The sequence below is a fragment of the Patella vulgata genome, chromosome 4, assembly GCF_932274485.2.
Source record: "Patella vulgata chromosome 4, xgPatVulg1.2, whole genome shotgun sequence".
NCBI classification, from domain to species: domain Eukaryota; kingdom Metazoa; phylum Mollusca; class Gastropoda; family Patellidae; genus Patella; species Patella vulgata.
The window spans coordinates 11027825-11149720 of NC_065882.2; the positions used below are offsets into that span (position 1 = coordinate 11027825).

Here is a 121896-nt window from a genome sequence, read left to right on the forward strand (position 1 = left end):
ATGGCAGGAAAAGAAGTTGGCAGTGGATAATCAAAGAATTTACTTAGGCTTCGATATTTATGATTAAAAATCCAAGTCAAAAATGGATTCGTCCACAGTTAAAGGAGCAAAATCGCTAATATTCGAGACCTATAAATTAACATAAATGTGTTGAAACGCATATAATAATGTAATATGAATGTATATAAACTGATTTACATTCAATCGTTTCTGTTTTTACTCTAATTTCTAATCAGTTATGTTCGAAGACATGGGCCAGAAGTCTCAATCGAATAGCAATCTCTAGCGTCTGGTTATTCCAGTCTACACCGATAGTATTTATTGTGCATGCTCTCCAGATAAGAATATGTCGTCACTGTTTGACATGACTTGTGGAATCTGCTAGCCTCCTTCATCAAGTCCATTGTTACAAATGGTGCTGAAAGGCTTTATGGTACACGATTCGTGTACCAATGATAAAATGTTAATTTTATCTTAAATATTGGATATCAGAAGCCTATCTTTTCCTGGTAAGATCACAACATCAATGCTGATTTAAATTGATAACTAATTGGTGTTTTCAATGTCGAAGAATTTGGATGATATTGAGTTAGAGACTTAGCTACTTTAAGTCAAGTGACGAATAAGATTGAATGTTTAATGTTTTGAGATTTGAAGTCAGCTTTTGATGAATAAATACATTTTATTTGTCAGCTGTAGACTTGAAAAGTACAATTAGTAACAAGAGATATCACTGTTGTAGGTCTAATCTTTTTAGACTTGACTCACCATTATTTTGTTTGTAAGAGTGTTCGTAAAAGGAACCTGTAAGACATAAATGATTGATCTGACTCTAAAACACTAAATAAAAACGGCTTATCGTCGATCAGACTAGTTTTCCATTAGGTTTTACGGCTTAATTTTCATCAGTATGACAGCATGACAGTATAAAATTAAACATGCGAGGAAAACAGTCTTTTTTAACTAGTTGATTTCCGGTATGGCCGAAAGAAGGCTGTATACTGATTTAATACTTGGATACATCCGACCTGAATAACTCACAATTGAGATAAAAACATTACCAATACCTTGTAATTTTCATCATCTCTTTGATAAAGGTCGAAACATATCTTTCTACACACACATTTTCATGTTGATATATTATATCTATGATCATCAACAAGCTTTGATGGTATATAGTCACTGAGATTTGACTTTTATATCTGATAGTAATTATTTCTTGATATATATACTCTTCAAATAAAATAGGGGATATTGAAATGCAAATACCTATGCAGGTTTTGATATGATAAATAGTCATGGACTTATCGCCCCAACAGAACCACTGAGCTGCATGTGCAACACGCAATAGCACCATACACGGGGGAGGGGTTCATTGTCAAATTTGACACTTCAAGGAAGGGTTGATGAAAACTGCCGCTTGCTGGTTTATCCTATCCATGTTTGTTTTCCCATCTGTTTTTGCATACGATTTACTGTTTAGCGTATCTTTGCTTTAGCGTGTTACGTTTAATTTGATCGGGAGACGTGTTCGTCGACGTCAACGGACAACACTGCAAGAACTGGCCGTGGCACTGCAAGAGGAGTGGGTCAGATTAACTCAAATCGTGATTGGGCGGTTGATTAGGAGCATGCCACGACGAATTGCTAAATGTCTGAGGATTTGTGGAGCAATTACTCATTACGACAAAAATCAAAAACGTCCATTTTCACTTTTAACAGTGCATCTCTTTGCGAGTGAAATGGGGCCGTCAGATAAATCGGCCATCATGAACTTATGTTCATGTGTAGGCAATTGGCCTGTTATTAACATACACTGGTTACCTCTAATAAAAACAGTAGTGCATTTCCGCAGTTTTGTATTGTTTCTGAATATCCAGGGCCGGAGGAAGCATTTCTTGATTGGGGGGACTTCCATCCTAGGTCCTATAGGCGTGGGCCCAGGGGCCGCAATAACCTGGAAAAAAGAGTACTTGCGGCCAAATTATAGGGGGGGCTAAAGCCCCCCCACTCCGCCGGGCTTGATATCCCCTACTTTTTTTAAGAGTATATATAGAGAATCTCCTACCAGTATTTTTTGATATAAAAAAAGATGAGTGGGAGATTTGATTTATCACCCAATCCCTTCTTACATGCACAAATAGATAAATATAATTCTTTGCTGCAGATTTCACTTTTACTGAACATTACAGCGTAGTGATACATCATTTTTTGACAGCAATTCAACCATTGTAAAGTCCTTTATATTGACCAGTGTTTCCATCAAGGTCAATTGAATAACAATACATGTAGTTCATTTTTAACAAAAAAAAAAGTTACTTTTAATAAGAAATGAACTGTTCTTTGAAAATAATAAAAAAAAAGCTCCTTTTCAACTGATATCGCAGTAGATTATGAAATATATCACACAAGCGATATCTACTGTAGAATGTATTATTGGGTGATAATATACTATTCAAAAAAAGTAGGGGATATTTGATTTTGGGGGCATAATACTAAAATATGCAAATGACTACGAAAAAAGTCACTATAGAACCTAATAGAAGAAACATTTCGAGTTACATGTGACGCCCAAACGCACCAATAGCTACCGCATGGAATGCAGGTGATGCTTGGGATCATCATGGGGGTCCAACCCAAGATTTGCACGACTCTGACTTTGAATGTTACAGTCATTGTGGCATTGAATTCCAGGGTGGAAACATCAGTTTAATTGTTTTAGTGACCAGAAAACAAATTTTGATATGCGTCGGCTTACCCAAAATGAAAGGTTACGTGCCCTTGGCATGCTACAGATCGGCACAACACAGGCGGTTGTGGCGCGGACGATGAATGTTTCTGGGTTCCAGAAAAGTATTTATCGGGTGGTTATTTGCAATAAATGTACGGTAATTTTGGTATATATGGAAAGTAGAGATATCCAATCTTACTAGAAAAATACTGGATTCCCCGAAAAACACTCATGGAGCGTATACAGGACAAAAATATAAGGGTTCCCTTAATCGACAGCCCGACGATTAGGAATTTCTGCACGCGTGATGTCACACGCGAACATTGAGCGCTTGATGTACAAGTTGATAAAGTTTATGAAGAGTTAGACGTACAACACTTTCTGAGATAAAAAAAAAAAAAGACGCGGGTAGTGGATAATCCGAGAATTTAATTAGGATTCGATATTTGTAATAAATAGTAAGCGATTAAAGACAACATCGTCTTATGTATGCTAGAATTCTCCTCTTGACTTATAAGCGAGGTAAGTGACGTGACGTAACAAGACCTGGTTTGATCGAATTTTTATAGCAGGACATTCCTTCGCAATTACAATGTTTGAGAAGGATTTGAAGCAAAATTATGACAAATTAATTAGTTTGAATATGTTTTTAGTCCCTATATACCATTAAATCACCCAGTTTGTACGCGGGAACCCATCTGTAATGGGTTGACTATTGGTAAAAGCATAAAATAAAAACGTCCGTGTATATCAAAAGTCACCTTAAAATTGGTAAAAACACAAAATAAAAAGTCCTTGTACGTGTATGTCTAAATTACGGAAAGTTTTAACGATCGAGGAACGAGTAAAGGTCATTAACCTCTCAGTGCAGGGTCAAAGCGGTAGGCAAATAGCAGATTCGATATGTGTTGGCAGAACGCAGATTCAGAATATTTTGTTACAAGAATTTCAGGTCTGTGTCCCAGATAGAAAGCGTGCAAAACGTGTGATAGGGAACGAAGACATAAACACTCTTGTCTGTGGATTTTTTAAAGATTGTCGGAAACGAAATGCCCCAGTGAACGGGCCTCTACTACAAGCAAAGGCATTGCAGTTTGCTGAGAATTTGGAATTAGAAATATTTAAAGCTTCTAACGGATGGCTACGGTCATTTCTTTCCCGACACAATATAGTTTTCGGATGGGGCAGCGGGCAGACGTAGATATGGGTGAAGTAGACGATTTTAAATCAAAAGTGTCACAGTTGTGCATGTGGGTTTCTACCAAAAGACATCTTCAACATGGACGAAACAGGTTTATTTTACAAAGACGGGTCGCGGAAATCTGTCCACGTTAAGGAGGGTGACTGTGTCGGAGGAAAGCGGTCAAAGGAAATACTTTCCGTTGCATTGTGTGCCAGTTTGACCGGGGAAAGGCTGAAAACCCTAGTGTTAGGACGATCAAAAAAACCTTGATGTTTTAGCAAGGTGAAGGACGTTAACAAGCTTCCCGTTATGTATCGAAGCAATAAGAAGGCCTGGATGACGGCGGCTATTTTCGAAGAATGACTGCAGTCAGTAAATAAGCAGATGCGGCCAGAAAATTCTCTTATTTTTGGATAACGCGCCATCACACCCACATTTATAACTGTCAAACGTTAAGCTCCAGTTTTTTCCAGCTAATACAACATCAAAGTCACAGCCTATGGACCAATGGATCATTGAAACGTTTAAAAAAACATTATCGGAAAAGACAGTTAGAGCACGTGATCATACAGATGGAAAAAGACACGACCTCCACAAATATCATGAAAGCTTTTATCAAATTTAAATATGAAAAAGGTTGTGTAAAATAGCTGTAAATATAGCACAAATACAAGTGATAATGATATCTGAATAATTTTTAAACCTGAAAACAAAAGATATAAAGACAATAGAACAGTTTTCGAAATAATCGATTGATCACGGATGCAATTATATTGAGCTTCTCAGACGATTTTCTGTAACAAGTGTGTCTGTTTTTGTACAGAAATAAATTTAGAATTTAACTAGACTAGAAATATAGGGGGAATATACAAGCGGACTTAATGTGACTGGTCTCAACAGTGGCCGTTTTCGAAATGGCTATGGTCTGCCAGTTGACGTCATGCAACTTATACTCATCAAACACAATGAAAACCATGCGGTATGACGAAAAAACGCAAAACTCAGTACACTTCATTTTAATAACTATGGATTTTATCCGTATTCATAACACAACCAATGCCGAATGGAAGAATCAACCAACGTATTTTGATATTTGTGGACGACTTTTCGTGTGGACGAGTTAACTGACATTCTAAACACGAAATATAAGGGTAATTCATCCGGTCAGCCGATGAGCATGTTCCTGAAGCAACGATCTAGACGTTGCTAGTCTGGTCTGCAAATCCAGAACTTATAGCTATGTTACCTCCCTTGAACTCAAATCAAACATAGCGAAATGCGCGGAAACCTTAACATTGAACGAACTTTGAACTTTCCAACTTTGTATTTGCAATCATCGAGGAATCTGACAGGTTCTCCAGTTTGGTCAGTAACCAATTGAAATTAGTGCCGAAATATGCAGGGTATTATGTGAAAGGCTTGATAAGATGCACGGAGTTAAAGCGAGATGAAGCAGTCTATTGAAGATGTCCGATGCATCATAAACTGAATGATAATAATAATCTTAATTTATTTTAAAGTAGAAGCAGGTTGATGAGGACTATATTTATCAACATCTACTGATCGCTGTAATTTGCTTAATATACTTTGAGCTAAATCTGCATAAAATATGGTTGACATAATATAAGCCTTATGTTTGTGGCTGTTAAATCGTAATTAAAACCATTAAATATTATATTTTAAAAATGAGAGAGAGAGAGATGGGGTTTAACGTCCACTCGACACAAACCAGGTCATTTCGGGACTAACACATGGTTCAATTTTATTTCAATAATTCATTAGCGCGTAGGGGTCTTTAGCAGTGGGGGAAACCGGGGGCCCGGGGAAAACCCACGAGGTTGGACAGGCGACCCTACTCCTTGTCACGTATAACCGGATAATCGAAATGAAATGAAATGTTGTTTAATGGCACGTCAGCTCCAACCGGGCTATATTGCGCCAAACATATGGTGAATCTATCGAGGCAAATTAAAACAATATCACATAACTGAATTTATACATGTAAATAAAAACAACAAAAAATAAATATAACAAATCTTTTACATATATAAATAGTTAAAACGATATACATGATTAAATATATACAATTAAAATTGAAAATAAAAGTTTGTCTCTTTTAAAAATATTAGTACTTTATCATATAGCTCCGGTTGAGCAAATAGCTGACGTAATAACTGGCAACCGTAATATTTAGATCTTATATACTTGAGATGTTTGCACTCAATCAAGATGTGTTTTACTGTCAAAGGAACATGACAGTGAACACATTCCGGTTGAGGCTCTCGCTTCAAAATGAAAATATGAGTTAAAAAGGTATGACCAATGCGAGAGCGACACAAAACAACTTCATCCCTCCTGTTGGTTCTATAGGAGTTGGCCAATCTCCTAGGAGAGGCTTAATGTGATGAAGTTTATTTGTGCCTGCAAGATCCCAAGACCGTTGCCAGCGGTCATAAATAAAATAATTTATAGATGATTTAAAATCTTTATATGGTATTAAAAAGGGTGATTGGGGAAGATCTAACTTTATCAAGGAATTCAACACAACCCAGCCTGTGGCATAGAACCTGAATTTCGGCGATCCTTCAATATCGTCGTTCACCACAGCTAAAAAATATAGACAGGGAACGGTGGTTAACATCCATTCTGTACCGATTTGGGTTAATTAATTTACGTTAATGATCTTTATAATTCAAAATTCCGAGAACCAATCAGGGCCATAACTAGCTCAGAGCAGCCGGGGGGAGGGGGGCAGTAAAATTGACGAACAATAGATATCTATTGTTTTTATGACTTTTACGGGCCTGCCAACCAACGTTTAGATCACATTTTACGGGATACTTTTCAAAGGGAGAGTATATCATTACATATCTTACATGGCGATGACTACTCAAACTCCTCACACCCAACGGTCAAGACTTTTCCTAAGAGAACCATAGTGGTACCTTTGTACAAACACACCTGATACTGAAATTATAAATATTTGAAATGTCTAATATTGATTTAAATACACCTGTCAATAACTTGATTTGCGACTAAGGAATTTCAGTTGCAATGTATTGCAGGGTTCGTCTTAGATGTATTTAAGAAAGCAGGAACGAAAAGTATGTGTGATAGACGTGTTTATAGTACCTACATTTGCAACTGGATGATAATCGTTTAAAGAAGAGTCAGATTTGTTATTATCGGTAACGCGTTTCCAAGCTGCCAGTTTGGCGATCATTAACCACAAGCTCAATATTTTGAATCTAAAATTAAATAGTCTATTTCCATACACACTAACACTATTTATAGAATAACAATTACTGATACTCTCGTCTTTATCAAGCAAATGATAAAGACGAGAGTATCATCGTGGGAACGTTGCACGTTAATAAACCAGTAATTGTTATTCCATAAATAGTGTTAGTGTGTTTCTGTTCAATTACTAAATGCCACTTAAAAAGTTATTTCCATTCAGTTTGGCAATTACGTTATATAGTAAAGCTGACTTGTATCGAAGGTTATCCTCTATAGTTTGGGACAATTTCATTAAAGTAATTCGTCTAAAAATATGCCACCATCTTGAGAACAAAATATATGGAAATATTAATATTACGAAATGGCGTCCATCTACCGTAAGGCATATTATGCTACTTACCCTACATTTACCGAATCTGAATTTGAAGTACTAATGTTAAAGCAAATATCTGAAGAAGTAGGCGTTGGCTCGATTCTCAGGTATTAATGAGTTATTTGGGGTTGCAGGCTCCAAATCTGATGGGGTGATATGGTATTAGCGGGAAAAGGTGGTGTACGTGGTGGTGATAGAAAAAAAAAGTAACAATTTCAATTTTTTTTATTAACAAATTTAACATTATATGATATGATATACAAGCACTTTTTTGTTACAACACAATATTCATTCATTGTCGGAGTAAATAATTCTTCATGTGCTTTTCTTTGATCTGATGTTCTGGGTGATTCCTGTCAAGAAGTCTGTACAAGGTGCTTTTAAGTCTGCGTTGGAGGGCCCCCACGTTCTTCTTTCTTCTGGTCCTGGTAATTACCCCATATGCGGCCTGTTGTGTCTTTCTGAAACCACCGTATGGTCTTCCACACAGAAGGGTGCTGATGTCCGACCAGATTGTAGAACTTATTATTCCATCCTTCTCATTCCACATTGTTGGTAGGTAAAGGTCAGTCTGACGAGTAGTGGGGCTAGGGAACCCGGGGCTGCAGTCGGGCGTTGGTTGTGATTGCTCTAGGAATTGTACGTGGTGGTGATAGGAAAAAAAAGTAACAATTTCAATTTTTTTTATTAACAAATTTAACATTATATGATATGATATACAAGCACTTTTTTGTTACAACACAATATTCATTCATTGTCGGAGTAAATAATTCTTCATGTGCTTTTCTTTGATCTGATGTTCTGGGTGATTCCTGTCAAGAAGTCTGTACAAGGTGCTTTTAAGTCTGCGTTGGAGGGCCCCCACGTTCTTCTTTCTTCTGGTCCTGGTAATTACCCCATATGCGGCCTGTTGTGTCTTTCTGAAACCACCGTATGGTCTTCCACACAGAAGGGTGCTGATGTCCGACCAGATTGTAGAACTTATTATTCCATCCTTCACATTCCACATTGTTGGTGGGTAAAGGTCAGTCTGACGAGTAGTGGGGCTAGGGAACCCGGGGCTGCAGTCGGGCGTTGGTTGTGATTGCTCTAGGAATTGTAGTTGGTGTGTTATTAGTGGGTGAAAAGTGGTCTGCTCTGAACTGGTGATGCAGGTTTGCTCTTGGACTGTAAAGAAAGGTGGGAATGGGTGAAGTCGCGACGAACTAGTGATGACAGCGGTGTGCTATGAACTGATGACGAAGGTAATGTGGTGTGCTTATGAACTGTTGACAATGTGGTATGCTATAAACTAGTGACGAATGTGGTGTGCTATGAACTCGTGGTGGAAGTTGGTGTACTCTTAGCTGGTAATGACAGTGATGTGCTATGAACTTGTGATGAAGGTGGTGTACTATGAACGTGTTGTGAGTTGGCGAAAGATTTATGTTGTTATTGGCTGTTGGTGATGCACTTTTAACTGGAGATGAAGGGGATATTCTATGAGTTGTATCGCTAATTTCTTCACCATGTTGACGTCTGTTGTCATCATTTGCATCTGTGGTCTCAAGAGTATCGCTGTTAACTTGGCCATTTTAATCTTTTCTATATAATGAAAAAAGAGTCACACCGAACAATATATAGCAGAGGCAACAGCCCCGATATTTTTTTTTTAAAACTTCCAAGAATATCACTGAACGAAAAGACTAAATCCGGGGAGAAAACTTGATATGGACTCCTTTAACTGCTTGATTAACTGTCTCCCATCTTGATCTGTGGGTTTGCAGCATTGGACAGCTGGCCAAAACCATGCAAATGAGAAAACCATATAAAAATAAAGACTTATGAGAATTTAATCAATTGTGTCGGCGGGTATGTAGCTGGTGACGAAGTTGGTGTGCTATGAACTCGTAACGACGAAGTTGGTGTGCTATGAACGTGTTATGAAGATGGCGTGCTCTTAGCTGGTGATGAAGTTGTTGTGCTGTGAGTTGGCGAAAGATTTATGTTGTTATTGGCTGTTGGTGATGCACTTTTAACTGGAGATGAAGGGGGTATGAGTTGTGTCGCTAATTTCTACACCATGTTGACGTCTGTTGTCATCATTTGCATCTGTGGTCACAAGAGTATCGCTGTTAACTTGGCCATTGTCATCTTTTCTATATAATGAAAAAAGAGTCGTATATAGCAGAGGCACCAGGCCCGATATCTTTTTGAAAATTTCTGAGAATGTCACTGAAAGAAATAAAACAATCGAAACCATTAGGCAAAATTCGAAGTCCTAAAAACACGGTATGGGCAAAATAGTGTAATCAGCAAATGGACTGTTCACCGTGTACAAAATACACAACAGTGGTAACAGGTGTCCGGAAGAGTAAGCTTACCCTATCTGGCTAAATCCGGGGAGAAAACTTGATATGGACTCCTTTAACTGCTTAATTGACTGTCTCCAATCTTGATCTGTGCGCTTGCAACATTGGATGGCTGGCCAAAACCTTGCAAATAACAAAGACTTATGAGAATTTAATCAGTTGTGTCGGCGGGCGTATTATGCCGTCTCCCCAGTCCGTCCGAATTTCTTTGTGGACACCTCACAGGTCACAATGTATTCTTACCATTTCTACTGTAAATTGTAACTTCTCCTTTTTTCCTTTGAAAGAATGGGTTTCTCTAGCGGTTCTTATAGTTTACTGTGATAAAAAAAAAAGATTACGTTCGATACATTTTTGTTACGACTGAAAAGTTAACATATTCTCTAGTTCATAGACACAAATGTAGTTTAAAGATATAATGGACATCCAATGGAATACGAAGAGTTATGATTGAAATGTTTACCCTTATCAATCGATAAGATGTTATTTTACATTTAAAATAACATATACGGTGTTTAATATGGTCGAATGGTTTGATTCGTGCGAGGTGGATCATAGGTCATAGTCAAGACTCGTGGGTTTCCTCCGGGTTCTCCAGTTTCGTCCCACTGCTAAAGACCAGCATTCCCTGGAAGATTGTAATCCACTGGAACTGTATTGCTGGGAGAAGGCTACTAAATTAAGAACATTACAACCGGCCAAAGTGCTCCGGAGACTGTCATGTGGCTCATCCGATGTGGATGCAAGAGTGACAGCTCATGTAGTACGTGTGCTTGTATCTGCACTAGGAATGGCTTAGAATATACAGTATTTTGCGCTTGTGCTGTCACAGATTGCAGTCAGAAGCACAGCTAAAGGATTAAACTGGAAATTACCTAGTTTTGTGGAGATTATGTTCCTGTTTTGTGGGTAGAATTTGTTGTTTTTTTTATTAATGTTTAACAGCTTGTGCCTCCCTTTTTCAAGACCCACCCATGTGGCCCTGGAACCCCTGCTAGGCATTTATGTGGTGTTATCGTATCACTCCTATATCCAGAAATATATAATTTGTATCTAGATATAGTTTGTTTTGGTGAAATAATGGCCCTCAATGGCCGCTAACGAGTTAAATGGCAATAATGTCTGGCATTTTGGATTTTACTATCATTTAATCACCTGACAACATAATGAAAGATTTCAATGTATTCCTTGCCCCAAGAAATATACGGTTAGACACCAAAATTATCACTCCTAGATTAAATACTATGGGAGCTATAGGGGTTTATTTGATGTGGCTGCCGTTTTGGACGTCATCTTGAATTTCTCAAATTTCACCCAGGAGATTCCGAAAGAGGACACCCCAGGCTACTAAAATCAATCACAAAAAAAAACTTCGTATATAATTTTCAGGTTCACTTGAAATAATGGGTTTGGCGACCAGACTTTAAATTTGCACTTCTGGCGACATGTTCGTTATGTCTCATCGAGAGCGCGATATCATAACCTTCCTCTAGAAGTCGCCGGAATAATTCTAGTTCGATGGCTGTTAAAGCCTTTTCAACTTTCTCACGCGAAGTTGGTACGTGCGTGTCCTCGTCACTGGCTGGAAACTCAATCTCCATATCTTCACTTTCGCTATCCCAATGAGTCATGTGTCATTGCCATCACGACCGGCTTGAAACAATTCTTCAAACAATCCCGATCAGTACAAAAACACGACAACTCACGATGAATGAGAAGAAATGTTAAGAAAAAATATTTTTTCCCAAGTTCAGTATCTTGTGGAACTCTTGCTGTAAAAAACACCACAAACCCAAAACACTGTATCAAAAAAGTCGAAAATCTTGTGGAATGTAGTACCACACAGGCATATAGAGGGGGTCTGAGAAGAAATTTTTGGGAAAAATTGATTCTCTTCCAAAGTCCAATATCTTGTGGAATGTGGTACCACACAGGGACATGTGGGGGTCTGAGAAGAATCCTTGGAAAAATTGATTTTTTTCTATGTCCAATTTCTTGTGGAAGTCTTGTGGTAAAAAAGCACCACAGACCCAAAACACTCTATCAGAAGTCTTGTGGTAAACAAAACACCACAGACCCAAAACACTCTATCAGAATTATTCTAAGTGGAAAATCTTGCGGAATGTGGTACCACACAGGCATAAAGGTGGATCTGAGAAGACTTTTTTTATTAGTCCAATTTCTTGTGGAAGTTTTGTGGTAAAAAAACACCACAGACCCAAAATCTTCTTGAATGTGATACCACGCATATAGGGGATCTGGGAAGAAAGTTTTAGAAAAAAAATAATTTTTTCCCCATCTTACAAGGTGAAAGAATAAACTATTATTGTTCCAGCAAAATAAAAAGAAAATGTTTCATTGTCCACTTTTCCAAACGCTCTCAAGCCTTGCCAATGAGTCGATATTTTCGGAGTAACTTGTGGCCTATGAGTTTATGTGTGGTCCCTTTCCTATTTGTACTTAGATTTACTCATCGTAGAGGCCACTTGATCAACCAGACAGTATCCGAAAACTAACTGACGCTTGATCGTTGCCTGACTACTTGAATTTATTGAGTTTGCAGGTCTGGTGGCAGGCGAGGCTGCTTTTCCACCATCATTTCTAATGCGGTCCATATTATTATCCTTCACTGGTTGTGATACTTTCTTGTCTTGACTTTGGTATTTTTTGATCTTGTTGTTTTAACTTTATCCTGCAACTTATTTTTGAGAAGCAGTCCGTCCCTGTCGCTGACTACAGTCGATTGTCGCGATGACAGATTTTTCCTTGCATATTAAATAAATATTTTATACCGAATTTATAAGTTCACATTTCTCACCTTTATCGCTCAGATTTCAGGCACGCTTGGTGCGCCTCTGGATCCCTCTTCATCTTCGCACGCATTGCCGACATCATCTCTCTTTTAGATTTGCGTGCCATTGGAACAATCGTCATGCACTTAAAAATGAAAATATAATGCTATTTTATGCCCGTAATTGGAATATTTTTTTTAGTTTTTGTACAAATCAACAAAAAGGCAAGGTTTTGGCTATGAGTTTATGTCCTCGAAAACATTCAATATTTTTCTAGGCCTAAGCCAATATGCCTCACCAGATCTGACCAGAGTAGTTTTATTTTGTGGTCCCAAGCACACACAGTCCAACTTGTAAGTGGACACGTCTTTACCGTTACAACAAATGTCTTTACCGTTACCAAAAAAGACATCGAGTGCTAACGGTAAAGACACATTTTGCTTGGAAAAAAGAGAAAGAACAACATTCCCCTGAGACATTCCCATTCATGTTAAAAGATTTATAGCTTCTAGGTAGTAGTTCGATAAATTGCATTTTTTGATATAGGGAATTTATGTTAGGTAAAGTTGATCAGGCTGACCAGACCACACTCACTTTGCACCTGGTCCATGTGTGATGACACATTATTTGAATCAATTAGGTATAAACATGTTTCCACTCAACTGGATAATGAGCACCTCACACATAATCAGGGCTCACACTGTCGGTCGCAATTTGCGATAAAATTATGAAAGTGGCGATTAAATTTTCTTTTTGGCGATAAATCAATCAACTTGCTGATAATCCCAAACATGAGTACTACTAAACAATTGCCTGGGATTAATGGTTTGAACTGATTGATAATTGCCGGTAAATAAAGCCTATATCTAGTTATTCTTTATCATATTATTTAAACATAACAAATAGATTAGCGGTGACTATTTGATGTTGCGTGATTAAAACAACGGGGAGTAATAAAAATGGCCGATCATTGCCCGACAACTCTTTTCGTTTACTGTATGTGGCTTCATACGACATGAATTTAACAGCATGGCTAAATGGACATTATTATTTTATCCGCTCTGATGACGCCAAACATCAGTCAGTTGGACCTCCTGTTTTAACTTTATTATGACAAAGGGAGAAGACGACACGCCCTCTCGTCTCACGATAGCGAATTTATAAGTGTGCTTTAAGAAACTTTTGGTATCCGATGACCTTTTTCTTTCGTGTTTTTAACAGTTTTCAAGAGTAAATAATTTAATTCCATCAACCTGTCCATAATATCATATTCATTGTATTGGACGTTAAATCTTTAATAAACAACAACGACATTATTATTTCAAATTATATTATCACCATAGGTCGAAAACGAAAGAGCGAGTTGAATAACAATGATTCTGTAGTAAGAAAACTGTCTTCTTTTGTGTAATCCCCGCCAAAGTATTTTAAAGTTAACGAAGAGTCTGACGTTGGCTCCTCTAGAAGAAATGAAATTGACACTACGATGCTGATACCGTTACGGTATCCGAAATCAGGAATGGGCCTATCGTAGGCCTACACGCGGAACGAAAATTCAAAGAAAACTGGAAATTTGGCAATCCTTGGCTGAGATTTGACGTATACACGCAGAAAATGGTTTGTTCAATATGTGAAAATTCGAAAGTCAGCAATAGTTTTACACCTGGTTATACTGTTCTGAAGAAAGAAATTATTGACACTCACCTATCTGGAAAAGGTAAGCTGATTTATATGTTGATGAATTTATGTGAATGATTTATATGAGAATATCAATCCTGTCACAGAGTATCTACGACTCAATAATATCATTCCTGTCAGTAATGACAAAGTATTAAACAATTTTATTTTCCAGGTCCATCTAGCCACAAAGCAGCGGTAATGATTATTGAAAATGGCAATGACATGGCTAAGGCCAGAAAGAAATCGATGTCCAAATCAAAAGAAGCTGTATTATCAGCCATGAGAAATGTCCTGTTTATGGCAGAGCATGATTTACCCAACTCGCTACTGTCAGATTTGAATACACTCTGTTTACAAACAGGTAAGTTACCATGTTAGGAATGTTGTTAATAATTCAGAATGTAGATTTGAGGGAAAGGGGGATAGTGTTGTTTTAAATAAATTGTATAGATTATTTGATGTAAATTGTGATGTAGATCTGGGTTATGTTAGGTCATTAAGTAACTTTTTTTCAAACAATTGATCTTGATATTAATGACTATCAGATTGTTTCTTTCAGGGGTTATTTAAAATATGTTGATTGTCCGATGGGTAGTATTGATGATGTGTTTTAATCAAATTATGTTAATGTACATAAAATAGCTAGCAGTTTATTGTGTATTCCAGTTGCAACCGTTGATTTTGAACGAGGTTTTAGTAGACAAAATTTAATTAAAACAGCGAGCAGAAACTGTTTGAAACCAAACACAGTTTCAAATTTGATGTCCATCACTTTAACTAAGAATCAACCAGATCTCTATAAATCATTTTCCAATTGGGCTCATGTGAAGCAAAGAAGGATTTTGTAAATTGTAAATATATGGTTGTTTAAAAACGCATTAGTGTAAACGAGTATGTAAAATGATTAAAAGGCAACCATTGTGTCCGGACCCGTTCACATGCGGTGCAAACATTGCACGCGCTATCGGCCAATTAATGTATATGAACTTTATAAAGGTCAGTCATCTTATACAGAGGTATGAGAAGGTTTGAGCAATCCCAGTGTGCAACAGATTGCTACTGTCATTGAATGGTATGAAATCGGAGCGTGTTAGGCTAACTTTCTCTCAATATGAACTTTTTTTCTTCTGCAAATTAAATTCTAAAACAATTTATTATATTACTACGACAATAAGTAAAGGGGTTTGAAGTATATATCCTGATTTTAAAAAATATGTCCTATTTAGAGTAAATTATGGGTACATAAAATAATACGCGAAGGCGTTAAATGTGTGGACCAGTTTGTGTTACTACGCCCGATGTAAATCACGCACTTGCTATCAAGGCGGTATGTTGTGGCAGTTAGACCTATAATACTCGTGAACGCAAAAGGCCATGCAGTGATCTGCTACAGGTTTAAAGAAGGCATTCGCATTACCGCTATGAAATATATTGGGAAGGAGATTGTATGTTAAATTAGTAACCAACCGCGCGAATCATTTATTAATATCAACGGACTCAACCACTTCGAAGCGCCAATCGATGATACACAGTAATATAGTGATCAATTTTGGTTTTCGTGTAGGATAGATCCACGTCACTTGTCAGTATACATCCATCTATTTTCACTGCCGGAAATGAACTTACGGCAACGCCTTTTGTATCAGAAATAGAACAGAGGTGAAAAACAGATTTCATCAGCCTGTGTCGATTCTGCTTTTAGTTTTGGGTTTCATCCTTTAGCACCCAATTAAAACATTTGACTTTGTTTACTGGACAATCAGTACATCTTTATACAATTAAAACATTAGACGTTGTTTACGGGACACCGTACATACTTTATACAAATAATAAAATATGGTGAGTTGATACTTGATAAGCAATCTGTTTTTGAGAGGAATTGCAAAAGAGTTGTTGTATAAGGATGTAAGCGGCGGGTGCGAGTCGTTTCATCCAAAAACTTTTTCACCCCAGGCTGTTTCGGGCGATCATGTTTGATCCGACTCCCTTTTCTATTTCCATCACTTTTACATTCCATCACTGTGTCCACATGGAACTTCCTACTTTCTATGGTTAGGGTCAGGTATTTAAGATTAAAACCTATAAATTCAGGGACTTAGTGGTGGTGCCACAACAGTGAAATTTTGAGAAACAAAAATGGGAGTCACATCAAACATAAATGCCATTTCATCATCTTTGTTATTTTAATTGCAGTAACTAATGTTAATTTGAACGGACTTCGTGGCCATGGATAACAAAAACACATGATGCCTTTTTGTTAGAAATGGTTCCACTACTGATGTCTTTCGTCTTGCTCCAGCCACAGTAGTGGACCGTCGTCGTAAGGCCTTTCTTTGAGCAAGTTTTGTACTCAATTGACTAGATGCACAAAAACGTTACTGGCAAATTACTCCCTTAATTTCCAATAACACTGACCCCAAACTGTACTATACATAGATGAACATATAGTAAACCAATTCCCATTGAAATAAAGGTGAAACCATACCATATATGATTTGATTAAACCCAATGGCTATGATTACATGTCATTTCGGTCCCGCATCATTTCAGACTACCAAAAATATGTCCTCGACATTTGGGACTCGGGTAGGTGACGTTTCGGACTCGAGAAGATGACGTTTCGGACTCGGGTAGGCGGTATAGAATTATAAAACACTGACGTCAATTTACTTTATAAATTATTTTATTTTATTTAGAAATAGTAACATAGCATAAAACGATAACAATAATAACCATTTATAACAACGGGAATATTTATTTGATGAAATAATAGCTTCAGTCGGGTATTCATTTATAAAACAATCATTTATTGTATAAACATAGCATTTATAATAACGGGAATATTTATTTTATGAAATAATAGCGTCAGTCGGGTATTCATTTATTTTATGAAATTTTTTTTTTTTCAGTTTTCCATTTATTTTAGTTTTTTACTGTCGTTAGTGGGTAGACGGGCCATACAAATGGTACTGATATCTTTGTTGTTGTATTCTTCCCATAACTTAAACAGTTGGCCCTCAATATGACAATACCGGTTACTCTGGTGTCGTCTCAGCAATCCCTCGGACATCATTGTAATATCGAGGGGTATCTTTTCTGCTTCCGTAAACAATATGCATATCAATAGATAAAAAGGCACTGGACCCCTGGCGTTCACCCATGAATTTTTATTTTGTTGTGCCAGCCCTCGACGTCGTTATTTGTTCAAATTGGTTTCATGAAAACACACCAATCTTCTATAGGGAAGAGACTCTATGTTATCCACGTTTCCTCTACATACTGTAAGATTGGTTGTAGTTGTTCCGGGCACCTTTCGTATAGATGGGCAAACATGCCAGCAATATGTTCTTCTGGTAGGAAGGGAAGAGCCATTAGTCTACGTAGGTAGTTAAAAACATCCCCCTTTTCATTATAAAATAAAATATAAAAAAATAAAATATAAATAGACGAATATTGACATAAATCTATATAGGCTAACATTGAAATGTGGTTGAACCTGTAGTTTAAATTATTTATTGTTATTTTCTGTATTAAATACAAGTTGCAGTGTTTTTATTTCTTAAAACAACAATGGTTTCATTAATCACTCGATCAGATACAAAAATCGCCGATCAATTAGATACAGATTAAAGAATCTCGGCTTGGTTTAACTAATCAACAAAAGGTTAGTAGCGGTGTTTTGGCGATCAATAATCGTCAATAATCTAAACTTACTCATCAAAATACAGATTAAATGCAATGATCGCCGATCATTTAAATTAAACAATAATATTGGTTTTACTTCAAGTTCAATTGCGTATGGTCTGTATGGGATAAATAACGTGTGTAAGGTATGTATGGGATAAATAAAACACAACTAACAATGTTTAATTTTGTTTATTATTGTGAATGGTCTGTTTTCAGCCTCACCTAAAACGAAAGAAAAAACAGTTATTACAAATATATACATATAATTTTTCAGATTTTATTGAGTCCGAAACGTTGCCAGTCCGAGTCCGAAAAGCCGCCGAGTAAGTCCGAAATGACGTGCTACCACGGCTATGCCAAATTTCTGTTTAGTTTAAAATGGCTGCCAAACCAGAATCACGGGGTGTCATGTCACTCGAAAATACAGAAAAACTGTCCGTACGATAAGATTATGACTTCAATGTTCCACTCTTCACTATTTGTAACATAATTACTTATTGCCATGCAAACTGTGATATTTGTTGAAAATTTTGCAATTGAACCTAATTTTACTTGCTCAAAGCCTCGATTAGTGTATCAAATTGCAGCCGTAGATAAAACTTATCACATTTGCAACTACCTTTTGGTGAGTGATAAATATGTCATTGTAATTGTAAAATACCTTTTTAAAAAGAAGATAAACAATGTTAGACATCATAAACTAATCTTATCAAAAATGTTTATTCATCCATATCGCGTCAATTGTTGTCTAAACGTTAATGAACAATGTGTCACATCTAATCTTCAATTTGTATTCATTATCTCTACCCCCCTGGGGTGTAGGGGTGGTGGATGGTTGAATGGTTAGCACGTGCGTGCTGTATCATGAGGCCTGTCATTGAGTCAACTGGCGTGGTTTCGATTCCCCGGTTGTACATGACAAGGAGTAGGGTCGCCTGTCCAACCTCGTGGGTTTTCTCCGGATCCTCCGGTTTCCTCCCACTGCTAAAGACCCCTACACGCAAGTGAATTATTGAAATAAAAATAAACCATATGTTAGTCCCAAAATGACCTAGTTTTTGTCTAGTGGACGTTAAACCCCATTTCTCTCTCTCTCTCTCATTACCTCTAAAAAAATCATAATGCCAATCAACAAACAGTATGAGGCCACTTTATTACAAAAACGAAATGGTCGGTCAGCCAAAGGGGTCACGGTGGCTAAGTGGGTAAGACGCTGGCTCGCTAGCCTGGAAGTCGGGTGTTCGATCCCTGCATTAACCGAGGAAGTTCATCCAGATTTTCCGGCGTGGTTCCCCCTTGTCAGTGATGCAGGACGGAGGGCCTGACAAGGAGAACTGTCTAGTCCTTCGGATGAGACGGAAAACTGAGGTCCCGTGTATACATTGGAATGCACGTAAAAGATCCCTTTGCAGTTGGAATTCGATATAAGAGTAGGCGATAGTGCCGCTGCCCGGGCAAAATTTCCCTCATAGCACACTGTATGGCGTATGCCTGTCTTCCATAGCCCAGCATAGGAGCAGAACAGTAGGACATTAACCCAATTTCATTTCATTTCATTTATAGAGCTTTTATTTCAAAATGACAATATTTGTATTATGAGTGTTTTAGTGTTAAACAAAATATGGGATTGATGCTTCGAGAGTGAAAACAAATCATTTTAATAAATAGCAGTTTTCCCTAGTAATAATGTAACAGGATTTTTGTCTACATGAGGTTATCACTCAATTCCAGTGAATATAATCCTCTGCTTTTTAGGCAATTTAAAAGTGAAATGCTTTTCTTAAAATATAAAGAAAAACAGATGTTGTTAAGATTCCTGTAGGCTTTGCTAGCACTGGTAAATGGGAAATGCTTTAGAGGCTCTTTTGCAAAACTCCTTTTTTTTTTTTCCTTTTCCATTTCTGAATATTGATTTTTCCCATGAAAGTTGTTAACAGTTACCATTTATAAGTATTGCAAAAAATGTGAGATGTTGGCTCCCATGTTCCATCCCCTGGCTTGATGTGAAAATTACCCAGGATTTTACCACTATGTTTTCCCCTTGTCAGTTGTGCACATTGGCATTGAAATTTGAAATAAGAGTCAGCTATAGTGCAGCTGTATGGTGTACATGTGTATGCTGTCCTCACTAAAATTCACTATATCTTATCGCCACATTGAAATGCATGTATAGTTTATTAGATGGTGACTGTTTTTACGTTGGCCAAAGTAATCATTTATAAAATCATCTTTCTGTGGTTAGCACGCGCGCGCTGTATCATACGGTCTGTCATTGAGTCAACTGGTGGGGTTTCGATTCCCTGGTTGTACGTGACAAGGAGTAGTGTCACCTGTCCAACCTCGTGGGTTTTCTCCGGGCCCTCCGGTTTCCTCCCACTGCTAAAGACCCCTACGCGCAAGCGGATCATTGAAATAAAATTGAACTATGTGTTAGTCCCGAAATGACCTAGTTTGTGTCGAGTGGACGTTAAACCCCATTTCTCTCTCTCTCACCTTTCTGTTATGGGGGGTTGCATGGCCAAAAGGTTTGTCACCTGGTTCAATTTATGTAAAAGGGATTTTAGATTGTATTAAGGGATCAGTTTTATCGTGGACCAGTGTTAGAAGATATTCATTAAAATATATCACAATGTTATATCTTTAATATATTACAGGACACTAATGATGTCAAAACTTTTATATATTACAGGAAGCTAAAGATGTTATAATAACTTTTATATATTACCGGAAATCAAAGATGTTATAACTTTATATATAATAGGAAACTAATGATGTTATGATTTTTATATATTAAAGGAAAATAATGATGTTATAACTTTTATATATTACAGGAAACTAATGATGTTATAACTTTTATATATTACAGGAAATCAAAGGTGTTATAACTTTTATATATGATAGGAAACTAATGATGTTAATTTTTTTTATATATTACAGGAAACTAAAGATGTTATAACTTTTCACCAGTGTCTTGTATGTGAGGCAATTTTTCAACAATATGATGAGCTACAAAACCACAATGAAATTCATGTTAAAGAAGAGAAAACTGATGATGTAGATGAATATTGTCATGTCAAAGAAGAGAAAACTGATGATGTAGATGGATATTGTCTTGTTAAAGAAGAGATACCTGATGATGTAGAGGAACATAGTCATATTAAAGAAGAGAAAACTGATGATGTAGATGAATATTGTCTTGTTAAAGAAGAGAAAACTGCTGATGTAGATGAATATTGTCATGTTAAAGAAGAGAAAACTGAAGAAATTGAAATTGTTTATCAGTGTAAATTATGTAATGATGAATTTGAATTAGAAACTGATTTAGAAAAACACTGTGAAATACATGTTAAAAACGAAGATTCTGTTTTACAACATGGTGAAAATTTGGAGACAACTTTTAGCCAGTATAATGAAACAGAGATACAAAAACAAATAGGTTCTAAGAAACATTTAAAATGTGATATTTGTAATAAAACATTTAAAAAGAGCAGTCATCTACAGAGACACATGCGGCTTCATACCAGAGATAAAACTTTTAAATGTGATGTTTGTAGTAAATCATTTTCAAGAAGGTCGAATCTTCGGCAACATATGAAGATTCACCCAGGAGGCAAAGCTGTTAAATGTGATGTTTGTAGTGAACTATTTTTGAAGAATAGCCAACTACAAAGGCACATGGGACTACATACGGGAGAAAACCGTTATAAATGTGACTTTTGTAGTAAATCATATTCTAGACGGAAGAGCCTTCAAAAGCATTTAACTATTCACACGGGAGAAAAATCTCATGAATGTGATGTTTGTGGTGAAGCATTTAGTCATAATAGTAAACTACAAACACACATGGGAACTCATACTGGGAAAAAATCTTATAAATGTGATGTTTGTGGTAAATTATTCGCCAGGAAACGTGAGATACAGCAACACATGAGAACGCATACAGGCGAAAATCCTTACCAATGTAAAGTTTGTTGTAAATCGTTTACTTCGAGTCGTCCTCTACAAATGCACATGCAAATTCACACTACTTATACTGGACATAAGTGTGAAATTTGTAATAAGTCCTTCACTAACAGTAGTGATCTGCAGAGCCATATTGAAACTCACATAGGAGATAAAATTTATAAATGTGATATCTGCAATACATCATCGACCAACAGTAGTTACCTAAAGAGACACATGAAAATTCATACTGAAATAAAACCCTATAAATGTGATGTTTGTGATAAATCATTTACAAACACAGACAGTCTACAGAGGCACTTAAAAATTCATACTGGGGAACGATCTTATAAATGCGATATTTGCAATATGCCATTCACCAATAGCACTTACTTACAGAGACATAGGAGAAAAAGTCATACAGGTGAAAAGCCTCATCAGTGTGATGTTTGTAGTAAATCTTTTCCAGAACGAGGCAGTCTACAGAGGCATTTAAGGACTCACACGGGGGAGAAGCCTTTTAAATGTGATGTTTGTAGTAAATCATTTAACGATAGCAGTAATCTGCATGTACACATGAGGATTCACACAGGCGAGAAACCATTTGAGTGTGGGATTTGTAGTAAATCATTTAATCATAGAGGCGCTATGCTTATGCACTCAAAAACACATACTGGCGACAAACCTTTTACATGCTTTCTTTGTGAGAAATCCTTTTACAGAAATGACTTTCTTCAAAGACACATTATCAAGTCTCATTCTGGGGACAAACCATATAAGTAGTCTCTATTATCAAGTCTCATACTGGAGACAAACCATATAAGTAGTCTCTATTACCAAGTCTCATACTGGAGACAAACCATATAAGTAGTCTCTATTGTAATGATTATACCATTTGCCTTCTATCACTAGGGACCGGGTATCATTCAGATTTGATGAAAAAAGGAAAGAAACTGAGCTTACCATCTATAATCTAATACACATATTCAGTTAATAGATTGCCATGCAGAAAGTATTAAATACCATCAAGATTCCTCAAATAATGCCCAGTTTGTGCGTATGCCCGTCTGTATGGCGTATGCCCGTCTTCATTAGCCCAGTTTAGGAGCAGAACAGTAGGACGTTAAACCCCATTTCATTTCAGATTATAGATGGTAAGCTCAGTTTCTTTCCTTCTTTCATCAAATCTGAATGAAAGCCCGGTCGCTAGTGTATGTCATCCTCAATTCTGTATTTGTCATGTGATTTCGTTATTATTTCCAGTTGTATTTTCTCCGCTTCCATTGTTTACTATTTGTTATTATTATGGGCTATGTGCAGTTATCATGCGCAATTTTCATGTCGCTAGTCAAATTTTCACGCTCACGTAAATCACACTTCGCCATTAAATAACCAATAAACTATGCATTGTCTTGGATCGTCCTGAATGTGATTTACTCCCGAATACCTTATTTGTAAACTACAACATAATAGGCTGTTGTCGAGCTTGCATAACGTTGTTATTCATATTTTTCCTACAGCACAGCTATTTCCTTTCGCTTGTCAACCGGCATGGGGGAACTGAATTGCGAGACGTCACTTGGCATGCATGGCTAAACGCCGTCTTCTGATTGGCTAGTCCTTTTCCGCGGGTATTATAAATAGGAATCAGGTGGCTATTTTAGACAGACGCCTTTTCACAGCAGGTCTTGTCTCAACCAATTTTCAATATGGTAAGGATTACCGTGATTAAACAAGTTGTTACTTTCAAAACAAACTTGTTACAAGTTCGTGCTGCGACATTAGCATGCTAGTTCTAATCAATTACAAAGTTCATGTTACAAACATAACATAGGCCTAAATGTTTAAAAGCTAACATGTTGTAATCGGAACATGTTCATGTTGCATTCATAACAAACTTGTTGCATCCTTAACAAACTCGTATCACAAAGAATGGGTTTTCAGACACTTGCTGCTGTTCTTAATTCAACTAGCATAATATAATTATAAGCGAACATATAGTTTTACTATTTCAACTATTTATTGTAGATGTATTGTATGGGCTTGACAACCCACAGTTTGTGATAGGCATACACTACAACTTTTGAACTTGTTTAATTTATAACAGTAACAGTTCCACTTATAACGTGTCCCCATCCGTGACCTGCCTGATTTATTCTTATTTATAAATTATTACTATAGTAAATATAGCCTATTGCCTAGCTTACAAGCTTAAAGTAGCTAGTCCGTAACTCAATATCATCCAAAATCTTCAACATTGAAAACACAATTTTTTTTGCAATTTAAATTAGCATTGGTGGTGTGATCTTACCCGGAAAAGATGGGCTTCTGATATCCAATATTTAAGACAAAATAAACATTTTACCATTGGTACACGATTCGTGTACCATAATGCTTTTCAGCGCCATTGGTAACAAGGTGCTCAAAGAATGAGGCTAGACATATTCCCCAATCATGTCAAACGGTGATATCATGTTGTTATTTGAAGAGCATGCGCAATAAATAATATCGGTGTTGACTGGAATAACCAGGCGCTAGAAACTGACTTGCGGTTGAGACTTCTGGCTTATTTCGCCGAACATAACTGATGACAATTCACAGTAAAATGGACACGATTGAATGTAAAACAGTTTATATAAATTCATATTACATTATTATATGTGTTGCGACCCATTTGTGCCAATTTCTAGGTCCAAAATATTAGCGATTTAGCTCCTTTAATTGTAAAATATAGTATATTGCATGTATTTATAATTATTACACAGTATTAATATATATATCATTACAGTTTTTCTTTGAACTGTTAAATAAATTGTTGAGATTTCAAACTTGGCTTGTGTCAATCCTTCGATCGTAGTGCTAGGCTGGGAACAAACGATCCACATAAATATTTGTGTAGCACGTTTGCCTGGAAGCCTGTGGGGAAAGGGCGCGTTACAGCTTTAAGGGTCAGGGGGTCGAATCGCTACACTATCATTCAGATAAATATTAGTTTGGATGGTTTGTGAATTTGAGAATAATTAGGTCATTGGCTAGATTGTCTTTTAGGTTATCATGTACAAAATATGCTTTTTTCAGAGAGAATAATCCAATGAAAATAATTTAAAGGACAATATTGGTGTCAAGTCATTATCACATATGTGATAGAACTGGTTTAACACGTTCCAAATATAATTTTAACACAGAGATCATTGCTATCACATTTGTGATAATGACTGACACCAATATTGTCCTTTAAGAAAAACCATTTCAGAAAAATCTATTTGCATTGCCTGTTCAAGATCTAACACTCCCACATGTAAATATGTTATTGTAAAATTTCTCTCTTTAATGATTACGTATATCGATGGTTTTTATTAATCCTAATTCGTCATCACGATTCATGTTTGTTTAAAATAATGCAAAAAATCATGGGATTTATTTTTGGAAGGGTTATAATTGTTTCTTGACATAAAGCTAAATGTTTAGTTGCCCATGCGTAGCCGTAGTTTGTTTTGTACATGTATATGGGTGATTATCCAGTAAAATGTCGTCAAATGTGGATATCTGACGCAAAAAACATCATCAAAACTCATACTGGAAGGAAAACATCCATGTAAGTGTAAATGTGTGATAGTCTACAAATACCGGTACACAAAAGACGTCAGACATGGAATGAAACCCTAATAATATGGTATTTCTAGTAAATTATTCACTATGAGTGGAACTTATACAGGAGAAGAAGGCAATTCCGATTATTAAAAGAAAGTGCAATATCACTGCAACCGATAGGCAAATTTTTATCAATGTTTATACCGTTGGACAGAGTAGCTCAAGGGAAAATGATTGAATCTCAAAATTTCATGGCATCCTTATTTTTGGTGAAGTTGTAATATTGGTATTTCAAATTGAAATTCAGTATGCATCTAAATGGGGCAGTTTTACATTTTTCGCACATCGATCTGTTTTTCCGCAATCAAACTTACAGAAGATAATTTTTTTTTTTTTTTTTTTTTACTAATAAGAATACATGCATTGAATTGTGTGGAATTCCAGATCTCGTCAAGACGATCACAAATATATTTTTATATTGTTTCTACATTGAACCTTTTCCTTTTGTTGAACTTGCCCCAGTTGAGGGGGGTGTATTATAAGGTCTGTCATTGAGTCAACTGCCTTGGTTTTGATTCACCGGTTGTAGGAGAAGGGTCGCTTGTCCAACCTCATGGGTTTTCTGCGAGTCCTTCGGTTTCCTCCCACTGTTACAGACCCATACGTGCAGGCAAATTATTTGAATAAAATTGAACCATATGTTGGTCTCGAAATGACATAGTTTGTGTCGAGTGGACATTATACCCCATTTCTGCCTCTCTCTATACTCAGTTGAAATGTTAGAATATCTATCTATATGTCCGAAGCACATCAGTACTTCTTTGCAGTTCTAGTATCATATTGTTTCTACATTGAGCCCATTGTCCTTTTGTTGAATTTGTCCCAGAACCATATTATCTGCTGTCAACGCTTAGTTGAAATGTTAGAATATCTATCTCTATACCAAAACACATCAGTATATAGCAGTTCTAGTTCTAATTGTTTGGGAGTCAAGGTGGCTAAGTGGGTAAGACGCTGGCTCACCCCCCGCATTGGCCGAGAAAGTTCATGATGATTTTCCGGTGTGGTTTCCTCTTGTCAGTGGTGCAGGACAGAGGGCCTGACAAGGACAGCAGTCTAGTCGTCGGATGGGGCAAATAAACTGTAGTCCTGTGTACACATAAAAGATCTCCTGGCAGTTGGAATTTGATTATAAGACTAGGCCTTGTCGCACACTGTATGGCGTATGTTTGTTAAACCCCATTTCGTTTCATTTCATTTCCCAACATCTTCACACTTGGTTTTGACTTTGGAAGAGTAGATAAGTTCAAGCGGTTTATTGATTGGTCAAAAGTACAAAATCACTTCATAAAGATAAGGGTGGAACCTCTCACAAGACCCTGCTAATGCCAAAACTTTTTTTTTCTGTCTGGGAATATTCCCACTCTTCATCTGACAAACTGTTACTTGCATAACATATTACTCGGTTCTCGCCATTCCAACTCAAATCCCCCATCATACAGGAATTGTAGGAAAACTTATTGTAAAATAAACGATAAAGGAGTGACTGATCTTTTAAGAGGCATTATGGGAGATTAGATAAAGAGTTGACAGTCCTATAATATACGATCGTTAAAAAATAGATAACGTAAATAGAATATGCTCCACTCTGAACAAAGATTTTAGTTTTTGAATTTTCGGCTAGCCTCAATCATCATTACTAAAGTCGGTTCAATAAAAACTAAAGTTTCGATTATCCATTTTACATTAATTATTTTTCAAAAAATGTATTCCAATTCGCTGAATATCGCAGGCTAGCGATGTCATCGAGAGTTGATTATGGTCTGGATATGTTAATTAATGTCTAATTAATAATTTAGATAACATTTCAGGCCTAAAGAAAGACCTGCAATAGATAACATAAGTAGAATATGCTAAATTAGCTTTTGAATGTTAGGCTAACCTCGATCATCATTACTAAAGTCAGTACCATAAAATAAAATAAAAAGTCTTGATTATCCATTTTTACACTTAATCATCCTTCACAAAATGTATTCCAATCTGCTAAATACCGCACGCTAGCAATGGCATCAAGAGTTGGTTATGGTCTGGATAAGTTTATTAATGTCCAACTGAAAATTTAAATAACACAGTTCATCGCGTGCATTTTGCATACCGATAGTTCATTGGCCAATCACGCTATTTTACTGACATTTCGCCTAATAGTTTGGATGCAGCTATGGCGGGTGTGGCGCCAGGCAGGGTAAGCTTACTCTCCCGGACACCTGTTACCACTGTTTGTCGTGTAATTTGTACACGAGGAGCAGTCCATTTGCTGATTACACTATTTTTCTTGAATATACTATTTTGCCTATAACGTTTTTTAGGACTTCGAATTCTGTCTTATGGTTTGGATTGTTCGTACTTGGTTTTATTTTATAGTATTACATTACACCTAATATTGAAATATTCCGGCAAAATATGACCGCCATTATGATTATTGTGGTCAGATTGGAACACGTATTGTTCGGAACATATTTTTTTATATCTGTATTAGGTGACCTGTAAACCTATGTTTCAATATATTACACACCTATATAGGGGACGTAATGAATATCCAGTGACAGAAGAACACAATCTTGATTGTACAGTGAGATAAGAATATCATTCTTGATTATCCAGTGAGAAAGGAACACATTCTTGATTGTCCAGAATGAGGAAGAAAGAGGTTTTAGTTTTACAGGACACAAACTAGTTAATTTCTGGACAAAGACGAAGTATGGTTTAATTTTATTTTAATCATTTGCTTGAATGTAGGGGTAATTAGCACTGGGAGGAAACCGGTTTGTTGAAAAGTTAAATTGTTTAAAGTTACAATTTCATATTTTCTAAGAAAGTCAAAACATAATTATTTTTATGTCTTTTGCTCAATAGGTTGTCAACTCACTATTATACGATCTTTCTCACACTTAAAAATCTTCACACTGGAAATAATAACACAATTACCTCCGAATTACCTCCCTTGTTTTCTATTCCCCACCATGGAATAGCTATCTTCAAACGTTTGAATTTGAAAATGATATTTTTGCCAATTTCTCAACTGGCATAGGATTATTCTTTAACAAGGTAGGACTGTTTATAGATACCATCTATTTTAGGGCTTTATTTTAATACATTTTAAAAATATAACTTAAAAAATATGAAATTGTAACTTTAAAGGAGGTACATGTAACTTTAGACGATGTGCCACGGTGGCTCAGTGAGTAAAATGTTGGCTCGCTAACCTGTAAATCCTGCCCAGTCAGAGCAGAACAGTAGGACATTAAACCCCATTTCATTTCATTTCGATCCCTGCATGGTTCCCCCTTGTCAGTGTTGCAGGACAGAGGGCCTGACAAGGAAAAAAACGTATGGGACAAAAAATCAAGGTCCTGTGAACACATTTGCACATAAAAGATCCCTTGGCAGTTAGAATTTAATAGAAGAGTAGGCTGTGGCAAAAATTCACCCATAGTCACTGTATGGTGCATTCCTGTTGGAGCAGAACAGTACGACATTAAAACACATTTCATTTCAGTTGTGAAAGAATAATGATTTTATTAATTTAGTAACTAAATAATACATAGTTATGGTAAACAGCTGACAAAATTTCCCCCCATAGTACACCGCAGGGTTGATATTTCAAAATTTTTCTTTTCAGGCATTTTTACCAAGAAGATGGATTCAGACCACAATTAAAAATCATGTGTCTACAAAATTTTCAAAATCATACGTAATAAAAAAACAACAATCTATAAATTAATTTTTTTATTTTTTTCAGGTAAGTTCCATATGATCATTTATTCAACACCAACAACAGAAGGACACAATACAGATCAATATGTTATTTTACTGTAGATCTAGCTGACCCTCATACAATAAAGGATTTTAAGTTCATTTCCAGTTTAAGTAGTGAGGCGGTTTGTTAATTTGGTTTCTTTATTAAATTCTGTTTAGAAAAGCCCCTTTCACAGTCCACACTGGAGACCTGCAAAACGTATCTGATCTACATCTGCGAAATACAATTTAGAAATTGATCCGACAACGCAGAACGGACACATTTCTCAAGGAAAATACTAAAAATGTGGATAGGGGTTGGTACTAGGGAAATCTGTCTTCTATATTCCTGGTCGGACATGTTAGTCCCGAAATGACCTAGTTTGTGTCGAGTGGACATTTAACCCCATTTCTCTCGCCTCTGCTACTGTTTTGATACATCACTGTAGACTGCAGATTATAACATATTGTCTCTACTACGTGTTTAGATGTGTCTATGTAGATTACATATTATAAGATATTGTCTCTACTATGCGTTCTGATGTGTCTCTGTAGACTACATATTATAACATATTGTCTCAACTATGTGTTTTGATGTGTCTCTGTAGACTACAGATTATAACATACATGTATTGTCTCAGCGTTCTGATGTGTCTCTGTAGATTACATATTATAAGATATTGTCTCTAAAATGCATTCTGATGTGTCTCTGTAGATTACATATTATAACATATTGTCTCTACTATGTGTTTTGATGTGTCTCTGTAGACTACGGTTATCTAAAAATCCTTTATCACAAACACCACATCTATATGGTTTATCCCCAGTATGAATTCTAATATGTTTCTTCAAATAGTCGCTGTTTGTAAATGATTTATCACAGACATCACATTTATAAGGTCTCTCTGCCGTATGGGTTGAGATATGCCGCTGTAGATTACGTCGACTGGGAAATGATTTACTACAAACACCACATTCAAAAAGTTTGGATGGTCTTTCTCCCGTGTGAGTCTTTATGTGGGATTGTAGATGAGAACTTTGGCTGAACAATTTACCACAAACATCACAATTAAACGGCTTCTCACCAGAATGGATTCTCATGTGACTCTGTACATTGCGACTATCTAAAAATGATTTACTACAAACACCACATTTGTAACGTTTATCGCCTGTATGGGTTCGCTTGTGCTGCTGTAAATAACTCTTTTGTGCAAATGATTTACCACAAACATCACATTTATAAGGTTTATCGCCTGTATGAATCTGCATGTGATTTTTCAGTTTATTACTTACGATAAATGATTTACTACAAACTCCACATTTAAAGCATTTTTCGCCTGTGTGGGTTCTTTTGTGTACGATAAGATGACTACTTTCGCGATATGATTTATCACAAACATCACATTTATATGGCTTCTCACCCGTATGCGTTCTCTTATGTTCTCTTAGATGACCACTCATGTTGAAAGATTTACTACAAACATCACATTTATATGGCTTCTGGCCCGTATGAATTCTTATGTGTATTTGAAGATAAGAACTTGAATGAAAGGATTGTTCACAAATCTTACATGTGAAGGGTTTTATTCCAGTATGACTTCTTTTGTGTCTCTCGAGGCGAAATCTGTTCACAAATGATTTGCAGCAAATATCACAACTGTAAAGTTTTTCTTCCGAGTGAATTTTCAAGTGTTTTTTAAGTTCAGATTGGTTAATAAATGGCTTACTACATAGATTGCATAATATACTCTCTGCAGAAGAACCTGTTTCTTGTTGTACCTTAGTTTCATTATACTGGTTAAAACTTGTCTCCCAATTTTTACCATGTTGTAAAACAGGCTCCTCTTCTGTATGATGTTTTCCACAGTGTTTTTCTAAATCAGTATCTAATTCAAATTTCTCATCACACAAATTACACTGATGCAATGTTTCAATATCATCAGTTTTCTCTTCTTTAACATGACAATATTCATCAACATCATCAGATATCTCTTGTTTAATATGACAATATTCATTTATTTTCTCATCTTTAACGCGACAATGTTCATCTACATCATCAGTTTTCTCTTCTTTAACATGTATTTTATTATGTTTTTCTAAATCATCATATTGTTGAAAAATCTCATCACATACAACACACTGATGAAAGGTTTTTAAATCATTGGTCTCCTGTAATATATAAATGTTAAAACATCATTAGTGTCATCTAATATATAACCATTATATGAACAGTAGGATCCAGTTTTCTCCGGCCCCGATGCTCTCACTTACTGCTAAAAAACCCTATGCGCATGGTATTGAAATAAAATTGAAAAATTATGTTAGTTCTGAATTGACCTACACATGTAGTTTATGTCTAGTGGGCATTAAACTCTCTCTCTCTCTCTCTCATCGCTATTGAAGAAAACATCTACTATCTTTGAGCAACTACGTTTTCAAACAAATAAAAAAACAATCAGCCTTACCCCACTATGGAAAATGATGATCAGGATCCGTAATACAGATATGTATATATTATGTGCATGCACGGAGTCAATTTTACAAAATTGGATTTTTGCACAAGACATAACTTACCCATTGATGGCCTGTATTTGGAGAGAAAGAGAGAGAGAGAGAGAGAAATGGGGTTTAATGTCAGTGGTCCACTCAACACAAAATAGGTCATTTCGGGACTAACATGTGGTTTTAATTTTATTTCAATAATTCGCTTGCGCGTAGGGATCTTTAGCAGTGGGAGGAAACCGGAGGACCCGGAGAAAACCCACGAGGTTGGACAGGCGACCCTACTCCTTGTCACGTACAACCAGAGATTCAAAACCACGCCAGTTGACTCAATGACAGGCCTTATGATACAGCACGCATGTGCTAACCATTCGGCCATCCAACCCCCCACCTGTATTTGGACATTGGATATTGTGTAGTTGTGTTGTTTTATTGGGAGTTTCTGTATCTAATGATCAGTTTCAAACCAATTGATGTCTAACTAATTGTAGTGCATCACATTGTCACACAAACCAACTCACCATTTTTCTGTATTTGTAGGCTGTATATTTATACGCTATAGCTGGCCTGGGTGACGATTGTTTATAGTTCAGACTGTATATTTATAGTTGGTCTTGGTGACGACTGTTAATCCGGTTTATCTGATATGGTTATAACGTCACATCAAGACTGCAAAGATGGAAATTATTTGGATTAGAAATAATGAATATATCGACAAGTGAATACATACTTTAGTTACCCAAAAATCAACTAAATCGCGCCGGATCCCCTTGTAGATAAGACAAATTAGATTTGATATTATTTCGGCACCCCGCCATTTCGGACTCAGTTTGACAACTTTTCGGACTCTGTCTGGTGGCATTTCGGACTCCGGTTTCGGACTGTTGAAAATTTGTGTGATATATTTAATTATTAGTAAAAGTGGTTTTTTTTTTGTTTTATGTGAGGCTTATAATATAGTTGCCTTTTGTTTTATAAGGATGTAAACGGTTACTCGGTTGACCGGTTACGGTTCGGTTCTGCAACCAGACCGGTTCGATATTCCTGTGACCGTTATTCGTTCTATATAACAATGTCAGTGTATATCGACCTAGTAGTAAACTAGCATTAGCCCAGGCTCTCTTGTTCATATTACACGTTGATACAAAAATTTCCCGGTAATAAAACGGTCGTATTCGCTGCTCGAAAACGTAGTAGAAAAATTATGCCGTAAACAAAGTATCTTTCGTCCCTCTGGCATGTGGCCAAATGGTATAATCTTTTCGTCATTTCATTGGCTCGATGGGGTCACATGTTCAGTCACGTGTGGTAAACATACAAATTTTATAGTATTAGCTTTTAATACGGCAATATTTATAAATATAAATTATGTAAGTTATAATAATGTTTTGACCGTGATCTAAGACTCTCCAGAAAAGAGCGACTTATTGCGTTGTATCTTCGGGCTGGGTAATCTTGACTACAGGTTGACTATTAAATGCGTATGAAAATGAAAGTAATGCCGTGCGCGTGAATAAAGACGTCGAATTAAATATTTTATTAATGGATTACATTATAACATTGCACATTGAGATGGAGGTAGGTGGGGCCATAGAATATTCCTATATTTATAACGGGTCGAACACTAATAATATTGTATCAATTTTCCGATCTGTCACACAACGGCATGTGCTACTGGGCGAGTGACGACCACGTGAGACCATGACCTTTTTGACTGTTAGACGACGCAATGTTTCCTTCCGAGAAATTTGAATGAAAAACAAAATAAGCTGCAATAAATAAACTCTTCTTATATTCAAAACGAAGTTAAACAGTGTGAAAAAGTAAACTTTAATCCTGCGTACGGTCCGGCGATTAATAACTCCGCAACTAAAAAGTGAATCGGTTGACCGGTCACGGTCGGTTTTTTGCCCATCGGTTAACCGGTTCAATTTTTTTTGACTCGTTACATCCTTATTGTTTTATATCATGAAATTAAACTATGTCGTGTGGATGTGTCAACCAATGCCTTGTGGATAACTAAACCACGAGTTTTGATATTTGTGGACGACTAAAACCAGACTTTTTGTGTACGAGTGAACTGGCATTCCTCAGGATGACGTCTGGCGTTTTAAAACACGAGATAACACGTAGTAATGCGGCTTGGAAAATGGGAGAATACGTACCGATATTAGCTTTTAACTAACACAGATCCATGTTCAGACTACCACCTACACGTAGCCCACTGTTTAATTAGAAAATTGATCTGAAAGAAAAAACATTCAATGAAAATTCCGTCCTTTCTTCTATGTTTTGCGAGTATGGTCAGTTCATTTCCGGCGAAGCACAGAAATTGTTGTATACTGATTTGAGACCTAGATCTACCAAACACGAAAAACTCACAATCAACGGTTTGGGTAGTCAATATCAGTTTGTACTAATTCTTTCTACATCATTTTTGGGTTCAATTGTGTACCTCACATTTCCCCCCCCCCCCCAAAAAAAAAAAAATAAATAAAGTAATGATAGTATCTTGCTTTGAGACAGACCACCAAACACGATAAACTCACAATGTACGGGTCTTTTTCTACAGCAGTTTTTGTTCATTTTTTTATGCTATATATTTCACAAAAATATAGAGTTGGTTGTATATTGATTTGAAACTTAGACCATCAAACACGTAACCTCACAATGAACTAATTAACAACAGAATGGTCAAAATTAATCCGATTGCTGCTCTTCACTGATCATGCGACAGGGGCATGAAAGATGTCTTCAAGACCTCAAGCTCACAATTTAGGCAACTCTCAGCAGTTTCAAACCAACCACTCACTTTTTTTATTCACCACTGGTTAAATAGACAAGCCCCCCCTCCCCTTCTAAGGCTACTTTTAAACTTATCCCCGCCCACCCTTAGTTCCTTACACCGTTCCTGATCGTCCCTATTGCAAGATAAAAATTATACGTTCTACCACCACCTATGTTTAAGGCTAAATTGGAATCCTTACCTTCTATTTTTCAATGTGATCCTTCTTTATTCTCCAAAAGGAATAATTTCTCACCAAATTTGGCACTAATTTATTATAATTCACTGTTCAAGTAGAATTTTGCAATTAAAAATCATAAAGATAATATGCTTTCCATATGGGGAAGGGCGTTTCATGAAATGAAATGGGGTTTAACGTCCTACTGTTCTGCTCCGACCGGGATAATGAAGTGTCTTACCTACCTACTTAGCCACCGTGACCCCCAAGGCGTTTCATAATGGCGGACCAACTTAAACGGAATGACCCGTTCAGCACCAGCATATCATAATTTTTGAGTTACTCGGGTGTTCTTTGGATCCACGTCTCAAAACAATATTCAACTATCATCTTCAATGTACCGGAAATGGACATAGAACAATTGCGAACGATTTGTCTCACTCGGCAAACCTCGGTAGGGTTCTGGAATCTGTTGAGGTTTGCCGAGTGCGATTTGTCTTTCTTTCCATGGGATTGAACCAATACAAAATTAAAAACACAAACCGCGTATCGTGAAAAATTGATGGAGAATCGTTAGAAAATGTATCTGAAGCAGTGTTATTAGAACTTACTGTTGACCAAAATTTAGATCGGTACGATAAAAAAAACAAAGTCTCGATTATCCACTTTTACGAGTATTAGCCTATATTAAGTATTTATTTTAAAAAGAAATGTATTCCAATCCGCAAAATATCGCAGGCTAGCGATGGCATCGAGAGTTGATTATGGTCTGGATAAGTTAATTAATGTCTTATTAATAATTTAGACAAAATTTCAGGCCTAAAGAAAGACCTGCAGATTTAGCTCTTGCATGATGTATGTTTAATGCATGGAACGTCTTAAAAATAAGTTCTGTCTAACATTCGTTCGTTCGTTTCTAGAGTTTTACGTCCACTTCCACCTAAGGTGATACTATGATACCTAAGGTGATATCGTAGACAAATCTGTCTAACAAATACCAATTATAATACATTTCATATTGTGATGCATTATGGGAGTTACCATGCAACAACTAGATACAAGTATAAGACATTTCCCATTGTGATGCATTACAATATATAATTTGAAACTGATAAGATAAAATTTTATATAATATGAGTGGTGTCACTTTAGATATTGTTATCATGAAATAAATCTAAATGTCATATATCACCTAATTTGTAATCCTCTTTTATTGATGACATGGTAATGAATTCTAAAAAGACAAAAGCCATGCTAATAGCTTCAAAACACCAAACAAACACAAACAACTTATTAAAGATTAGTGGAGAATCATTAGAAAAAGTATCTGAAGCAGTGTTATTAGGACTTGCCGTTAACCAAAATTTAGATTGAAATCTCCAAAATAGCAAAATTTCCAAAATCATATCCTCCAAAATCTACCTCCCGACAAAGTTGAAACCTTAAGGACAACATCTAAGAATTTTATTTTTCAACGCCTATATTTCACCATACTTTGATTACTGTACCACAGTTTGAGGTAATGCCAATAAATGTAAACTAGAGATTCTGTATAAACTTAAAAAATGTGGGCCAAGGAGCATTTTGGATAAAAAAAAAAACCCGATTCACATTCGGCACCTTTATTTGAATCTCTAATTTGGCTCACAATCAAACAACGCATTCCATACAACCAAGGAATGCTCACCTTCAAAATTCTAAAGCCCCATTTACTCTTGACCCCAATAAGTGTGCTGTTCTCGGCACGAAACCAAGACACGATAAATTTCAAGAAATGGACCTGTTTACATTACTCTAAAATAACCGGCCTCGGAACCATGCCAGACACGGCCAAATGTGGAACTCTTCACACAAAAGTTAATTTCAGTCCCTGTGCAAATTACCCAGATGAAAAGAATTATGGCGGTAAATTTAGTTTGGGCAGCCATTTTGACAGAACTGTCAAAGTGCGAGGGAAAAAAGGTGAAGGTTCTTTTGCCGCATGTGCAGTAATCCGTACTGAGAACCGTTCTCAGACCGGATAGCATTTACACTACGAAAATTAATCTTGCTGTGCCTGGCACCATGCCGAGACCACCCCACTTCAGTGCGCCAAAATGGCACTGTACACAATACGACACGCTTCTGTTTGACCCGTTGACACTACTTAAAATTTGTAATGTGAAGGGGGTTTATGAGACAATTAATTACCATCATATTTATATAACACATACTGTGAAAATTCTAAATTGACCAAAACTACCATGACATTGAGATCATAAAGTCAATTTATTAGCAATCCAAAAAAGTAAGGAAAGGGCAATGACAAGAACATTCCAAAATACATATACATGTACCACTTCTTTATTCTGGATTTCACTACCTCAAACTGTGAAACATGCGTCTTCACGTTTTATCTTCAAAAAGGAGTTAATAAAACATGTCAAATCTTTTTAACCCTTGTTAATTGAATTTAACAGTGGTAATTGATATGCCCATACTGGATTTAAGGGTTGAATTACTTATAGACTCTAATTATAGGTGATCCCTTTTGGAATTCAGTTCCGGAGATGTTTTGTCTTCCCCTTGTAAGAGCATTTGGGAAATTTATGGGAATTACCCCTGAAAAGTCCAGTTCTGTTCCACATTTCTTTATGAAATTAGTGATGACACAATTACCAACTGACATACATCAAGTCAATACATTTTTTTTTCATGAATATGTTAAAATAATATATTGTTTTGCCTTTTTTCAGGATATACTGGTTGGAATCAAAGGCAGCTTGCTTCAACCAATGGAATTGTTACTTCGCCTTGGACTTCTAATGTTGTGATTTCCTAATTAAATCAAACTACAACCGTTTCTCAGGTTTGACATGGAACTTCTATTCTTCTAAACAAGACAAAATAGCAATCAGTTCTCTAAATGTGAGATAGGTAGTGTCCCAATCTGATTAAAATACAGATCTATATTTCGTTTCGTTTTTTTTATACTTTCGATGGCCTACACTACATGAAGATCTGACCGGTTCTAGTGGAAGGGGGGATCACGGTGGCTAAGTGGGTAAGATGCTGGTTCGCTAGCCTGGAGGTCGGATGTTCGATCCCCCTTGTTAGTGATGTAGGAACGAGGGCCTGACAAGGACAGCTGTCTAGTCGTTCGGAAGGTACGAAAAACCGAGGTCCCGTGTACACATATGCATGCACGTAAAAGATCCCTTGACAGTTGGAATTCGATATAAGAGTAGGCCGCGTAGTGCAACTGTCCGGGCAAAATTTCCCTCATAGCCCACTGTATGTCGTATGCCCGTCGTCACTAGCCCAGTTCGAAGCAGAACAGTAGGACGTTAAACCCATTTCATTTCATTTCTAGTGGAAAGTCGCGTCAGGGGTCGTACCAGCTGTTTTTGACCCTTTGTGATGTCAGACATTGATTAATCAATCAGCGTTGACATTACTAATGGTTTACACACAGTTCCGTGCATTGCATGCCAAGAAATCGCCGTAACAGGCTGTTTCATTGGCTAATTCCTCACTTCAACCAGAATGTATATTATATAACAACTCTTCCAGATCCTAGTGTTGTGAAGACATGTAAAACGAAATTTTGAACTAGAAAAAACGAAACGAAATAGGATCTGTGTTTTAATCATATTGGGTAGTGTCCCAACTGGAGTGTGCTATGAGAGAAACTTTGGCCGTACAGCAGCATTACGGCTACTCTTACTTCAAATTTCAATTGGCAAGGGTTCTTTTATGTGTAGGGGGGTTGGATGGCTGAATGGTTAGCGTGCGCGCGGTGTATCATAAAGTCTGTCATTGAGTTGACTGGCGTGGTTTCGAATCCCCGGTTGTACGTGACAAGGAGTAGGGTCGCCTGTCCAACCTTGTGGGTTTTCTCCGGGTCCTCCGGTTTCCTCCCACTGCTAAAGACCCCTATGCGCAAGCGAATTATTGAAATAAAATTAAACCATATGTTAATGTTAGTCCCAAAATGACCTAGTTGTGTCGAGTGGATGTTAAACCCCATTTCTCCCTTTCCTTTTATGTGTACACAGGACCTATACTTTCTCCCTTGCTAGGCCCTCTGCACTGCATCATTGATAAGGGGGGAACCACACCAGAAAATGTAGATGGACTTTCTCGGCAAATACCAGGATTGTACATGCAACATCCAAGTTAATGATCCAGCATATTACTCACTCTCACTGGATCATGACAGCTTAAATTAAGAATCGCATGACTTTAATTATTATTATATCTTGCGTCTGTTTGCATCGTCTTGTTGCTTTATTGGTTTTATTCACAAAAATGAAACTAGAAGCCAAGTTTTATTTATCTATTTATTTATTTACAGGAAAGAAAATCACATATGTAAATAACAGATTAGACAAGGGTAAACTGTTGAAATACTGTTAAACATGATGGATTTGGATTTGGAAAAGCTGAGGTTTGTTGCTGTTTTGGGGGTTTTTTTTGGTTGTATGGCCTAATATTAAATTGCAATTAGGCACATTATGAATGCCCTGTATATGTGTCTGGGAATCCTTACCAAAGTAAGCATGCAGGTGAATCTACACAAAATATCTGTGGTTCTATGTACATGTAGCATTGCAATGCCGTACCATACAAACACAAATGTTTTCTCCAAGTGCATACCTTGATTGCAATACTGTACTGTCCATTAATTTAAGAACGACCCCTACATGTATTAACCCATTTTTGACAATAGCGTATCAGCTCGCACGCGTTGACTCAGGGTAGCGAATCAACTCGCGTACCCATCATGCTTGGCAATGTCATTTAGGAGATAAACACCGACTGTTTAGAATTTAGAGGACTGTTATTGTCCATTTGATACCGCTTAAATCATTAGTGGCCAAGATATTATCTTTCAAATACACTCACTAACTTTGTTTTTTTGTGTTTCAGGTGTGTGTTTCAATAAGGCCGTGTTGAATTGATTCCTTGTTTCTCCTGCCACCACTCTGGCAATCATGTGCGGTAGTGCGGTAAACACAACACAAAGTGGGTTTCAAAACACAAAGTGGTCTGGCATAATACCTATATAGTCTGAGGGTTGTGTACCATTTTTAATAATATTATAAATAATCTAGTTATATTATTGGTTAGAATAAAAACACAGATAATATTTAATTAAATAAATTTAATAACAAACTAAAATTTGGTAACAAGTGGCTTCTTTGTTTAACTTTTTAAAAAATGAAATAACCATATTTTGATATAAATTTTCCGTATTCTTGTGTTAAAATACAATGGAAACATTCCAGTTATGATTTGATTCGCTTGTTGAGTTCTAGATGGTTTCGATAATATCATCGAACGTGAAAGTGCTGGGAATAACCACCAAAGTCGAGTCGAGATAAGTAAATTCGCGTACCGGTCGGCCTAATTTATTTATTGATGTTCAAGGAAATAATAGTGGTCCCGTTTGTTCGTTCGTTTGTTAAACTCAAGAAACGAGCGAACGGGGCCACTATTATTTCCTTGAACATCAATAAATTAGGCCGACCGGTACGCGAATTTACCTATGTCCCGGCATAGCTCACCATTTTGTAAGGCGTGCGTTATTTATTACACAAGATATGATTGAGTAATACTTGAATAATAATGACATGAGTTATAATTTTAGCCAATGAAAAAATTGATTATTCAGGTTCGCGGTTGAATATTAGCGATTGTCTTACAGTTTATAATATGCTTTCTCATTAGCCGAAATGACTGCTACACGCGCCATTTTGCGGAATTCATCCAATCATATACAGTGTAACTTATTCCATAGCATGCGGGCCCCTACATGTGTATTATCAACCGGATCCATTCACTTGATTTGATATTTGTTTATTCGGTGCAATGCCTATTTTCTGTCTTGTCCGCAGGTTTATCTTGTAGATTTTTGTTTTGCGTGTAGTGCGGCCCCCTGCACTTACTTATTTCGTTCGTAACGAGGAATAAACAACGAGAATTGACTTCTGATGTTTGGTAGAATTTTATTTAGATGTTATTAACGTAATTTTTTGAATATTTTTTTTGGTGTTAAAAACGTAAGCGCACGATTTTCGGGGTCCTCGACCTAAGCGCGCGGGCGAGGAGAAACAAGGAATCAATTCAACACGGCCTAAGCCAATGGTTGAATTTCATTGTTGATGACATACAAGAAAAAATTCATGAAGATTTCCTAGAATAATGTTTTGAGGTGTAGAATTTTTGGCCACTGCAAACAGAGTCTAGCACCCAGAAAATATTCATTCGCAGTGAGTCGACCAGGAAATTTAGAGGACTGTTATACTCATTCGACGCCACTTTTCGACCAATCAGAATCCAAGAAATTTCCATTTTGGGCTACAATAGCGAGCAAAAGCGCAAAATAAATCAACTGATATAAAAAACATGGGGATGATAGTCAATACTGACAATTTTTACACAAGTCCAGCTCTTTTCAAGGAACGACTAGAAGACGGAATAAAAGCACGGGGCACATGCTGAATGAATAGAAAACACTGGCCAGCAGAGGTCACCAAAAAATCAGTAAAAAAAGAAGGAGACAGTGTAATTGTCCAAGATACCGCTTAAATCATTAGTGGCCAAGATATTATCTTTCAAATACACTCACTAACTTTGTTTTTTTGTGTTTCAGGTGTGTGTTTCAATAAGCCAATGGTTGAATTTCATTGTTGATGACATACAAGAAAAAATTCATGAAGATTTCCTAGAATAATGTTTTGAGGTGTAGAATTTTTGGCCACTGCAAACAGAGTCTAGCACCCAGAAAATATTCATTCGCAGTGAGTCGACCAGGAAATTTAGAGGACTGTTATACTCATTCGACGCCACTTTTCGACCAATCAGAATCCAAGAAATTTCCATTTTGGGCTACAATAGCGAGCAAAAGCGCAAAATAAATCAACTGATATAAAAAACATGGGGATGATAGTCAATACTGACAATTTTTACACAAGTCCAGCTCTTTTCAAGGAACGACTAGAAGACGGAATAAAAGCACGGGGCACATGCTGAATGAATAGAAAACACTGGCCAGCAGAGGTCACCAAAAAATCAGTAAAAAAACAAGGAGACAGTGTAATTGTCCAAGATGGTCAGATGACAGCAGGAGTGTGGAAGGACAAAAGGGTCGTGCCTTTTGTTTCGACAGTCGACGACCCGACACATAATGTTGAAGGTAGCAGACGAAAAAAAGATGGCAGTTTAAGAACAATAAGTGAGTACAATAAATACATGGGTGGGGTTGATCGCGCTGATCAACTCTGTATGGAATACCCCAACTATCGAATGTGTAGAAGATGGTGGGTGTACATCTTTTATTTCCTATTAGACGTCAGCATCTCTAATGGTTTTATTTTATATAAAGAATCGAAGAATCATAGCAATGGAAATTCAAAAGATTTGTTGACATTTAGGATTTATTTAGCGAAACAACTCCTTGATAAAGGAACAGCGGCATCAAGAAAACGAAAACGTTTGATTATTCTGATAAAAAATTCTTTGGATTATTCTCATGTGTTTTTATAACTATAAACTCAGTGCTTTTATAACTTTTATGATTATCAGGCCATATCACAAGCGTTGAACTTTTCAAATTTGTTAGAACTCATCATTCTATGGATTATTCTCATTCTGCTAAAATGTGTGTTATTCTATGGATTATTCTGATAAAAAATTATCTGGATTATTCTCATGTGTTTTTATAACTATAAAGTCAGTACTTTTATAACTTTTATGATTATCAAAACAGCGCTTTTATGAATTTTATTACAGTGCTTTTAACTTTTAAAACTTTTATAATTATCAAAACAGTAGTCCCGAAATGACCTAGTTTGTGTCGAGTGGACGTTAAACCCCATTTCTCTCTCTCTCGCTTTTATAACAAATCAGTGCTTTTATAATTATCAAAACAGTGCTTTTATAACTATCAAATCAGTGCTTTTATAACTATCAAATCAGTGCTTTTATAACTATCAAATTTATCAAATCAATGCTTTTATAACTATCAAATCAGTGGTTATGTTAAAGAATGTTATTACAATGATTTATTGTTAGGGAAAGTGTAAATATTTATGTAGGTATGTGTTATGTGATATTGATAATGTGTGTATGAATCTGAGTAATTATTCAAGTCTAAATGTTATTTTTTTTGTAAGTACTGTTATAGATGTATTTTTTTTTTATATTATTCTTCTTTTGTGCTATTCTAACCTGTTGATTTCTTGGATACAATGACTATTTTTTAGCTCAACAGACAATTAAATGTGATTTTTATTGCTGTAAATCACACTTTACATGATTAAATTTCATATCATTCTATAGTGCTACATATCCTCTACATTTTTGTAATAAAGTATTTTTTTGTATAAAGAATAGTTTTTTAGTTATTTGCAATTGTGACAAGGGTATAAAGATTAACAATAATCCACTAATTAGCTTAGGAATTGGAGCCTGCTGAGTTAATGAGCTCTAAGATTAGGAGGCTAATCTCTTTAATTGGCTCTAGGGTTAAATGGGTTAACCGTGATGTCTGTTGTAAACTGATAAATGTTTATTTATTGAAAATAACAATTAAATATGAAATTAATCAAAGCAGAACAAATATTTTGTACGGGATTACGTTCCTTGATTAGTTGGTAAGATAATAATGTGATGTCAAAATCCTGGGATCTCCTAGTATTTTTATTCTTTACAATGGTTTATTCTCACCAACATTGTTGTTTTATTGTGTTTATGTTATCGTTAAATCTGAAATATCCTAATTAATATATTTTAGGCAACTGTCATCAATAGTAAGGCAAGCTGAGAAAGATGGAAATATACAAGAAGTACTAGAGGCTTTATCAGATGAAGATAAGAAGCTAGCTATATCTATAGCTGCTATTGAAGGATTGTATAAAGTTCTGAAATACATGATAGATCATGGTACTGATGTACATTATGGTGATATACACAACAACAATTTCCTACACATACTTTTATTACAATGTGCAGATAAATTAATGGATGCTGGTGTAGATGTCAACCAACTGAATAAACGTGCAGAGGCACCTATATATACAGCTATTATTAGAGGATCGTATGAAGTTGTGATGTGTATGATAGATCATGGTGCTGATGTGCAGTATGTTGATAGACAGGGAAGCAATCTTCTACACATACTGTTATAATCACACGGTACAGGAAAACACAATTTGTTATTACAGTGTGTAGTTAAATTAATTGATTCAGGCCTGAATTTAGCCATCAAGAGAGAGATAAACTAAGAAAACTCTTATATCTTAGCGGTGCTCAATATGAGGAAATTGTCAAAACATTAAAGTTTGACTTGGAAGATAATGAATATGAACAAAAAGACAATCTTAACTCTTTACGTAGAGAAGCGAAAGAGAGAGAGAGAAATGGGGTTTAACGTCCACTCGACACAAACTAGGTCATTTCGGGACTAACATATGGTTTAATTTTATTTCTATAATTCGCTTGCGCGTAGGGGTCTTTAGCAGTGGGAGGAAACCGGAGGACCCGGAGAAAACCCACAAGGTTGAACAGGCGACCCTACTCCTTGCCACGTACAACCGGGGATTCGAAACCACACCAGTTGACTCAATGACAGGCTTTATGATACAGCGCGCGCGCGCTAACCATTCAGCCATCCAACCCCCCCACGTAGAGAAGCATTCATTAGATTTTGCTGTAATCTTTCTCTCAAGTCCCAGTGTAGGAGAATCATCAGACAGAATCTTGGATTGGGAATAAAGGAGAAGGTCAATGATTTAAGTTTGCCTCAAACATTAAGCAATTTCCTTCTAAAAGATGTTCTTAATCCTTCGGATTACAACAAAGAACATATTGATGATGGTTCAAATGATTTTGATGATGGTTATGATATAGATAAAGATAGAGATGATGATTATAGTCAATATAACTACAAGTATTTTATGCTTGAGACTGATATTGAACAGAAAATAGCATCAGAGAAGACTATTAAATTTCCAAATGGTGATGAAATAGTGGTGGATATTGAAAAACCGTTTCCAACAATCTTTACAGCAGATGATCTAAGTGATATAGACTAATGTGATGATCTCTGTGTTGTAGCAGATTGTCAACATGACAAATGTGATGACCTCTGTGTTATAGCAGATTATCAACAATCAACATGATTAATGTGATGACCTCTGTGTTATAGCAGGTTGTCTACATGATTTGGGGCAATTTGACCTACTCCTCTTGCAGTGCCACGGCCAATTCTTGCAGGGTTGACGTTAACGTCGACGAACACGTCTCCCGATCAAATTAAATGTAACACACTAAAGCAAAGATAGGCTAAACAGTAAATCTTGTGCAAGAACCGATAGGAAAGCAAACATGGATAGGATAAACCAGCAAGCGGCAGTTTTCATCAACCCTTCCTTGAATTGTCAAATTTGACAAAGAACCCCTCCCACATGTATGACGCTATTGCATGTCGCATGTGCAGCTCAGTGGTTCTGTTTGGGGGCGATAAGTTCTTCATCTGTGAACATACTCTCAAAGCATGTCAAGTGTCCATGACTATTAAAATTTATCATATCGCAACCTGCATAGGTATTTGCATTTCAATATCCTCTACTTTTTTTTGAAGAGTATATATCCCTGAGTGAAGTAGTATGGTTTCAAATCCAATGCATGTGGGTGAGAAGGGTCACCTGTCTAGCATCTAACCTTGTGGGGTTTTTTTTGTGTACTCCCTCTGCTAATGAAATATTGAAACAAAATGCAACCATGTGTTAGTCCTGAAATGACCTAGTTTGTGTTGAATACATGTAAAACCCCAAAGAGTCAATGGGGAGAACTAACCATGTTATACTAGTTATGACCGAGTCAGTGCCGGAGAACCGTATATCTTACAATTCAGACTGAGAACAGTGATTGCAGGAAAAATGGAGGCCCAGTGCATGCAGGCAGTTGTTTCCTGTATGAATATATATATATGTAAGGAGGATGAAAAAGATCAGAAAAAAGCTAGCTTGTTTAACATCCTACTGTTTTGCTCCGAACTGAGCTAATGAAAACGGGAATAGGCCATACAGTGTGCTATGAGAGAAATTTTGCCCGGACAGCGGCACTACGGCCTACTCTTATATCAAATTCCAACTGTCGAGGGATCTTTTACGTGCACGTCAATGTGTACACGGGACCTCGGTTTTTCGTCTCATCCGAATGACTAGACAGCTGTCCTTGTCAGGCCCTGCGTCCTGCATCATTGACCAGGGGGAACCACGTCGGAAAATCTGGGTGAACTTTCTCGGCCTATGCAGGGATCGAACACCCGACCTCCAGGCTAGCGAGCCAGCGTCTTACCCACTAAGCCACCGTGACCCCCTTGGGAAGAAAAGGGAAATTGCTTGGCTTCATACGAGTCAAAGTATGGCATAAGTTTTTTTAAGCCCAAAATATCAACTGTCGAGGGATCTTTTACGTGCAAGCCAATGTGTACACGGGACCTCGGTTTTTCATCTCATCCGAATGACTAGACAGCTGTCCTTGTCAGGTCTTGCATCACTGACAAGGGGGAACCACGTCGGAAAATCTGGGTGAACTTTCTCAGCCTATGCAGGGATCGAACACCCGACCTCCAGGCTAGCGAGCCAGCGTCTTACCCACTAAGCCACCGTGACCCCCTTGGGAAGAAAAGGGAAATTGGTTGGCTTCATACGAGTCAAAGTATGGCATAAGTTTTTTTAAGCCCAATATACGAGCGAGCCAGCGTCTTACCCACTAAGTCACCATGGCCCCCTTGGGAAGAAAATGGAAATTGGTTGGCTTCATACGAGTCAAAGTATGGCATAAATTTTTTTAAGCCCAACATACGACCAAAGGCTAAAAAATTAGAGAAAGGGGCGAGGGCCTAAAGGAATGACAGGACCCAAAGAGTATCCCCATGAAGAGAAATTTCTTCTGAATATTCTCACCATCAAAACAAGCACAGACAACGATCGAATAATCCTGGGAAACGTACTCCACAAGCCGCTGTAAATGTCAAGACAAACCAAAGATCTCCTAGAGAGATATGACATTTTCAGAGGTGGTAAAAAGGAACCGACAGTCTAAACCAAATAATGGCGAAGAAAGAAAATGACCATTATTTAGGAATGAGCCAAATCCCGCAGAGAGACAAGTGGAACAGAAAACACAGAGGTAAACAAGGATCCTAAAATCATCAACACAGCATCAACTTTACTTTCAGAAACTGATAAAAAAATTATTGTCTAGGGGGTTTAAATTTACTCCAACACCTAAACAAAACAAAGAACTTCTAAAATCAGAACTATCCAGCTTTTGTCGAAAACTACGATTGGCAGAATATTTTACGGATTTTTAAGATCAAGATAGGAATAGTGTACAGAAAAGTGGATCGGAAAGTCTAGTCCGTAATAAATTACAGTTCACACCCAATCCAGGTAGAGATGTACACTTAGACAATTATATTCATACAATATTAGATCAGGGTATCCAGTCAAAGGCTTGCAAATCAAATCTTATCACCTCAAGAAAGAAGTAGCTTACAGAGACTTTCAAATAATGGGGATTTATCAAAGAAGCCGATAAAAAGGGGTGCTATTGTGTTGATGAACAAACTATAGAATTATTAGGGGATTCTAAATACTATAAATTGTCCAATTTAAATAAGGAACAGAAGGTGAAAAATATAGTAATTAGATTTATAGGCAGTCATAGAGGTGAAATAACAGATAAAGAATATGCTTACATGACCAAATTTTAGCCTAACTATTCATATTTTTATGGATTACCAAAGATTCATAAAAGCAAAGAAGTTCGAAATGCAGTAATGGAACAGAGACAGGAAGTGATTACTATTCCAGACCATACTGATTTGAAATTTAGACCTGTTGTAGGTGGACCAAATACCTCAACACAACGTTTAAGTCATTTTCTAGACATTATTCTCAAACCTCTCTTATGTAACCTACCTAATAAAGCTGAACCAAATAGCGTACTTGTTTTGTTTGATAGCTTGTATAGTAATATTGAAATTGAACTGGGCGTGATCTATACATTTCTGGGTCGATAGATTCCAATCTGAAATACCCACACGTTTCTCCAATACTTTTATCATAAATGTGGGCAAGATATTCATTTCTAATATTTTCTACTTTGATGAACACTATTATGAACAACTTAAAGGCGTGGCGATGAGAACAAACATACGCGACCTTAACGCTAAGCTACCTTGAAGAAATTTGGTACGGTACGCCAATATTGGAGAACATTTAGGCTTGGAATTAAAGTTACAGATTGAACATTCATTTAACCGTTTCTTAGATGATTGTTTTATCATATTTGTTAAGGATAATGTTTTATTAAATGAATTAATCTAATTAATGTATTAAATGCTAAACTCTCTAAATGAAAGTTTAAATTTTATAATAGTAAAAAACTTGAAATCAATTAACTTTTTAGATGTAACGATAACATTATCTGAAAATGGTGACATTACAACGGATCTATATTATAAAATTACTGACACGCACCAGTATTTAGATTTCAAATCATGTCACCCTTCACATACAAAAAGAAACATTCCGTTTAATCTGGCTAGGAGAATTTGTACAATCGTATATTGTGATAAGAAAAAAACACATAAGATTACAAGAATTGAAACAATTCCTTCAAAATCAAAACTATCCTAGTGGTTTAATAGAAAACAAGCCTTAAAAATAGGAAGTTTTAAGAAAACCTTAAGTATTAGGTAAACAAAATAAAATTTTGACTTTAGTTACAACACATAATCCTTCTCAAAAGAACGGGGTATGGACATAATTAGATCACATTTACCACAGTTCTTTAAAAGTGAAAAACTTAAATATATTATGAACAAAACAAATGTGATCAACAGTCTAAAACAACCCCCGAATTTGGTTAAGAAAATAAACCAGCGGCTGCCATGCAGGATACGCCAACATTTTCGAGAGATGGATAGAGAACAAGCTAAAAAGAAAGTGATTTTTCCTACAATCAAAGTCCATAATTCAGGAAATTACAATTTGATATGCGCAAATATCGAAAGGAACCGAGATCTTTGGGTTATAAACTTACATTTCAAGTTTCAACAAAATCAGATCAAAATTGTGACCTCTATAGGGTCCACAACCTTGATATACCATATTTTTACGCTATTTGAGAACGAGGATGGCCATTTTGTCTGTCAGTTTTGGGCCGATTTTCACGAAATTTGAACTCAGCCATCCTTATGGTGTAACGGTGATATAATAATACGTTTTTTTAAATCAGATAAAAATTATGACCTCTATAGGGTCCACAAGCCAAAAAACGCAATTTTTCGTACAATCAGGGGCCATAATTCAGCATCGAAACGTGTGGAGGTGGAAAATTCAACGTATTTCCCTTGTACAAAGTGAATTTTTTAAATAATGATTTACTTGAATGTAAAGAAAATTATTTCATCAAAAAGTACAAACCAGAATTAAACAAGATGACTAGTCATCAACATCCCGCGCCCTTGCACTTGTTTGGAAGAAATAAGGAAAAATAACTTGTTTATGTTATTGTAATCAATATAAAAATGTATCAGATTTCGCAAACAGTGTTACTGGTCCTAATATTGTGGCCCTGTTTAGTAGATATTGCTCTCTATTTCTGAAAACCAATGACTGATTGCTATTTACTAGAAGATTTGAGATAATTTATGACATTAAGCTCTGGTTTTAAAAATTAGACATGACTACATAGAAAATAGAGATATTTTGCAAGTGGAGGGAACTGGAGCTTTAGACAAATCTCATGTTCCGACACATGGAATATCAATTCACATGGAATATCAATTCACAGAATTTCATACTCTGATCACAGTAGCTCGGCAAGGCAGGGTCGCTACTCCCTGTAAGGTTTGCACAACAACCTTTGCCTACCTGAATTAGCTGCTGTATGTTAAACAATAAACTTATACATCAGAAAATAAAATACTAAAATAGGTTAATGTTTGTACAAAGTTTCAAAAAGATTTCTTGAACAGATAATAAAATATGCTCCAGAAACAAAATCAGGATGGAAGGCTGGATTTCAGAAAATAAAATAATGGGTAAAATTATTTTAAAGGTATCTTGAACAGTCAAATGTGTTTCCATGGAAACACATAAAGTTATCAAATCTGAGAAATTCAAAATAAGTGCCATGAAGATATCTTGAACGATTTATGAGATATGCTCCAGAAACAAAATTGTACACCAAAAACTAAGTAAAATTTGTTTCCATGGAAACACACAAAATATCAATGCCAGAAATTCCTAAAGAGCAAAAGGCACAACTACTGTAACGGGTTGATGTGTGTGCAAAGTTTCAGAAAGATATCTTGAACGATTTATGAGATATGCTCCGGAAACAAAATTGTACACAAAAAACTAAGCCAAATGTGTTTCCATGGAAACACAAAAAATATAAATCCCAGAAATTACTAAATAGCAAAAGGCACAACTACTGTAATAGGTTGATGTGTGTGCAAAGTTTCAGAAAGATATCTTGAACGGTTTATGAGATATGCTCCGGAAACCAAATTGTACACCAAAAACTAAGTCATTTTTGTTTCCATGGAAACGCACAAAATATCAATCCCAGAAATTCCTAAATGGCAAAAGGCACAACTACTGTAACGGGTTGATGTGTGTGCAAAGTTTCAGAAAGATATCTTGAACGGTTTATGAGATATGCTACGGAAACAAAATTGTACACCAAAAACTAAGTCAAATGTGTTTCCATGGAAACACAAAAAATATAAATCTCAGAAATTCCTAAGTAGCAAACGGCACAACTACTGTAATAGGTTGATGTGTGTGCAAAGTTTCAGAAAGATATCTTGAATGGTTTATGAGATATGCTCCAGAAACAAAATTGTACACCAAAAACTAAGTAAAATTTGTTTCCATGGAAACACACAAAATATCAATGCCAGAAATTCCTAAAGAGCAAAAGGCACAACTACTGTAACGGGTTGATGTGTGTGCAAAGTTTCAGAAAGATATCTTGAACGGTTTATGAGATATGCTCCGGAAACAAAATTGTACACAAAAAACTAAGCCAAATGTGTTTCCATGGAAACACAAAAAATATAAATCCCAGAAATTCCTAAATAGCAAAAGGCACAACTACTGTAATAGGTTGATGTGTGTGCAAAATTTCAGAAAGATATCTTGAACGGTTTATGAGATATGCTCCGGAAACCAAATTGTATACCAAAAACTAAGTCATTTTTGTTTCCATGGAAACACACAAAATATCAATCCCAGAAATTCCTAAATGGCAAAAGGCACAACTACTGTAACGGGTTGATGTGTGTACAAAGTTTCAGAAAGATATCTTGAACGGTTTATGAGATATGCTCCGGAAACAAAATTGTACACCAAAAACTAAGTCAAATGTGTTTCCATGGAAACACAAAAAATATAAATCTCAGAAATTCCTAAATAGCAAACGGCACAACTACTGTAATAGGTTGATGTGTGTGCAAAGTTTCAGAAAGATATCTTGAACGGTTTATGAGATATGCTCCGGAAACAAAATTATACACTAAAAACTAAGTCAAATTTGTTTCCATGGAAACACAAAAAATATAAATCCCAGAAATTCCTAAATAGCAAAAGGCACAACTACTGTAATAGATTGATGTGTGTGCAAAGTTTCAGAAAGATATCTTGAACGGTTTATGAGATATGCTTTGTAAACAAAATTGTACACCAAAAACTAAGTCAAATGTGTTTCCATGGAAACACAAAAAATATAAATCCCAGAAATTCCTAAATAGCAAAAGGCACAACTACTGTAATAGGTTGATGTGTGTGCAAAGTTTCAGAAAGATATCTTGAACGGTTTATGAGATATGCTCCGGAAACGAAAACGGACGGACGAACCCCATTTTAATATCCCTCCCTAACTTCGTTCGGCGCGGGATAATAAACGGATATTATAGTAAGAGATAAATAATTCTATTTTTATTGATTATTTACCTAATGTAGAAATATGTAAATACAAGAAGAATGCCCGGCTTCGCTCGGGGGTCATAACCCCGAAATTGGGAGTGATAGACTAACGCCACCTGGCCTATGTTACCCCTATACCCCAAATTTCAGACTCAGGGCAGACCTAGTGTAGCTGCCAACCCCGAACAGACAGACAGACAAACGACAGTCACAAATATTAGTATAGATTATTGTGTTGTATTCGATATATTTATAGTAACATCATGATGTTGCCTCCATTGTTCTACGTAATTCTTTATAAATAAAAATGGCCTGAAGATGTTCAGTACGAACAGAAAGCGCTAGCCGTTAAATTAGTATTTTGGTGTCTTTCTTTAATTTAGTTGATATATATATATTATCACTTTTGGAAAGGTTTATCCCCTGTATGAATGTTCAAGTGTCTGCGTAGAGAATTCGATTGATTAAATGATTTACCACAAACATCACATCTAAACGGCTTTTCCCCGGTGTGAATTCTAATGTGTGTTTGTAGATTTGTATAAGTGGTGAATGATTTACTACAAACATCACATTTATATGTTTTCTCTGTATGCTTTCTCTTGTGGCTCCGTAGAGTACCACTACGAGAGAACAATTTACTACAAACATCACATCTATAAGGTTTTTCACCAACATGAATTCTCATGTGTCCCTGTAGATGACTTTTCTGGGTGAATGATTTGTCACAAACATCACATTTATAAGGTTTGTCACCTGTGTGAGTTTTGATGTGTCTCTGTAGATTAGCTCCATCAATAAAACGTTTGCTACACATGTCACACATAAAAGGTTTTTCACCTGTATGAATTCTCGTGTGTTTCCGTAGAAGACTTCTCCCGATGAATGATTTATTACAAATCTCACATTTAAAAGGTTTATCTGTGGTATGAATTCTCATGTGTGTTTGTAGACCACGACTGTCATTGAATGATTCACTACAAACATCACATATATATGGCTTCTCTGTGGTATGAATTTTTGTGTGCTGCAGTAGACCACTAGTCCCACTAAATGATTTAGTACAAACTGGTTTCCCTCCAGTATGAATAACCATGTGACTCTGCAGAGTACAGTTAGTATGAATCTGCATATGCCCCTTTTGAGAACTACACTGGCTAAATAATTTCCCACAAACATCAGAACGTTTCTCTGTTTTCTCTTCTTTAACATAACAATATTCATCTACATTAATCTTGGTTTTCTCATTTTTAAACTGAACAAGACAATATTCATCTACATCATCAGTTTTCTCTTCTTTAACACGACAATATTCACCTATATTTTTTTTTTCTTTAATATGTATTTTACTGTGTTTTTCTAAATCATCAGATTGTTGAAAAATCTCATCACATACAACACACTGGTGAAATGTTATAACATCATTAGTTTCCTGTAATACATAAAAGTTATAACATTATTAATATCCTAATATGTAAATTCAACAGAAATTAATTTTTTACTAATCTACAAGATGATCATCATTTAGGAAAAGCCCTGTCAAATGCCCGATCACCACACAGAGTCAAAAGCTATGCAAAAAAAACCCTGGTTTAGAAAAACTTGATCTTATAAAATGGCATAAGCCCGTCTTCATTAACTCAGACTGTGCTGAAGAGTAGGGGTATCATATCATTTGCATTAGTCACAACATTACTAAGTTTACTATCAATGTTTGGGGAGTTGGATGGCCGAATGGTTAGCATGTGCACGCTATATCGCTGTATCATAAGGTCTGTCATTGAGTCAGCTGACATGGTTTCAATTCCCCAGTTGTACATGGCAAGGAGAAGGGCCGCCTGTCCAACCTCGTGGGTTTTCTCCGGGTCCTCCGCTTTTCTCCCATTGCTAAAGACCCCTACATGCAAGCGAATTGTTGAACCATATGTCAGTCCCGAAATAACCTAGCTTGTGTCAAATGGATGTTAAACCCTATTTCTCTCTCCCAATCAATGTTTAGTGCATGGCTTTGAGTATATAATTCTGGAGTATGTCACCTCGATTGGGTAAACAAAATAATTATCATAAATAATTTTATGTATCAAGTAGAAAAATCATTTCTAAAAGTCAAAAGCTTGATGAAAATGTTGATAAGTAATATAGGTAATCTTTGGCAATCCTTGCAATATGGTATAAGTGGAATTTCCAATAGTGGTGTCTGAATATTATTAGCAGCATTGCAGGTTTAAAAATACTAGAGGAACCAACAAAAACTTGATCAAATCCAGAACCCTGAGTAAAAACAATTAGCTCACCATGTTGTCTGGTAAACAACTTCTACGGAATGTCTGATAAACAATGTCTACCCTACTGACTGTCTGGGTTAGTGTTAGATTTTGATAGATTCTGCACAGCAAGGCAGATTTAAGCCCAGCCTCTTTTTTGAAGGTCAAGCTTAGAAGGGGGGTTCATTGTTAATGATAAAAGAAATCTCAGTGCTACTACACTTTCGTACAGGTGTTCCTAGTGTGTTATCATCAATAGTCACCCTTAACAGCGCCTGAAAATTTCAAGTCTCTACGACCATGGGAAGTATTTGTGGTACAAAAGTGTAGTAGCGCCAAAACGTACTCTCCCTGATCTGTCCTGCCGTTCTCGGAGTATATGTGCCAACGAATTTCCCTATTTTTGGGATATAATAGATAATATTCTTAATTTATATAACAAAATCGCTTAGATATTATTTTGCTAATTTAAATAAATACTTCAAAATCTTTCACACAGTGCAGTCGATTCAATTCTATATGTTATAAAGGCGATGAATTGGGTACATATCATATGTATTTCTGAAATATATAGGATAAATGACCCACTGTACAGCAAAGCCGATTTGGTTCTATATACAGTAGAATCTGTATTAAGCAGCCAATCAAGGGAATTTTCAAGATTGACCACTTAACGGGAGTGGCCTCTTAATAAAATATCAGTGTTTTTTTGTGCTGACATCAATTAAATATTACGCTTGGATGCATTGGAAGCAAACATCAATACTTGCATTGGTAAATTTGGCCGTCGCTGAAACTTGCTTGAGACGAAAATTCTCTGACTCAAATATCCGACATAACTTCTGTAAACGTGTCATTTTGTATCAATATCGATACTACTGTCTACTATTGTGATGCATTCGATAATGTTTATCCATGAATTAATTTTATTGTATCAAACAAGCACATGGACTAAAAACCATTGCTGAATTTGTCACATATTATCAGGGGGTGTAACTCTGCATGTAATATTATAGGAGGCGCTAAAACGTCTGTTTAGCAGCAAAGTAACAATGGAAAGGAGATACTAGATTACTGTGACAAAACTCGATTTTGTTGATACTTTTAGTTTTTTCAATCAGTATCAAATAATGTTTCATTACGTGTAAATTGTCGTTTAATAAAACAAAAGATTAATTAACAGATAATCCCGGGTTTATTGTTATTTTCACATTTTTTTTACCTGATCAGTGGGGGGCCAGTTAATTAACTATTAATCACGGGATTAGCGGGGTTGCTACGAAGACCGACAAGATGATATCATTCAACAATGGCCATTGAATCGGCGATGTTTTGTTAAATTTATTAGTAAAATAGTGACCGCTGGCCGCGTTAGAGGAGTGACCGTTGATTAAAGAGAAGAAACAATAGAATTTCTATAGGGGGAATTTATCGTGGCCGCTTACAAGGAGATGTTGGTGAATAGGAGTGGCTGCTCATACAGATTCTACTGTAGGCTATATATGCGATATATGGTTATGAATTCACTATTTCTGGAATATATAGGATAATATTCTTAATGTACGTAAAACAATCACTCAAATATAATTGATCTTATGACAATTAATTGAAATAAATACCCCAAAATCTTTCAAACATTAGAAAATGACTTGCTATACTTCAATTGTGTATTAATCAATTTTATGTATGTTGAATACAAAAACTTTAGTGGTATCAATATTGAAAATTTAGTCTGTTGATTGAAACACAGTTAGAACTTTTGTTTACGGTACCATTTCATTCCTAGATTTTGAATAATTGGCTAACCATAGCGAAACTGTGACCTTCAATCTTCGTAAGCATGTTTCATTATAGCAGTCCAATTAAAATGAATTTGTGTTTTTGAAGTGCAAAATTCTACTTGAAAATAGTGTTGAATTATTATAAATTTGTGTAAGATGTGTGAAGAAATGATTCTTTTTTGGCGAACAAAGAAGAATCACAATGAAAAATATACTAAAATAGCCTTGCCCTTAGAACCTAGGTGGCGTAACGCGAGCGGCTAGCCTCTATCACTATCATACACCGTTACTAAAGTAACTAACTGAATCTGAAGTAGTACGTTGAACTTGACCACTGCTATGACCTTTATTCAACTGGACACCAAATCAACTTACCATTTTTGATCAATTGCCAAGTCACGATATAGTTGATTTCCGGTGTAGCTTTCTATATGGTTCAATAGAGACGTGAATCCATCCAACACGAACAACTCACAATTCAGAATACACGAATCAAACTGATTAGCAGTAAATATTCACATGGCCGCCAATATCACTAACAAGTCGACGTAAAATAAAGCTATTTCACACACAGAGCAGTAAATATATGCAAATTACCCAGATGAAAATAATTATGGTGGTTGATTTAGTTTGGGCAGCCATTTTGACAGAACTGATGACAGCTGTCACAGTTCACAGGAAAAAAGGTCAAGGTTCATTTGGCGCATTGCGCAGTAATCTGTACCGAAAACGGTTCTCAGACCGGATAGAGTTTACACTACCAAATTTAATCGTGCCATGTCTGGCACCGTACTGAGACCACCTCACTTCAGTGGGCCAAATTGGCAGAGTACTCAGTACAGCACGCTTCTGTGTTTACACAACAAAAAATTAACGTGCTGTGCCTGGCACACTTAAAATTTGTCATATAAACACGGTTATAGTTCAATGTATTCAAGTGAATGTTTTAAATATTTGGGATCGGGATTCAGATGCTTGATAACCAATGTGATTGATGTCACAATGTTCAATGTATTGGAATTAAATTCAGTTGCTCGATAACCAAGGTAATTGGCGTCAAAAGATTTTTGATACAGCTATCATGTGAGCAAATGGGGTTCGAGTATAGGTAAAGATAGGTTGCCAGGCAACAAAACATACGCCCACAGCAGCTAAATCGTCCGAGTGGTCGACAAGGGTTGTCGCATATTTATTCCTTTGTAGGTAATTGGGGGCCTTTACAAGACAGTTCCATACAGATCAGATTATAAATTTTGTCGTTTGGGGGTTTACAAGGTTCTACAAACTGAAACAAGGGTCTCAACTCTGGAAGTAATCTACAGAAATTGTTGAAATTTGACAGGCTTTTTCGTTTTACTAATTTAAATAATGCATATAAATTTCATACAGGTCACATGATCACTTTTGTCATTCAAACGTTCACTATCGCCATAACTCTAGAAATTATTGACGGAAATTGCTAAAATTCAATAGACCTGTTTCACAAATTTAAATGATGCATATAAATTTCATACATATCGGATGATAACTGTTGTCATTAGAGTGTTCACAAGATTTAACAAAGTGAAACATGGGCAATAACTCTAGAAGTAATTATTGTAAATTGCTGAAATACTATAGGCTTTTTCGTTTCACTAATTTAAATCATGCATATAAATTTCACAAAGATCAGGTGGTAACTTTTGGCGTTAGAGCGTTCACAAGGATCAATAAAGTGAAACAAGGGCCATAACTCTAGACATAATAAACGGAAATTGCTGAAATTCAATAGGCTTCTTCGTCTCAATAATTTAAATAATGCATATAATTTTCAGAAAGATCGAATGATAACTTTTGACGTTAGAGCGTTCACAAGGACCAATAAAGTGAAACAAGGGCCATAACTCTAGACGTAATAAATGTTAATTGCTGAAATTCAATAGACTTCTTGGTTTCAATAATCTAAATAATGCATATAAATATCAGAAAGATCGGATGATAACTTTTGACGTTCACAAGGTTCACTAAAGTGAGACAAGGGCCATAACTCTAGATGTAGTAAACATAAATTGTTGAAATTCAATAGACTTCTTCGTTTCACAAACTTAAATATTGCATATAAATTTCACAAAGATCGTATGTTAACTTTTGGCATTAGAGCATTCACAAGGTTCAACAAAGTGAAACAAGGGCCATAACTCTAGAAGTAATAACCGGAAATTATTGAAATTAAATAGGATTCTTCATCTCACAAATGTAAACAACATACATAAATTTCAAAACAATTGGATAACTTTTGGCGTTAGAGCGTTCACAAGAAATTGTGGACGACGGACGGGGGCGACGGCAATATACGTCCACATTTCAATGTGGGCATATTAAAATATTGATAAAAATTCTACCCGTAATAAATAAAGATTGCAATTATCCTTAAAACTATTTTATTACCAGATGAACAAACAAAAATTAAATATAACTGCTCCGACTGGGCTAATGAAAACGAGCATACACCATACATTGTGCCATGAGGAAACTTTTCCCGGACAGCTGAAGGTTTTTTTTTTGTGCACGCCAATGTGTACACAAGACCTCCAAACGATTCTCAAATAAAAGTTATTATTATCATGGATCATCATCAGCAACTTGATTTCTGTTTTGTCCAGTGGGAGACTGAATGAGAGAGAGAGAGAAATGGGGTTTAACGTCCACTCGACACAAACTAGGTCATTTCGGGACTAACATATGGTTTAATTTTATTTCAATAATTCGCTTGCGCGTAGGGGTCTTTAGCAGTGGGAGGAAACCGGAGGACCCGGAGAAAACCCACGAGGTTGGACAGGCGACCCTACTCCTTGTCACATACAACCGTACATCAAGAGGATGTTGAACCCCATTTCTCTCTTTCTCTCACAAGATCTGTCATTGAGTCAAGTGGCATGGTTTTTATACCCCGCTTGTACATGACAACCTCTGATTTCCTCCCAGTGTTAAAGACACAGATATTATCACTAATCAACCCAGCAAATATGTCAAAAGGTCACAGATATTATCACTAACTAACCGAGTAAATAAGTCAAAGGTCACAGATGTTATCACTAATCAACCCTGCAAATAAGTCAAAATTCACAGATATTGTCAGGCATAAATTCAGACTCTGGCACGGATTTGTTGTTTATCTTTGTTTTTATTACAGAGTTCAAAATAATACTAATAAATTAATATACAGTCCTAGGACTAACTAGAAAAAAGAGCTAAATTTTGGATGTTTGGGTTTGGTCGGGTTCACTGAATTTTAATTGCCTGGAATGCTAATCAAAACAACATGTCCATCTTGAGTAGCATTATTATTAGATAAGAGTTGACAGCTATAAACCTGCCATTGGGCGTATCAAATGACAACATTTTAATTTCAAAAATAAAAAGCTCTTTTTATATAAAACATATTTATTATCGATGATGAGGTTGATTGATAACAGCTTAACACTTTTTTTTTACGAATATTGACCGAATTGCCCCTGTCCATATTGTGGAGACTCTACAGGTCACGTTTTTTATTTGATATTGTTGAAACTTGAAATATAGGTGGCATGTATCGGACTGTAAATTTAGCTTATGGACCCTCTAGAAGTCACAGTTTTTATTTGATTTAAAAAAACTGTTTGAAAATATAACAGTTCGAATTTCGTGAAAATTGGACCAAAATTGCCAGACACAATGTTCGTTCCCTGTACGCAAATAGCGTTAAAGTATGTAATACAAGGTTGTGGTTCCTTTAGAAGTAAAGTTAATATCCAATTGACTTTAAATTTATACACAGTGTTCAGGTCACAGGACGAAGAAGTCTATTGATTTCCGATAATTACTGCCAGAGTTATGGCCCTTTATCACTTTGAAAAATATTGTGGACGCTCTAGAGGCTAAAGTTAAGGTCATCAGACAAAGAAGCCTATTGATTTTCAATGATTTCCGATAATTACTGCCAGATAGTTACATGTATCATCCGATTGATTTTATATTTATACACCTCGTTTACGCCTTTACATAATTGTTTAGATTGACTTTGGATTGATATTCAGATTTTAAGGTCTTGACACGAACACCTAAATCCATGGTATTAAATATTTTGTATACTAAACATCAACATGGGCGAAACAAATTCTAATGATTTTCTGATAATTACTTAATGAGTTATACTCTTAAAGGTGCTGTAGATATTACATCTCATTAAATAAGCTTATTATTATTATTTTATGTAATGTTTGAATCCAATTTTTTATTATTATACTAAATTGTTATTAAATTTGTTTCTTTCTATATTTAATTTGATTAGTTTCTCTTATTCAATTTCAATTTGAATTGAAAATCTCATAGAACCTGATATTTGTATACCGTGGCTTAGACAAGATGCTGTAGATATTACATCTAATTAAATAAGCTTATTATTATATTATGTAATCTTTGAATAATTGAATCAATTTTATTTTCATTATATTAAATTGTTATTAAATTTGTTTATTTCTACGTTCAATTGAAGTCACATTCCTAAACTAGAAGAAATCTGCCTAATTTCTAGTTAGTCCTAGGACTGTATAGTGCCTCTCATCCAGAACTATGGTGCTAAGCACACTGTCAAGTTTGGCATTCACAATTAAATAAGTGAATCTTCAAGCATGATTTAAAGGACTCTGATGTTATGGCTTCCTTTACAAATGCTGGGAGTTTGTTTCATAGTATGGGTGCTGCAACTGTAAAAGCTCAATCACCACAAGACACCTGTCGAATGGAACCCTGTGTTAATGCCACATACACGTATGTCTACTGGAACACACACTACAGATCTTAACAGATTTCTTTCAAATTTGGTGTGAAGCAATGAGGTCATGAGAGGATGAATCCTATCGATATACAGCACTCAGCAACCTTTAATTCCAGAGTTATCTCCCCTTCTCCATCAACGAGATACATTACAAAGGTTGAAGCAATGAGGTCATGAGAGGATGAATCCTGTCGATATACAGCACTCAGCAACCTTCTGTTCCAGAGTTATCTCCCCTTCTCCATCAACAAGATACATTACAAAGGTTTCTTTACGGTATGAATCTTTGTATGTGCTTTTAGATTACTACCCTGACCGAAAGTTTTACCACAAAAATCACACTTAAATGGTTTTTCGCCGGTATGAATTCTTTCATGAGATTGAAGATTGGTGAAAACAGTAAATTCTCTACTACAAACATCACATTTATATGGTTTTACCCCAGAATGTATTTTCTTATGTTGTTGCAAATGACTACTCTGTATAAATGATTTACTACAAACATCACATTTATAGGGCTTTTCTCGTGTATGAGTTCTTCTGTGTTTTTTCACTACACTTTTTGTAATAAATGATTTCCCACACACATCACATTTAAAGTTTTTTTCATGGGTGTGAATTTTCATGTGCTGTTTTAGATTGCTGAAAATGGAGAATAATTTTCCACAGACTCCACAGGGATAGGGTTTTTCTCCCGTGTGAATTCTCATGTGCTTCTGTAGACTCGACTTTCTAATAAATGATTTACTACAAACTCCACAAACATGCACATGTATCATGCGTTTTTTAGAGCCTATTTGTTTTTGTATCTCTGTTTCATTATACTGGTTAAAACTCTTCTCCCAATTTTTACCATGCTGTAAAACAGAATCTTCGTCTTTAACATGTATTTCACAGTGTTTTTCTAAATCAGTTTCTAATCTGAATTCTGCATCACACAAATTACACTGATAGCATGTTTGAACATCTTCGGTTTTCTCATCTTTAACATGACAATATTCATCTATGTCATCAGTTTTGTCTTTGTTAATATAATATCCATCTACATTATCAATTTTCGCTTCTTTAACATGACAATATTCATCTACATCATCAGTTTTCTCTCTTTTAACATGACAATATTCATTTATATCAGCAGTTTTCTCTTCTTTAACATGTATTTTATTGTGTAGCTCTAAATCATTATATTGTTGAAAAATTTCTTCACATACAAGACACTGATGAAAAGTTATAACATCTTTAGTTTCCTGTAATATATAAAAGTTATATAACATCATTAATTTCCTGAGATATTTAATCACAAGGATGATGACAATGAGCAAATACTGATGTCACCGATAACACAATTATTGGCTGATACCTTATGATTGCCTCATCTCTACTGACTATTCAGTTCATCCAATATCTATTGTCATATTCTTAGCCATCTTGACGGTTGTCAAACATAAGTGGTTATACTAGTGTTATCATTCATGAAAACACAACTTTATGGATTTACTACATGTACTTCTTAGTTTATTACATGTACATACAACATTTCAATACTCTTATAGGTATTATTTTACCAAGCAGTGAGTACACTATTGTAGTGTTACCTGTACATGTATATTATGTTCAAATGCCATTTAAAGAGTGCTGTCTCTTTCTCCTCTTCTCCTCTGTCCCTCACACTCTCTTGCTTGCTCTCTCACTCCCCTCCATGTATATCTCTCAATATCTCTCTGTCTCACTCCCCCTGCCCCTCTCTCTTATGCTCACTCTCTCTGTCACCCCCGACCCCCTTCCATCTCCCATTTATAATATCAGGAGCAAAACATTATTTATTGCTATTCATTCATCAATAAAAAATAGTAAATAACATAAAAAGAAAGAGAGAAAGAGAAATGGGGTTTAATGTCCACTCGACACAAACTAGGTCATTTCAGGACTAACATGGTTCAATTTTATTTCAATAATTCGCTTGTGCGTAGGGGTCTTTAGCAGTGGGAAGAAACCGGGGGACCCGGAGAAAACCCACGAGGTTGGACAGGCGACCCTACTCCTTGTCACATACAACTGGGGATTCGAAACCACGCCAGTTGACTCAATGACAGGCTTTATGACGCAGCACACACGATAAAAAGGAAGACACTGCTTTCAACATTTATTCGAAATATCATTCCCATAATCAGCTTTTCTAAGACAGTCTTATATCTCTAACGGGACCGCTTTACCTAAATGGTGCTTCATCTGATGTCCAGGGCTCAATTATAGGGACCCTAACTCTGTGTAAGATGACTGACCTTTATAAGTTCAAATGACTTCTACATGTGATGTCACAGTTGATCATTTGATTGATGGCCAGTGCAATGTTTACATGAGAGAGAGAGAGAGAGAGAGAGAGAGAGAGAGAGAGAGAGAGATGGGGTTAAGTTCACTTGAAGATCGAAAAATCAGCAGTGAACACAACTTACCATTTCTTTTGTTGGTAATGTTTATCCTAGCTGAACTGGAGTTTATTATTGTATAAAACAAGGGTAAATTGTAAATGGGGCTGGCAACTTTGTTAATTTAGTCAGGCATGCTTTGTTTAGTTTAAAATCGTATTTTGTGCGAAAAGCAGGGATTACTAAATCTCTGCTTCCAACGTGAAGTCATATTTCACACAGGCTGATATTGTAGACATTAAAACGTCCGTTAAATTGTTTCTGCTTTCATTGAAATTCACTTCCGGTAAATTGTACAATGGTGGTTGAATATTGGTTTAGGACGTGGATCCCCCATCCCGGTTAACTCACAATCAATGAACATATTTAGCGCTCACACACTTGGACTCAAATAGGGTACATTTTGATTTCATTAATCAATTAGGTCTTTAGCAGCGAGGAGGGGGGGGGGACCAGTATAAAACCTACGAAATTAGACCTGCAACCCTAGTAGGCAAGACTTTTGGCAAAGGAAGGGGGCAGCATACATGTAGATAAGGAATGGAAGGTCATGGGATGCAGAATATCAATAGGTTTTATCCCCTAATGGCTACTTTGCTTCACTCTAAATTTAAATATATTCTGATAAAAAAAAAACTCCACATAATTCCTTAATATTAATAATGAATTACTTAAAACACCAAAAACCACTGGAATTCACTTTGAAAACATATAAACACCGGAATTCACTTTCAAAATATCGGAAATTGCACTTAAGATCTTCCTATTTAATAATATTTTGCTTTAAACACAAAAAATCACCGGAATTACTTTCAGAAAATCAGAATTCATCCCCAAAACAGTTGTATTTACTTATATTTTGCATTAAATCCTCCCACAAAACTAATCTATTTTAAACGTACAATACATACGACCCCTAATAACTGTTTTGATTTCTGCACAGACTCAATGAAGATGTTGTAGGTGTATTTATTTGAAGTGGGTAACCCACTAGAAACATCAACACTGATTGGTTAATTATATGTCTAACGTCATTATTGTCAAAAGCCCCTCGTATGATTTCTGACGTGACCTTCCACTACTACCAGTCAGATCCTCATGAAAGTATAAAAGACGAAACGAAATATAGATCTGTATTTTAATCAGATTGGGTTACACAACTAATAGTTGGCTCGTACACACATTAATTGTATGGAATAAATAAGCCTTAGCCTACTTATCGGATGTTTTAATGTTTTTTTTATTTACTCCAAAAAGCTTGATTGACCTATGACGGGCGATGGATAAACGTATTATATTTCTGTAATCTCAAACTATAGTATAAAGACTGGTAATTATCATCAAACTATAGTATACAGACTGGTAATTATCTAAAACTATAGTATACAGACAGGTAATTATCTCAAACTATGGTATACAGACTGGTAATTACATGTATCTCAAACTATAGTATACGGACTGGTAATTATCTCAAACAATAGTATACAGACTGGTAATTATCTAAAACTACAGTATACAGACTGGTAATTACATGTACATGTATCTCAAACTATAGTATATGGACTGGTAATTTTCTCAAGCTTTAGTATACAGACTGGTAATTATCACCTAAATTTAATGTTAAATCAATGACATTTCTTGGCTTAAAACATTACTTTAAAATTCCAACTATCTTAAGTTACAGGTTGTTTTGGGTAATTGAAGCAGTTATTGGGTAAATCTACGGACACTTTGTGGTTTTATATATACCATCTGAACACTTATGCACTATTCATGCAAGACCCTTCGTCTTCCATCACTGACAAGATGAAACTAAACAGGAAAATAGGGAGTTTATTGGCATGGTCAACTTGGGGATTAAACCCAAGATGTCCTCCTTACTACATTGTAACTAAGCATTAGTGGTCTTAAGAATTTCTCCAACTGAAATTTGAAATTTGTATTCTAGTTAATTTAAACAAAACTCACATTTAGAATTTTATATTTTAAGCTTCAGGTGGAATATTACACAATGGTGCCGTTGCTTATTACACAAAGCCTTCTGGGTCATTATCATAAACAAATACGACATAAAACAAGAAATACTGATTGAAATGAAGTGAAATAGGGTTTAATGTCCTACTGATCAGCTCTGACTGCCCTGGGCATTGAAAAAACACAACACAACTTTATGGATAACAATCACTAGCAACTTTAATAGTGCAACGTTTCAACAAGTGTCCTCTTGTCATTATCAAGCATATCAACGTCTACATAAGGACCTTGGTTTTTCCTCCCATCCATTTTGTTTATTAACTAGCACTAGAAATAAGCCTATCAAATCGTAATTATTTCTGATAAATACCAGTACCTGATTTGATATCCCAGTCAGTGCAGAAAAGTAGGATGTTAAACCCCATTTCATATAGTTTCATGGTTGTTGAACATGATCATGTGTTGGTTTAACAACCACTCGGGTTGGGAGGTCTAGTAGTTTATTGCATCTCAGTCAAGTGGCATGGTTTCAACTCCCTGCTTGTACGTGACAAGGAGTAGGGTAGCCTGTCCAACCTCATGGGTTTTCTACGGTTTCCTTAAATAAAATCAAACCATATGTTAGTCCGGAAATAACTTAGCTTGTATCAAGTGCATGCTAAACCCCATTTCTCTCTCTCTCTCCTTACAAAAAGGGACTAACATTTGATACAATTTCATGTCAATAATTAGCTTGCAGTGAGAACAAACCGGATCACTCGAGGAAACCAATGAAGTTGGACATATGACCTTATCCCCCATCACATACCAGCTTGGGATCGAACCCATAGCACCTGTCCCATCAATAGAACTTATGATCAAAAGCGTATGCCTGGGACCACTTCCCCTGACCCATGCCAATGTGATCACTATATTTACTTGAAAGTTTTTTCTGCACTGTGAGATCTGATATGTTCTACTAAATTATCATTTCTAGTGAACGACTTCCCACAAACATCACAAATAAATGGTTTTTCCCCAGAATGGGTTCTAATATGTCTCTGAAGATTACCACGGCTGTTAAACAATTTAAAACAAATGTCGCACGTGAACGGTTTTTCTCCTGAATGAAGTTTCAAATGTTTCTGAAGGCTTCCATTTTGACCGAACGATTTACCACAGATGTAGCACTGAAAGGGATTATCTTCTAGATGAGTTCTCATATGTTGCTGTAGATTACTGTTCCGTGTAAACGATTTATCGCAAACCTCACACCTAAACTCCTTCTCCCTACATTTGTGTTGCTCTAGACGACTTGTATGACAAAATGATTTACCACAAAACTCACATTCACATTGCACCTTCCTAGCGTGACTTTTCATGTGTGTCTGTAGAGTTCCACTCTGAGTAAATGATTTACTACAAACATCACATTTATAAGGCTTTTCACCCGTGTGGATCCGCATGTGTCTTAAAAAATTACCTTTGTCGTGAAACAATTTATAACAAACTCCGCACTGATATTGTTTATCGCCGCTGTGAGTTTTTATATGCGTCTGCAGACCACCGAGCTGGGCAAAAGATTTATCACAAATGTCACACTTAAAAGGTTTTTCCCCCGTGTGGGTTCTGGTATGTCGCTGTAGACCAACTGCCTGACTGAAAGCCTTGCCGCAAACATGACATGCGTAAGGTCGTTCTCCTGTGTGAATCTTTCTGTGTTTGTATAGGTTACTCGCATCAGTAAATGATTTACTACAAACATCACATTCAAATGGTTTCTCGCCTGTGTGGGTTCTAATGTGTCTCTGTAAATGCCGTCGTTTATTAAATGATTTACCACAAACATCACATTTAAAACAAGCCCTGTCTTGTATATTTGGATCCATGTTTTTTTTAGAAGTCGTTTTCCTGTCTCTCTTTTCTTGTGTGACATGTGATTTGCTGTGTTTCATCAAATCAGTTTCAGTTTCTTCATCTTCAGTTTTACCCTGATTAAAATGAACATGACAATATTCATCTATATCATCAGTTTTCTCTTCTCTCTCTTGACAACTTTCATTTTGATCTACAGGTTTTTCATCTTTAACATGTATTTTATTGTGATTTTCTAAGTCGTCATATTTTTTAAATATCAGATTACATACACAACACTGGTGAAAAGTTTTAACATCTTTAGTTTCCTGTAATATATAAAAGTTGTAACATCATTAGTGTCTTGTAATATATAAAAGTTATTATAACATCTTTAGTTTCCTGTAATATATAAAAGTTGTAACATCATTAGTGTCTTGTAATATATAAAAGTTACAACATCATTATTTCCCTGTTATATATGAAAGTTATTACACCTTAGTTTTGTGTAATATACATGTATATAAAAGTTACAAGATCATTAGTTTCCTGTAATATATAAAAGTTGTAACATCATTAGTTTTCTGTAATATATAAAATTTACAACATCATTAGATTCCTGTGGTATATAAAAGTTTTAACATCATTCGTTTCCTGTAACACATAAACGTTATAACATTAGTTTCCTGTTCTATATAAAAGTGATAACCGGCCAAGAAAATGTAACTTGTAACAGTATAATATAACCGTACTGAAAACTATGAATACGTATCGCTCCAGACTAATCGTTGATACAACCTGAAACACATTAACATAACCAATACCTTTGGACAAGTCAACCAATACCATATGGATGAGTCAACCAATATCATGTGGATGAGTCAACCAATATCGTTCAAAAAAGTCGACCAATACCATGTGAGTGAGTCGGCCAATACCATGTGGATGAGTCAACCAATATCTTGTGAACGAGTCAACAAATACCGGTGTGGACGAGATGACAAATACTGTGTGGAAGAGAGTCGACCAATAACATATGAACGTATCGCCCAATTCAAATTTTGTTTCACCTGCTTACCTAAATTTTGTTTCGTCTTATATGGCCGAGTTACATAAATTTGTGCGTTACCCTATATTTATATTTCAATGGCTTCTGCCAAGCCGTCTAGCAGATGGGGGACATATATTTAACAGCATGCTGTGTTGCACGGCTCCCGGACCACTCAGATCAAAGACCACTCGGACCAAGACCAGTCGGACGAAAAGGGAGACCACTCGGACCAACCCAAAAGACCACTCGGACCAATCAATTTATGTTGGAAGATCACTCGGACCAATCAATTTATGTTGCCTCTCGGACCAATCAATTTATGTTGGAAGACCACTTAGATCAATATTTATGTTGCCTCTCGGCCCAATCAATTTATGTTGGAAGACCACTCCTATCACCTTGCTCTTCTAAAATATTATCAACTATGTTCTGTGCAGGCTCAAAGAGGTTCAAAACAGCATTTACTTTCAACAGAAAAAAAGACACACTTTTGTTGTTATGTACATTTCGTTGTTCAATTATATGTTTTAATCTATTTTTGTTATTTTCGTTATCTATTTATTAGTTGTCAAATTAAAACAAACACAATTTATTAAAACAAAACTTTATTATTGGTCCGAGTGGTCTTTTTGTTTGGTCCGAGTAGTCTTTTTGTATGGTCCGAGTAGTCTTTTTGTTTGGTCCGAGTGGTCTTGGTCCGAGTGGTCTTTGGTCCGAGTGGTCATGCATTTGTGTTGCACATGTACCGACTCTAGCGAGGTAAGCAAGGTCTTATTTTCTCACTAAACTGTTCAGGCATTCATAGAGACTGACACACGACCGTATAGCAGTAAAAAGTCGCCTAGTAAAATTGACTGGGGGATACTTTTTCGACAAGGATTCATTAGGGCGGTTCCTGAACGTGTAATGATACGGAACCAAGCTGATTGGGACCATGGCTGATTGGGCCAAAAGTCAAAGCTGATTGGGACCACATTCCAGGCTGACTGGGACCACCACTAGGCTGATTTGGACCACACGATAAAAAATATTAGAAACTGAGGTTTTGATATTGAATTAAGTTTAAAGGAGTTTTATCTAGGATATAGCGTGACTATAATTATGTGCTTTTATGTAGGCCTATGTTATTTATGTTTATATTCCATTTTTTTATGGCACAGTTACTATATTAACAGAGATTATCTCATTAATCTTATGTAAATTATCATACGTTTTATGCAATTTAAACAGACCATTTTTATTTTATTTTATAAATTTCATAGCTTGTTTCGGAATCCATTATAGCCTATATATTGTGTGTAATTATACGTAGAAATACTGTTTAAACCAATTTATGCTAATTTCAATAAGTCATACAAATTTGAAAACTAATACTAGCAATACAGTAGCATAACGGAAATCCGAATCCATTATACATATAGACGTGTGTGTAATTATGTTATAGAAATAATGTTTAAACCATACAAATTTGAAAATTAATACCAGCAATACAGTAGCAATGGTAATCGATTATTTCAAATATGATGTATATAAAAGCAGTCAAAATGTTAATCCTACCTTGTAAAGAAAAAATCATAATCGATTTATAGACTCAATTTTAACACAAGTAAACAGGTAGGTGATATCTAGGAAAGTGTACTATATGACTACATGAAAATTACTGGTCCGAATCAGCCAAGAATCTGGTCCCAATCAGCCAAGAATGTAAAGCATCTTCTCTGTGATTTAGCTCATTTGTATTGAAGCCGTCATTCACTAATTACACTATTATTTGTGACTAATTACACTATTTATTGTCATAGTTGTCTTATTATCAAAAATATGCAAACATATTTTAAATACTCGCGTCATTTAAGTAATGGTCCGAATGAGCCTTGTCGTGGTCCCAATCAGCCAAAAATCTGGTCCCAGTCAGCCAAAAATCTGGTCCCAATCAGCCACAAATCTGGTCCCAGTCAGCCAGGTCCCAATCAGCCATGGTCCCGATCAGCCAATTACCAATGATACCTACTACGTTCAGAGCTGAACTAATGTTTGTTATGCAACTGACTATATTTTCAAAACGCCTACCATCAGTCCGGAGGCATGCCACTGTTTGTCAGTTTGTGTGGAATAAAACACCAAAATATAAACAATTAAGCCCTGTAAAACATTCTTTTATAGCATCTTCTTTCACCTTCTTTCTTTTCCAAAACTGGGACGGTTTCCGGTTTACGACATATAACATTATTATAGACATAGATCCACCCAACCCGAGTATCTCACAAATAACATTTACATAAATAGACCGTGAAGTAAAATAGAACAAAAAGAAAGAAAAGTGGGCTATATTATTGTGTGGATTTTGTTTCTGCTGTGCTATACGGTCTGTATTCATTTATGAATTCATACAGTTGTTCAATCCGTCGTCTAAAATCAGGATACAACGCTACTCCGGAAGTGACCTTTGTTCATACGGCAAGATCTATGGTTGAATCTATCTGTTAAGGCCAGCTCAATTTTAGTCAAGGTCACGGAGGTGTAAATAAGGTTAGGGCACGTGGTTGTTGGCGAGATTGTAGGTCAGGGTTAGGGTTGGGATAAGCGCTAGCCTTGTTTGGTTGCGAGCCATTTGTGTCCATTTCTAGGTGCCAAAGAATAGCGATTTAGCTCCTTTAAGCCATGGACCTTATAATACATTACTAATGGTTATGGAATAAATAAGTTTTACTCATCGGTTGTTTTTATTTACCCAATAATCAACTAGCTTGGTTGACTGATCACGACCGAGGTAAGTTTACCGATGTTTGTTGGGGTTTTTTTAAAAAAAAGTAGCCTCGTATTGTTTGTTGATTGACGTGATATGAAAATTATTCGATGGATACAACGTTTGTGATAGGATTAGTTTAATGCCCCACGTCGTTTATCTTCTTTAAAAAAAAGAGTATTTCAAGTGAATGACATTATTCGTATTTCTGTGCTTAAATAGGTTAGTTTGGAATATCAGTCGCTAATTTTAAAAGTTTTACCCTCTAGGTAAACAAAGCACACGGCTCCAATAGAGCACTTCCTCTGAAGTGTCCAGTTCTGGCACATTTTAGAGAGAGAGGGAGAAATGGGGTTTAACATCCACTCGACACAAACTAGGTCTTTTCGGGACTAATACATGGTTTAATTTTATTTCAATAATTCGCTTGCGCGTAGGGGTCTTTAGCAGTGGGAGGAAACCGGAGGACCCGGGGAAAACCCACGAGGTTGGCAGGCGACCCTACTCCTTGTCAGGTACAAACGGGGAATCGGACACACTAATTTAGAACCACTTCCAAAGAAACTTCCATTGAAGTGTTTAAAAAAATCCACCAAGGCTTTCATTGCTAATAAACTTCTATGAACACTTCAAGCAAAGTGTTCAGTTTAGAAACACTTCCAACAGCACTTCTTTTCTAGTGTTATAAAAACTATTATTAGTGGGCAGAAATTCGCCCGTGTATCTGTTATCACTCGTCACTTCAGTCAGTTATATAGAAGGATAACTCGTGTTTACCTTTAACGTTCGTTATTCCCCTTTCTTGAAAGCTTCATAATGCATCTATCGTAGCAATGATCTCTGTGTTAAAATTATATTTGGAACGTGTTTAACCAGTTCTATCACATAATATGTGATAATGACTGACACCAATATTGTCCTTTAATACTTCTGAAAGATAGTCTATATACAACTGGCTTGGTTGGGCTGTGAAAAAGACATCTCTTAACCCATCGTTTGCCTTCATTAGTCTTCGTAGGCAGGTGTTTGTGACATACAAGCAGTATAGTCTATCTTTACCACATTAATGACGAGTTTGTCATTCTTAAGAAATGCCCGTTTATTGGCTTCCTTAGCTTCTGTTAAATGGGGTATCAAAGCTTTTCTTATTTCACGAACACGTTTTGAAAAGTGAATCTTTAAATTGTTTTCTAGGATTAAATCTCTGTCTCTCAGTTTGTTAAACACAACCAATATCGTTCGTACCCTTTCTTTGTTTCTTTGAATATACCCTCGATATTAATCTCAGAATTCCCGCTCACCCCTGGTAGATCGGACAAAACATCATCCTTGATTAATTGCCCAATTGCTCACAGTTACCCCGTTTACATTACAAATTTTACGCGTGCCAGGCACGGCACGATTATTTATTTATTTTTTTGTAGTGTAAACACGTCAAACATAAGCGTGCCGTGCCAATTTCGCCGACAGAAGTAAGGAAGGTGATCTCGGCACGGTGCTAGGCACAGTACGCTTAATTTTTCGTAGTGTAAACACTATCCGGTCTGCGAACGATTCTCAGTGCGGATTACAGCGTATGCGCCAAATGAACCTTGACCTTTTTCCAAAGAACTTAGACATTTGTAAATGGGTCAATTTCTTGAAATTTATCGCGGGCTGCTACCGTGCCGAAAATGGCACGCTTATCGCGGCGAAGTGTAAACGGGATTAATCACCCTGAGTTTCAACCTCACTTTATTTTTCTTTTATTCCATAAAAATGAAATTATATATTATGCTCCTTTCTTCTGTTTTCACTTTCATCCAAGTCTTTGCTTCATTATTTCTTGTTCTGCCTTCAGGAGTTCAATATCTTGTTTAATATTTATCACCCCCTCTTTAGTATTCATTTCACGAACTTCTCAAGATAATTGTGTAATATCATCTCTGATGCCATTGCAAGAGAGTTGTCAATTCATTGGTTTGGTAAAATAAACAATAGGAGGGATTGTTTAGTTGAATCACTGGTCTAACATTATAGTGTTTGTTGTCACGACCTTCTACCGTTACAGAAATCTGATTCCTACGATTAACCTAGAGGTTTAAATTTTATTTCCAAGATTTAAGGATGATCATATTGCACACATACATGCTGGAACAGAAAATTTCGTGATTCTTGATTTTAGACAAGAAGGCCAGATGTAAATCAATAATAATCAAACAAGGCAAAAAATAGTTGTAACTAGAGTTGTCCAAGTTATTACTTGGACAGGTTTTATACAACACAATCACACCCTTACACAGTCATTACAATCTTTAGTTAAGCCATGTACTGTGTTTATCTAGACAATTCGTCGGTAGGCAGACGAAGTGACTTATCTTCATACCGTACCTATTGACGATAAGTCACTTCGTCTGCCTACCGACGAATTGACAATAAAATTAAAACGCGAGAGAGTAAAATTTTAACAATTTGCACCAAACGACCTACTTAAAATCTTGAAAATTTTACTTCCCATCAGATGTTACGAAATTCAAGAATCTTAAGAAAAAAATAATTATTAAAGATCGGCCAAAATGGAAAAACTTTTCATACTGACAGAACTTACCACCAGATGTGTTATGGATTTTGTGAAATTGTAATGATAAATGTTTCAACCGGGGAGTGGTATTGATATATTTCCAGTCAGATGATACGGATGGTGACAAGAGTCTTAATAACTATAAATAACCAGATATTATCTTGTTGGCCTACGACGACTGGCGGCAGATAGTAATGGATCTGTGCCATCCTCTCTCACATTTACACAGAACCTTTGTTCACATTCACAAATTGATTTTGATTAAGCTCCTTAAATAAGCAAGAGAGAAATGTTGTTTAACGTCCACTCGACACAAACTAGGTCACTTCGGGACTAACATATGGTTTAATTTTATTTAAATAATTCGCTTGTGCGTAGGGGTCTTTAGCAGTGGGAGGAAACCGGGGACCGAGGTTGAACAAGGGACCTTACTCCTTGGCAATCCTTAAATACGCAGCAAATGACCTATTTAATCATTTGGCATCAATACCAAGTGCCCGAGAAATTTTTGCTGACCTGAATTCCAACCATCGAATCTGACTATTGGATCTACTTCCACAAATAATAATCAATGCCTGAAAAATCTTGCAGTTTTAATCCCTATAGTCAATTCAGTACAAATTCATGGTATTCAATAAACAGAAAATAAACTTTTTACCAACTAGATTATATCAAAAAATTTTTTCTCCATCTTTAACCGTCTACCTGAAAAGTTAGGGTTGGGCAGCTGACCCTGGCCCCTCCCTCCCCCTGGCTCGTACGCAACTCTATGCGTCGACTGGGTTGTTGTCCTGTGCCACGCTGGTGAATCTTATTTTCTGTTATACCCAGCTCCCTTCTTATAAATGGAGTTAATTCAAATTAATTCTTGGTATTTTTTCCCAGTGCTTGCCCAATGGGTGTTTTTAGCGTAATCCAATATTTTTCTAGTAAGATCGGGTGTCTATACTTTCCATATACATGCATACCAAATTTGCCATACTTCTATAACCGCCCGATAAATACTTTCAGGGCAATGTATCTTTAATAGACTTCCTGTAGTCAGGACCCATATTAAAAATACAGAAATGAAATGTAATGGGGTTTAACGTCTTAGCTGTTCTGCTCCGAACTGGGCTAATGAAGACGGGCATACGCCATACAGTGTGCTATGAGGGAAATTTTGCCCGGAGAGGGGCACTACAGCCTACTCTTATATCGAATTGCAACTGTCAAGGGATCTTTTACGTGCACGCCAATGTGTACATGGGACCTTGGTTTTTTGTCCCATCGGAATGACTAGACACCTGTCCTTGTCAGGCCCTCCATCCTGCATCACTGACAAGGGGAAACCACGACAGAAAATCTGAATGAACTTTCTTGGCCAATGCAGGGATCGAACACCCGACCTTGTTATTGTTTAAAAAAAACACCCATTCATTTCTCTTCACTCTTTATAAAGTAGTTCCATAAATTTCTAAAACAATTGGGCAAATTTAACAAATTGGCTGTATAAAGTAGTTCCATAAATTTCTAAAACAATTGGGCAAATTTAACAAATTGGCTGTATAGGAATACATATTGTGGGGATTGCACTAATTTAAAAGATCAATAATTTAAAGATAGATTCCCAGAAAAGTATTTATCGGGTGGTTATTTCCAATAAAAGTATGGCAATTTTGGTATATATGGAAAGTAGAGATATCCAATCTTACTAGAAAAATACTGGATTCCCTTAAAAACACCCATGGAGCGTATACAGGACAAAAATGTAAGGGTTCCCCTAAACGAAAGCCTGACGATTAGGAATATCTGCACGCGTGACGTCAAAGGTTGCACACGGAGATTGAGCGCTTGATGTACATGTTGATAAACTTTATGTAAGTTAGACGTACAACACTTTCTAAGATAAAAATCACAGAAAAAGGCGCGCACAGTGGATAATCCGAGAATTTAATTAGGATTCGATATTTGTAATAAATAGTCAGCGATTAAAGATAACATCGTCTTGTGTAAGTCAAGCGTGACACAAACATGACCTCTTTTGATCGATTTTTTATAGCAAGGGTATTCCTTGACAATTACAATGTTTTGAGAAGGATTTGAAGAAAATTTATGATGTATTAATTAGTTTAAATATGTTTTTAGGCCAAATATATCATCAAATCACCCCGTTTGTACACGAGAATGTACCTTTAATAAAGACTGTCACTGCGGTTGAGATCGCTGACATGTCAAATTAAATTGTTCTATGGGTGCGGAGATAAGTCATTCCATGGATCACTATTATTATTTTTATTACACAATAAATATTTGGGTGAGAAAATTTAAAAATTGTGCTCGTTTTAAAATAGTTGGACACAGATTGATTCATGCCATAACATAGTGAACATCCAGGTATTTACGTTCAAACTCCCCGGAACTAACATGGCCCACCAGGCCCCGTGTCGACACGCTGTCACATGATCAATGTGGACTCTAGTTTCTATATATAACTCATGTACCCACATGTAAAGATCACTCTGCATGGGAGAATGTGTATATCCTCTAGTACAGTTCTATGCCCACATGCAAGGGAGAATGTAGATCTTGATGTACCACATCACACTTACCAGCTGGGAATATTCACTAGACGGTACAATCACTGAGAGGGATGACATCGGTGCGGCTTATCCAGTCCCCAATATTAACTTTTTTGTCCCCCGCCTTTCGAAGAAAGCAGGGGACTCTTAAAGGCTCAATACCACTCTTGTTGTAACTGAATAATATGTCCCAATCTTTATTCTGCTCAACAAATTGTACTTATTTAGAATATTTCAATTAATTGATGATACAAATTTCGTCTTAACACACCTTATTTAAAAAATTTGAAAAATTCAACATAATGGTTTGAAACGTCTAACGTAAACCTTTTCAAATGAAACTTCGATTCAAAAATATTTTCGAACCCTCTGGACAAGTAAAATAGGATGTAATGGATAATTTACACAACAGTTAGGACACTTAAACATCTAGTACTTAGATAGAGATATTATTTATTTTCTGGAGCTTTCAAGCCAGCAAGAGTGTTATTTCCCATTTAAAATGGGTTCCTCCGTCTGTCTGTCCGTCACACTTTTTGGGACACAATAACTCTCTTTCTAATTGAGCTAGAATGTTCAAACTTGGTGTAGGTGTTTATTATGTGATGGAGTTCGAAGATGAGCATTTTCGGCTTAGGGGAAGCAGAGATAAGCAATTTGATTGGTTGATGCTTTGGGACGCGGTAACTTTAGTTCTAATTAAGTGAGAGTGATGAAACTTGGTGTATAGTTTCATTACATCAATACCTTGACTAAGTTTGATAATGAGCATTTTGTACCAACATTGATACTACTGTCTACCATCGTGATGTATTCGATAATATTTATCCATTTTTGTAAAGAAAATCACATGCCCAAAAAAAACATTTCTAAATTTTTCACTGATTTTCTGGTGGTGTAACTCTGTAAGTAATATAGGAGGCACTAAAACTTCTGTTTATCAACAAAGTGGCAATGGAAAATAGATACTACATGTAGATCGGTACTTATAGTTTATTCAATCCGTATCAAATAGATCGTGACAGAACACGGCTTTATTGGTACTTATAGTTTATTCAGTCAGTATCAAATAATGTTTCTTTTAGGTGTGAAAACAATGATCAGCAGATCAGAATTTGTCATCTAATAAAACAAATGATTAATTAACAGATAATTCCGGGTTTATTGTTATTTTCAGTTCTTTTTACCTGATCAGTGGGGACCAGATAATTAACTATTAATCACAGGATTACCAGAGGTGCTACAAAGTGTGACAAGATGGTATCATTCGACAATGGCCGTTGAATGGGTGATGTTTTATTAAACTTATAACTAAAACAGTGACCGCTGGTCAAGTTAGAGGAGTGACAGTTGATTAAAGCGCTGCAACGATTCACAACTACCTCGATTCGGTTCGATTATCGATTTTAACCATTCGATTCGATTATTTTCGATTCGATTATCAGCTACAATAACCAATAATTTTTCCTGTATATAATTCATTAAAAACAATAAAAACATAAGACTAAAATTGTCCCGGTGAACTCAGTTTGATTTCGTGTTTAGTTTTAGAGTTAGACTGCCCACTCACACTGACATCGAGACTGTGCTTTCTTTTGAGATGGTTTGACAGGTTTGTTGTGTTTCCTATTTTATGGGATATGTCAGTGTAGCATACTCTACAAGTTGCCACATCTTTAGAGTTTTTTCTTACACCAAAATGATTCCAAACTTTAGATTTCAAATGACCAGGTGGTTGAGAAAGTACGTCATCTGCCATAATTTTACCTTCCAGTGTTTGCTTGACTACGGGTAATAATCGCTAAACACGAAAATATCCGAAAATAATGACCGGAATTATCAGCTGATGAGATTGTTTAGAATTTATATAACGATTACCGAAGCTATTGACCTAAATTAACATCCAATGAACATTCGGTACGTCACCAATTTTAAATAACTTTCGTCAGCATACGAAAATTGTTTTAAAGGGAGGTCACTCTGTTTTAGTTATGTTTTCGAGTGACATTCGTGTTTTGTTAAATAACGTAAATTAAAAGTTACGTAAAAACAAAGTTTTTTTTAAATTTTAAGTGGACTTAATTGCTACAGGTCTTTCATTTTTTTTCGTATGGTAAGGTGTACGTTGTTTTTATTTGAAATTTAATTTGCAATTGTACCGAATCGAAATTTGAACGTTGTAGATCGTGGATCGAACCGAGGCGGCTAGTGTTGGTTATCGGTGCACCGAACTGAATCGTTGCAGCTCTAAAAGAGATGAAATAATAGAATTTTTGCCGGGGGGGAATTTAATGTGACCGCTTACAGGAGTGGCTGCTCTTACAGATTCTACTGGTAAAGTCACATTTCATTTGGACACTGATTGAAATGTGAACCTAAAAGAACATGAAAGTGATACCAGGGAACAGAATATACACAGCTTGATGCAATCTATAGGTTTCGCACAGCTAGATAATATACACACCCAGACCTAATCTACCAGTCTCTCACAGTAGATAATATACACAGCTAGACCAAATATACTAGCCTCCCACAATAGATAATATACACAACCAGACCTAATCTACCAGTCTCTCACAGTAGATAATATACACAGCTAGACCAAATATACTAGCCTCCCACAATAGAATACACACAGCTAGACCCAATCTACCAGTCTCTCACACTAGACAATATACACAGCTTGACCTAATCTATTGTGTCTCAGGGGGGTTGGATGGCTGAATGGTTAGCGTGCGCGCGCTGTATCATAAAGTCTGTCATTGAGTCGACTGGCGTGGTTTCGAATCCCCGGTTGTACGTGGCAAGGAGTAGGGTCGCCTGTCCAACCTCGTGGGTTTTCTCCGGGTCCTCCGGTTTCCTCCCACTGCTAAAGACCCCTACGCGCAAGCGAATTATGTAAATAAAATTAAACCATATGTTAGTCCCGAAATGACCTAGTTTGTGTCGAGTGGACGTTAAACCCCATTTCTCTCTCTCTCTATTGTGTCTTTGGCCAAATGATTTTCTTTAAACATCACATTTATAAGTTTTTTTCTCTTGTATGAATTTTCATGTGTCTCTTTAGATGACCATTCCAGTTGAATGATGAACCACAAACATCACATTTATAAGGGTTTTCACCGGTATGAATTCTCATGTGTAATTTTAGAATATGATTCCAGGTGAATGACATCTCACAAACATCGCATTTATAGGGTTTTTCGCCAGTATGAATTCTTATATGTCTCTGAAGACCAATAGTCTTAGTATATGATTTATTACAAACATCACATTTATATGGCTTTCCTTCTGTATGAATTCTAATGTGTCTCTGTAGATTACTATTACTGAAGAATGATTTACCACAAACATCACATTTAAAAGGGGTTTCTCCTGTGTGAATTCTCATGTGCAATTTCAGAATATGATTCCAGGTGAATGACATCCCACAAACATCACATTTATAAGGTTTTCCCCCTGTATGTATTGTCATATGTTTCTGTAAAGAATTACTTTGACGAAATGATTCACCACAAACGTCACATTTATAAATTCCAGAATGACTTTTAATGTGATAGTTTAGATTACCTGTATCTCTAAATGATTTACCACAAACATCACATTTACAAGGTTTCTCGCCAGTATGAATTCTCATATGCCTCTGAAGACTGGATTTCCTATCAAATGATTTACTGCAAACATCGCATATGTGTCGTTTTTTACCACATTTGATACGTTTCATAGCGTCTGGTTCATGGTCTATCTCAGTTTCATTATACTGGTTAAAACTTTGGTCCCAATTTTTACCATGTTGTAAAGTAGACTCATCTTCTTGAGCATGTATTTTAAAGTGCTTTCCTAATTCTTTATCAGACCTGAATTCTTCATCACACAAATTACACGGATGCAATGTTTCAATACATACAGTTTTCTCTTCTTTAACATGACAATATTCATCTATATCATCAGTTTTCTGATGATTCTCTTCAGTATGAATTCTCATGTGATCTTTAAGGTAATCTCTTTCAGTAAATGACTTGTTGCAAACATCACATTTTACATGTTTTTCTTCCAGTATTCTGCCTAAAAATCTTCTCCTTTTTTTAAAACGCCGCAAAACAGATTTTGCTTCTTTTAAATGCATTTCAGAATGTTTCACTAAATCAGTTTCTAATTTAAAGCGTTTATCACACAATTTACACTGATAACATGATTCAATATCATCAGTTTTCTCTTCTTCAACATAATCAGTTTTCTCTTCTTCAACATAACAATATTCATCTACATCATCAGTTTTGTCTTCTTTAACATGGCAATATCCATCTACATCATCAGTTTTCTCTTCTTTAACATGATAATATTCATCTTCTTTAACATGACAATATTCATCTACATCATCAGTTTTCACTTCTTTAACATCACAATATCCTTCTACATGTACATCATCAGTTTTTTCTTCTTTAACATGACAATATTCATCTACATCATCAGTTTTCTTTTCTGTAACATGACAATATTCATCTACATCATCAGTTTTATCTTCTTTAACATGACAATATTCATCTACATCATCAGTTTTCTCATCTTTAACATTACAACATACATCTAAATCACCAGTTTTCTCTTCTTTAATGTGCATTTTATTGTGTCTTTCTAAATCATCATATTGTTGGAAAATCTCATCACATACAACACATTGATAAAAGGTTTTAACATCATTAGATGCCTGCAATATATAAAATTATAATATCATTAGCCACTTTAAATAAAGCTATATTACCTTTAGTTCCTGTAAAACATATCCCTGCCGATACGCGGTGTATGGTGCATGTCATTTCATATTTGAAATTTAGCTGTTACCAGTCTATGACATAAATCAATTAGAGGTAGGTACCTATAAAAGAGGGTGTGAGGGCTAGAATAGTCAGACATCATTGGATTCTTTAGAAGATCAGGTATCTTGTGGATTCTTAAGTGTCAGACACACCTGGGGTCCTTAGACTACCATATGATGTACAGGTTGTGGTTTCCTGAGTCTAGCCACACTGGTTAGACTTTTACAGGAGTGGGGTTGGTGAAAAAAAAGAGAGAGAGAGAAATAGGGCTTAACATCCACTCGACACAAACTAGGTCATTTCGGCACAAACATATGGTTTAATTTTATTTAAATAATTTGCTTGCGTTTAGGGGTCTTTAGCAGTGGGAGAAAACTGGAGGACCCGGAGAAAACCCACAAGGTTGGACAGACGATCCTACTCCTTGTCATGTACAACCGGGGAATCGAACTCACGCCAGTTGACTCAATGACAGACCTTATGATACAGCGCGCAAATGCTAACCAAGACAATTATCACCATTCATAAATATTGCTGCGCTAATGCACTTTCGTACGCATTATATACAGCCGAGACCTAGGTTCAGAGCTGAACTATTTTTTAGTGAACTTGTTGGATTACACGAGTTTGTAAATTCGCTGTTTATGCAACTATTTAACAACCTACCATCTATCTGCTGGCCTGTCACTGCTTGTCAGTCTTCTGGACTGTCACTGCTTGTCAGTTTGTGTCTGCTGGCCTGTCACTCACTCACTGCTTGTCAGTTTGTGTCATCTGGCCTGTTTGTGTTGATAATAAAACACCAAAACATGAACAATTCCACTCTTTAATTAAAACAAGCTTTTCTAGTTTCTTTTCTTCCAAATAAAAATTCACAAAATTATGACAAATTCACGCACAATATTAGATTTCTAGGGTTAGGTTTCGGGTTAGGTTTACAAATTAAATCAAATGTCACCCTCTTTCTTTTCCAAAAACTGGAACGTTTTCCGGTTTACGACAATCAAGAAATCCACCCAACCCGAGTATCTCACAAATTTTGATAACATTTACAAATAGACCGTGAAGTAAACGAAATGGAATTTGAAGGGAAAAAAGGATAAAATGCAGTAGAATTGAATAAGAAAGAAAAGCGGCCTGTATTATTGTGTGGATTTTGTTTCTGCTATACTGTCTGTATTCATTTATGAAGTATTACAGTTGTTCAATCCTCGTCTAAAACAAGGATACCACGCTACTTCGGAAGTGGTCTTTGTTCTTGTCACTGAAGGCGTAGAGAGTTACATGTATTAACCAACAACTCGCAACTCGCGACGTTTGCTCAGGGTTTCTTCTGACTTTGAAGAATTTTAGTGCAAACTTATTGAAATTATTGTTTGAAAATTATCTGAATCAGCAATTACAGCGTATTTTGTGTAGAAAAACGGGCAATAAGAATAAAAAAGCCAACTAATGGTGAGATATTTATATTAATAATTAATATGTAACAGTAACAGTCATTGTGGAATCATTGTCTGTATTAAGCAGCCACTCAAGTAGTTCAGCTCTGAACGTAGGTCTCATTACACTCGGCCTGTACGTTCAGGAACCGTCCTATTGAATCCCTAGCGAAACTGAAATCGCTTCCCAGTCAATTTTACTGGGCAACTTTTAACTGCTAAACGGTCGCGTGTCAGTTCCTGTGAACGCCTGAACAATATAAATGAACATCTTAGTGAGAAAATAAGACCTTGCTTACCTCGCTAGAACCAGTATGAGCGACACAACACGCTGTTAAAAAATATGTCTTCGTCTTCTAACCGACTTTGCGGACTTCATTGAAACGGAAACGCACAAATTTACGAAGTACGACAAGATGGTATCATTCAACAACGGCCGTTGAATAAGCGCTATTTTGATGAATTTATTAGTAAAATAGTGACCGCTGGCCACGTTAGAGGAGTGGCCATTGTTTAAAGAGATGAAACAATAGAATTTCTACCGGGGGTGGGGGGGATTTATCGCGACCGCTTACAAGGAGATGTCGCTGAATAGGAGTGGCTGCTCGTACAGATTCTACTGTATGTAATTATGTTGAATCAGTGAATAATTATTGAACCTCAAAATAAAAGCTTACAAAAAAGAAAGAAAATCATGCTTTAAATTTGATATAAAGGCCAATGACCCTGTCGTGTAGAATTCAGATTCTAGTATATCCGTATAAAATTGAATATCAAACACTCACCTGTACATAACACCATTCTATTATAGTACAAACGTCGCTAATGAAACATGATTATCGTGTCGTTTTTTGTTGAAAATTGCTACGATAAATAACTCGGTGTAGCAGTCGCTATCGTGTGCCACGATAGTCGTCTGACAACATAGGCCTCAGTGTAATTTTACATGCAATATTAACGGTATTTATTTGTCATACACAGTCGTTGTCAAAACGATGTACTGCCACGATGTTATGAATATTGAATATTTTCGTTAATAATATGGACGCGTTAGGTCACGTTGTATAGTGAGAACACGCATGTTCACATATTCTGCACCATACACGTATATACATGTACTAACCATGTGCAGAGAGAACAACTGATTACGCCCCCTGGAATTCCTTTCTCACACCTCGACTTATTTACGCTAAAAATTATATTTGTAAAATACTGTCTCAACCAAATTGTTTTCTTTCATCAAATTGTCCGGTAAATTATACATAAACTTTATTTTTGGACATTGTTCTGAATTTTTGAATGTTTAAATTTCCATTTGAAACAAAACGGGGAGATTTTTTTGTGGGAGCAATTCTCTATATAAGATAATCAAGATAATCTTTCAACTTGGATCATATTTATAGCTAGATAACGCTTTAGATCAAAGTAATTATATTTATTTGTTACTTTATCAGGCTTCCTATTTATTTACATGTTTATGTGTTTATTTAACAACAAATAATTAAATATGCATTATGCAAGAGCTAAATCTGCCTATTGCAGGTCTTTCTTTAGGCCTGAAATGTTATCTAAATTATTAATTAGACATTAATTAACTTATCCAGACCATAATCAACTCTCAATGTCATCGCTAGCCTGCGATATTTACTGGATTAGGATCCGATTTGCTGCTTAACTTTCATTCATGATTAAATCATGAAATGGATAATCGAGACTGTTTTTTTATCATACCAATTTTAGTAATGCTGATCGAGGCTGGGCCGAAAATTCAATGGCTAAATTCTTGGCTCAGTTTGGATCAATTTGACTGAAATTTTCAACAAATTCCCTTTACATTTTCTAGTTTTTAACTATAATAGTGAGAACTGCCAGCTCATTATCTAATCTCCCATAATGTATCTTTAATTAGATGTTTATTTAACAATAAGTAAGTGTTTAACAGTTTAATTGACGAAATGTTAGATGTACAACTACGCAAAAAAGCCAGTGTGGTGGCAGGAGAAACAAGGAATCAATTCAACACAGCTTAAAACAGGGGGTAAAACGACTCTAGCCAACAAGGGGGGAAAGGGAGAGAAAGACCATAAATAACTTTTGCCATTCATTTGTGGGTGACGGCGTAGGAATAATTACTTGTAGAGTTATGGCCCTTGTTTCACTTTGTTGGACCTTGTGTTCTCTAGAATTATGAAAGTCATCATCTGATCTGTATGAAATTTATATTCATTATTTTAATTAGTAAAACGAAAAAGGCTGTTGAATTTCAACAATAGCTGTAAATTACTCCAAGAGTTAAGGCCCTTGTTTCAGTCTATAGAGCCTTGTGAAACCTCAAACCACTGTCGAGTGGAGGTTAAACCCCATCTCTCTCTCTCTCTCTCCCTCAAACGACGAAAAGTATTATCTGATCTGTGTGAAATGCCCCAATTATCTACAAAAAAAATAAATGTACGACAACTCTTGTCGACCGCTCGGACAATTTAGCTGCGTTTCATTGCCTGGCAACCTATCTTTATATATTACAGGAGACTAATGATGTTATAAATTTTATATATTACAGGAAACTAATGATGTTATAACTTTTATATATTTTAGGAAACTAATGATGTTATAACTTTTATATATTTTAGGAAACTAATGATGTTATAACTTTTATATATTACAGGAAGCTAATGATGTTAAAACTGTTTATCAGTGTACAGTATGTGATGAGATATTTCAAAGATATGATGATTTAGAAAAACACAATGAAATACACATTAAAGAAGAGAAAATTATTGATGTCGATGAATATTGTCATCTTAAAGAAAAGAAAACTGATGATGTAGATGGATATTGTCATATTAAAGAAGAGAAAACTGAAGATATTGAAGCTGTTTATCAGTGTAATTTATGTGATGAAGAATTTAAATCTGACGCCGATTTAGAGGAACACTGTCAAATACATGTTAAAGTTGAGGAGACCAATGACTTAACAGAACAGATTTCAGAACAATCTAAAGATTGCAAGACAGAGCAAGACAAGATTTTTAAATGTGATATATGTAATAAATCATTTAATGAAAGTCAGCAATTACAAAATCACATCTGGATGCACACCAATAAAAACCCATATAAGTGTGGCGTGTGTGGTGAATCTTTTATTAATGCCAGCCACCTGAAGCAACATATGGTAGCTCATACAGGAAAAAAAATATATGAGTGTGATGTTTGTGGTAAAAGATTAAGTTATCTTAGCCAACTACAGACACACATGAGAATTCATACAGGTGAAAGGCCTTATAAATGTGATGTTTGTAGTAAATCATTCATTCAGAATAGTTATCTACTGGTGCACAAGAGAACTCATTCTGGCGACAAACCTTATCAGTGTGGTATATGTGGCAAATCATTTACTACCAACAGTCCTCTACAAAACCACCTCAGAATTCATACTGGTGAAAAAGATTATAAATGTAATGCTTGTGGTAAAACATTTGCCAGAAGTAATAGTCTACAAGCACATATGAGAATTCATACTGGTGAAAAACCTTACAAGTGTAATCATTGTGACAAAACATTTGCCCAAAGTAGTAGTCTACAAGCCCACATCAAAACTACAACAGGGGTAAAATTGTATAAGTGTGATGTTTGTGGTAAATCTTTCATTAATCTTAGCAATCTAAAAGGACACCAGATAACTCATACCGGAATAAAACCATATAAATGTGATGTTTGTGGTAAATCATGCAGCCACAAAAGTCATCTACAGAGACATATTAGAACGCATACAGGCGAAAAACCATATAAGTGTGATGTTTGTGGTAAATCTTTCAGCGACACAAGTAATCTACGGAACCACATTAGAAATCATACTGAAGAACAAATCTTACAAATGTGATGTTTGTGGTAAATCTTTCAGCGACACAAGTAATCTACGGAACCACATTAGAAATCATACTGAAGAACAAATCTTACAAATGTGATGTTTGTGGTAAATCTTTCAGCGACACAAGTAATCTACGGAACCACATTAGAAATCACACTGAAGAACAAATCTTACAAATGTGATGTTTTTGGTAAATGTTTTATTACTAGGATGGAGCTTAAAAATACACAAAAGAACTCATAAAAAAAGTGGTAGAAGACTACAACAACTTTCGTAAAGTAGCTGGAGAACAAATCTTACAAATGTGATGTTTTTTGGTAAATGTTTTATTACTAGGATGGAGCTTAAAAATACACAAAAGAACTCATAAAAAAGTGGTAGAAGACTACAACAACTTTCGTAAAGTAGGTCTAAAGTAGCTGGAGGCTAGTAGTCGGAGAACATCTAAACTGGTATCTCAGTGATACATAAGGGGTTCAGGAAGAAGATGAAATAGGTAGAAAGGCAACCCCTTTAACCAGAGAAGATAGACGAACTCCTGGTAGATTATAAACTAATTTATTCTAAACGTTTCGAACTAAAGGTGTCCCTCAGCGGAAGGACACCTTTAGTCCGAAACATTTAGAATAAATTAGTTTATAATCGAGGAAGGACACCTTTAGTCCAAAACATTTAGAATAAATTAGTTTATAATCTACCAGGAGTTCGTCTATCTTCTCTGGTTAAAGGGGTTGCCTTTCTACCTAACAGAACTCATACTGGCGGAAAACCTTTTAAATGTGATGTATGTAATAAATCATTTACTACATGTAACTGCTGTAGTCTGTAGAAACACACCAGCAGTCGTACTGGAGAACAAACAACTTTTTAACTGTTCCGTTCTCAGTATATTATTCACTAACAGCAGTACTCTGTTGAAACACTCTAGGATTCATATTGGAAAAAAACATTTTAGCTGTTCTGTTTGCAGTACTCTGTTGTAGCTCTCTATGAATCTACTGGAGAAACCCGTTATAAATGTGATGTTTGTTGTAAATTGTTTGCAGTAGCTGGTACTCTGAAGCATCACATGGGAATTCAAACTGGAAAAAACCCTTTAAACTGTGATGTTTGTCTTAAATAATGTTGTTGACCTCTTTGATGTATTATTGATCTATAAAGTTATAAATAAAAGCAGATTGATATTCTCACGCTCGTTCTTCAATAATTTCTTCGCCATGGAAGGTGATTCCAATTCAGATGTGATTATTAATATCAGTAATGTTCCGGGAAGTGATTTCCAAGATTTCAGATGGAGAGGATGACCGTGATATGGCACATACCAAAGATGCTGGTCCGTCTCCGATGAATGTAACATCCCCATGCTCACATTCCTAATAATTAGGAGGATTTTTATCAAGGGACTGGAGTAATAGCTTGTGTAGTTTTTTGTGTAGATGGGATTAATGGATAATCCTTTAATCAAGTCCAGAGAGATAAGATGTTCTCTAGGGAGATAAAGGAGTAATTAGATATAGGGGTCAATTTGTCAAACTTTTTATGGCAGAGAGAGAGAGGGAGAGATTTTTGATAACTTGAACAGCTAAATCAACAACTCTTGCTGACTGCTCGGACGATTAAGCTGCTGTGGGCGTATGTTTTGTTGCCTGGCAACCTATCTTTAACTATGATAGCGAGAACTGCCAGCTCTTTATCTAATCTTCCATAATGTATCTTTAATGTATATGTATATACATTGGGATTAACATTAACACAGTTTACTTTGGGATGAACATTATTAGGGTTAGATGCAGAATGGTTAACTAAAGGCGTATTAATACTTACAACAGATTGATTTACAGTTGCTGGGTTTACATTACTGTTTGGAATTGAATGACAAACTATACTGGGTTAACAAGTAGAAAGTATCCAAGTAGGAAGCTTAATTGTCACTGTCAGTAGTGATTTTAATTTCGAGCTTATCAGGATATATGAATTCTACATGATCACTTAATCTAGGATTATTCAGTGATAAAACATAATCATATATATGTAATTGAAATCACAACCCATGACTAATCGTTTATTTGTTTTTATGAGTGCCTGTATGTAATCGGCTTCGTAAGAACAGAGAAACATATCAGCAAGCAAAGGTGCACAGTTGTTACCCATGGGGATACCTACCAATTGCTGATATATTTCTCCTCCAAATTTAACAAAGATAATATCTATTAAGAGTTCAAGCATATGAATTATCTTGTTGGTGGTGTACTTATTTTTATACACCCACATTTTCATGTGGATGTATATTGTCGTCGCCCCTGTCCGTCCGGACGTCCGTCCACAATTGTTTGTGGACACTCTACAGGTCACAATCCGATTTTAACGAAACTTGAAATATAGGTTTATCTCCAAAAGATCTCGGCTGCTTTTGATATTAGCATGTATCAGATCGCCACTTTATGGATTATGGCCCCTGTTTGTACAAAAAATCACGTTTTTAGCTTGTGGACCCTATACAGGACACAATTTTTATCCGATTGTGTTGAAACTTGAAATGTAAGTTTATAACCCTCGCGCATATCGGACCGTAACTTCCTCAATTATGGCCCCTGATTGTACGAAAAATCGCGTTTTTAGCTTGTGGACCCTATAGAGGTCATAATATTTATCCGATTTAAAAAAACGTATTATTATATCACCGTTACACCCTAAGGACAGGTGAGTTCGAATTTCGTGAAAATCGGCCCAAAACTGACAGACAAAATTGCTGCCGTTCGTTCTCAAATAGCGTAAAAATACAGTATATCAAGGTTGTGGACCCTATAGAGGTCACAATTTTTATCCAATTTTGTTGAAACTTAAAATGTAAGTTTATAACCCAAAGATCTCGGTTCCTTTCGATATTCGCGCATATTGGACCGTAACTTCCGGAATTATGGCCCCTGATTGTACGAAAGATCGCATTTTTAGCTTGTGGACCCTATAGAGGTCATAATTTTTATCCGATTTAAAAAAATGTATTATTATATCACCGTTACATCATAAGGACGGCTAAGTTCGAATTTTGTGAAAATCGGCCCAAAACTGACAGACAAAATGGCCGCCCTTCGTTCTCAAATAGCGTAAAAATATGGTATATCAAGGTTGTGGATCCTATAGAGGTTACAATTTTTATCCAATTTTGTTGAAACTTGAAATGTAAGTTTATAACCCAAAGATCTCGGTTCCTTTTGATATTTGCACATATCGTATTGTAATTGTCTGAATTATGGCTCTTGATTGTAGGAAAAATCACTTTCTTATTAGCTTGTTCTCTATCCATCTCTCGAAAATGAGGGCGTATCCTGCCTGGCAGCCGCTGGTTGGAATTACTATGGTTCTTAATGATACTTTCCCAGAAAAGTAATTATCAGGGGGTTATTTCCAATAACAGTATGGCAATTTTGGTATATTTGGAAAGTAGAAACATCCAATCTTACTAGACAAATATTGGATTCCTTGAAAATCACCCATGGAGCACATACAGGACAAAAATGTAAGGGTTTCCCTTACCGGCAGCCAACGATTAGGAATGCCTGCTCGCGTGACATCAAAGGTTGCACGCAAAGATTGTCTGGTCTCTCAGTGTTAGTGAGCGATTGATGTATATTTTGATAAACTTGATGGAGAGTTTATACGTACAAAAGTTTCTGCGATAAAAACAACGCAAAAAGACGTGGGCAGTGGATAATTCAAGAATTTAATTAGGCTTCTATATTTATAATAAATGGACAGCAATTAAAGACAACATCGTCTTGGATATGCAATGAATTCTCCTCCGATTTCGCACTCGTTGCTAGGTAGCGCATCAGCCAAGTCACTTGACACAAACATGACTTCTCTTAATAGATTTTTTTATACTATTTATAGCAGGGGTGTTCTCTCGTGAAAACCATGTTTTGAAAAGGATTTGAAGCAAGAGTTTCATAGATTAATTAGTTTGAATGTGTTTTTGGTCTAAATATGTCATCAAATCACTCAGTTTGTACGCGGGAAGGTATCTTTAACAAAATATGTGGAATTGTAATTGTTAAAACAACTAGATGTACATATCTAGCACTTCCCGATTTAGATGAAAAGACCCATACCCACAAGTGAATTATTAAAATAAAATTGAACCATGTGTTAGTCCCGAAATGACCTAGTTTGTGTCGAGTGGACGTTAAACCCCTATTTAAAAAAAAGAAAAAAAAAGTTGTTTGTCACTTATAAAAGAGCAAATCCAGTGCTTGAATAATCAGGCGCTGATTTCCATCAGCTAACTCTCCCCGCGAGTGGAGTTGAGAGAAAGAAATGTTATTTTTTGTATTGGAACGTAGACTGCTATGACATAAAACGTATATCAAAGCTATTTTTGTTTGTGTACATGTAGACGGTACACCTTTGTTTTGGGTAGCCATATTTAAACGCATTTTCTTATCCTGTGACTTTCAAGAGTACATTGTAACCTTGTGGGTTTTCTCTGGGTCCTCCAGTTTCCCCCCACTGCTAAAGACCCCTTCACACCAGCGAATTATTGAAATAAAATTAAACCATATGTTAGTCCCGAAATGACCTAGTTTGTGTCCAGTGGACGTTAAACTCTCTCTCTCAAGAGTACATTGTACTTTCTAATTCATACTGTTATCAAATTCAGTAAATCGGTTGATAAATAGGGTCTGAAATGAAATGAAATGAATTGGGGTTTAACATATTACTTTTCTGCCCCGACTGGACTAATGAAGACGAGCAACACTATGCAGTATGCATAGCAGCTCTATGGCTTGCTCTTTTGTCTGATTCCTACTGCCACTGGATTATTTTTTTTAACGCGCACGCAAATTTAATTTGTCAATAGGAACTTGGTTTTCCATTCCATCAGAACTAGACAGCTGTTAAATCTTCCCAGGCCCTCCGGATTATGGTCTGTATTCATGCTATTCAGGGTCTGTATTCGTGTTATGATCCTTTTTCAGTTAATAAGTGGAGATTTTTCGAAAAAGTTCCGTCTGTTCAGAATATCAGACATGTAACATCTTTTATATGGATTTATCTTAATTGTGAGTTATTCGAGTTGAATCGATCCACTTTACAAACTAATATACAACCAGTATAGTATAAATAGACCTACCGTATAATTTTTGCTAATTCCGCGAAATAATTTATTTTTTAACATATATATATATATATATATTATTGAGGTATTCTATATGATTTTTGTACAATCATTAGATAGTATGTATTTGGTAGTATTTACATAGCATTGGGTGATATTGTGTAGTAATGGCACTAATGGGTAAACCGTCCAGATGGTATGTGACGAATACCTGACAACTCATCCCAATAAAAGACAACTCATCCCAGATCAGACAACTCATCCCAATAAAAGACAACTCATCCCAATAAAAGACAACTCATCCCAAGTTAGAAGACAGCTCATCCCAAGTCAAAAGACAACTCATCCCAACTTTAAAAAACCCAATCATTCCAAGTTACAAATAAATACCGCAACAAATATTGATTTTTTTTTTTATTTATTAAATTAATCAGTAATATAAAAATTTATTATAACAACAATTTATATAAGAATTTATTAAATCAACAATTTATAAAAATAATAATGTTAAATTATTTATTACATCAACAATTTATTAAATAATACATTTTATTATTTATTACATCAACAATTTATTAAATAATACATTTTATTATATCATGATCAACTAATACATTTTTATAAATATGTTTTTTCTTCTGTCAGTATGTCGTTCAGTAGGTTAGCCATTTAGTAAGTTTGTCCTTCAGTTAGGTCCATAAATTCCCCCACATCTCTTTAGTATCTGGTTGGTACTAATAGTCTGGTCTGTGTATGAATGCCACAGTTGAAATAATTTGAATTGCGTTGTTCTTGTCTGTTTTTGCTGGTGCCTTCGTAATTTCCCATCTGATACCATCTTAATTTGGGTTATTATCCAGTTGTCCAAAATGTATTCCAATATTGTTGAATTTAATACAATATTGTTGAATTTAATACAATATTGTTGAATTTAATACAATATTGTTGAATTTAAAAAAATAACATTAAAGTCTTACCAGTATTACAAGTTCTGTGCTGCCATCGTTCACATCCGTCGCACTGAACAGCCTCCGGTCTTGGGCAAACAACTGACTCACAAACTATACAGCTATCAGACATTTTGAAAAATGATACTGAAATACTACTACTCAGTTTAGTTAATCGATGTTTTGTTAATTAATTTTCTTTGAAGTGCTTCATGATGAAAAAATAAAACAAAACACAACTACCAATCTGTTAAAACAACAAAGTACTAAAACAGTAATACAAACAGTAATCATCAGTTTATTACAACAACAATATCAATTTGATTAAAACAACAATATCAATTTTATTAAAGGCTCAATACCACTCTTGTTGTAACTGAATAATATGTCCCAATCTTTATTCTGGTCAACAAATTGTACTATTTTACAATATTCCAATTAATTGGTGATACAAATTTCATCTTAACACACCTAATTTAAAAAATTGGAAAAATTCAACTAAATGATTTGAAAAGCCTAACGTAAAGCTTTTCAAATGTGACTTGGATTTAAAAATATTTTCAAACCCTCTGGACAAGTAAAATATGATGTAATGGATAATTTACACTACCGGTAGGACACTTAAACATCTAGTACTTAGAATAAGGCTCTTATTTATTTTCTGGAGCTGTCAAGCCAGTAAGAGTGTTATTGTCCCTTTAAGATAACAAATCAGATTGGTTTTGGTCTGAGTGGTCTTCAAAGAAAGCAATTGTATTAAAAGAGGCACTTAAATTTGTTGGGATGAATTGTCTTATAACGGTTCATTCCCATATCGCCGACTCACCGAGTTTTAGGGGAAAAATTTTGGTCGACGTTATGGGAATGAGCGGCCAAGAACAATAGACCCAAGCTGAAGGATAAACCTCATTAAGTAGGTAATTTTGGGAGCATTTATTTTTTTTTTAATTTATAACAATCTTTAACACATAACATGACACAATTTTAAATTTTTGCACGCATCAAGTGTCCAACATAGTCCAAAAATTCTAATAAATTCAGTCTTCCTTGTTCATATCTATGCTTGGAATCTTCAATCTTCCTGTTGATATCGGTGTATTTTTTCTTTTTGGGTGGTTGTCGCTGGTCACTTGCATACTGCAGTAACTGAATTTCAATCGTCTTTTGCTCTTCTTGCAAAAATGCCATCACTTCAAAAATATTAGGATGAGCTTTTCCAGCACTGCCATATCACTGAGTCGTTATTCTTTCTCTTATTCACTCTACACTTAAAACCACCAACACAAAGGTACCTGCCACCTTTTGCTGTAGGAATAAACTTAGATTGTAACTGTGCATTAGCCATCGTAAAGAAATCAATATGAAATGTCATGGAATGATTTACGTGTTTATACTTATTGAGAAATAATCACAATGAACTGAATTTCGATCACCTGTCAGTTTCATGTTGAACTGCTGCCTATTATTTTATTAATTAATGAGTGAGTTGAATTCACAAAATTCAAGTTCATGTAATTTAAGTGAACTATATTCATTTTATTAATTAGTGAGTGAGTCGACTTCTGATCAAAATCAATTTCAGTGAACTATATTAATAATGACTGGTCCCTGCCTCATTAACGCTTTTAATCCGTTTTAATTCCATCAAAGGGTGCCGCGGTCGACTTTCCAAAACTCGGTGAGTCGGCGATATGGGAAGACCCCCTTATAACTTGTCTTATAACTCTACCCATGTTTTAAAGTTGGGATGAGTAGTCTTTTATATTGGGATGAGTTGTCTTTTATATTGGGATGAGTTGTCTTTTATTGGGATGAGTTGTCTTTAGATTAAGTTATCTGTATACCTATGTGACGTACCGGAAATGATCTAATAGTTTAAAAAAGTAACTCTTTCTTCTTGTCCGGTTTCTGCAAGACACTGTTGTCCAAAGAAGTTTTCAGGTCAGTCAGTTTATAAAGCACAAATATTTGATGCTGTGGCCACTCTTCCTTTGTTGAATTGCCCGGATGCGGTATCTATTTTTGTTTTATTGCGCTTGAAATTGTTAGTGTGATTTAATGGTCGAGAGCGAGACATAAAAGAGAGAGAGAGTAGACCGGTCGCCTCTCCAACCTCGTGTGTTTTCTCTGAGTCCTCCGGTTTTCTCCAACTGCTAAAGACCCCTACTCGCAAGCGAATTATTGAAATAAAATTGAACCATATGTTAGTTTCGAAATGACCTAGTTTGTGTCCAGTGGACGTTACCTCTCCCCCTCTCTCTCTCTCTCTCTCTCTCACTCATTGATATGCTCAGTAAATATATATTTTGATTACTGTTTCATGGACCCATTGTTATGCTCAAGAGTAAGAGATATAACAATAAGGGGGGTAGCCTAAGCCTGTTCCCCAATCCTATTAACTATTTGATGCCCCACTGAGAGGATACTTGTTCATAACAGTTATCACTGAATAATATATTCCCAAAATAAAATCCTCTAGCAAAACACTGTCAAGACTGTGTACACTATCTAAAAGTATTTATTCAATGATGCATTTTGGACGGCTTCCCTTTATCAGTTTTTAGAAACATGAATATTTTACCAACAAAATATTTAATAAAACTAATGTACAATAATTATAGGGTGCCCCACCATAAATAAATATCTCACATTTAATGGCGTGGTCCCCCCCCCCCCCCTGGTCAGTGATGCAGAACGGAGGGCCTGACAAGGACAACTGTCTAGTCGTTTGGATGGAACGAGAAACCAAGGTCCCGTTTACACATTGGCGTGCGCGTAAAAGAACCCTTGACAGTTGGAATTCGATATAAGAGTAGGCCCTCATAGCCTACTGTATGGCGTATGCCCATCTTCATTAGCCCAGTTCAGAGCAGAACAGTAGGACGTTGAACCCCATTTCATTTCACTTTCTCACATTTATACTATAGTCACTAAATAAACACTTGTGATGTATATTACAAGTTATAACCATTTAAACATCAATAAAAAACAGACTGGAAATGTTTGTAAGACCCTATAACATCCTGGCATTTTTGTGTGCAAAATAGGTTACATGCCCTTGGTTTGAAATTAGACCGGCTTAACCAGTCTAACAACCGTTCCCATCTGATTGAAAGGTTGAGATAATCAAGACTATTTTCCAAAAAACATTACAGATAGCTAGATCAATAAATCATATTTAGAAACAGGCAGTTAGGCAACTCAACAATTGTTTTGAGAACCTTGTAAAAACAAAAGGAAAGTGCTGCTTGTATGCTTTTCTTGCCAAACAATGCAACAGAGCTTCAGAGATATTTATTTTACTAAACCAAAAGGTGTAGCCCCTAATGCATAATGGAATAGTTAATATTAAAAGCAAATTAAAAAATAAAACAAATGTAATTTTCTAAAGCGACTGTAACTGCCAAAAAGCTAAATATTGTTGTTATTTAGAATCGTTAACAATAGATATTTTTACTGCTTTAAAGATGGCAATTTATAGCCTCATAGAATACTGTGCAGAATATTGTTCCTTGTTTATGTTGCCATTGCTGTTTGCAATCCTACTTTTACTTTCAACCCAATCGTTGAAGAGCAACAATACATGTAGGTGACACTATGAACGGATAAGACGCTGGCTAGCTATCCTGGAGGTTGGGTGTAATGGCCGAGAAAGTTGATCCCGATTTTCCGTCGTGGTTCCCACTTGTCAGTGATGCAAGGCGGAGGGCCTGACAAGGACAGCTGTCTAGTCATTCGGATGGTACGGAAAACCAAGGTCCTGTGTACACATTGGCGTTCACGTAAAAGATCGCTTGACAGTTGGAATTTGATATCAGAGTAGGCTGGAGTGCCGCTGTCCAGGCAAAATTTCCCTCATAGCACACTGTATGGCATATGCCCGTCTTCATTAGTCCAGATCGGAGCAGAACAGTAGGAAGTTAAAGTCCATTTCATTTCATTTTGGTATCCGTACTATTTAAAGAAGTCTAGGCGGATTTAGGTTGACTTATGACGGCCGTAACTACTGCACCGAATTTTACACTGGATATTTTTTTTTCAAGTTTTTACATACCTACCATATATATTTTATGAATAATAGTGAATACTCAATAGAACAACATCTGCCCACGACCCAGTAACGATAACTTGCAGTATTTTAAAAATAGCCATTGTGGAATTTTAAAAAAAAAAGAAAAAAAGATGGCTACTATACTTTTATTTTGCAATTTTATATATTACAGGAAACTAATGATATTATAAATTTTATATATTACAGGAAACTAATGATGTTATAACTTTTATATATTGCTGAAAACTAATGTCATGATGTTATAACTTTTATATATTACAGAAATTAATCTTGAGGTATATTCTGAAGCAACACAGAAGAATAAATGTAGATACCAAAGACATTTTTTAAGAATCATACAAAATAAAATAAAAATTCATAAGGAGAAAAACCTTATAAATGCGATGTTTGTAGTAAATCGTTGTCATCCACAGACACAGAATTGTCATCCACAGACACAGAATTGTCAGCTACAGACACACATGGGAACTCGTACAGGAAAAAAACCTTTTAGATGTGATGTTTGTAGTAAATCATTTGCTCACTTTAGTAGTCAACAGAGACATATGAGAATTCATACGGGAGAACAACCTTACAGTTGTGATGTTTGTAGTAAATCATTTAACGTCGATAGTCATCTACAGACACACATGAGAATTCATACTGGTGAAAAACCTTATAAGTGTGATGTTTGTAGTAAATCATTTACCAATAAAAATGATCTACATAGACACATCAGATCTCATACGGGTGAAAAACCTTACAGTTGTGATGTTTGTGGTAAATCATTTACTGTCAGTGGTCATCTACAGATACATATGAGAATTCATACCGGAGCTAAGCCTTATAAATGTGCTGTTTGTAGTAAATCATTTACTAACAGCAGTAGTGTACAGAGACATATCAGAACTCATACGGGCGAAAAACCTTACAGTTGTGATGTTTGTAGGAAATCATTTTCTGACAGTGGTCATCTTCAGATACACATTAGAACGCATACCGGGGAAAAGCCATTTAGATGTGATGTTTGCAGGAAATCATTTTCTCAGATTAGTAGTCAACAGAGACATATGAGAATTCATACTGGTGAAAGGCCTTATAAATGCGATGTTTGTATTATATCATTTACCAATAATAACGATCTACATAGACACATCAGATCTCATACTGGCGAAAAACCCTACAGTTGTAATGTTTGTAGTAAATCATTTACCAATAATAGTAATCTACAGAGACATATCAGAATACATACTGGCGAAAAACCTTACAGTTGTGATGTTTGTGGTAAATCATTTACTGTCAATAGTCATCTACAGACACATATGAGAATTCATACCGGTGAGAAGCCTTATAAATGTGATGTTTGTAGTAAATCGTTCACCGATAGCAGTAGTCTACAGCGACATATCAGAACTCATAGTGGCGAAAAACCCTTCAGTTGTGATGTTTGTTGTAAATCATTTACTCTTAGCCTAAGTTTACAGAGACACATGTCAATGCATACTGGTGAAAGGCCATTTAAATGTGATGTTTGTAGTAAATCATTTACTCGTAGATATATTTTACAGAGACATCAGAGATGGCATACTCGAGAAAAAAAACTCACAGAGGGATAGGAGCGCTTGAACGGAATCTGAAATTGAAGGAGGAAAACAACAGAATATATCATGCCAGCTTGTAGATCCTGACAAGTTCTGCTATTTGGCGATCCTCTCTTCCCATCCCCACATTTAATTTATAGTAAGCGACGATACGGACAGGGTGTCGGTAACCTTACAATATCGAAGTCTTCCCCGATTGTTGGAAATTTGCACATATCAAACCAATTTTTAGATCATACTAATAACGTTATATATATATGCACCAGTCGGGGTTTCGACAAAATGATTGTGCTGGTTACCAACTCACTGATATGTATAACCATGTTTCTTCCTTTTGAGACAAAGGGCATTAGGTAAAAGCTATATTTTTTGATATAAAGGGCATTTGATAGGGTATGGCATCATGGCTTGATACACAAACTAAACTCCCTTGGAAATAGAAATGGTGTTTTAGATCTCCTCAAAAGTTATTTATCCAGTAGAAAGCAATCAGTTATTATTAATAATGGTTCTGCAGCTTTTAAAATATATATTTTGGCATACCCCAGGGGTCCGTACTGGGACCGCTCCTTTTTCTATTTTTTATTAATGATATTACAACTGAAGTTAGCTTCCGATTAAGATTATTCGCAGATGATACCTCGTTATATTTGGTCATAGATAATCCCCCTGACACCCTTAATACTTTGAATAATGATCAAAAAAAAATTCATGATTGGTCAGAAAAGTGGAAGGTCGAATTCAACCCAGACAAAACTATCAGTCTTGTATTTAGAAGAAAAAAACAACCCAACTTCGCTTGTTGCTTCTTTTGACGATATCCCATTATATGATGCAAATACTCATAAACATTTAGGTGTTATTTTTAACAAACACTGTAAATTGGACAATCACATGGATTTTTTAATTAGTAAAACCTCAATCATGGTCAACTGCCTGAGAGGTTTAAAATAAGACTATCAAGTAAATCATTAAATATTTTGTATAATTCTTTTATTTTTTCCATATTTGATTATGCTGATATAGTCTGGAATAACACACTGTAACCTGGATATCATTTAAGCTTGTGTATTTAGCACTAATTTCTTTAACATTCGTTTAATATCAAATCTTTGTTTAAAAATTCATAAAAATCATCTAATTTGTATGTGTGTCCAGTTTGAAGCTGACTGATTAGTATTAATAATAAGTGTTCAATTTACAAGTATTTAATTTCCTGACAATTTTTGTTTATATTTTAACAGTGATCGAGAAAATAAATGTTTGTAGATTGGACACTCATTATCAAAATTAATCAGCTTTAAACTGGACACAAGTACAAATTAGATGATTTTAAATATATTTACGAATATTCCAACAAGGATTTGATATTGAATGAATGTGAAAGAAATAAGGACCAAATACACAAGATTAATAGTGATACTACCAAAATAAATTCACAAAAGTTTAAAAAAAAAACAACTCCACCTAGATAACTGGCCTGCTCCTTGGAACCTCCCATACTACACTTTACACCGAATCTGGCTGTGATCTTGATCTTAAAACCACTGAACACTTTTTACTCTACTATCCAAACTACACACTCCAGCGAAATTATACCATTCATTTATTACCGATGTATTTTAGGAATATTACTTGCCTACCGGTACTCTATGGTAATGCCGAACTATCTCCTGTGGTCAACTGTTTACAAATATGTTAAATATACAAAACGTTTTACTCCTTAAAATACATAAAATACTGTAATTAGTCTTTGTCTATATCATATATTATTGAAATTGTATATTTATTATACGCCCAGAAGCAAGCCAATTAATATAAGCCTACTTGGCTTGCTTTTGTACTCTATTTTTTATGCCTTTATATTGTATAATATTCTCGAAATAAATACTGTTTAAACCAAGACAAGCAAGGTGTAACTGCATCCTTTAGACCGCTCAATCATGCAAGTCTCTAGTCTCATGCATGTCTTAGTATATAGCAACACAAACTTTGTAATATTGATGCTGATGAATATAACAGCTCCCCTTCCCATTTATTATAGCCCCCCTCCACCCTCCCTTATTAGATTATTATAGCAGCCCAACCCCACCTCCTTTATTATTGCCGGGGGGGGGTGGGGGGGGTGGATGGCTGAATGGTTAGCGTGCGTGTACTGTATCATAAAGTCTGTCATTGAGTCGACTGGCGTGGTTTCGAATCCCCGGTTGTACGTGGCAAGGAGTAGGGACGCCTGTCCAACCTCCGGGGTTTTCTCCGGGTCCTCTGGTTTCCTCCCACTGCTAAAGACCCCTAAGCGCAAGCGAATTATGTAAATAAAATTAAACCATATGTTAGTCCCGAAATGACCTAGTTTGTGTCGAGTGGACTTAAACCCCATTTCTCTCTCTCTCTGTCTCTCTCTCTTATTATTGCCCCCTCTCCCACCTGTTATACGCCCACATTTTCATGTGGACATATATTGTCGTTGCCCCTGTCTGTCCCGTAAAAGGTCAGTTTGTTTCGATATTGGCATGTATCAGATCGTAACTTTATGGATTATGGCACCTGATTGTACAAAGAATCATGTTTTTAGCTTTTGGACACTCTAGAGATCACATTTTATATCCGATTTGATGAAACTTGAAATACATGTTTATAACCTAACGATCTCGGTGCCATAATTACGCATATCAGACCGTAACTGCTTGGATTATGGCCCCTGATTGAATAAAAAATCATGATTTTAGCCTGTGGACCCTCTAGTGGTCATAATTTTTATCTGATTTTAAAACTTGTTTAGATATATTACCGTTACACCTCCATGATGATGATTGAGGTCACAATTTTTATCTGATTTTGATGAAACTTAAAATATATGATTATTCATTATTACGACCCGTCATTTCTACTATTATGGTAGTCCCCACGCCACTTTATTATAGACACCCTCCATTTTTATACGCCCACATGGAAATGTGGTCGTATATTGCCGTCGCCCCCGTCAGTCCGTCCGTTAGTCGGTTCTTCCTTCCGACGTCCACAATTTTTTGTGAACACTCTACAGACTACATTTATTTTATCATCTGATTGTTTTGAAATTGATATTGTTGTTTGCATTATTGAGATGAAGAATCCTATTTAATTTCAATAACTTCCGTTAATTTCTTCTTGAGTTATGGCCCTTGTTTCACTTTGTTGCACCTTGTGAACGCTCTAACAACAAAAGTTATCAACCGATCTGTATGAAATTTATATGCATCATTTAAATTAATAAAACAAAGACGCCTATTGAATTTCAGCAATTGCCGTTAATTACATCTAGAGTGATGGCCCTTGTTTCACATTGTTGAATCTTGTGAACGCTCAAATGACAACAGTTATCATCCAATCTGTTTGAAATTGATTTGCATCATTTAAATTAGTGAAACGAAGAAGCCTATTGAATTTCAGCAATTTCCGTTAATTACGCCGTGAGTAATAGCCCTTGTTTCACTTTGTTGTACCTTGTGAATGCTCTAACGACAAAAGTTATTATTCGATCTGTATGAAATTTATATGCATCATTTGAATTAGTAAAACAAAGAAGCCTATTGAATTTCAGCAATGTTAATTAACGACAAAAGTTATTATTCGATCTGTATGAAATTTATATGCATCATTTGAATTAGTAAAACAAAGAAGCCTATTGAATTTCAGCAATTTCCGTTAATTACATCTAGAGTGATGGCCCTTGTTTCACATTGTTGAATCTTGTGAACGCTCTTATGACAACAGTTACCATCCGATCTGTTTGAAATTGATATGCATCATTTAAATTAGTGAAAAGAAGAAGCTTATTGAATTTCAGCAATTTCCTTTAATTACGCAGTGAGTTACGGCTCGTGTTTCACTTTGTTGTACCTTGTGAATGCTCTAACGACAAAAGTTATTATCCGATCTGTATGAAATTTATATGTATCGTTTGGATTAGTAAAACGAACAAGCCTATTGAGTTTCAGCAAATTTCCGTTAATTACATCTAGAGTTATGGCCCTTGTATAACTTTGTTGAATCTTGTGAATGCTTGAACGACAAAAGTTATCACCTAATCTGTATGAAATTCATATGCATCATTTAAATTAGTGAAATGAAGAAGTCTATTGAATGTCAGCAATTTCCGTTAATTACTTTTAGAGTTATGGACCTTATTTTACTTATTTGAACCTTGTGAACGTTCGAATGACAAAAGTTATCATCCGATCTGTATGAAATTTATATGCATTATTTGAATTAGTAAACAAAAAGGCCGGTCAATTTCAACAATTTCAGTAGATTACTTCCAGAGTTATGGCCCGTGTTTTAGTTTTTAGAACCTTGTGAACCCTCAAACGACGAAAATTATGTCATCTGTATGAAATTGCCTATTAAATTCCCCTAATTACCTACAAAAGAATACATATGCGACAACCTTTGTCGACTGCTCGGACGATTTAGCTGCTGTGGGCCTATCATTATTATTATAGAAGCCCCCCCCCCCCCGACTCTCCACCCTTTATAGTATAGCCCTTCTACCCATTTTGATTATTATAGCAGATCCCCCCCCCCCCCCCAAATTTCTATTATTATAGCAAGCCCACCCATCTATAATAGCAACCTCCATTTTATTATAGCAGCCAGCCTCCCCCTTTATTATACACACATATACACATTTTTCTTATTATAGCAGCCCGAACCCCTGTATGATTTATTGGGCCTCACATATATAAATTATTAATCGCATTCATTCACATGTCAAGCCTGCAATCTACTCTTTAGTTAATCAGATGTTTTTGATTTTCAATGGATTGAAACAAGATCAGCATATGTTGATTACTCTCATTAAAGCAATTATTCGGTGGGTTCACGTTCGGCGGGTCTACATCTCATATCAATATACAGCCAAATCTCTGTTCTACCGGAAATAGACATTATAGCAAAGAAGAATAAGAATCAAGAAAGGCTGATAACACGAATGGTTTATTTTGGTTCAATTTCACTTCAACTAATCCACCCAGTGTGATACCAACTACACATACACCTTGCTATTCACTTCAACAACTAATAAACTTTGCTATTAAAACAATGGTGAGTTTATTTTTAGAGAAATATGTTTTATATTCATTACGGTATTCATCTGGTATATTATAATAAGTTGTTGCAAATGTGACGGATCATAAAGGCTAGAAAATGACATTATAGTAGTAGATTCGTAATTTCACACGAGAATTCTACTTAGGGTTTTAGTTAAATTAAGTTAAATTAACCAATCTACTTGCAAGCTTGAAATTATTTCTTTATTGTCCAATTTCCAATTTACTTTATTCTATTCTTAGTTACATTGATTGTGTAATCATAATACATCCTAAACTTAGGCATGCAGTATAATCATAATATCATCGCCATATGTCACGTATGAAGGGAAATAGAGTATTGTCTTGTATATTATCGTAGATATTGAATTATTAAATTGTTCAAATGAACCAAGTTAACCAGGTAATTCTATGAAAAGTTTCCCGAAATTTTTGCGCGAGAGTATAGCGTGCATGCGAATTATGACTTGCACCTCCTGACAAGGTCTGTTTTATGTTGAAAATTGATACCAAACAGTTGTCTGTTCATAAAGCTTTCAGCTGATCCAACAAATCGAGTTTTTGTATCTTGACAGTAAATTATTGTTCAGTTCTTTTACAGACAGGTTGGAATCTTTTGAGTCTCTAGGTAGTAGTTCCAGGAAAGAAATTAAGGCATTAGGAAACATATTTCGGCACAATTTTTATGAGTTCCGTATACTGCTAATACAGTCATAGGCGTACAGACTCGGTGAATGTTGGGGGGGCAGAACCTGACGTGCCCGAAAAAATTCGGGTTACAGACGTCTAATAAAATACTAATTTTACTTTTCTTTTAATTGAATAGGAATCTGTACTGAATTGATTATTCATGTCCTCATTTCAGGCATCAAACCAGTCATAAATGAATAACCACAACATGTATTCCGTGTTCAGCTCTGAGCTTATTCTCAGTACACTCGCCCTGCACGTTCAGGATCTAATTTTGGGCTAGGAAGCTGTGGTGACTCAGTGAGTAAAGGGCTGGCTCACTAACAGTTCATACAGATTTTGCGACGTGGTTCCCTTTCATCAGTGTTGCAGGACGAAGGACCTGGGAAGAGACACTATCTAGTCACTCAGATAGGATGAAAAAAAACTCCAAGAACCTTTGACTTTTGGAATTCAATTGCTGTCCTGGCATAATTTTGCTTTTGGCACTCTGCATGGTGTATGCCCGTCTTCATTTTCCCAGTTTTATCAGAACCTTAGAACATTATACCCTGTTTCATTTTATTTGATATGATCAATAGAAGAAATATTTGAGTTTAAGTTATGGCTTACATCAACAAGTTGAGAAAATTAATATAACATCCTTAGACATGATGTAGACCCAGAATAGTAGGATGTTAAACCCCATTTCTTTCATAAATGAATGGAGCAAATTAGTAGGAAGAATCCCACAAAAAGAGAGAGAGGGAGAGGGGGTTTAACATCGCCTAGATAAGAGTTCACAATAAAGTGGGGGACCCCTCGGGACTACATCTTATCGTTAATGCCATCCGGTGCGAATGTTCTTAAAGTGTGAATCCATTTGAATTCATTGGCTTTCCTTATGGCATCGTTTTTGCCGTTATCTGGGTCAGTCTTAAAAAGCTCTATAATTTTAATCATAACATTTCTACTCGTATGTCTATCTAAGTTGAAGTGCAGTGCGGCCGGCTTTGGCCTGTTGTGTCTAATATCTGCATTGTGTTCCTTTATTCGTTTTGAAAAGACACGTTTGCTTTCACCTAGATACGTATTGTTTTTTGGAGGAGCATGTTAATAGGTAGACTATATTTCTACTTAAAACAATTATAGCCCTCGATATTTTAGGAAACTATAAACTTGGAGATCAAAAGGGTTAGGAGCCTTGAGTCAATGCAAATTAGCATAATCATGACGGCAAATTCTTAGCCGAATATCTTTGCACACTTTTCGGAATAATCGACATGGTGCCAAAGATCGACTCTGGTCCATCTGTGACATCACATGTGCTCCAGTGCCCACCGACACTATATATAGAGGGCCACCGCACATCCTCATTTAAGCCTGAAGTGTTCGAATAAGAACGAAACTAGTAGCTGAGAGAAATCTGGGAAGGCTGTTCACCTATTTACAGATTTTTTACATCGCATAGATAAGGCAGGAGCATATGTTTTTTTTGTTTCGGGGTCAAAATTCACTTGTTCCACGGGGTTTACACTACAACTCAGGTATCATTTAATTGTGTTGTTTTGGCAGGAGTTTAGTTTCATAACTTTTATTCATGTATATTACAATAACTAATGATGTTATGAATTTTATATATATTACAGGAAACTAAAGATGTTGTGAATTTTATATATATTACAGGAAACTAATAATGTTATAACTTTTATATATATTACAGGAAACTAATGATGTTAAAACCCTTCATCAATGTGTTGTATGTGATGAGATTTTTCAACAATATAATGATTTAGAAAGACACAATAAAATACACATTAAAGCAAAGAAAACTGGTGATTTAGATGTATTTTGTAATGTTAAATATGAGAAAACTGATGATGTAGATAAATATTGTCACGTTCATTTTAAAGAAGAGAAAACTGATGATGTAGATAAAAATTGTCATATTATAGAAGAGAAAACTGATGATATAGATAAATATTGTCATGTTAAAGAAGAGAAAACTGAAGATATTGAAACTGTTTATCAGTGTAATTTGTGTGATAACGAATTTAGATCAGAAACTGATTTAGAAAAACACTGTGAAATACACATTAAAGAAGAGGAGTCTGTTTTACAACATGGTAAACTTTGGGAGGCAAGATTTAGTTCTATAGAAAAAAAACATTTTAAATGTGATGTTTGTAGTAAATCATTTTCTGAATATCGTTCTTTACAGAGACACATGAGACGTCATACTAGTGAAAAACCTTACAGTTGTGGTGTTTGTGGTAAATCATTTATTGACACTAATCATCTACAAACACACATGAGAACCCATACCGGCGAGAAACCTTATAAATGTGATCTTTGTAGTAAATCATTCTCTGAATATGGAACTTTACAGAGACACACAAGAATTCATACTGGTGAAAGACCTTACAGATGTGATGTTTGTAGTAAATCATTCACTGACTGTAGTCATCTACAGACACACCTGAGAAGTCATACCGGTGAGAAACCTTATAAATGTGGTGTTTGTAGTAAATCATTTACTGTTGGTAGTCATCTGAAGAAACATTTGAGAATTCATACTGGTGAAAAGCCTTTTAATTGTGATGTTTGTAGTAAATCATTCACTCAAAATGAACATCTAAGCAAGCACATGAGGATTCATTCAGGAGTGAAACTGTTCAAATGTGATTTTTGTAGTAAAGCATTCTCCGAATCTTATACGTTGCAAACACACATGAGAATTCATACCGGTGAAAAGCCGTATAAGTGTGATATTTGTAGTAAATCATTCACTCAAAATAGTAGTCTACAGAGACACATGAGAACACATCCTAGAGGAAAAAACACAGGGCTCTAATACAAATACTTATTTTCCTGCAGCAGAACATTTAAAGGGATTACCAGAATAAATTATAATTATCACTTAAATTGTGCGAGTAGAGAATTAATAAAAACAAATTATACATAGACTTTTTTTATTTTTCTTGCATTCTTGTAGCAATATTGTGGCTGTAACAATATGGTGACCATTACTAATTTATGATTCTAAATTCATAATAAAAAAATATAGCAAGTAATGCAGTTGTCAATAACATGTTTCATGGTCATTAACATGTTTCATGGTCATTTACATGGTTAATGGTCATTTACTTGTTTCATGCTCATTAACATGTTCCTTGGTCATTTACATGTTTCATGCTCATTAACATGTTTCATGCTCATTAGCATGTTTCATGCTCATTTACATGGTTAATGGTCATTTACTTGTTTCATGCTCATTAACATGTTCCTTGGTCATTTACATATTTCATGCTCATTAACATGTTTCATGCTCATTAACATGTTTCATGCTCATTAATCTTAAGCAACACAGTATCCCCAGTGATCTCATTCTGTTCTACTGAACTAACCCCTGGGTTAATCTAGGGGGAGGGGAGGGGGGGGGGCACGATTTCAAATTATCTGGCCTTGATGATTGTGCTATTTTTATCAACCAATACCATAAATCGTCAATTGCAAAGGAGGTTGACAAAGGAAAGTAACTCTCTCATCGGGTAAAAGTAAGCAAATCGCAAAGTCTTCCCTTCAAGACACAAGATTATGAATTAGCCAGAAAGTAGTCTAAATGGGAGACGTCCAAGTATAAGTTCAATAATAATAAACATAACAAAATGAAACATTTCAGACAAAGAATGAATAGTAATAATAATAACAAAAGTCAAACATATAGATGTTATACATATTTGAAATTAGTGAAACATACTACAGATTTTGATAATACAATTAATCATAAATGAATTAGAAATATATAGGTATTATTTTACAGAAATCATTCAGTAAATAGACATGAATATGGTTATCTACCTTTATAAAAACGAACGCGAAATGAAGGCCGTTTAATTAGTAAGACTGGTTTGTGAACTGTTTTTTGATTGGTTCGTAGACTTTAGCTACAATCAAGGTCAGGGCAGATAATTTGAAATTGGGAAACCCTATGGATTAACCCAGGGTACAGTGGAGTAGAGCGGAATGAGACCACTGGGGATACTGAGGGCAGTGACAGGTGGCTTATATCCTGGCTTGTATATACATGATGTCCTAGTGTTATATGTGGTCAGCCCATCTTGTATATACATTATGTCCTGGTGGTATATGTGGTCAACCCATCTTGTATATACATTATGTCCTGGTGTTATATGTGGTAAGCCCATCTTGTATATACATTATGTCCTGGTGTTATATGTGGTAAGCCCATCCCATATCCAGGCATGTATATTATATGCTGGTGTTATATGTGGTCAACCCATCTTATATCCATACATGTATATTATGTCCTGGTGTTATATATGGTTATATCTGAGTTATATAAACAATGATGAATAGTAATTTTAACATTAATTAGTATTTTGTTGTACATGGGTCTATCGGTCAAATTAGTTTGTATCTGTCAACTGTCTTTTCCCCTTTCCATTTGCCCCGTGTTTGAAACCTGGTATGGTCTAGAAAGATGAATTCCGGGATTTTGAAAATAGATGTTTCAGTTGATCGGGTGGAGACCCAAGTATTGTACTGACGAGAACTGCGTGTCCAGTCGTTCGGTATTGTGTTGATAAGACGTAAACACCCATCCCCCACCCCCTATCCCCCCCACACATCGATTCAGTTCCATTCACCAATTAGGCTTTAAGTTCTGGTTCCACCAATGACAAATGGATAGAGGTAATAAGTAAGTATGGCGGCTAAAGAGCTACACCCAATGAGCTTTAATCTTCAACATTTAAGGCTTTTTATTTATTTATTTATTTATATGTTAATTTAAACATGTCAAGACTAGTAACACGACTAGCATCACCGGATGTAAAGTATTTCAGAACAAGGTATAGTTGGGCTAGAACTTTCTCTGAAATTCAATATCAAGGCTATAGGTAAACTACCCACAATGCATCAAGGAACTCTTCAGTTCCGGATACCGTATTAACTACTGTTAAGACTAAAGTACAGGCTTTATATTTTTAACTATTTACTATTCAACACAATACTAACAGCACCGTGGATGTCCTGGAACAATCTAAAATTATTAAAATTCTTTTTATTTCCATATTCATGGTTATTTTTGACGATCAAGCACACTACTAACACCACCCGGATGCCCAGGCATTACCGTTATTTTTAGCCGCTACGTCAGCAGCCGGATCATTAGCCGGGTATTTGGCTGGTACCATCAATAACCGATATTCCTGAATTCGTTTGGTTAACTTCTGTACTATATCTGGGTGCTGATCGGCCACATTGTAAAATTCTCTCGGATCATCTGAAATAGTTTTACATCTGTAATAGTAAGTGCAGGAAGCCCGCAACACGTAAAGAAAGCCCATTAGACGATCCCGTCGACAACACACACACAATATACACAGACATTGAAAGCAATATCTCAAATCCCGTGAATGGGCCAGTGTAGGGTGGGACAGTTCTCTGTGCTGTTTAGACGTTGTAATAATAAAAGACCGTCACTCAAAATGTGAACGGCAAGGGAGACCATCCACTCAAAATGAGCTTACAACAAGCTTACAATATGGGAGACCATAAGGGAACATAACAAACAGGTTTTTTACTTTTACATGAATTCCCTTATTATTATTAAGTGTCTTCTAATACACTGCTGAGGATCGGGTGCCGTTTGATCTCGTGGCGTTTCTCTATGTCCTTTGTTTTCCTCTCACTACTAAAGGTACAAGCAATTTATTGAAACAAAATTGAACCATATGTTGGTTCCGAATAGACCTAGTTTGCGTCGGATGGACATTAAACCCCATTTCTTACGTCTAACTCACTGAGCGACTATGTGTTTATTACAGGTAACTATGTGTATATCACAGGTAGTTATGTGTATATTACAGGTAACTAGGTTTATATTACAGGTAGTTATAAGTGTATTACAGGTAACTAGGTGTAAATTACAGGTAGTTATGTGTATATAACAGGTAACTAGGTGTAAATTACAGGTAACTAGGGGTATCACCAGAATATTATAGACTAGATTTACCTGTAATATAGAACAGGTGACTAGGAGTATATATATTACAGGTAACTGGGGATATATTACAAATATTAGGGGTATATTACAGATACCCGGGGGTGTCATCAGTATATTATAGACTGTATTTACCTGTAATATTAAACAAGTAACTAGGAGTATCACCAGGTGAATAAATATTGTACAACAAAACGGTATCTTTAGTATCGTTCATTGGTTTGGTCCAGCCATCACTTTCTCCAGGATAACCTAATATCAGTTTCCAATCACCAACCCTGTATTGTCAACAATCATAAACGAATTAACTTTAAAAAAGATGGATGTGTGGATTGACGGATGACTTAATAGTTGAATGAATGATGGGGGAATTAATTTATAAAACAACGCATAGGTAAATGAGTGAATTAATTTATAAATCAACGCATAGAGGGATGGGTGAATTGGCAGAATTGATTGAATGGAGGATTGATTAAAGGCTCAATACCACTCTTGTTGTAACTGAATAATATGTCCCAATCTTTATTCCGGTCAACAAATTGTACTATTTTACAATATTCCAATTAATTGATGATACAAATTTCATCTAAACACACCTAATATAAAAAATTGGAAAAATTCAACTAAATGATTTGAAAAGCCTGACGTAAAGCTTTTCTAATGTGACTTGGATTTAAAAATATTTTTGAACCCTCTGGACAAGTAAAATAGGATTTAATGGATAATTTACACATCAGGCAAGACACTAACACATCTAGTACTTAGAATAAGGCTATTATTTATTTTCTGGAGCTGTCAAGCCAGCAAGAGTGGTTCTCAACGTTTTTTCCAACGGCACATCTTGGGACACATGAAAAAATAATGGCACACCTGGCTAAATATGTAGAAAAAATATATGAATTTTGCAAAATAAAAACATGTTAAGTCATAGACGGCATACAACTGTAGGCAGAGACAAGACATAGACACAAAGAATGACTCAAACCAAATAAAGAGAAACACAAGAAAACAAACAGACAGAATGCAATCTGATTAAAATACAGATCTATATATTTCGTTTCGTTTTATTATACACTTGATGGCCTTTACTACATGTAGATCTGACCGGTTGTAGTGGAAGGTCGCGTCAGAGGTCACACGATCAGCTTTTGACCCTATGACGTCGGAATTCGATTAACCAATCAGCGTTGATGTTTCTAGTGGGTTACCCACAGTTACGTGCACTGCACGAAAAAACTCGACCGTAACAAACCGTTTCATTAGCTAACCCCCCACATCATCCAGAACGCATGTTATATAACACCTTTTCCGGATCCTACTGTAGTAAAGATAAATAAAACGAGATTTTGAACTATAAAAAAACGAAACGAAATATGATTTGTGTTTTAATCAGATTGGAAAGAATGTATAGCTGTTTTTATGACATAGTTTTATGACATGAGTAAATTAGTTCTATGACACGGGTAATATAGTTTTATGCCATGGGTAAAATAGTTCTATGATACGGGTAATATAGTTTTATGGCATGGGTAAACTAGTTTTATGACATGAGTAAATTAGTTCTATGACACGGGTAATATAGTTTTAAGCCTTGGGTAAAATAGCTCTATGATACGGGTAATATAGTTTTATGGCATGGGTATAATAGTTTTATGACATGGGTAAAATAGTTATATGACACGGGTAAAATAGTTATATGACACAGGTAATATAGTTTTATGACATGGGTAAAATAGTTATATGACACGGGTAATATAGTTTTATGACATGGGTAAAATAGTTCTATGATACGGGTATATAGTTTTATGATACGGGTAATACAGATTTATGACATGGGTAAAATAGTTCTATGACACGGGTAATATAGTTTTATGACATGGGTAAAATAGTTCTATGACACGCGTAACATAGATTTATAGTAACCTTATTGCGGCATGACCTTGTGTAGGTATACGGAAATCGTCCAGATTATAAATAAATTCTGATCTCTTGGATGGTTGATTTAATCTGATAGAATCCCACTGATTGACGCCATCAACTTCAGCTTTAAAACAAATATTATAATTGGTAACGATGAATACAAACAATAATTGTTTATACAAGTGGTAACCATGGATATTATCATTGATTGTTTATACAAGTGGTAAACATGGATATTATCATTGATTGTTTATACAAGCTGTATCATTAATTGTTTATACAAGTGGTAACCATGGTGTATTTATTGATTGTTTATACATGTGGTAACCATTGATATTATAAGTAACTGTTGAGGAAAAACAATTATGTTATTTTGCTCTATTATTGTAAGATTGAAAATATTTTTTTACAGGGCCGTAAATATCGCAGGTTCGAATCTCAGCGTGGATTTGTCAAACCCGAACTTCCCTTGTCATTGGTGGCTGGCGTGACGTGAAGGACCCTGCCTAGGCGAACTCTCCAGACACATCCAAGCCGCCCAACTGAAGCAGCCCGATTCAAGCAACCAAGATTATTCCAAATCAACAGGTGACAGTCAGTGCGGGTGTGGCGCCAGGCAGGGTAAGCTTACTCTTCCGGACACCTGTTACCACTGTTTGTCGTGTAATTTGTACACGAGGAACAGTCCATTTGCTGATTACACTATTTTGCTTGAATACACTATTTTGCCTATAACGTGTTTTATGACTTCGAATTCTGTCTTATGGTTTGGATTGTTCGTACTTGGTTTTATTTTATCGCTTGAATTTGTTCGTCTTCGTTGTCCCAATCCAATTTTTCTACCTTACGAATAGTGAATAGTGGACTGGCCAATTGATGCCGTGTATTTGTTTACCTTGTGGGGCCCCAGCAGCACCAATCAATGTCGGCATCCAATCAATCGAATGGATTAAACTGTAATAAACATATCGATTACATAAATCAACTGTTAGACCTAGTACCCATTCAGTTGTCGACCAACTCCCGTTTCATTAAATATATCAATGGCAAGACCGTGTACCGTTGTGTTGGCGACCAACCCATGTTTCATTTAATAAACCAACAGCCAGACCTCGTACCCTTGTGTTAGCCACCAACCCATGTTTCATTAAATAAACCAACAGCCAGACCTCGTACCCTTGTGTTAGCCACCAACCCCTGTTTCATTAAATAAACTAACTGTCGATATTAGTACATTGTATCTGACGCCTTTACGTCCCGATAAATTAAGTAGGATACATTTATGATGTCATAAGCGGTATCTCAATAGTCTGGTGCCGCAAATATTTTTTTGTTTTATAATATTTAAAGGAGCTAAATCGCTAATATTTGAGACCTAGAAATTGACCCAAATGGGTCGCAACGCATATAATAATGTAAGCGGATTGTATATAAACTGATTTACATTGCAAGTCTTTCTTTAGGCCTGAAATGTTATCTAAATTATTAATTAGACATTAATTAACCGATCCAGACCATAATCAACTCTAGATGGCATCGCTAGCCTGCGATCTTAAGTGGATTATGAGCCGATTTACTTCATAACTTTCCTTCGCGATTTAACGATTAACTGGATAATCGGGACTATGCTGTTTATCGTACTGACTTTAGTAATGATGATTGAGGCTAGGCGGAAATTTTAAACGCTTAGTTCTCGGTTCATAGTGGATCAATTAGAATATTTTCAGCAAATTGCCTTTACATTATCTAGTTTTTAACTATTATAGTGAGAACTGCCAACTCGTTATCTAATCTCCCATAATGTATCTTTAATTAGACGTTTATTAACATGACAAGACCATAATCAATTCTCGATGCCATCGTTAGCCTGCGATATTTTTTGGATATGACTACATTTTGTGATGGATAATTTAACGTAAAAAGGTATAATCAAGAATTTGTTTATTATCATACCAACTTTAGTAATGACTACCGAGAACATGGCCTAAAATTTAATCGCTAATATCTCCGTTCCGACTGACATTTTCAGCATATTTCGTTTTTCTTATCTATTTTTTTAAAAATCATGTATCGACAGCTTTTTATCTAATCGTACCGAATGCCCCTTTAAGTCTTATATTTTTAATGTTATAAGGCCAATCGCAAAACTTTCTTACTTTGGGGGGGATCACGTGGCTAAGTGGGTAAGACGCTAGCTCGCTAGCCTGGAGGTCGGGTGTTCGATCCCTGCATTAGCCGAGAAAGTTCATTCAGATTTTCCGGCGTGGTTCTCCCTTGTCAGTGATGCAGGACGGAGGGGCTGACAAGGAAAGCTGTCTAGTCGTTCGGATGGGACGAAAAACCGAGGTCCCGTGTACACATTGGCGTGCACGTAAAAGATCCCTTGGCAGTTGGAATTCGATATAAGAGTAGGCCGTAGTGCCGCTGTCCGGGCAAAATTTCCCTCATAGCACACTGTATGGCGTATGCCCGTCTTCCGTCTTCATTAGCCCAGGTTAGGAGCAGAACAGTAGGACGTTAAACTCCATTTCATTTCATTTCATTTCTTACTTTGGAATAGTAGCATATGCTAGTCCTGAAATGAGCAAGTGTTGCAAATAAAATGGGCTTTAACGTCCTAATGTTCTGCTCCGACTGGGCTAATGAACACCAGGAGCAAACTTGCGACCTCCAGACTAGCGAGCCAGCGTCTTTATCACTTAGCAACCGGTTTGCTCCCGGCGTGGTTTCCTTTTGCCAGTGGTGCATGGACTTTAAACTCCAGTTCTCTCTCACTATAGCTATATTTCTTGCTTGCTCTACAATTAGTCCTGAAATGAGTTAGTGTTGATTGGACCTTAAACACCAGTTCTCTCTCACTATAATTATATTTCTTGCCATATAATATTTTAACTCACCCATTATATTTGATACCTGTGTGCTGTAGGCCAGCTCCTGCCATAAAGGCAACGCCCCGAGTGCCACCTTCCCATAAAGTATGTTTACCACCTCGTAAAGGATAGTTGTTACCATATTTAAATAATTCCGCACCGTTCTACAATTTAATACAAGCTAAACTGAAATCCTATGGGAATAAAGCCTCCAGTTTCCGCGGACCGCGTCTGTGGAATAACTTACCATTGTAGATACAGAGTTCTCAAACAATAGCTATGTTCAAATCCAGGCCCGTAACTCGGGGGGGGGGGTGTACCCCTGAAAAAATCCCCCCCCCCCCCTGTAAAAAAATTGTCGACCATAAAATAAAATAGATATACATTGTCCGTCAATTTTACAGCACCCCTGAGAACACTTCCTGTCCCCTCGTTGTTTTGAGATAGTTATGGCCCTGTTCAAATCCAAACAACCATAATCATAAATGTATATTATTATTATTAATATATAAAGCGCGTTATCTCGAACCCGATCTACAGCATAAACCATATATCGCGTTATCTCGAATGTGAAGGAATCAATATAAATCGCGCTGTAACATAATAATACGTAACACATAATTGTATTCAGTTGAATCCCGTTTTCTCGAACCCAAAGGAACCAGTATGAACAAATCTGCACCGTTCTACAATCCAATATTACGTAACATATACATGTAAAGTCTATATATACAGTTAAATCGCGTTATCTTGAATCTGAAGGGGCCAGTATACACATAATAATACGTAACATATAATAATACCCCCCCCCCTCTCTCTGCTGCTGCTGCTTGGAGTGGTGTACTCTAAACACGTGACATTAGACACACGTCACGTGACATTAGACACACGTCACATGACAAAGGACTGACGTAATCTAGACACGTGACATCAGACAACGAGGGCGTGGAATAAGTAAATAAAATAATAAAGGGGCGTACATCTGTGGTAAATAGAATAATTGTATCATCCAGCATTCCTTTAGCTTGTAGAGCTCTTGTAATATTACCAATACCTTCATCCATAGCTGTTACCATGCCTACCAAATAGAACAACAAGAAAATAATCAATTTAAACCTTAATATATTCTTACTCTGTTCAAATACAGACCCTATTTCATTTCGGTTTGTTGATTTTGGTCCATATTGTTTGATCAAAGTACCCCCCCCCCCTTATCCACTCCCTAATCACATCCTGAAATAGTCATACCAAATCACAGAATTATTTCACCCAGTAAAACCCCACCTACCATGTTTACCAAGTAGCACTCCACCCACCCTGTTTACCCAGTACCACCCAGCCACCGTCTAAATACAAGCTGGTATATAAACTCTGGGTATACAATATTAGTTGACCGTGCATTATAAAGGATATAAACATCCCCGTTTCAAAGAGTTACCTGAGAATTTCTTGCGGCCTTCATTACCAATATGTGGATACATATTGGCATACTTGTCCGGTACCTTAAATATACAATAGACAGTAGTCATAATGCCTGGTAAGGAACAAGATTTAGTCGTTCGGATGGGACAAAAAGCAAATTCTCGTGTATACGTTGGCGTGAACGTAAAAGATTCATGATGGTAGGGATTCGATAAAAGGTATGACATTATCCCGGTAGTGAATATAAGATGTTACACAACTAGACGTGAATGCCCCCACCCCAACCCTCCTGTTTCACGTGTGACTGTAGAAATATATTGTCTGTATGTTGGTCTCTATATTTATTCTCAGGCCGAACAAATTCTCATTCGACTAACCAGAATCAGGGAACTTTGGGATTTATACTAAAATATATATTAACTGTATGGATATTTACCTGTATAGATATTTACCTGTATAAATATTTACCTGTATAGATATTATAGATATTATCTGTATAGATGTTTAACTGTATTGATATTATAGATATTACCTGTATAGATGTTTCACTGTATAGATATCACCTGTAGATGATATTACCTGTATTCACCTGTATTTAAGTGTATAGATATTTACCTGAATAGGATAATGAACAGATTGATATGGTAAATATATAAACAATGGTTTATCTGGATCGTGAGCTCCGATTATACTGGTTGTTCTATTGGTGTAAACATGCTAAAATATAGACATATTAAACAGTTTGCTATATTGGTGTAAACATGCTAAAATATAGACATATTAAACAGGTTGCTATATTGGTGTGAACATGCTAAAATATAGGCCTATTAAACAGGTAAACATGCTAAAATATAGACACATGGTACAGGTTGCTCTATTGGTGTAAACATGCTAAAATATAAACATAGTATACTGTTTGTTCTATTGGTGTAAACATCCTGTTAACTTATAGCGAAGCGAAGCCGTGACATTGCGTGGTAGATATAAACCGAGAGTTCTCCTTCAGGTTATAGGCTAATAGCGAAGCGAAGGCAAACAATCTCGCTCCGTTGGGGCTTTACTTAGCTATGACTTAACATAATAGCGGAAGCCAAGAAGGCAAGAAATGAACAAGGCGAAGCTTAGAAGTGACTTCGCACAGATTATTTCCCATCTTCCCGTTGCGATGTTACTCGTAACGCAGGGATGGCAAGGAGGAGCGAGATTAGGACCATTTGTCGCGGCATCTCGACTATACGTTGACGCAAACGTGTGTTGGGGGGGGGGGGTGCTTTTAAGTGGTGGGCCAATGGTTAGTCTAGCATTTATGTTTATACTCTTGTTTCTGTTTCTGGTATAAATAAAGTTGGAACGTCTAACTAACATTTGTAATGAATTTGCGTTTTCATTTCAGCGAATTCGTTTGTAAGTTGCCACGAGAGTTCTCTTTCAATAACATACATTTTAATAACAGAAATAAAATATAAGCCAGCGTCATGTTTTCTTACTGTGGAGTATTGTCCATCATATTCTCTAGCAACTCGCTCTCCATCGTGTAAATCCAAATAACCACCTAGAAATATACAATATACATGTATAGTATAATAACCACCTAGAAATATACACTATATAGCATAATAACCACCTAGAAATATGCAAGATATAGTAAAAATAACTACCTAGAAATATACACTATATACCATAATAACCACCTAGAAATATACAATATATAGTAAAATAACTACCTAGAAATAAATAATATATAGTATAATAACCACCGGGAAATATACAATATATAGTAAAATAACTACCTAGAAATATACACTATATACCATAATAACCACCTAGAAATATACAATATATAGTAAAATAACTAGCTAGAAATATACAATATATAGTAAAATAACTAGCTAGAAATATACAATATATAGTATAATAACCACCTAGAAATATACAATATATAGTATAATAACCACGTAGAAATATATAATATCCATTATCAAGTGTATGATGTTGTCCATTATCAATACATGACATTGTCCATTATCAAATGCATGATATTTTTCATTATAATTGTATTTTGTTGTTGTCTATTATAAATTTATTTTATCGCGCATTATCAAGTATATGATATTGTCTATGATATGATATTGTCCATTACCGAATATATGATATTGTTCATTACGAATGTATTATCATCATTTGTCCATTACCCGATGTATGATTTTATTCATAACCAAATGTATGATATATATGATAGTGTCCATTACCAAATGTACGATATTGTCCGTTACCAAGTGTATGATATTGTCCATTACTAAATGTATGATATTGTCCATTACTAAATGTGTTATATTGTCCATTATTAAATACGTGATATTGTTCGTTACTCAATGTATGATATTGTCCATTATTAAATGTATGATATTGTCCATTACTAAATGTATGATTTTGTCCATTACCAAATGTATTTTATATCAAATTACCAAACGTGTGATTGTAATAATCTTCTTGGGTGTTGTAATATCCTAAGAATGAATCAAAGCCTCGATAAGTCGGAATACACTTCAAGTTACAAAATCCTAAATTCCACCTGAAATCATACAACGTTTAAGATGAATATAACAATAATTATCAGAGATAGGTTGTCAGACAATATACGCCTATTACAGATTAGTCCCCTGGCAGTCAACAAAGGTTTTCGCATATTTCTTTTGTCGGTAATGAAAACATTTATAAGACACTTAAGTCTGATACTTAGCTTCAAGAGAGAGAGAGAGAGAGAGAGAGAGAGAGAGAGAGAGAGAGAGAGAGATGGGGTTTAACGTCCACTCGACACAAACTAGGTCATTTCGGGACTAACCTACGGTTCAATTTTATTTCAATAATTCGCTTGCGCGTAGGAGTCTTTAGCAGTGGGAGGAAACCGGAGGACCCGGAGAAAACCCACGAGGTTAGCCAGGCTTCAAGGTGTTCCGCCTCATATTCAAGTTGGTAGGCGTGCTGATGTAGACGTAATTGAATGCTATTTGGTTGTATGTCTGTCGGGCTGGACTAGAACTGGTTGCATGTCTGTCGGACTGTCCAATTGGACTAGAACCGATTGTATGGCTGTCCAACTGGACTGGAACTGATTGTATGGCTGTCCAAGTTGGACTGGAACGGATGGTATGGCTGTGCAAGTGGACTAGAACCGATTCTATGGCTATCCAATTGGACTAGAACCGATTGTATGGTTGGCTAGTTGGACTAGAATCGATTGTATGGCTGTCTACTCTTTCTACAACACCTGATACCATTTCTCCTTTAAAGAGTTCACATAGCTGTAATCAGATAATAGTAGTGACAGGTATCATACACAAGATAGGGTATGCTTATTATTTCTAGAACACCTGATATCATTTTTTATTTGAAAGATTTACAGGTAGTAAATTGTTGTAGTTTTGTAGCTTAACTCAAAACAAAAATCGATTTAGCTTACTTACTTTCCAACTGCATGGGTTGCATACCCTACTTCTTTCAACTGTTGGGGTAGCGTTCGTAGTTCTAGTGGTAGACAAAAGCTCTGTCGACCTCCTAGAACAATATGCTGAAATAAATTTCATCAGAAAATATCAGGATATGCGGGATCAGATTAAGATGAAAATAAAGGAAATGAAATGGGGTTTAACGTCCTACTGTTCTGCTCCGATTGGGCTAATGAATACGGGCATACGCCACACCGTGTGCTATGGGGGAAATTTTGCCCGGACAGCGACACTACGGCCTACTCTTATATCGAATTCTAACTGTCAAGGGATCTTTTACGTGCATGCCAATGTGTTACTGGACTTCGGTTTTTCGTCCCATCCAAACGACTAGACAGCTGTCCTTGTCAGGCCCCCCGTCATGCACCACTGACAAGGGGGAACCACGCCGGAAAATCTGGATGAACTTTATCGGCCAATGCAGGCTAGCGAGCCAGCGTCTTACCCACTTAGCCACCGTGACCTCCAGATTAAGATGGAGAGAGAGTCTATGCCATTCCACGTATGTGGGTGTGTGCGCGTGAACTCGTGAGGTTTATCGTGGGTTTTCTTTGAGTCTCCCCGATTTCCTCCCTCTGTTAGAGACCCGCTTGTCAGTGGCACAGGACGGAGAACCTAGCAAGGAACAGCGTCTAGTCGTTCGGTTTATGATTATTCGCTAAGACATCGGTATGGCTTATTAACTTTTTTCCTTCAAGAATATCTTTTTGAAATATTAAAAAATAAACAAAGGTGCTTGAAGTATATCTAAATAAAAAAAAATATTTCCTATTGAGTGTAACTTGGTATATAAAATGAGTAAAAGACACCACTCTGCCCTGACCACTTTACGCTACAACATCTCATGCAATCAATCCACGCGCCATGGAGCCAATGATTGACGCCTCGTGGTCTAACGTCACATGTTGAACTTATAAAGGTCAGTCATCTTATACAGAGTTTTTAGAAGGCTTTCGTAATACGTCTGTGAAACAGTTTAGCATAGCGTAGGATCGTTTATCGTAAATGCATACGAACAAGGGAAATCACTATGTAAGATACACGTGCATACCAACAAAGGCAATAACTCTGTAACCTTACCTGCATACCCGTCTTATACGGATACATGCCAGACATATACGTCGACCGAGAACTGAAATAAAATAAAATACAAAATGAGTGACTTGTGCAGAATTATGTTGATTGATCATGTCAGTTAGTAGACCTACAGCTTCGCCCCGTGAAGAATTTTCGAAAGGGGTTGTAAAATCTATTAAGAATTACATTACATGGATATTAAAGGGTTGAGGGAGGAATGGTGAGGTGCGGTGGGATATTAAAGTATATTTACTACAGACCCTAGAGGGTATATTAAAGTGAATATACTACAGACCCTAGAGGGTATATTAAAATAAATCTCATTTGTTAATTTTATAGACGTCTGTGGAGAAGTAGGGTTACTGTATTCCTTGGTATCTAGGAATACGACCACTTCATGTTAAAGATTCTGATAACCCGCCATTGTGCTCTTGGCGGGGTGCAACACGCTTGAAAAAGATACATGATTATAATATCTCACCTCTAGAGTTTTAAAATGTTCTAATGTTCTAAGTTATCATATATTAATTTATATATTACTTACGGGCTACAAATGGGTAAAACATAGGATGATTGAAATATGACACCCTGTTTAGCCAGTTTATCTATAGTAGGGGTAATGACGTCAGGATTCTGATAACCTACGTCATTCCATCCTGAAACAAAAAGTAACCCAGATATAAGTCATCATTATTACCGACATGCTGGAAATTAAAATGAGGTTTAAAGGAGCTAAATCGCTAATATTTGGGACCTAGAAATTGACACAAATGTGTCGCAACGCATATAATAGTGTAATATGAATGTAAATAAACCGATTTAAATTCAATCGTTTCTGTCTTTACTGTAATTTCTGATCAGTTATGTTCGGCGAAATACTCCAGAAGTCTCAATTGTATGGCAAACTCTAGCGTCTGGTTATTCCAGTCTACACCGATAGTATTTATTGCGCATGCTCACCGTTTGACATGACTTGTGGAATATGTCTAGCCCCGTTCTTCAAGTCTCTTGTTACAAATGGGATTGAAACGCATTACGGTGCACGATTCATGTACCAATGGTAAAATGTTGTTGTTTTTTGTCTTAAATTTTGGATATCAGAAGACCATCTTTTCTCTGTTGAAGACTTTGGATGATATTGAGTCAGAAACTTGGCTACTTTAATGTCCTACTTTTTTTGCACCGACTGGTTTACATGAACTCTACTAGTGCAACCGTAGTGCCACATGAAGAAGGTGTGAAAGGGTCAGATGGTTTCGTCTCGATAGCGAAGTCGTATTTCGTCCCTGATTTCCGTGACCTTATCCTTGACAGTGTCGACTCTATGTGCTGATAAAATATGCCGAGTTGCTCGACTTTTTATTTTCTCCAGTGGAAATATTAAAACTAAAACTAACCCAAATCATCAGCCACTATGAATAATATATGTGGTCTTTTTGCTGCAATCAACGAGATATTTATCAACACGACAGCCGCCACGTGTAGAACCAACATCTTCTGTTATAACCTGAAATAATACGTTTAATAACAATCCGAGAGAGAGAGAGAGAGAGAGAGAGAGAGAGAGAGAGAGATGTATTATGTAGGAGCCAGTGTATTAAGAACATGGTAGTGATCATGTTGGTCAGTTTTTCTTTGTATCAACCATCCAATGGTT

The 121896-nt window shown here is 35.9% G+C and overlaps 10 protein-coding genes and 2 long non-coding RNA genes across 15 annotated transcripts in view; 5 read left to right on the forward strand and 7 right to left on the reverse strand.

The window, feature by feature from the left end:
* The window catches only part of LOC126819513 (zinc finger protein 664), a 4589-nt gene extending 3631 nt beyond the window's left edge, over positions 1-958 (reverse strand). For both annotated transcript variants that reach the window (XR_008787783.1, XM_056100078.1), the window contains exon 1: positions 769-958. Coding sequence is in view for 1 of the 2 variants with exons in the window: in XM_056100078.1 (XP_055956053.1) it covers positions 769-771 (3 nt within the window). In the remaining variant the exon portion in view is untranslated. The remainder of the gene's footprint in view (positions 1-768) is intronic.
* A 14691-nt stretch (positions 959-15649) lies between these two features.
* On the forward strand, positions 15650-24924 carry LOC126819495 (zinc finger protein 883). The gene is made up of 2 exons (XM_050547599.2): positions 15650-16189; positions 20975-24924. The coding sequence occupies exons 1-2, from the start codon at positions 16187-16189 to the stop codon at positions 22760-22762; spliced, it is 1791 nt and encodes a 596-aa protein (XP_050403556.1). The 5' UTR covers positions 15650-16186; the 3' UTR covers positions 22763-24924.
* Positions 24925-29152: 4228 nt separating this feature from the next.
* LOC126819511 (zinc finger protein 501) lies at positions 29153-34264 on the reverse strand. 2 transcript variants are annotated; one of them, XM_050547627.2, is made up of 3 exons: positions 34033-34264; positions 32389-32508; positions 29153-31534 (listed from the first exon to the last, which is right to left on the reverse strand). In XM_050547627.2, exons 2-3 carry the CDS (start codon positions 32389-32391, stop codon positions 30089-30091), a joined length of 1449 nt encoding a protein of 482 aa, XP_050403584.1. In that variant the 5' UTR covers positions 32392-32508; positions 34033-34264; the 3' UTR covers positions 29153-30088. The 2 variants fall into 2 exon arrangements, with proteins under 2 accessions (XP_050403584.1, XP_050403583.1); XM_050547626.2 differs by having other exon boundaries at positions 32389-32536.
* An 844-nt stretch (positions 34265-35108) lies between these two features.
* On the forward strand, positions 35109-43166 carry LOC126819578 (uncharacterized). Of its 2 annotated transcripts, XR_007679680.2 has the most exons (4): positions 35109-35462; positions 37566-37678; positions 39167-39259; positions 41468-43166. It is a non-coding gene; the product is annotated as an uncharacterized LOC126819578 (long non-coding RNA). The 2 variants fall into 2 exon arrangements; XR_008787784.1 differs by lacking the exon at positions 41468-43166 and having other exon boundaries at positions 39167-40086.
* A 15167-nt stretch (positions 43167-58333) lies between these two features.
* On the reverse strand, positions 58334-63378 carry LOC126819546 (zinc finger protein 239). The gene is made up of 2 exons (XM_050547678.1): positions 63121-63378; positions 58334-61914 (listed from the first exon to the last, which is right to left on the reverse strand). The coding sequence occupies exons 1-2, from the start codon at positions 63121-63123 to the stop codon at positions 60925-60927; spliced, it is 993 nt and encodes a 330-aa protein (XP_050403635.1). The 5' UTR covers positions 63124-63378; the 3' UTR covers positions 58334-60924.
* A 521-nt stretch (positions 63379-63899) lies between these two features.
* Positions 63900-70146, reverse strand: LOC126819523 (gastrula zinc finger protein XlCGF57.1). Its single transcript, XM_050547652.2, has 2 exons — positions 70022-70146; positions 63900-67229 (listed from the first exon to the last, which is right to left on the reverse strand). Exons 1-2 carry the CDS (start codon positions 70022-70024, stop codon positions 65982-65984), a joined length of 1251 nt encoding a protein of 416 aa, XP_050403609.1. The 5' UTR covers positions 70025-70146; the 3' UTR covers positions 63900-65981.
* Positions 70147-76960: 6814 nt separating this feature from the next.
* On the reverse strand, positions 76961-81441 carry LOC126819501 (zinc finger protein 845-like). The gene is made up of 2 exons (XM_050547608.2): positions 81302-81441; positions 76961-80526 (listed from the first exon to the last, which is right to left on the reverse strand). Exons 1-2 carry the CDS (start codon positions 81302-81304, stop codon positions 78841-78843), a joined length of 1689 nt encoding a protein of 562 aa, XP_050403565.1. The 5' UTR covers positions 81305-81441; the 3' UTR covers positions 76961-78840.
* A 487-nt stretch (positions 81442-81928) lies between these two features.
* On the forward strand, positions 81929-87113 carry LOC126819524 (zinc finger protein OZF). The gene is made up of 2 exons (XM_050547653.1): positions 81929-82090; positions 84740-87113. The coding sequence occupies exons 1-2, from the start codon at positions 82088-82090 to the stop codon at positions 85952-85954; spliced, it is 1218 nt and encodes a 405-aa protein (XP_050403610.1). The 5' UTR covers positions 81929-82087; the 3' UTR covers positions 85955-87113.
* Positions 87114-93809: 6696 nt separating this feature from the next.
* Positions 93810-99565, forward strand: LOC126819525 (zinc finger protein 431). Its single transcript, XM_050547654.1, has 2 exons — positions 93810-93946; positions 96339-99565. The coding sequence occupies exon 2, from the start codon at positions 96461-96463 to the stop codon at positions 97670-97672; it is 1212 nt and encodes a 403-aa protein (XP_050403611.1). The 5' UTR covers positions 93810-93946; positions 96339-96460; the 3' UTR covers positions 97673-99565.
* A 3031-nt stretch (positions 99566-102596) lies between these two features.
* LOC126819531 (zinc finger protein 239) lies at positions 102597-106449 on the forward strand. The gene is made up of 2 exons (XM_050547662.2): positions 102597-102742; positions 105140-106449. Exons 1-2 carry the CDS (start codon positions 102740-102742, stop codon positions 106268-106270), a joined length of 1134 nt encoding a protein of 377 aa, XP_050403619.1. The 5' UTR covers positions 102597-102739; the 3' UTR covers positions 106271-106449.
* A 1871-nt stretch (positions 106450-108320) lies between these two features.
* LOC126819552 (arylsulfatase B) lies at positions 108321-115802 on the reverse strand. The gene is made up of 7 exons (XM_050547685.1): positions 115673-115802; positions 115215-115312; positions 114262-114398; positions 112260-112318; positions 111368-111488; positions 109580-109722; positions 108321-108724 (listed from the first exon to the last, which is right to left on the reverse strand). The coding sequence occupies exons 1-7, from the start codon at positions 115761-115763 to the stop codon at positions 108546-108548; spliced, it is 828 nt and encodes a 275-aa protein (XP_050403642.1). The 5' UTR covers positions 115764-115802; the 3' UTR covers positions 108321-108545.
* Positions 115803-117018: 1216 nt separating this feature from the next.
* LOC126819580 (uncharacterized) lies at positions 117019-120288 on the reverse strand. The gene is made up of 4 exons (XR_007679682.2): positions 120243-120288; positions 119121-119224; positions 118122-118228; positions 117019-117208 (listed from the first exon to the last, which is right to left on the reverse strand). It is a non-coding gene; the product is annotated as an uncharacterized LOC126819580 (long non-coding RNA).
* Between the last annotated feature and the right edge of the window lie 1608 nt (positions 120289-121896).

Bases quoted from the DNA above. Each gene is read 5' to 3' on its own strand.
- LOC126819525 (XM_050547654.1), top strand. From the start codon at position 96,461: ATGTTTGTAGTAAATCGTTGTCATCCACAGACACAGAATTGTCATCCA.
- LOC126819552 (XM_050547685.1), bottom strand. From the start codon at position 115,763: ATGACTACTGTCTATTGTATATTTAAGGTACCGGACAAGTATGCCAAT. The intron at 115,313-115,672 runs GTAACTCTTTGA...TCTATTTGGTAG, and splicing joins AGGCCGCAAGAAATTCTCAG to GCATGGTAACAGCTATGGAT. The intron at 109,723-111,367 runs GTTACTATAAAT...TTGACAATACAG, and splicing joins CAAGGTCATGCCGCAATAAG to GGTTGGTGATTGGAAACTGA.